Raw genomic sequence first — 144,179 nt, 5'->3', positions numbered from 1 at the left:
ATCGAAGTCGAGGTCGAGGTCGAGACACCAGGAACAATAACGATACCACGATACTACGAACCACGACCAACGCACTCCGTCGAGCGAGGGAAAGGCAAAACGTCCGGGTTGCTCGTGTAGCCGCCGTAGGCGCCTCGGGCGTCGACGGACGACGGCAACGGCAGGTTTTGTTGACTTGCGGTAGATGGCGCCACAAATAATTCATACCCTTTTAGCGGCAATATTAGGCTTCTGAAGCGTTTCTGCATGCCTAAACAACAATATTTTTTAAACTTAACCTTAAATCAAGCTTACAATTGCCTAACACTATCACTTACAAAAACCACTCCGAATGACGTCACACCGCAGGTTCTATTTGCGGCCACCATGTGGCCGCAGGTTGGGAAAAAAAGCGTTCTTTATTTTGCGATTACGCAGCGAAATAGAAGTATTTTGGGATATGGTGGCACTTTTTCTCTTACTTATGCCGAAGTAAACAATATAAAAAATACAAGCTGCACATTCGTTCAGTGTTAAAATCATTGCACCGCCCCTTTAAGTTCACCTCAAGGTCACGTGACCCCCTCCCCCCCGCCCCCCCCCCCCGAGGTCACGTGACCCCCTCCCCCGAGGTCAGGTGACCTCCCGGAGCATATTAAAGAATGAGGGGAGGAGGAGGAGGAGGGGTCTACCCTCCCCTCAGTACCCTTCACTCCTCCTCCTCAAGAGCTGCGCTCCAATTCGGCGTTCCAGACAGTTGTATTTTTTAATAGGCCTAGCTGTTCGGCAAAGAATAATAGTGATGTCTCGTTAATATGGACACTTCCGTTCCCTGAAACAATCGTCCATAATATGAGTTGTCCATTATAACGAGACAAAAATGCACGTATTTTCGCCGTTTGTCCTTGAAAAGTGTATCCAACGTAGCGGGGTATCCATATTAACAAGGTCCATATTAACGGGACATGACTTATCACATCAACCTTTTTTTTTCTTTTTTTTTTTTTGGGGGGGGGGGGGATGCGTACGTTTCGCAATGGCAGCAAATCGGCCAGTGTTTCAGGAGCACCCCTGAATATTTTACAGTAAATTATTGAACTCTAGGACAGATGTAAGTCGAGAAATCTTCAAAAATAAAATTTAATTGCGCGCCAAGTAAAACATGAACTCTGTCAAATTGCCGGTATATTTTGTATAGTAAAGCGAGTCTTTTTTATTATACTTTATTAGATGAATGTTTATAGAAACAAGTCTCCGGGACAATGCGCCGAGAGGCAACCATACCCCGTTGCTGGATAAGATAATCGGGAAAAACTGCTCCTCGCACAACCTTCGACTCTTTCCAATTAAAGGGGCCCTGCAAGCACTTTTTTACTAATCTTTAATTTGCACCAAACCTGAGCGCACTGAACGTAGTAACTTAGTGCAACTTTTATCTTCTCGAAATTCGCTTTATTTTAAAAGTTATAGGCAAATCAAAATTACAAAAACAAGCAAAAAATAACCTCCCTCATGACGTCCTTGGTTGCTCGAGCGGCCGTGAACTAGAGGACGGGTAGTGAGCTCATCGCGAGCATTCACAGCTGCCGCATTCCGTGTCGACGGCGCGAGAGGGCGCCACTAAAGCGTGTTCTGGACAGGCTGTATGCAGCGGGCAGCCAGAGCGGCTCTCATTGCCTTTGCTGCGTGATTAAACACTAATTCGGCATGACACTTCATTGGCCATAAACGACAGCAAACACGGGGTAAAGATCAGTTCAGAGTGGGAGCCACTTCTCGCTGCCATACCGCGGAACGGCTAAACCGCCAGACAAAGCATCTCGCCGACGGCCTTCGGAAGGCTCGGAGCCGGTCGGATCCTCCTGCCCATACGACCGCAGCGCTGCCGCGTACATCCGGGACCTTTCCGTGTCGGCGCCTGATCCAACACCTTCTGATCCCACTACTTCTTTCTAGTATGCGCCTGCGCCGCCTTTTCCACCGCTTGGTGGCGGGTATGTCGACGGGTCATTTCTTGTTTTCGTACTTTATAAACTGCATTTGTTTCTTTTCTCATCTAAAATAGTGAACAAAAACTACTTTTATAAGTAGTTGAAACGGTTCGCGACACTTATATTTTGTATTTCGACTAAAAAGAAGCTTTTAGCGGCTCTGACCAGTAGTAAGCCCAGGACCAAAGACGTCACATTTTGCGCGCTTTCGGTACCGCGGGTCGCCCTCGTCGGTGGAGGGGGTTTCCGCGCCGTCCGGTTAAAATATGACGCCCTGATATTTAGTTACTCTCTCCGTGCCCGCTGGCTTGCCCGAACTTCAAGAGACGTGGAAACCGCAAAAAAGGTAGACGCTTAGATATGATTGCAGGGCCCCTTTAAAGGGGTTATGACACGAAAATTAAACGGATAGATTATTCTTGAAATGGAATGCTCATAGGCTACTTAGTATATACACCAAGTTACGCAATTGTTAGAGCTCTGATAATTGCAATATTCAATTTACGAATTTTTATAATTTTCATCTGGCGACCAGGCAACACTGCTCAAGTTAGTCACACCATGGTGTCCATAGACCACGTGACCATGAACACTCTCTCATTCTAGGCGCCCCCATGATCGCCCAAGCTCTTCTCGTCGCGGTACGAACAAAACCGCTCAAACAGCTCGGTAAACTGAAAGCTATTCTCGCTCTCGCCCCCCGGCCAGTTGACCTTCCAGCCTGCATGGGCCTGCGAGACATTCCCGGACGACGGTGACCACGGCGAACTCGTCGTCGCTGGAGCTCGTCGCCAGCGGGTCGCAGTCAAAATGAACAGCTTCCAACGTCCCTTGATAGCAATCACTATCATCGCTGCTGCGATCAATGTCGAACACTTCGACAAGGCGATCGATGTTGTAGACGTAATCGTCAGAGACCGGATGCTGGAAACGTGGAAGGTAAACGAGGAAGCTGAGGCTCGAGACGCCAAGAGAGCCAAGACTGTGAGTGCGTGCAAGGAGACACCGCGCTGGAGGCTGGCTACGTCATCAGCCTCCAGGTCCGCCCGGATCTGCCCCTCCGAGGGGCCCGCATATAAATCGATTTATCCACGAAATTATCGCGCCTTTTTCAATACAATTTTAGCAGGATTATAGGAACATACAATGGGTCCTAGCAGTATAGTTATGTAATATTTTATTTTTGGCGTGTCATAACCCCTTTAAAGGGGCCCTGCAATCATATTTAAGCGTCTACCTTTTTTTGCGGTTTCCACGTCTCTTGAAGGTCGGGCAAGGCAGCGGGCACGGAGAGAGTACCTAAATATCAGTGCGTCATATTTTAACCGGACGACGCGGAAACCTCCTCCACCAACGAGGGCGACCCGCGGTACCGAAAGCGCGCAAAATGTGGCGTCCTTGGTCCTGGGCTTACTACTGGTCAGAGCCGCTAAAAGCTTCTTTTTAGTCGAAATACAAAATATAAGTGTCGCGAACCGTTTCAACTACTTATAAAAGTAGTTTTTGTTCACTATTTTAGATGAGAAAAGAAACAAATGCAGTTTATAAAGTACGAAAACAAGAAATGACCCGTCGACATACCCGCCACCAAGCGGTGGAAAAGGCGGCGCATACTAGAAAGAAGTAGTGGGATCAGGCGCCGACATGGAAAGGTCCCGGATGTACGCGGCAGCGCTGCGGTCGTATGGGCAGGAGGATCCGACCGGCTCCGAGCCTTCCGAAGGCCGTCGGCGAGATGCTTTGTCTTGCGGTTTGGCCGTTTCGCGGTATGGCAGCGCGAAGTGGCTCCCACTCTGAACTGATCTTTACCCCGTGCTTGCTGTCGTTTGTGGCCAATGAAGTGTCATGCCGAATTAGTGTTTAATCACGCAGCAAAGGCAATGAGAGCCGCTCTGGCTGCCCGCTGCATACAGCCTGTCCAGAACGTGTTTTAGTGGCGCCCTCTCGCGCCGTCGACACGGAATGCGGCAGCTGTGAGTGCTCGCGATCAGCTCACTACCCCTCCTCTAGTTCACGGCCGCTCGAGCAACCAAGGACGTCATGAGGGAGGTTATTTTTTGCTTGTTTTTGTAATTTTGATTTGCCTATAACTTTTAAAATCAAGCGAATTTCAAGAAAATAAAAGTTACACTAAGTTACTACGTTCAGTGCGCTCAGGTTTGGTGCAAATTAAAAATTAGTAAAAAAGTGCTTGCAGGGCCCCTTTAAGCGAGCAAATGCTAAAAAATAAAATTAGAGATTTTTTTTTTTTTTTTTTAAGAAGCAAGGAGTGAAAAAAGTGTATGTGAAAGATTTCTTTTTTTTTTTTTTTTTTTTTTTTTTGTCGTTTAAGAAAATGGAATGCCGCTCATTCGAGCGTCCGGGTTAGAGGCCCGAGGTGCCATGGCATTTAACCAAAACGGTAACGAATTGTGCAAATGCATTTATGTTTAAATCTTGATATAGGATTAGAAAAATCAGTGAGGTCTGATTATTTTTCTTTTGTACAATTTAACGGGTAAGACTCTTTATTAGATAAAGCACTTGTATATCTCGAATTATTATCTGCTGTCTTTCTGCTCACATTCGAGTTATTTTCTTAACACTGAGGGAGATCTCCCCATTGTCTTTGCGGCTCTGGTCATGCAGAGCTTGAAGAACAAACTCATCTTACCCGTAGGTTTACACTGATGACATTGTCAAAGTCGTCATCTGTGGTGTCTACGATTCCAGTTGCCGGTAAAAAAACGCCGGCGCTGTTCACCACGATGCTTAAAGGAAGAGATTGTTGCAGCAAGCTGTCAAAAAGGGCAGCCACCGACTCTGTGTACCGGACATCCACTTGTGATGCGATGTGACTCACGTTGCCTGCGGAAATGAAACAATATAAGTTTAGCGCAACTCGTTTCCTATTGTGCTTGTTGGTAATTTTGAAACAAAGGTGGTCTTAGCGCATGACCTCCGTTGCTGTTGGCAATTTTGTCTCGTCAAGTGGATGCCCCCAAAGATTAATGCATTCATTAAAAAAAAAAAAAAGTAAGGGAGCGTTGGGCGCTACAATTACGTAGGTATCAACATTCAAGAGCCTACAAGGAAGCAAAGGCATTTAGAAGTACTACAGGTGGTGACATAAATCTTCACTTAAACCCCGTAGTAAAATATTTTATTCAGCTTCTAAACCTAACAGCTTGTACCTACCAATATACCTGACTGTCAACTTAAAGGGACCATGAAGTGAATTTTGGGGCTGGGATAAATTGGGATTTTTTTTCTAATCACGTATCGTTTAGTGCGCTAAAAGAATACTACTATACGAAAGTGAAGTGAAACGCCTTCTTTTCGGTGCGAAGATTTAAAAATATAGCGGTCTATGCTTGACCTCCTTTCCGTTTTAAAGCTCTACGCCTTTTCACTGTGATACATTCACGGTGCCAAAACACGCCAGCCGAAACCCAGATCACGCATTAGACACGAGCACTGCGTCACTCGGACGTATGCGCTCGTCAACGATCAATCCGCCGGCGAATATTTTGATTCGCGCTAGTGGCCAATGAGTGGCGTGACGGCACTTGTCATCACTTGACAATGGCAAGTTTCATGGTGGAAGCTTGGAGCCACATCCGGTGATCAAGCACGTCACGACTACGTGATTTCTCATTTTGCTTTTGAGTTGAGGATTGAATCTAAGGAGGCAGAAGCTGAAAAATAATTTTATGGACCCTTTAAGATGGCACTTGAATTTTAAGGTTCTTTTCTAATTTTAAGAGTGAAAAACATTACCATATAAAGAAAGCAGAAAATTATTAGTACTCCGAGCAGTAGCCGCCTCGGTGGCTCCGAGGCGAGAGCGCCGGCCTACGGATCCACAGGTGGCGGGTTCGAAGCCCGACCGAGGTGTCCGTAATATGACGGAGGCTTATTGCGGAGAAGGTGCCGTGTAACCGAGCTTTCGGTTGCACGTCAAAAGATCCCCAGGTGGTCGAAATTAATCCTCAGTCCTCCGCTGGGGCGTGCCAGATGCCCGTCGTAGGTTTGGCACGTAAAACCCCCAAATTTGATATTGAGCAGTATATGCACTTGGGAAAAACCTGGCCTTTTAAAAATCCAATAGTTGTCGTGATATGTAAAATATATCTAGAAATGCCCATCTCTCTTGAAGATAAAAAAGCATATATGACAACGCAAAAATAAAAATCAACTTGATAAGTACGCAGCGTGGATGTGCGACAGCATAGACACGTGACCGTGACACATTGCCGCGAGGCAGCGTTACTAGAGGGGGTCATGTTTGGGAACTCGAGTGGCATTCACTGGAGGATCGCGGGTCGCTGCGCTGGCGGGCGTAACAGTGGCACTGCCGTCGCCGTGAAATCGCTTCTCTCCGCGTATTCTTCTACACTTCGCTTGCATGGTCTACCGCGTGCTCCGCCAGATCCGCCGTGAACCCTCCGCTAGTGTGCATCGGTTTTGGAATGATCAACTGACCGCGACCTGTAAATCCAACTTTTTTTAGAAATCGTCGATTCGAGACGGTTGTTGCTGGGGTTTTAACAGTTGGAAAAAGTTCACAGCTGGGGCATTCAGCACACACTTTGAGAAAGTCAACATAGCCTAAGAACACCCCCAATCCTTTGGGGGTTTGATAGCCATTCCTGAGTCGTACTTTGACTCTTATAGCTTGCCTCTGGCACCAACTTTTCTCCTGTGTCGACAACCAGAGGGAGATTTTTTTTTTTAGATGTGGCAGCCCTCATCACAGAAACGATGCCTTGGTTCTCCACAAGCTTGCCGAAAATCATGCCATCCCCGGGTGTCCTTTGACGTACTCATTTTATGACTGGCGACCGTGTTCCTGAAATTTTTAAACCGATTTTGAAAACGTCGGTGAGCTTGTCTGTTCGGTTGCACTCATCGTCGAGTGCTTCGGGTTTGTAATTGTCACATCAGGGTAACAGAACTGACTGCAGCATGAATACATGTGCGGGGGCATTCGAAAACAGAGGTGGAATAGCATTTATTTTAATTACCATTGGAACTTGGCCATCACAACCGTCTGTTCATCAATGACGTGCGAGTAATGACGACTAATGTCATCGGGCTCAAAATGCAAATCGCACACAGTCTTTTATAACAATAATAATCCTTGGGGAGAGGGAACAAGGGGGACAGAGATGACTGGTGCACGACTGAAAAAAACCGCCTGGTCCTGGTATCGAACCAGGGACCTCTCCATTTGCAGTGGAGTGCTTTAGCAACTGAGCGCAGATGGATTTTAGCAGCTGCCACCAGTCTAACACCAACAAGGGTGAACGGCCTGATTTTAAGGTATGATATTAATCCAACTAATGCAAAGGAGCCGCGAGCTGTTCAAGAATAACAATAATAATCCTCAAAGAGGGGGAACACGGGGGACAGAAGAGAAACACAAATCTCCAGACACAGTTAAGGCCCGTTCACACTCTTGCGACCGAGTACGACTGAGAGAGACGAGATCTCTTAAAACTTCTTAAATGTTTTTAGAATGAGGGAACACACTGGCATTGTGGCGCCATCTATGCGGTGACCCTGGAACTGCATTTCACAAGAGCGAAGGTTTTGCGGGATTTCCGAGGTCAAATGTGCGTAATACCCATAGAAAGGCTCGTTTATAACATTGACAAAAGTTTTTCGAGCCAAAAAAAAAAAAGATAATGCGCGAAAAATAAAAAAAAAAATATGCCGGACCGCCGAGTTTACACTGCTTCCCAATAGATGGCGCCAGTGTATTTTCTGGTTTAAGAAGTTTTAAGAAACCCAGGTTTAAGAGGTCGCAAGAGTGTGAACGGGCCTTTAGGTGACTAGTGCGTGGCACAAAAAATCCGCCTGGTCCTGGCTTCCAACCAGAGACTTCTCTTTCCAGTGGAGCGCTCTACCAACTGAAGGTTAGTTGTTAGAGCGCTCCACTGAAAATGGAGAGGTCCCATGGTTCGATACCGGGACCAAGCGGATTTTTTTTAGTAGCGCACCAGTCACCTAGTTGTGTTTGGTGTTTTGTATTTATCCTTTGTCCTCCTTGTTCCCCCTCTCCAGGGATTATTATTATTATTGTTATTATTAAGTTATTATTATTATTATTATTGTTATTATTAAGAAAGGGTAAACGTGTAAGACAAAGACAACACAACCATTAAAGATGTGGTGGCGTTGTCTGTGTCTTACATGTTTTTGTTTTTTTAAATCCTGACCCGCACAAACACGCTTCTCGTTCACCAACTTTTTTTTTTTTTGATATATATATGAGCGTGAACGTTTTCTGAGGGATTGCGTTCTGGCCTTACTTTCAGACGCACAGCTTCCTTCGGAGCGGTAAGGTGGCGCTTCTCTTCACTTTTCGACGCTTGTGAAGCGTACCCGCTTCGACAGCCGGGAGCGTAGCAGGTCGGCATGCTCATTGATTGGCGAACGGCTCAAAGCTCCAGTCTGTCTATGCTGGAAAAAGCGGTAGAGAAACTGCATCGTGACGTCGCCTGTGGGAGGAGCCTAATCTCCATCACCAAGAAACTACATCGGGAGAGAACTGCACCGTGACGTGTCCGGTGACCTCGCCGAACAGTGGCGATTGAGTTGAAACTACGTCGTTCTTTTTTTCCCTACAGGGAATTTCGGAGAATCGCCGAGTAGGCTAGCACACACCAGCTCGGAGCACGTGGAACGAAAGCTCGCGCTGCAGAACCCAGGAATCGTGGGTTCAACCCCCCCTCTCCTGCCCGTTTCGATCTGCTGGATGAGCATCGTACCGGCGTGCGGTCGTGTACTGCGTGATGCACGTTAAAGACCCCGGGCTAGCAGTCGTACTGCACTGGCTAAATTGCTCATCTATAGGTGGTAACAATGTCGCCATGATCAGGCAGACTAACCTCCTGCTGTACAAACAACTAACGACAAATTTTACTTTTTGACTATGTTTGACTGCATTAGTGCAACTTCTCTCGTGCTGCACGAGAAAGAACAAAATGTTCCTTCGGGGGTTAAGTTTTCGGTGAAGTAGAAAGCAAAAAAGAAGAAAAGAGAATATTTCCCTCAAGTTGGGCTCGTAGTAGAAGAGGGGGATGAAGAAAATCAGTTGTTAGTCCCACGGTGTGTATGGTCTTTTCTTTATGTGTATGTTTATTCTAGTTCAGCTGGCCTGACCTGAAGTGGTTGCTTTAAAATAAAGCATATCTCGCTCTCTCTCTTTACCTGAAGTATGAACGAACTACCTCAACTTAAGCCTGTTACCGTTGCTTGCCCACAAACACGTTTCTTTTTTTTTTTTCAAGACTCGTGAATAGAAATATTTTTTTGTTTAGTTACTGAATACAGCACGCATGTAATACGTTAACGCTTTGAAATAGCAGTTCTTGCATTAAATGTTTTCTCCCAATCTCAATCTTTAGTATGCCCCCCTCCCCTGCCCTCCCCTCCCTCCCCCACCTCCTCCCCCTCCTCCTCCTCCTCTTCTCCCACCTCCTCCCCCCCTCCCCCTCCGGGCTGGGATGTCCCGTTTTCTACCTTGAGGAATATGGTCACCCTACTTATATGGGGTGCACTCAAATGAAAACACAGTCGTGTTAATTCGTGTAAGAGTATTTAGAATATTTATCGATCACGCCGCTGAACTTGCATCGCTCGAAGAACTTCCTTTAGTGAGCGCCTTCTCTGCTTGAGTTTGTTGGAAACACAGCCACTTCGATCCGAGGCAATCGATTATAGCGTTGGTGACATCACCAAGTACGTGACTCACAGAGTACTGGAGGACACCAATGTTTTCGTCGCTCCCGACGGTTCCCTGGAAGCCGCCAGCGGCGTAAAAGCGTAGAGCTGCGAGGACTTGTTGTTCGGCCGTCAGCACACGGGGCCCTTCAAGACAACGCTGGAGCTTCCCGCGAAGTTGTCACACAACCAGCGAGTCAACCCTTTGGTCAGTTGGTGTTCGCCCACAAACCTCGCATCGCTCGTCTCGAAAGCATCCCGGTGATCTCTAAAAACTCGATCCGCTGTCGAACCCAACAGTAGAGATGCATATGTTAGGGTCGCCATCTTTTACGATGCAGATTGATCTCTGGCTTCGCCTCGACCCCTCAGTTAACTGCATCGTCAAAGTGCATCGTGACGACATTTTGACGTCACCGCTAACTGCATCATTTTACGAGCATAGCTCGAACTGCATAGGGAAAAACTGCATTTCAACGTCATGTCACGTGACCCGAGAGAGAAGTCAATCAGTGCCCGATGCAGTTTTCTACATCATGTAGTTGGCGTTCCAGCATAGACAGACTGTGCCAGAAATCAACACTTACGAGCCTATGACGAGCGACCTATGACACGAGTGGCAACACCTGGTACAACAACGAGCACGAGACACCGCCGAGGATCGATCTTAGCTGGATCTTAGTAAAGTCCCTCGATCTTAGGCGACCACAGCGCCACCTCTTGCGCGTCCTAGGAATCGGTGCCACGCCGGGAAGCGAGCTTCCAAACTGAACCCCCTCTGGTAAGTTAACGTTGCCGCGAGGCAAAACCGCTGCGGGACTCGAACGAGCCACGAGTTCCGGCAGAACGGCTCAAAAACACGAGACCTGCCACGGTCATCGGCGCAGCCGGACTTGAGCAGAGTGTTGGGTATGAATGTTGCGCAAGGTGTTAGGTATGAATGTTTCTCGCAGTACACAGGGTTAGTGGCACTAGAGTACATTGCAACTCAAGAAGCTAGGGCGAGGGAAAGAAAGGCCGGGGAGGAGGAAGCAGATGGAACGCTGGAGACGAAAGAGGGAAACCTCACCCTCTCTTTAGCGTTTCCTCTGCTTCCTCCTCCCCGGCATTCCTTATTCTCGTCCTACCTTCTTGAGTAAGTATGATCGCACGCAACACCACTGACCAAAAACCAGTCTTGTACACGTTACTAAAAAAAAGTAATCGATTACAATTACTATTACTCTTGGCTAAAAAGTATTCGATTAGATTACTTGATTACTTGACGGCAAAAGTAATTGGACATTACTTAAAGAAGTAATCGTTACTTTTCCGATTACTCTATTGTGTGAAGACACATCTTTAGCGCTCATAACAATGAACTACTTCCAACCTATATTTCACATTTGCACAAGTATTGAAGAAGAAAAACTGGCTCCCTCTTCGTGCTCGTTGCACCTTCACAATGCGGACACAAGCATAGAATTCGTTTGAAGACGTTTAATGATTTGGGCCTTCGCCAGTGTGTGTGTGTGGGGAGGGGGTTCTAGATCTTGTTAAGCTTGAGCAAGGGTTGTCGCTCAAAGTTTGCGCCGCTCATTTTATTATTCCCATGCGGATGAGCTCGCATGTTATACAAAAGAGCAGCAGCTCCAGTATTTGAAACGGATCATGTGTAGTATCCATTAGCGGAAGAGATCGCCCCGACCACTTCTCAACTCGAAACATTGCTTGTCACAAAGACCACTTAGGGGAAATGGGGAAATATTTCAACTGCCTTTGTTATATATTGCATCCGCTTTAGGCATTCTTCGGTTCTGGTTCTCCTACGGGCTGCGAGTAGGTACCCTAAGCAGAATTTTTTTATTTTTTTATTTTTGTGTGTGTGTGCGTGAGGGGGCTAGTTTGAACGAAGGACTCAGAAAGCTACATTCTGCTTCCTTGAACTTCGCCCTGAATGGCCTTTGTAACGCACTGTGGCTTTCTTGGGGCTTCCCACTCCCAGTCCCCCCAGCTCGAAAAAAAAAAAAAAAAAAAAAAAAAAACGGATATTCTACAGAAATTGTACATAGATAGAGATTGACCTGGTTTCCTACAGCTCCGCAAAAAAATTTATTTCTTCCGCTCAAAAAAAAAAAAAAAAGCAATTTTATTTTTGTAATTTCATAAAAAAAAGGCTTGTGCCGGGGGGGGGGGGGGGGGGTGGTCCCGTGGACGAATTGTAACGGTTACAAGTAATTTTATTACTTCAAAAAGTAATCAGATTACTCCTGTGATTACTGCGTAATAAAAGTAATCAACTGATTACAAAATTACTCCAAAAAGTAATCGATTACAAGTAATTTGATTACTTGTAATGCGTACGGTACAAGTCTGCCAAAAACGTACTAATTGCCGCCTAACAAAAAAAAAAAAACTATTTTTTTTTTGTTGAAAACATGACGAAATTGCGAGCGTCGCATTGCTCGTATCGTCAACAAGGTGATCGGTGGCCAACTGGGCAATACTCCGTTCACCTACAGATAGCGCACAGCAGTTCGGAGCACGTGGAGCGAAAGCTCGCGCTGCAGAACCCAGGCATTCTTGGTTCAAACCCCACCCCTGCTCGTTTCGATCTACAGGGCGAAACAAGGAGACGCCAGGCTCTTTAAATCAACTGCAAAATTCGGTTTCGACTTTGTACAGCGTTGCCCACAGATGGTGCATATTTTTTTTTTTGTAAAATTTGCGAAGAGCGAACTTACCTGAGGAAAAAGTAAAGAAAGAAAAAGGCTTAGCTCCTATGGAAACGCAGCGACGCCACCGGTCTGCAAACGACACGGCGCCGTTTCGCACGGGAGACAAGAGATGGCGCAACAAACGCCGCCAACGAACGAGCATACGGCGCCGAGAGCCAGCGTCTTTAGCAGACGATCTTTTCGACTCGAAAGCGGCGTGCGTTCCGCAGGCGGCGACAGTCGCAGAAACAAAAAAGACAGGCGCGGTAACAGCAAGGAACTGCAGTTCCTTGTCTGCAAAAGGGCCGGCTCTCGGCGTCGTCTGCTGGTTCGTTGGCGGCAGTTGGCGTAGCGACCGCTTGCGCCATCTCTTGTCTCCCGTGCGAAACAACGCCGTGTTGTTTGCAGACCGGTGGCGTCGCTGCGTTTCCATAGGAGCTAAGCCTTTTTCTTTCTTTCCTTTTTCCTCAAGTAAATTCGCTCTTCGCAAATTTTACAAAAAAAAAAAAAAAAGCACTATCTGTGGGCAACGCTGCACAAAGTCGTGGCGCGATAGGTTAAGAAACCGAATTTTTCGGTCGATTTAAAGAGCCTGGCGTCTCCTTGTTTCACTCTGTAGATGAGCATCGTACCGGCGTGCGGTCCTGTATCACTACTGCGTGGTGCACGTTAAAGACCCCAGGCTAATGGTTGTACCGAACTGGCTAAATTGTTCATCTACAGCTGAGACACCAGAAGCCCACTGAGGCAGACTAACTGGCAACTTCCGACTGTATAGACGCATTAAAATGGCGCCAGGCTGAACCGCCATTGCCGACCTTTACTCGTCTTACCAAGATTCTGAGCCACTGAAGCGGGCGTTGACGAGCCTCCACTAAAGGGCAGTTTATACTCCGACGTTGAGCGCAGTGAACGCAGCGTAGCGCAGAACGCGCGCGCCTTTCATTGTCCGGCAACCAGGAACTCGATATCTGCGCTACGCCGCGCCCGTCGACGTTACGTGTGAGTATAAACGTACCGGCCTATGCTGGGGAGGACACAGTAGCACCTGAAGTGACAATAACTTGCCCTGCTGTGGCAATGATGAAGTGAAGCGAACGGACTAAGAGGAAGCGCGCTCGCTGGCGCGTATCTATAGCCCGGCTGTGTATAAACATACACAGACCTCTTTTTTTTTTTACATTGCGAGAGATGTAGTTAATTGGAATCGTTCCAGTAGACCGGTTGCTGGAACGCTACCAAACAGCTGCATCTCTGGATTAGGATACGTCACGCGGGAAGCGCAAAGAAAACAAACACCAAAAGATACCCTGAACTTTGAAATGCAACAATCGCACCGGGCAATTTCAAAGACGTAAAAACTTAATAAAAAGAAAAAAAAAAAAAAAAACAACGTCACCGGGCATTTTGGAAGACAACGACAAGGACATAAACAGTCACCCGTGGTCAAGGCATCGAGCTCACCTTCAACCACGGTGTGCCTTAAACGTTGGGTTTTCAAACTTTAGCGGTTTGAGTTTTTCGTTCTGTTTTGATTTGCTCTTCTGCCATCCTCGCGGATGATGCCGCAGTCTCGTGGGATTCGTAGCGGTAATGGATCATGCTTCGAAGCATGGAGGTAGGAATAAGCGGAGGCGACATACCGGCTCAAGTCAGCCAAACAAGAAAATCCCAAGTGAAGACGGAAGTAGGGGTCGCGGTAGGTGGGAACGCCCCCAAGGGTGCGTAAGTCCGTCCAATAACGTCCAAGGTTGCCCAAGTCCACTCAATAGCGTCTTTTGGTTGTAGAGATCAGTGGTTGTGGTCGTCGTTGTGGGTGTTGTCCACTGATCTCTACGACTACTTGCTGGATCGCGTTTGCCCGCTCCGCGAAACGGTCGGCCATCTTTTTGGTAGAGATATTATCTCTAGTCACACCATAGTAGTATGGTGGCGCAATCTACCGCCCGTTAGATAGGGTACACGTTTTGGGGCGACTTGTTGGAAACCTTGGGAACAAATAAATATTTTTCACCGAACGTATCCCTGCGCACAAAGATAGCCACAATACACTGAATACTCACCGATGGTAAGTTCTTGTCTTTCCGCGATTGGGGCGATTTGAACAGCGCGCCGCACAACATGACGGCATACTCAACCTTCTCTTGTTGCATCAACTGAGTTTCGAGAATCCGCTTCGTCGAGCGACTTTTTCAATTACGCACAAAATATCACCCACGGTACAGCGTGCTATAGACCCACGGCCATTTTTATGGCAGCCTGCCACCACAGCGCTGTCCCCCATATTACTATGATGGCTAGAGATAATATAACTCTACCAGAAAGATGGACGACCGTGGCCACACTCCTGTGCATAGGCGGAGTTGGGCAAACGCGATCCAGCAAATAGTCATAGAGATCAGTGGTGTTGCCCCTCGAAACCAGAAGTCTCCCCCGGCTTCACCTCTGGTGGCGTCATGTCGCTTCCAGAAGCTTCCTACCTCCATGGTCGGAAGTCACGTTCCGACCACGACAGCTCAGGGAATCTTCGTTCTCTGAGCTGTCATTGACTTGTAAGTCAAGTGAACTGGCCCGCTGTTGCATTCTAGTCCACACCAGAGAAAACTCCGAACCACACACATGGCTAATGGAGTTTTCATTTCATTCGTTTTTATCCCAGGGCCCGAAGGCAGAGGGGAATGGGACTGTAACATAAGGATAGAGGTGAAAAACAATAAAAATATAAAGATAAGGATTAGTACGAAATTTAATTGAACAAATTGATCACTGCAATCTTAAAGTCGACGGTGTTTTGAATTGAAACTCTGGCTGCGGGAAGGCGATTCCGATCAATTGAGGTTTGGGGTAAAGGCTGGCTCACGCAGAACTATTTCCTCGCGTTTTCTTACGGTATACGTCTGAGCCACCGAAACATTCGTCACTCAAATGTCGCGTACCAGGTTATCTCCTTGAACTGGTAGTCACACTTAAAGGGGCGATGCAACGATTTTTGTATTTTGCGCAAATACCGCTTAGAACGAATCCCTGACGTTAATGACTTGAGAAATACCCGTTCGTTTTTCACCACACGCAATCGAAGTCGCAGAAAAAAAATAAAGAAAAACGAGCAGAGTTCACTTCCTCAACTCGCAGCCAGAACAAGCGGCCACGTGATCTGGAGACGATTATATGCCGCCAATGTTGATCATAGCCATGTGCAGGGGCTGGCAAGGCACAGGACACGCGCTGAGTTCCAGACATTGTTATGGTTCGGCTATTGTCGTCATTGCAGCGATTGGACACAAGACACCACCCCAATGCTTCTCGAGCTATTGATTATCACGAGCCCAACTCGAGTGTCCTGCTCGGGTCCAATCTATGATTCGCATTCAAATATCGTCACTGGGCGGTACTGCTACCGCCCAGCTACGTCATCAGGTTTTGCGAAGGAGACATTGAATGAAAACACTCGGTTGTGTCCTCGAAATTACAGCGCAACAAAGGTAGGCGCTGACCAGACGTCCCGTTTTGGCCGGGACAGTCCCGTTTTTGATGTCCTCTTCGGCCGTCCCGTCTTTTCGTCCCGATAAAGAATCATGTCCCGTTTTCGCAGGAGGGCATAACTTTGAAATTGGCACCAAGCGAGTTGAAGCAAACCGAAACTATGCCTACGCGTTACAGGTTTAGGTTATAAAAATTACCGTAGGTGCTTTAAAATATTTACCCAGAGAGTAAACTTTAGAGCTGCTCTTGCCCACAAACACCTTCCAAATGGGTGCATGGAACTGAACTGTGAGTTTGACTGTTCCAGTGCTTAGTGGAATATGGTAAAGTTTTGAAATAGGACCAGTTATTTAATTCAATTTGTACTACCAATCTCAATCTTTAGTACCCCCCGACTGGGATGTCCCGTTTTCTACCTTGAGGTATATGGTCACCCTAAACAAAGGAGTTCCTTGGTCAGTGGCGTTGGGTGCGAGTATCCTTGAGTCCCACTAGTGCCAGTAAGCTCGTGTAAAATGAAAACCATTCCAGTTGAATATCGTTGCACCGCCCCTTTAATGTGAAGCACAGATGTCCCGGTGAAGTACGTAAGGTAACGTAACGTAACGTAAGAAAATGTAACTGTTTAAACCAGCCTTTAAAAGGAGGCATTAAAAGTAGATGTGCTGCAATGGTGGATCCTAACGTTTAGTTCATAATTGGCGCTTGATATGCAAGATGGTACTGAAAACAGTGCTTGGCGAAATGTTGGGCTAGGGTGATAAATCTTGCAAAAACAGAGGCGAGATATTTTTTCTACGAAGGGAGAGGTTAGACCAGAGGACCCGATTGAAAAATCCCATATAAACACTTACAGGAAGTCTTACAGGAAGGCATTTCCTGTTACATTTTTGTGGGAAAGCATACAGGAAGGCATTACCTGTAAACGTTTATAGAGGACGTTTCACGGAATGAACTTTCTGTTTGCTTTTATGTAGGATTATATAACTGAAACACTCACCAGGTAAGGACACAGCCACTTCAGTCGCAGCATCTTCGTTTATATCGGCCACAACGACCGTCGCGCCTTCCATGGCAAGGGCGTGACACACACATTTCCCGATGCCACTCGCTCCTCCAGTCACCAAAGCCAAACGATCAGACATGGACATGGTAGGTTACCAGGTTCGGTGCTCTCCAAACTTGGGAGAAGTAAAGCAGTCTTTATGGTGAGCACGCATATCTCGCCGGACTTGAGAGACGCACTATCTCCGCAGATAAGCTTTTAATGCATCCTGAGGAGTCACACAATACAAGAAAGATTGCGATTTTTTTATCAGTAGCTCCCCTAGGGCTAGATACCGTTCGTCTTCTGTATGCTTGGCATCGCCGCGTGTCACCATAGTGTGGGCCGGTTGGAGGCGCGCCAGGTTCACACTTTGCCCGCTCGGGTGGCCCGGGCCACAAGTGATATCTTTGTTCGTAATTCTCTTATGTGCCCCAGAGAGTTATTGACTAACCGCAAAACTGTCACTGTTTTCGGCGATCGAACTCCCATAAAATGGGGATGCTACTACGGTGCCCGAAACACGTATCCAATTGTTTCTTTACAAACTACTATGGTGATTTTTTTTAATGTGTTTAAAAAAGCCACCAAATGGGTATAAAATATCAACAGCTTTTCATCTGACTTTCTCTAGCTTTTTAGTTGACTTTTTACTTTCAATTGTGAATAAAAATACCTCTCGACGCCTCAAAGATGTTTTTGTAGCTTTTTAAATAAAATACTACAGTCGTCCAGGAAGCAAAAAAGAGTTTTCCAGCTTTGTTCCTTCGGCCAAACGCGATGAAATGCGGTAGCTTTACAAAAACATATGGAGTGAAAACAATTAGGAAAGGAAATGGTACACCTAGGACGACATCCTAGGGGACGAACGTCAAGAACGACGTCTAGGGCGACCTCAAGGACGAAGTCTAGGTAGATTTCGAGGACGACGTCCTAGAGGACGACGTCTGGGACGACCTCTAGAACCGTGTCAAGGACGACGTCAAACATGACGCCTAGGACGGCCTTGAGGACGGCGTCCTAGAGGGCGCGATGTCAAGAAAGACGTCTAGGGCGACCTCTAGGACGACGTCAAGGATGCCAGGACACGTCAGCTTCAGCTACCGGCGCTTACGAGCTTATGCGATCGGCGTTTACGCGATCGGCGCTTACGCGAACGGAGCTTACGCGACCGTAATTTACGCTACCGGGACTATACTTCTGAGTCTGTGTCAACAGAAAACACTCAACACAAACGTCAGATATATTTATTGGGCGTGTGACTATCGCGTCTGATGCTGAAAATGGCATGTGCGTGTCCCAACGCCATTTTGGTCCGAGCAAGCTTATTTGAATGCGATAACGTTATTAACTACTACTATTTTCAGCTTATAAACTTGATTAATAGAACTTAAAATGAAAGTTTAATGCGACGAATTTGTGCCGAGTAGCAAAGACCGTACTTTGACGGCGACAGAAGGGCGACTGACTCAAGCAGCCATGCAAAGCTCCTTTTGTAAGCGCGTGGGTATTTATAAGTTTTTAAGCTCGATCAAGCAACAAGATTCTCAAGTCCTCTGGAACACTCCAGTCATGCAAACAAAAGAAAGAAAGGACAAGCGCTGGCGGGGATCAAACCCAAGCCAGTGGAGCATGCTGCTGACTCAGCGGATCACACGCGGCATTACTCCCCTCTTCAGTGGCGTAACAACTTCTTTTTGAGTGGGGGGGGGGGGGGGGGGGCAAACCAGACCCGCCTCCCAAAAGGCCGGGGGCGGTGCTCTTGGTATCCCTTAGCCGCCACCGGCCAGTGTATGCCCTGCCCAGTGGCGGCTGTTTCAGGGGGGGGGGGGGGGGGGGGGGGGCTCAAAATACATGCCTGCCCCCCCCCCCCTTCCCGGTTGGTACGCCCATGCCCCTCTTGAAGAAACGCATCGTCTCGATGCAACACAAAAGGAAATCGACAACTCAAAACAAGAGGAGGGCAAACTACAGAGACACCTAAAAAGCAGATTTTCACAGTCCTGTCGAGCATTGCGTAAAAAACCGCGGAAGTACCCACTTCGTTCAAGCGCGCACTATTGACATTTCCCATACGTGAAAATTCTGCAAATTAATTTGTAGAATTTCCACGTATTCTACAGTCTACAGTCTCTCTCTACAGTCAAGGCCATCGGCGCGCCGGCGCAGTAGCGGCTGCTCCGTTGCGCTTCTTTTTGTTTCCGTTGCGCTCCAACGCTTCTTTTTGCGCCTGTAGGTCGTGCGGCTGCGGATGTGACGCATTTCCTGACGTTTTTGCTGTTTCCGGGCGCACTTTCTGAGTCAGAACCGTGCGCTTTGGTTTGGACGGGCCAGCTTCGGGCGAGCGCGCATGCGCGCAACAGACTGGCCGGCCAGGCCGGTCTGTCGCAGCCAGAAGGCGGCGAGAGAGAGAGAGATCGCGTTGTTATGTTGGAAGAGAATAAAAGTGGGGGGAGGAGAGGGCCAACTGTGGATGCGCACCGGGCGCTTTTGTCACTTGCTCTGAGAAGGCGGCGAAGAAACGCGGAGCCGGAACTAGCTTGCCCTCCACCGATTGGCCGGGAAACAGGAGCGCCCTATACGTCACCGCGCGTTTTTGTGCGCGTTGAGAAAGAAGTTGAAATTATCCAACTTTTTTGTGCGCGCTCGGAAGGAGCGAAGAAGTGGCGCGACGTCACGAAAATACGTCACATCCGCAGCCCCACGACCTACAGGCGCAAAAAGAAGCGTTGGTTTGGATCGCGCTTTAGCGGAGGGGAAACGCGGTCTACGAAAACTCTCTATTATGGGACGTTTCTCCGCTAAATTTAAAACGCGCCGTCTGTAAGCTAGACTTCTTTTATTTATTTTTTATAGTGTTGTTTTTTACGTTTTTCGTGTCGCTTAACTCGCCTTTCAAGCGCATCCTTTGGTGCGCCAAAAAGTGTGGCAGCAGTGCGAAGGAAGTGACGCTGTTGCTTGACACTTTCAAGAGCTTTATTCGTGACACTTTCGCACTATGAAGCCCTTGGTTTATATATATATATATATATATGTTTGAATTATCCTAGACACCGGGAAATCATAATATGGCTCAGAACTCGTGCGTTATTGACATGCGCGTCACGGAATGCCAGATTGTCGTGTTCCGCCCCACACGTATTCTGCTATGTAAATAATTATTTCGTTAAAAAAAAGCAACCACGGATCGCCCACCTTTGATCCGCATGGAGCTAATAAAGCATACGATAAAATTAAAGATTACCCTGGTAAAATAGTCTGTACCAACCGGGGTGCACGTCTCGAAGCGAAACCTCGCGCTGAATTTTGCGCTTTTTTTTTTTTTTTTTTTTTTTTTTTTGCGGGGGGGGGGGGGTAAGCTTGCAAACCCCTAATTCTTTTTTTTTTTTTTTTTGCTACAGAACACATTTGTTGACTGTTAAATAACCAGACAATCTTATTGGTGTTGAAAAATTACACTGTGCAGATAAATAAAAATAGAATCTCAGCTAGCATTTTGGGCGGTTTTCTCGTGCCCGCCCGGTCATCTGTTTCAAAGGTTTTCTTCACGTTCCCTGCAAGAGCCGTGCTCCGATGAGTGCTCCTATCAGTTTTAACCGTGGGAGAGTTTGCCTTCCACTTGAGCTTTTGCAACTAGTAAATGAGTCTCCATGTGTCCTTCATTGTCCGTTGATCGAATGTAAAGTGCAGCGCCGTGCTTGAGGACTCGCATCTGTAAAAACATGCAGTTCATTGGTCCAAAAAAAATCCTCGCATTTCGTGGAACAAGAATCGTGGTATGGTAAGTGGTTGGTGAACCTCAATGCACCACGCGTTCCACTCTTTACTGACGTCCTCGGGAACATCAGAGTCCCAGAAAATCTTTTGTTCCCACAGCTTCTGAAAGATCATTTTTGCACTAATTGTGAATGGTGAAAATAGGCCCATGATATCAAAAATTTGTGACGACGCTCGAAGAATGAACTTCTTTGTGTTGACTCGCGACGCTAGAAAAGTTATGACAGTTTCTAGTGAAATCTTAAGGGTGTCCCCAGATGTGTTCCATACCACGCCCAGGATCTTCACTTCGGGAGCTTTTTCTAGAGGACCTTTCAGAATCTCGTCTTTACCTTCAGTGAAGCACTCTTGTAACTCCGTGTTGTTTGACGTCCACTTCTTCATCGCCATGCCAGCTTCTCGCATAATTTCGTGCGTTTCACGGTAGATTTTCACTGCTTCACACTCATTCTTTGCTCCGATGAGCAGGTCGTCGACGTAGAATCACCTTGCCAAAATGTGGGCCGTCTCTCGGTGTATTTCAGTCGTCTGAAAGTGATGCAGGCAGTGTGGGGTAAAGTACATCTAAAAGGTACTCCAAGTAAAGTACAAAGTAAATGAAAGACGTGATGTATTTTAAGTAAAGTACTAAGTACACTGGGTGCAACGTACTTGAAGTAAAGTACTATAAATACAATGCACTTTCAAAGTAAAGTACAAGTAAAAGCTTGGTCTGCTGGGCAAGTTGGTAATTGACATTCATATTAAGAATAGCGCAAAAAAGACGAAGAAGCACACAGTACAAGCGCTTGTCCTGTGTGCTTCTTCGTCTTTTTGTCCCGTCTTTTTTGTGTTATTTTTAATATGAAAGTACAACTATCTAACACGATATTTTATTATGCCCTTTCATTCCCCTATACAGTGATTTTTAACTGGTATGCATTGCCCAGGGGTAATCAGGGGTGCATGACCTATTTTCAAAAAGAGCGGAGAATATTGGATGAAGTCAAGTGGCCACAGAGTAGTTATTTTGAGGAATGCAGCCAAATTCAGAAGTCTCTCTTCTGAATTTGGCGCCCCCAGTTGCCCTGGATTGTTGCACCCAAGGGGGTTAAATGTATAAGGAGAGAGGCATGACATCAGCCACATAGCTTCCGCAAGCAACCCTCTCATAAAGAAGTGTCCTCTCCTTAAAAAAAAACAAAAAACAAAAAAAAAACAGTGAGTGTGCAAGCGAGCTGGTGATAATTAATTATAATGTGACACCTGAGATTGGGGTGCGAAAAAAATTGAGGAACTTTCAAACAGAAGGAAAAGACAAAAAAGAATGTCTCAAAGCATTGTGGCGTTCTCCTCTGATTGTCTTTTACTTCGACTTGAAAATTTAATTTTTCCGCACCGCAATCTCAGGTGCTACATTATGATTAATTTTACTCTCCTAATATTTTGAGCCTCCTTGCTCGCGCTGACCGACCGAGAAGTAGCGATAGTTCAAAAAGCTACGGGAAAGCCGCCCCCAGAACAAACGGAGTGATGCGTCGTGTACTCACGTTTCTGGTGAGAGTAGAATATCGCTCCAGTATTTCTTCGGAGTTGACAAAGGATCATTTCATGATGCAAATTTGACAAAACCAAATTTGGGGAATGTACTTTGAAGTCAGGAAGTGTACTTTCCTCAAAAAGTACCAGGAAAAACTACTTTAAGTAAAGTACAAGTACATACTAAGAGAATGTGCTTCAAGTAAAGTACAAGTTTCCTAAACCTGCTTGAAGTAGTACTTTAAGTACAATGTACTTAAAGTACTTCCCAACACTGGATGCTGGAGCATAGCTGTGAGTAGAAAAGGGCTAGACGTGGTTCCAAAAGTCACTCGCGTCATCCTCCATTCTTGTACACTCTAAAAAAAAATGTGTCGTGGGGTACACCCATATGGGGTGTAAGTGCTTATCACATATACTACACCCTTTGGAAGAACACTTGTACACCCCAAATATGGGAGTATGTGTACACCCGTTGGTGTGGTGCACATGTACACCTTTTTCTACAGAAGTCTCACTCGAAGGGAACACAGGTGCACCCCATTCAGTGGTGTACGGCTGCACCTTTTTCGACACCCAATGAAATGAAAGGGAATACAGATGCACCCCATTCGAGGGTGTACCATTGCACCGCTTCATACACCCGCCTCATTCAAAGGGAACACAGGTGCACCCCGCTCAATAGTGTACCATCACTCCCCTTTCTACACCTACTGCTCTCAAAGGGAACACAGGAGCTCCCCGTTCAATCGTGTACTGCTACACCTCTTTCTACACCCACTGAATTCGAAGAGAACACAGATGCACCCGATTCAAAGCTGCACCGTTACACCACTTTATGCACCCGCTTCAAAAACTAACTTCATAAACCTATTTAAGACATCAAGAAAACCCTTAAAGGGAGGTGCAACGATTTCTGGACTTCGGTCAAAGATTTCTGGAAGTTGCCCTCTGACACTTCTGAAGTAAAGAACAGAAAACCGATTTTGCCTGCGTGTCCTAGTTGATGCGTAAAAAAATAAAAAAAAAATGAATATTGGCATTTCGAGCACCCCTCAACTCACTCCCAGCCTTCAGGGTCACACCTGGTTCCCCTCCTAGTGACGTCATTCGGAGTGCCGTGTAGGTTCCCGTGTGCTATTTCGGGGGACGCTTCCTCTCTCTACTGACATTAGCGGGCGTTATGCTGCAGCTTAGAGCCGAGCGAGGTCACGTAATCTTTTCGCCGTAGTTCCTTCGGCTGCCACTTGGTGCTGCAGGTGGGGGAAAAAGCTCGACTTTTGCTTTGCGTTTATGCAGCGGAATCGCGACATTTTTAATGAAGGAGGTGATTTCTTTATCCTCCGGGACATGATAAACAACGTAAAAATGACAAGATGAAAATTCTTTTAATCATAAAGTTGTTGCACCGCCCCTTTAAAAATGTATGCGCCCCGGTGATTGCAATAAGGCAGGTAAACGGACACGCAGGATTGTTTTCAAATCTCATAGAAGTTTATTACACAACTTATTTCGTAAACAAGTACAAACTTGCAAGCAATCCGTGATATGTGAAGAGGTACGAAGGAGCTAGCTGTTACGCAACTGAGAAGATTACTAAGCAAACAAGAAGCGGGGGTAAGTCTTAGGTAGTGTCTATTCGCCAAGCAGCCGGCAGAATTATTTCCACAAAATTCCACCGGCAGTCGCCCTTCATTCATCGAACGACGTTTCATCGACAATTCAAATTAGCTTTCCTGTATTAGCTTCCCCCCCCCTTTTTTTTTTTTTGTAGTTGCGGTCCATATAATGAACTCGCTTGTCTATGTAGATCAACATGGTGTTGTTGAAGTACTCCACGTGGTAGGTGTCTTTTGCTTGGATGTAGTCCCCAGCATTCTTGAAGACTGTTGTCGATCTCAAAAAAGAAGAGAGGAGATTCTCTGCGACTGGATCTTGGATCAACAGTGTACTCGGAACATACCCCGCAGTCTTACAGGGAGAGTCCTCCACGCAGTTGGAATGGCGTCCACAAAAGTGGTCAACGCAGTTCAGCAGCGTCGTCCTCAGTTTGGTGGCGCTACCCATCGCACGTTGCCATAGCAAAATATACATGGTTCCTCACCAACTTGCACTTGTCCGAAAGCTCAGGGTGCCACGTCTTACCTTCACTTTTTTGGGGGCCAAACGCTATCGTTTTCATTCCTTTGAGCGTTTTTTTGGCGGCGTGCCATCTGTAGTTGGAGTTCGTTGTCCCATTACGCTGTCTGATAATCTTGTTGACCGTCGTGTTTCTGTCATGTGAGTGGTCAGTAACGGAAATGTTTCTTTCATCAAAGTACTTGTAGAGCTTTCGCGTTCCAACGGCATCGTGTTTTTGTGATGATGGCTCCTCTTTTTTGGTAATATGTACAATGTCCACCACCTTGTGGGTCTTTTGCCCTAGGCAGCGACCCCGGAAGTGTATTTTACGTGGGGGGGCTGGCGGTCGAAATAAAGGGTGAAGTGTGTGTGTGTGTGTGTGTGTCCGGGGGGGGGGGGGGGGGGCGGAGAGAGAGAGAGAAAGAGAAGGGGGAAGCGGGTAATTAAAATTGAAAAAAAAAATAGTTATTACCAAGATTTCACTGTTTATGAAGGTTAATTATCATTTCGTATACCGTGTGTCCCTACATGAACCAAAATACTCGTCACAAGGCAATGAAATGTTAACATACAATTATTTTTATACATTAAGAGAAATGCGACTTTCTTTAGAACACATCACCACAATGCAATGCTTTTGGAAATTAAATCCAAAAGCCAGCCGTCTCCGTGGCTCCGAGGCAAAGCGCCGGCCTATGGATCCCCGGGTGGTGGGTTCGGATTCCCTCAATCTGACAGAGGCTTATTGCAGAAAAGGCGCCCGAGCTTTTGGATGCACGTCAAAAGATCCCCAGGTGGTCCAAATTAATCCTCAGTCCTCCGCTGGGGCGTGCCACATGCTCGTCGTTGGGTTGGCATGCAAAACCCCCAAATTTGACTTTTAAAACCAAATGCCCACCTAAAGCGGTCAGACGATCTGACATACCTACTTTACCGGGAGTTCACGCACGATGTTTCGTTAGCAAGTTTGAAGTGACCGCACAGATTGGCTTGCTAACGTAGCGTGCTACGATTTAGTACAGAGGTGCCCAAAAATGGTGATTCATTTTTATTTTCTTTGGAGTATGAAGACATAAACCTTTTTAGTGAAAGAAAAGAAGCATTTTTCTATGGGCAAATTTCAACGGAATCTCTTTTTCGCGAAACTATCAAATACGTTTTGGGGCAACTGAGGCGTCTATTATGACTGAGAAAAATGAGCTGAATAAAAATAAAATACAATAATACATAACATTGCCTTCATTTCGCCAGACTTAACGCCACAGTGGCTTGAAATATTTGGTGTTTACACGCAAAATTAAAAAAAAAAGTTTTTTTTTGTTTACGTGAACTAACTTTATAAAATTTTACTGATTACTTCTACTATCTAACTACGTCTGTGTGCTAAATACCTTCGCAATATATTGCAAAACTCTTTTATACGGTTATTTCATAGGGGCAAAGAATCGTGAACTCCCTGGACTCCCTGCAATGCAGTTCATGCGATCTAAGATTTCGCAATCCCCTCTTGATTTGCTACGCATGCACACACACAAAATTGAAACAAAACCTACCAGATTTTCGTAAATTCTGGGTGACTCTTGGTACGGTACGGTCCGCTGCTGCCGTGCCGATATTTTTGGATATTTCCGGTGGCTGCTTCCCCTGACAAACTGCCAATTTCTTGGGTCCCCGCAACCACGTATCAAGGAGCGTCCTCTTGGTCGCCTTAATGATTAAAAGTGTAAAACTTTAAATACTGTTTTTTTGTTGTTTTTTTAGTGTTGCACTCGTTGAAAAAGACACATCCTCTGATGTTCAGATGTCCGAAGAAACCGTCCGCGGATTTCAGTGACAGATCTACAACTGCAGTTTCAGTGAAATGACAGGGCGAGGAGAAGGAGGGCTGGGGAAAAGGAAGCAGATGAGCTGCTAGAGACGAGGAAAAAAAACATCCTTCTCGTTCCAGCAGCTTCACTGGCGATGCCTTTTTTTTTTTTTTTTTTTCAGCATGTTTCCAGTTTTTATGGTCGTCTTTGAAAATAGTGTAAAACCGTCTGGGCGTATAATAGGGTGCCCGCCTGAACATAGCAGGCTGGCTCGGCAACAACCAAATGGTGTTTCGGAAACCAGACACAGAAATGCAGGCGAGAATGCCGCGATTCTTTGATGTCTCCGACGACCACCGTGGTAGCAGCGCTTCAACACAGACTGCAGTGCGATGTCCCCCCTAACAAACTGTGTCGCTTGCTAAGGCCTCCTCTTGCCTTGGGAGCTTGGGAAACTTTTTCCCCTCAACTTGCTACCCCCATCTGTAGGCAGTCCCCCCCGTTCAAGAAGGGCTTTCTTCTCGCGCAGGCAGACCGTCTCCCCACCCCGCGATCGGCTCTCCACATGGAAGCAATTACCCGACCTTCGCGGTTATCAGACCCCCAAAACAACAAGAAACACAACAACAAAAACGCAATTGAAAAAATAAATAGCTAGGAAAAGATTTTTGTACTTTTTGGGGAAACGTCATTGCCCAAAATAGAAGCAAACCGAAGAAGCCGGCTAGCTGGGTGGACAAAAACAGTGCGCTGCGCGTTCCCCCGCATGGCCAACACGCGAGTGGAGTGTGGGAGGGCACGAGTCCCTGACTGTGCTGCTATGCAGGCCGCAGGCGCCGGCTCTTTTTCTTTTTTTTTTTCTCCCTCCATTTTTTTTTTTTTTTTTTTTATGCTGCCTGCGTTGTTCGCAGTTTACTGACACTTTGCTTTACTTCGTTTTTGTTTTTTTCGTAATTTTTTTTCTAGAATTTCGTGGGCGAATGTCATGCCGTTTTTCGGTAAGTAAACCCCGGCAAAAACAGAGCCAAGTACGTGGCTTGGCGGAGCTGAGCGACAACGGCAACAGTGGGGAGGGGTGTGCAGGCATTGTTAAGTACGCCTCGAGCCAAACGCACGGGGGCTCGTCATATTGCCCAGCACCCCCTGGAAAATGTCAGCGGGTGCTCGAGCCCCCGTTGCCCCCCCGGTTCCGGGGTCCCTGGCCCTAGGGCAATAACGTCAGTATGAAACGATTTTTTTCTGCAGGCGTGCCTGGCGTCTGTTTCGATGCTCAGCGATGTCGTCGAGGATTCTGGCTGATCTGTTAATCTCGCTTCCACTTGTTGAGTGGCTGTCAATGACTCCATTACTGAAATCTCCACCGCAGCACCAATCTGCATAGTGAGCTTGTCGAGTGTTCGACGTGAATAAGGGACTCCACTGAACAAGCAAAACTTTTCAAATTGAGTTCCAGGCATTCCGCTGCACACGAAGGCAGCTGCCACAGAGCAGTCCACAACTCGCAGATCTCCAACACAGGAGCTCGTATCTAAAACTAAAGTATGTTAATGGCATCTCAATTCTAGGCGAGCTGCGAATCCCCTTGGTGTCACCTTGATGATTACGACATCTTCTGGACACCTCCGAGCGTGATCTTGGACAGCGTTGACAATCTTGGATAGTGCTGACGAGTCGCAGAGTAAAAGTGATGGTTCCTCGCTGGCCCACTCTGCCACTAGTGAAGCAGCCTTGTTCACTCGCCGGTTCTCATCATCAACCAGCATCTGTACTGCTTTTGTGATGACACCAGCTAACGGTTCATCCTTGTGTGCATGCTTCGCCTTTTTCAGCAAGTCATCAAAGTTGCTCATTTCTTCTTCGCAGGAAAATGTCAGGTTTATAGTTCTGCGGAAACTTTTTCTGGTGCAGGTATACTCCTTCTCTGTACCATCGCTGAAACGTTTTTTTTTTTTTTTTAACGAACAAAGAATAGGCTGATGCTTCATCCATCTCTGCTACCGCTCGTAAGACGCTGCTGTCAGAAAGAACGGCATATATACGTATAAGCACCCAACAAAATATTGCAACGGCTACTACCGATAACCATGAGTTGGACCAGACATTTCATCGAACGCCGTTTCATCGAAGCCGTTTCTCGAAATTTCTCGAAACGCCGTTTTATCGAATGCCTTTTCATCGAAGTCGTTTCATTGAACGCCTTTTCATCGAATACATTAGAGATCAGTGTTGTACAGCTCCCTTTTCGCAATTGCGTGAGGCGGTACACTGTTCACTGTAAATTAGATAAAGTCACAACCAAATTTTTTTTTAATTTTACCGAAAATTAAAAAAGGATGTCTCATTTTACTTTCATCGCGGACTGACTAATATTTGTTGAATGAAACGTGAATTTTTTCTATGAAACGGCGTCAATAAAACGGCGTTCGATGAAATGTCCGGGAACCGACTACAAAATACCCAAAACAATGTATAATTCACTAATAGCCTCAAACGAAGCATTTGGGCAATAACTTCAAAATGCGAGACGTACCTTGCGTGGCTGAGGAGAACTTCCTTGTTTCACAACATTTGCAAATTGCAACAAACGTCAATAATTCTAGTAATCAATCTCTGGGGCATATCCGCAGGAGAAAAAAAAAAGTTAGTGAGCTTGTGACGGTCAGGGAGGTCTTGCAGGACTATATGATAGAACCTACACTAAACCTGCCGTGCTTCGAAAAATGCTAGTCCAACCAATGCCTACAAGCTTGTTCAAGGTGGACGTAGCGTTGCGCATCCGGCAAAGCGCACTCAATCGCTGCTCGCGGCGTTTTCTTTTTCGTTTTTTTTTTTTTTTTTTTTTTTTTTTTGAGCAGCGAAATAATTTTTAGTCAAGCAGCAGACCCCCCTTCGTCGAGTTAAGGCTGCGGTACCACGGCGGCCATCTTGAACAAAACATTAGTTGAACCACCAGGGCGGCGTTGGCTGTCCGTAAGAGCTAGAGTTCCTGTATATGCTACCTACGGTAGCAGAGTTGCGCATTCAGCCTCGGCGGGTGGCCGTAGCGCCGGCTTTTCCGCACGCCATGGATGCTTTGCTCCTCACGTGACTAAATTTGGCGAATAGCGGCGCCGCGCGCGCCGCCGCGCACGGAAAACAGGAGAGGAGGAAAAGGAGGCGGAAAGCAGGGGAACATACGCCAGGGCGCGAGAAACGTCGGCGGGGCGACCGTAAAGGTGGCTTTCTCGCACGGCGTGGATGCTTTGCTCCTCACGTGATGGATCTCGGCGAATAGCGGCGTGGCGGCGCGGGGAAAACAAATGCGCAACTCTGCTCCCCCTTCGGGGGAGCATATACAGGAACTCTAGTAAGAGCAAATGCTGCGAAACCTGCGCGCCAATTTCGAAACCCTTTTTCCCGTCGCTTGCGACCTTGAGTTTCCTTCTCCACTCTTGCGCCCCTCCTTTCACGTGTTCACCCTCTGGCGCGTCGCGCCCACGTTCATTGTTGGGAGGACAATGTACCGGATAATCCCCAACTTGAGGCCCCCTGCCAAAATTGTCCGGCTGCCAAGTGATTTGAGCGAGATGGGGTTTTGAAGTGGTATGGAAAAGTGGGACCGTCAATTTTGAACTATGCCTTTTCGATACTGCATAAGTTGTGTACGGGGCTGGCCAAGGCACGGGCGCGAGGACGTAACTGTATACAATGCTTGGGTTGCAGGAGCACTCGCGCGTAGAAATGGTAGGACGCGCTTTCTGAAATCACACGCCTACATTCCGCAGCGTTGCAATCCTACGAGTAAAACAGAGTACATCTTCGGACAGTGCGTGAGTTGATGCCGGCCGTACGAAAGACACACCTCGCGCTTCCTGTCACTACTGCCTCTGCTTGCACGCGCTGCCGATTGGCGGTCCTTTCTTTATTTTGTTTCGTCGCTCTTTTGAAAATACTGAAACTAATATTTTCTCAGACCCTGCTCATCGTACCTCTGCACTACAGTTGTGTAAACACGTTGTGATGTAATTTGAGATATGGGACGGAGTGTCTACATTCTTATTTCGTGTGTAATGCCGGCATAATATTCCTTTGCTGCCAGAGGGTCAAAATAATGGTAGGGTCGGCAGCAAAAACTATTTCAATGACCGAATTATGATCAAACACCAGTAAGAACATAAAAAAGAAATCACATGGGGACAATAAAAATATTGCTACAAGAGGATGGTGCGTGGGGCACAAACAATATTCGGAGTGACGTTGAGGGAACGCGACAAGCCAGATCTTTCCTAATGGCAGCCGTAAAAGTTGATCTGGTGCCTCGTTTTGATCGGCTTTGCACGGAAACTCGTAAACTACCGACTATCTTGTCAGTGGTGAACATAGTGAGCATGAACTGGATGATTTTTTTGTTGTTGTTTTTGTTTCTGTAGTTAAATGAGAGTATGGAAATATGAGACGTCCGCTGACGCTTGCGTCGGCTAACGGAACCTCAATCGCCGATCGCGGCCGATGTCATGGGCGTATACAAATACATCAAGTCGTCTGGGCGGGAGCAGTTGAAGCGCCGCACTTTTTTGGCCGGTCAGTAGAGACCCCGCGAATTCTGACTCGAGGCTACTCTGTGCGGAGGGAGCCGCTACTGAGCGCGACCAATCGGAAACCAAGGATGGCTGAAATTTCCTAATTGCCATGAGATTTGCAAATTCGTTCTTCCCGCCGTAGTAAATTCGTCCGAATCGCTATTCGATTTACTAATCGATTATTTGGATGAAAAGATATATTTCAAAATTCGTACGTGGCTCACCAAATGGCAATAAAATTGGTATAGGATTTCAAACCTATATAGTGTCGCCCTAATTTACAAACTTGTTTCACTTGAAATTAGAGTTCACGTGCAAGCGAGCTGGTGGAAGCCTATACTAAAAAGGCCCAAAACAAAAGAAACAAAAAATAAATAAATAAGAGCGGGATAAGCGCAACACAGTCTCAAATCATAGCTGAAAATGGTTACTTGGTAAGTGTAAATGTCCAGACATTGTATTAGTAAAATGTATATATATATATATATATATATATATATATATATATATATATATATATATATATATATATATATAAAGTCAAAAATGCGTACTGTCGGAGTTATTAATTCGAAGTTTATTCCGACGTTTCGAGCGGGGACCGTTCTTCATTAGGTGATGAAGAGTGGTCCCCGCTCGAAACGTCGTAGTAAACTTCGAATTAGTAACTCTGACAGTACGCATTTTTGCCTTTGTGTATATATATATATATATATATATATATATATATATATATATATATATATATATATATATATATATATATATAGAGAGAGAGAGAGAGAGAGAGAGAGAGAGAGATAGGTAGATAGATATTTTTCACTATTTGCTGACGGCCGAAACTAACTATGCAACACAACAAGTAAAACCACAGAGCTGCCCCGCCTCATATCACCCTCAGTTGGAGCTCGACTGACACATTGTGCCGATCAAGCATCACCAACAGCTCAACACCTAAACGCCACGGCGTTCACTATCTTTGTTTGGGTGATTCCACCCACTAATATAACAACTCATACAATGCGCCGTGATAAAGTGCTTTTTGTCTTTGTGTATGTGTTTTCGTGACATCTAACCTCTGTTTGCGCTCTGACTAAGAATGAAACCATGTATACTAAAACATCGATAGTGGTCTCTATTTTTAGCGACGCTCGCACACGTCTTGCCTTTGACGCAGTGGCATTCTCATCTCCCATACACGGACATTTGGACAAAATAGGTTGGTCGGCCTTCACTCATTAGCTGCGGAACGTTTTGACCGTGACGTATGTATAATTCAAAGAAGCACCGACAGGCGGGTGCCCCTTTGAAAACAAATCATGTTCGCGTAGAGTTCGTGGGTATTTATTTCTAGGCCAACTCGTCGGCGTCAGTCGGTACAGGCGCTGGAGGCGTGATGAAAATGCTGGCAGATGTCGGCTTGACGAGCCCCACACTCTCCCCTTACAGCAGATGGCAAATAAAACAACAACAATATTTGTCGACGGGCAATTGATTGAAGAGGCCAATCGGTAGTAGGATGACTCGACAAAGGGTAATTCATCAAAAATTCCAACTCGTTGACAATTGTTTGTGAGGCCATTCAGTTTCCACATTGCACTCATCTTCTGTATTAGAACACATACACATGTTAGACATTTTAATATAAGCAAGTTTCGGGCACCGGATATTTTTTTGAAAAGCTGTTTCACCGAATTTCGCATCTCCCGGTTCGTCGAATTTTGATATGAAATCATAATATAATTATTATACTTGTCACTTCTTCAATTAGAAATGGTTACAGATAATTATAAAATAAAAGTAGGCTTTCGCAAAAATTGTGTCGATTATAGGCTATGCCAACGTAGCCGAACAGTAAAAAAAAATGTTATGAGGGTGTTTTTGTTAGGGTTCAAAAAAGACAAAGGCGATTCTTCAAATAAGCACTGGTCACACAGGCCGACTGGTAACATAATTAAAATAAAAGCACCGACTTCACAGAACAGGAAAAAACAATTTCACTAGACGTTTCGCCTCCTTGAATAAACGCCTCCATGAATAAACGCCTCCATGAATCATGAATAACCAACTCGCCCAAGCTGAAGTTCTGACCAGTTTCGCCTCCCTTGCGGGAGGCATCTTCAGTAGTCACACAACAATGCCTGTGTAAGCTTCGTGGAGAGGGCCGCGTTTTTTGTTACACACGGACGTGTGTGTCCCTGCGAACAAACCACGATTCTAGGATTTTCGGGACCCCCATCTGTCCTCCCTCGCCAAGGTCGTCGCGGCCGGGAAGTCAAAATAATGCCCTATTGTCCACACATAGTAGACCAGTTCAGACTTCAGTCGGGTCGCGTGGGATGCGCACGTGACGTCACGCTTGTGTTTACAAAGCAAATGAAAAGTTCAACCTCAAGTCAACGCTATTTATCAAATATGTCCGTACTTCGTGGAGAGGGCCGCGGTTTTTCTTACACACGGATGTGTCTCTGAGAACAAACACGATTTTAGGAGATTTTCGGGACCCCCATCTTTGTCATAGGGTGACTCGTTTATCGGACTGTTCGTCGCAGCGAGAGTACAGGGAAGGATAATAATTCATACCCTATATTGTGCAGAAGAGAAGAATATAAAAAAAGAAAAGAAAACGAAGCGAAAATTTCGATTTCCTTTCTTGTGGACAGGGCATTGTAGGTGAACGTGGCTTCCTTGTTTGATTCGCCAAAGTAGCAACAAAGCGACATTTTACGATCGAGCGAGCACCGTCGGAAACACTGCCCAAAATAATTTTATAGGGAGTTTCACGGCTTTCCACTGCGACATAAGCACGTGGATAGAAAAACAAATATTGACAACAATAATTGTCGAATATTTTTGGCACGCTCACACCTGGTTTTTCTTCATAATTTGATGACTCATATGTTGATTTTGTTTGCGGAACCGTACTTCTGACCGGCAATTTTATTGCCTACGCGAAGCTTTTGCGTGCGATCCACTACAGTTAATTATTTTGGAGTGTCCAAGTTGAAGCGGTGCGTGTTATTTTTCGATCTCTGTCCGAATGATACAAAGTTTCGCGTTTTCACCCTGTGAGTGAAGTGAGTTGGTCAGTGCTAGCATCGAAGGCTAACTTCGAACTCTAATTTGGAAATAATGTCTCTGTTGCCGCATCGCGGACAAAGATATATATGCTCTTATCACTGTAGCAAAATAACGTGGCAGGATTTGTGCTCTTGTTATGATCGTGTACCATTGTAGTCGACGTCATCCCAGCACGGCGTATCGTTTTTGTATTCGGTTCAGCCCTGCAAACCACACTTAGGAAAAAAATGAAAGTTTGCACCTTGTTTGTTCAATTTTTTGTTATACTGCAGAAACATATTGCGCCCCGTGTTTTTGAAGGCACGGTAGACGGTGGTGACGGTGAGGTGACCGACCCCCATGTCAGCCGGCGTCTCGCTCGACCTCCTCGGAGGACAGGTCGTTTTTACTGGTGACTGGTGCATACGTGGAGCAACTCCGCGCGCATTGCGTTCTTCATCTCAGAGAACGCAATACACGACTCAGCTCTATCTCGTCATCGCTCCAAAATGACAAGTGGAATTCGCAACTGTAGTCGGTGACAGGTCAGGAACGAAGTGGGAGCTCCTCCCACCCTGTTCCACTTCAGCGGAGCGAACGGGGGAGAGGAGGTCGCCCCCTCTCCAGCGTTCGCAAATGGCAAATATTAGTTTATTAGGCCACTAACTGTCAATTTACGCTCGTTCCTTTACGTCCGCCGCAGCCGATAATGTTATCCCCGGGAATACCAAAAGTATAATTTCTTTCAGCAAAAAAAAAAAACAAAAACAAAAAAACAAAACAGAATAATAATTAAACGCCCGGTATATCACAGCTTTGACAACGCTTCACGTGTGTGAGGTTCGATGACCGACAGAGAACCACCGCTGGCCGTGCTCCCGAAGCGGGGAAGTGCAATTTATGGAGACCGATCATATTATCAGAAAGGTGCAGACTAGGGAGCCTTCATGTGCGCGAAGCGCACATGGAGGCACTCTAATGCAGACAATCCAGGAAAAGTATTCTTGCAACTATGAGGTTCCAGTTGTACTTACACATGCATTATCGTCAAATTTGACGGAGTTCCTTCCAACACTAAAGAGTTGTCAAGAGTGAAGATTATAAAGGAGAATATCAGCAGGAATCTATTGTCTGTTTACTGAAAACAAAACAAGCATCAGAAAAACGCATTTGGGCGGCCGGGGAGGCCAGAAGCACGGACTGCGCGCACCCAGCGTGGAACCAGCGAATGAGAGGGCACCCCTAGCAATCTGTTTTCAGAGCCACGGTATGCCGGCTGCCGGCCAAATGTCCACTTTAATTCTATTATGGCTTTCGAAACGTAAATACACGCTCGAGAATTTTCAACAATATCACGCGAGCGCCGACCGGCCTGTAGATCAGCGCATCGTCACGGCGCGAAGTAGCGATATCAATGACAGTACGCGCGTGCGCAGAAGAAACGCGCCGAAGTCGGCGTCGGCTGCTAAGCTGTTTCCCCAATCACGACCCACCCCTGGCGCGACGCCCACCGCTTGCTCCACCCCATAAGCAGGGGACCTAGTAATCAAAGCGACACACACGGTACGCAAACACGAACAGCAGCCAATAGGAAGGACACCGACACGAGCTTAGTCAGCGAACGAAAATACAGACACAAACTTCACTCTAGGCAAACAGAGCAGGGGTAGTTACAAGGATGAGATGCGTGCGCAGACGGAGGTAACCAGTGCACAACAAATACGCGAAAACTCGCAGCAACCGAAGAACTACGCAGCAAACACGTACGTGCACACGCACCAGAAGCACGTGCGTCACGCTGCGTATCTACGCAGAACTGGCGATTTTGGCATTTCGGTAATTTGAAACTTCGATATCGATTCCGTGAACAATTTATTCAGCAAACTGAACCGGTGGAGCCTCGCATAAAAAAAAATCGTTTAACAATATGAAAGCGACTGAAATTCTTCCCAAAAGCTATATTAGCAGAAAGTACCGTGTTATAAAGGACCTCACGAGTTTCGACCAAGTTTTCCAGCACGTTATCTTGCAAGAAACGGAAGGAGCCAAGTGTACAACCAGTTTCCGAAGCTGGCAACCACAGCTGGAATCAGCGCCATCCTCGGCAGTTTCCTGAACCTCGCGTAGTCACATTTCAGTTACCGCCACATAGAGGGCGCAACCAGACATCCAATTTGTGTTTTCTGTGTGTTTTATGATTCTTTTTAATAAATAGGCTCGATTAGTGAAAATGTGGGCTAATAATCAGGACCTGGAACAGTAATCTCCATTTAATACTAAAAATATCGGCCTAAATGTCTGCCAAAAGGGGTCAAAATACTCGTTTTTGACTATCAAAAAATACGTGATTTCACCTATATTCAAACTTTTTTTATGGAAAATCAAAAGTGAAATTTAGAAAAAGGGCTTCGCTTTGCAAAGCAGAATATGTTTTTCTTTGCGGGCCTACAATTTTATTCATGTGTGCCAATCCCTAAGCGCTGTCCCACTGTACTACCAAATGAAGTTTGCCAAAATTAACAGTTTTTGTCACTTTTCACGTGAGCATTCCGAAAAAAGTTTAAGCCATATTACAATAAAATTTAGCGTAACTCTTTCGACCATAATTACAAACTGATGTAAAAAGTTTCAAATAAAATGACCGAGTAGGCGCCCAAAACTTCGCGACTGAAGTGCTTCCGCAAAGTCAATTTTTCTAAAGTAAATATCTGTCAAAATAAAATAAAAAACGAAAAAAGGGCCTCCGTTGACAATGAACGCACTCTTCTTCTATAACATTCTAAAATTAGAAAGAAATTGCTCCAATAGTGCACCCTGTACCACTGTACTACGAAACCATGTTTTGCCGAAAAGGTCAATGTTCGCGGGTGCCCTCTGAATTAGCTTTTTGCACTAGGAAAACAATTCCTACATCAGATAAAAGATAATGTTGTACACTACAAGATGATATATAACACATAATTTTAGCAAGCTTGAACACGCCACGATCGCATTTCGAAAACGTGCTGAAAGCGTCATATGTCATGGCCACCGTGGGACCGCAGCCTTAAGCCGGATTAACGGAGGCGTCTCCTAATCCATTCTCCGTGTTGGTCCCTCGGGGGAGGGCGGTAAACAGGTGGTGGAGGGCGGCGAAGGGAGGAAAGGAGGGCAGGAGAGAAGGAAACACGAGAAATTGGAAAGCGCGAACTGTACGGCGGCCTTTAATTAAAGGGATACTACAACAAAATTTCGGCGCTCATTTTTTGGTCTATATGTGTTCAAAAGAGCAGTATCACATGCAACATACCAATGTCTTGTTAAAAAAGTCTCGAAAAGGAATTTTAAAACGAATTAAACGATTAGCACAGAGCACCTGGTGGATATCGCTAACGCCTCGTTTGTAATGCTCGTCTAGGAACCTTGACAGCTAGTGACGGAGGTTGTCTCGTCTCCGGCCACGACGAGAGAAGGGGGGAGGGGGAACTCCCCTCTTCCCGAGAATCCCTTTTGTGTGTCGCAGAAGTCGCTATTGTCCCCCTAGAAGATTATAGAAGATTAACCCGTCACTCAAAATTCGTACAAAAACAGCCGCTTCGGTGGCTGGAACGACTAGGCCATCGTCTCGACGTCAGCCTCGCTGTAGCTTTGCTCGTCTTGAGACGACCTACGTCACGATTGCGTTGGATGTCACGTGCTCTAAGCTGTGCCTTCTCCGAGCGCTTGCCAGAGTGGGCCGTTTATAACGAAAAATACAGCCATCAGGATCCAAATACAAACGTGCGATTGTCATTTACGGATATTGTGGATCATATTCAACCTATTTTTGAACACGACGGGAATATTTCAAATTTCGTTGAAGTATCCCTTTAAGGGAGAGGAGGATGTTCATTGTCGGTGTACAAGTACACTGGCTGGGCAACGCAGGGTGCATCTTTCAGGAAGGGGGTGCATGTGTGCCCGATGCACCCGACTACACCCTTTTTTTCTTAGAGTGTAGTTGCGGTAAAAACACCGGAAGTCCGAGGTGCACTCGCAAACCACAGAAAACGAAGAGCATCACGATCATCCGCTTTGATTGAAATCTGTAGGAACGCCTTTTGAATGTCTGCTGTCACTGCAAATTTCATTGTTCGGAATCGCACCAGGATCTGCAGCAGGCTGTCTGCAAAAATTGGCCTTGTTTTCAAATGAGTGTTGAGACTATCTTGTCCCTGTTTGTGCGGTGACGCATCAGGACACGATTTTCATTTTTGTTGTCACAAATTTCTCTCTTACTACTGCATGATGTGGCGCTGTTGAAAATATTCAACAGGTGTCGCGAGAACGTGGGCTACCTTAAAGCCCGTCTATCCTGGGAAAAGGGTCGCCATTCATAGACCTTTCCAATGTTTACAAATCCACAGCTCAGCGTGCGATCTCCACAGCTCAGCACGCGCGTGTGCGTCGCTTCGGAAAGCAAGCAAATCACGCGCGATACGCACGAACACTGAAAATGAAACCGGCCAGCAGCTCTTTTCTGGAAAGGTCTATTGTTGTAGAAACGCTCGAGACACGTGCCGCGCGCCACTTCTGGGAAGAACATGGCGTCTGAAGTCTAGCTCAGTGCTGCGCTGTACCACCATGACCTCCCCAAAGGTTGCACGTGCCTTGCGCATCGACGCACCTTACGCTACTTTGAAAACATGAAGGGGCTTTAGGCTACTTGAATATTTTCAAGTATCCCACGCTCGTATATCATGTGTATGTACAAACTAAGGCACGCGACAACCATGTGCGACCCTGAGAGCAAAAAAAAAAAAAAAAGAATATCGAATTGCAGCGAGCACTTTGGGCAGTTTTCGTGCCCGCCCGGGCTGCCCTCGTGCCCCTTGTTGTCTTTCACTAGATGGGCCAGACCTGTGCCTATCTGAAATATTCTACTCAAGACACTGTATTTCAAATACCTTTTGAAGTATCTTGGTATCTTGCAAATACTTTTGATCGAGAGTATTTGATACCCTATTTTAATTACAATTCCGAGTATCTTGTATTCATTATCTTAAATACCTTTTTGACATTCCGGCATTTTCCGAGTGTTTCCGTATGAAGTGGCGTGGGCGTGGCATGAACAAACGTGAACATTCTTTCGAGCAACCGAATCCTGTTACTATAGTCAGTTACAGGTTAAGAAGGTAGCGGCAAATGCCCCTCAAAGGGAATCAGATATCCCTCCGCCACCTCCGCATCCAATAGCGTCCCACCGTTTCCGTGACGTCGCGGCCAACGCGCGAGGAGGGTCTTGCCTTTCTGTACATATTTGCTTTATCTTTCGACTTGGACTTAGCATTGTGGAAGCCACGAGAGGGAGATTAGAGTTCTCCCCCACCGACGGAAACAAATACGACTTTCGGGGATTAGCTTCCCCCCCGATGGATACAAAGGCTGCTTTCAGGGGCTTGGTTCCCTCTCCAATGAATACAAAGGTCGCTTTCTTAAAAAGTGGGATCGGAGACAAGTGGGAATCCATTGAAGCGGAACAAGGAGCGTTTCCAGTGAACTCTTCTTTCGACTGCGGAGAGATTTGAAACGGGCGCATCACACTTGGGGGAGGAGCTTCTCCTACCTTCTTGACTTGTAACCGACTATAGCTCCGATTAGCTACGGTGACTTTGAAACTTTTTGCCTATTGTGACTCATATTTCAGCTCAAAGTTCGTATAATGAAGGTTTTCCCCTCGCCTTCCCAAAGGCGCCTTTTGTTTCCATAAAATTTCCCCAAAACAAATCCTCAAACCAAAGGTGTGGTTTTACGGAAGTAAAATAGCCACCCTGAGGCGGAACGCAGACCGGGAAACGACCTACGACAACAATGCAGACTTGAGTGACAAGAAAATAACAAATAGAAGAAAATGAGAAGTGGACACACACACACGAAAAAAAATCAATTTTGTTTTTTCTTTTTCTGTATTTGATCCCGCTGGGGCAAAACGTCAAAGTTTTTTTTTTTTTTTTTTGCTTTTCTTTTTGTCGTTAGTCCGTCACCTATTGCTCTCGCGAACACTGTCTGTAAGCGAACATTGATAAGCAGAGAACAGTACAGAAATCGAACTACGAGCTGGATGACCTCTCAAAATGCCAACAAAGGGTCCCCCACCGTTGTGTGCCTTTCTGAACGCAGCCTACTCGAAGAAGGTGCGACCACTGCCGTGGCTATTATGTCGGTTTTCTTTGTTATCCATTCACTCATATCCGTATCCCAAGTTCGTTTATAGTGAGCTCCCGATATAGGGAATATAGATTCGCGTCTAAGGTGCGCCGCAGGACGTGATATTCAGCGATGTCACTATTGGCGAGGCGCTCTGACCCGTTTGTCTCCCCCACACCTCGGTGTTTACACAACACAAGGCCTGTGCACATGCCCACAGGCCTTGTGGGCATGTTCATGTCATCTTTTTAGATAGAGCGCGGCGCACAGTGTAATGTAAAAATGCCAACAATTAGTGAAGTGACGTTAAGTGCCGGATCTCTCCCGAAAGCAGTCGTCAGAGGACGCGAGCTTGACCCCTTGGGCTTTTATGCTGAGCTGGGCACCGTGCTTGCTGCATTGTTCATGCAGGCTAGAGTGGTAACAAAAGAGCCCATCCTCCCCCTCACCGGAGAACACGAACTCCAGCCGAAAGCTGACGCCGCGTTGGGTTAAGTTAGCCGAGCGCTGAGTCATTGCATTTGTCCCCATCTATGTAGTTCTAAAGTTAACCGTTTGGGGCGCCACGGTCTGATCTTCTCCCCAATAGCTAAAGCGACCTCTTTCTTGTTGTCCCAGAAATGTTTTGTAACATCTATCAGTGATATTGTCATGCGCGTTGCCCAGCGAGCGCATGGCCGATTGCTTACTGCGCTTGGCTCTCGCGCGGAGGCTCCGGGTTCGATACCAGAGGGCGGACTTCTCTTTTATTTATTCTTTCAACTTAACATTCTCGTAAGTTCGAGAACCTTGTCATCTGATCGAGTTACGAATGTTCTACGCGCCGAATTTTCTACACCGAATGTTCCAGAAACCCACGCGGGTACAAAATGTGCTCCGACTGGCGGTCCGGAGTCAGTCTCGCCCCAGCGCTCGATCCTGCTGTTTCGCCGATATCGACGCCTGCGAGGCTAGCCTTTCTCTCTTTTGTTTTGGGAACAAGTTCGCCCCATTAAACATTTAGTTGCTTCACTTATTCGCCGCCTCATCATTTCTCATTCGTGACAATATCCTGCTCCTTATTGTTGGACTGCATAAATTAGCCCTACGATGATTTTCTTTTCTTTTCCGTTTCGTGGTGTTGCGTGATAATAAACCATTCCGGTAACCCAGAATGGTTTCCGGACTCCAGCCGAAACGTCGAAGAATAAATCGGCCGTTGTTGCTGTTTTCACTGAGGGTTTTTTTCTTCGCAGTTATATATACTATATATATATATATATATATATATATATATATATATATATATATATATATATATATATATATAAAAAATATATGTTATGGCGCCGTTTCTAAAACCGCAGTCGACACAAACCGCAAATTCGTCGGATTTTTTGTTCTCGACTTATGAATTTTTAAAGAGGCCACGGCGAAAAGCAGTGTTTTTCACACCCGTCGTGGGTCGGATGTTTCGCTTGATCTCCCGCCATGGATTTTCAGTCCACATTATATTATCTTTTTTAAAGCACTCTGCGGACACATTTAAAAGGCTCCAATACCTTGAAATAATTTTAGGCCTTTTGCTTTTTTTCTGTAAAAATGTCGAAAACGCCTCCTCGGTCAATTGTTGACGAACTTTGACAATTAATTACTGGCGATCTACTTGGGTTACACTGATATTTTTTACGTCCACGGAGAGCCCAAAACACGCTCTTTATATATATTATAAAATTCTTTGGCTGTATAAAATATCCTTTGCGGTACGTTTACGTTAATATTATGCAAAAACCAAAAAGTACCATTTTTGAAATTGATTTTCTCAAAAAACCCATTTTTTATTTTTTTATTTTTTGTTCAAATGTAGATATGATAGTTGTCTACACGAAAATCAAGCCTAGAAAGTGTATATTTTGTTTGCATGTTTTATATTTAGGCCTCAATATCGGAAAAAGACGTCTTTGTTTTGCAAGACCTAAGTCAGACATAGCGACGCATGCGTCTCTATGAATTGTGAAAAAGTTTTCTTGAATTTTCTTCTGCATTTTGTAATCAATTATAAACGGATTTTGTGGTATTGAATATTTATGTATGTTTTGATAAGAGCGGGGATGATGAGATACATCTCTAACCAATTCAACAGGCCTAGTAGACTTTCAATAACCAAAAGGCACAGACGTTGTATTGTTTCGATTTATAAACCTTTCAAAGTAAGCTAGCACGACTAGCTATTAGCTGTCATATTACTAAGACAAAGAAAGTCACCACATCGTCGATATATTATATACAATTCTTTACGAAACCAAACACTGGGGCTTGTTCACCGCACATCGCACAGGTCACCAGGGAATGTCCTTTCACTTCCGTATACACAAAAGTGGTGACACAGAAACGGTCCGAAACACACAGAGAGTGTGTCATGGAGAGGGGTAGGAAATAAAAATAAATAAATAGGAATTAAATTGCCCAACTCAGATCTTAACAAAAATTGCGTTAAAAAAAAAAAAGTATTTAGGTTCGAGCGGTGGCAAGGCGATAGGTCCACGCCTGATGGAGAGTCAGACAAAGAAGTCGATGGCACGTAAAGGTAAAACAAGAAACAAAAAAATCAATAATTTAATAAAGACGGGAAAACTCAGCCGCACATGGCAAGAACAAAAACCAACTCCCCCGGGCATTCCCTAAACGGGACGCAACCAAATGCGTGCGAACACGCTCTCTACATTACCGCCAGGCCGCTACGCCATGACGAAATAAACCCAACAACTGAACAGTGCTAACAAACAGTTAGTAAGAAAACATTAAAAAAAAAAAAAAAACGTTCAGAAAAAACCGCACCCGAGAAACAAAGTTCAGCGGGGCGAAGAAACACACACGAGTCGGCCCCGCGACATTGAAGTATGGCAGGATGACGGCCTCCAGATGATGCTCGAATCTGTTCCTCCCTCTATTACGCACATCCACGACGGCTGTGCGGAACAGTGGCTGTATGAAAGAAAGTGAAGAATAGATTCGAGCAGGCGATGCGCGAGAAGGTAACCGAGACTATGCTTCAAGCTTCATATCGGGAGAGGAGCTTTCGAGGTAGTTTCTGCAGTTACTCAAACTTTCTCTTTCCCCTTCCCTTTTTCAAAAGAACACGTCAGCCGGCGCCAACGTTTCTTCTCGGGAGATGCCCACTCTTCACAAACGGTTAAAGTTGACAAGGAGGCTGACTTCGACCCAACTAGTCTCCGGGCAGAATACAAACACAAGTATATTTACCAACACGCTCGTTTTAATGTCAGTCTCCGGGCTTTGCTGTTTCCAAAAGAGATGACCCTTTATAAGGACAGAACGAGCGGGTTGGTGGGGATAATTAAACTTAAACACTCCCTTCTCGTTTTCTTCGTCAAGTTTAATAGATAACCCTTCGGTGCTATCGGATCTCCCCGGAGAGAGAGAGAGAACACGGCCGTTTCAAGGTAAGGATAGGGCGCTCGAAGCTAGGGCAAACAGGCGGTATCGTTTCACGCATGCACGGATGACTGGTTTCAAATTTACCCACATCCCTAACGAAACCGGCCCATCTTCGTGTGTGCGTCTGCGGGATTTCTGTCCCGCGCCGCCGGTTTTAGCGCGCACGCGGCGTTGTTTTGGCTGGCAGAACAGTTGTTGACCGTCGACATTGTAAGGCCGCGGTGTCCTCATCCTTTCAGGCAACGATTCCTTTGCTTTCCCTTGTGCAATACTCTGACAAACTCCTCCGGGGTGGCTGTCACTGTTCGCCGCGTCAACGACACAATCGTACCATTTCACTCCTCGTGACACAGGGTGCGCTGCTCGCTTTACTGTCACGGGCCGTCCCATCTAACACAACGAGCGCGAAAGGTTGTGGTCATCTGCTGGCTCCGAAAAGGCGGGACGTTCATGCAGGCCAATGAGGGCCCCGAATCAATAAGACGTCTGCCGACTCCTACACGTTAAAAATTTACGACGCCTGCTGGTCTGTTAAGAAGTGTTGCTTTCTCTTTTTGGAACTCCTCCGATGCAGCTTGCCGCCTATAATAAAATTTAAATAATCAATAAATATATCAGGGTGGAAATACTGTATTTCATTTTTATGTGGGAACGTTGAAAAAAAGAAAAAAACTATTTCCAAGCTTGTGAAGACGCGCAATTCGCAAGTCCATTTCGAGCCGTAAAAACACGTTTTTGTACGATATTGATGCTTAAATGTAGAACATACAAACAAAATATACACTTTCTAGGCTTGATTTTCGTGTAGACAACTATCATATCTACATTTGAACAAAAAATAAAAAAAATAAAAAATGGTTTTTTTGAGAAAATCAATTTCAAAAATGGTACTTTTTGTTTTTTTTCATAATATTAACGTAAACGTACCGCAAAGGATATTTTATACAGCCAAGGCATTTTATAATAAATATAAAGAGCGTGTTTTGGGCTCTCCGTGGACATAAAATATATCGGTGTAACCCAAGTAGATCGCCAGTAATTAATTGTCAAAGTTCGTCAACAATTGATCGAGGAGGCGTTTTTGACATTTTTACAGAAAAAAAGCAAAAGGCCTAAAATTATTTCATGGTATTGGAGCCTTTTAAAGGGGAACTCCACCGATTTTTTGAGCTACCTCAACTAACTATATTTTCTGACTCCCCGGCCTTTACTCTCTCCTGTATGCTATTTAGAATGGCGAAATTCATAATAGTTATTGCGAAATCGGCAAATGAAAATGATGCAAAAACCAACATTCAAATATACGCGCGCTTTTCAGGGCCGTGACGTCAGTGGCAGGCAGGCTTGCCAGTCGAGCAAGCAGCCAAAAAATAGAATATGCCAATCATTTGTTCCGTGCTGGAGCGCGGGTACTGCAGCGAGCTTCCCAAGCATTCATTTGACACCATGAAACTGCTTCGAATCAGTTTAAAACGAAATCTACAGCCCAAAGAGTGAACCCCTGCCTTCCACTGACGTCACTTTTTCATTGTTGCCAGTAGAGACTTCGAGCTTGAAAAACACGGTGAGGACCAAAACTGTAAATTCAATAACTTCGCGAAAAAACAATATTTTGACCTAATATTTGGGATACTATTTTCGCGATGTTTGTTGGTTAGTTTAGCAAAATTTCAAGCAAATCGAAGACAATGAAAAAATCGGTGGAGTAGCCTTTAAATGTGTGTCCACAGAGTGCTTCAAAAAAGATAATATAATGTGGACTGAAAATCCATGGCGGGAGATCAAGCGAAACATCCGACCCACGACGGGTGTGAAAAACACTGCTTTTCGCCGCGGTCTCTTTAAAAATTCGTAAGTCGAGAACAAAAAATCCGACGAACTTGCGGTTTGTGTCAACTGCGGTTTCGGTCCAATTTGACAGGTCATTGCTTTGTCTGTACGTAAGGTAAATTTTTTTTCTTTGGCTCTACAGAAAGCCCAAAGCAAGCCCATTATAGATATATTAATATCATTATTATCTGCCGAGTAGCCGCTCCGCTATTTTCACGTAAACGTTGTGAAAAATAACAAATGTTCGCACATTTTAAGCGATTGCGGCTCAAACAGAGGACATACAACCAAAATATTACATTTCTAGACTGTTATTTTTCTTGTAGTCGACCAATATGTCGAAAAAAATTTAAAAAATAAAAATTTACAAAAATGGGGTTTTTGAGAAAATCGACCTCAAACTTTGAACATTTGTTATTTCTTGCAACGTTTACGTGAAGGTAGCGTAGCGGCTAGTCGACAGATCATAATGATATTATTATATCTATAATGGGCTTGCTTTGGGCTTTCTGTAGAGCCAAAGAAAGAAAATTTACCTTAAGTACAGACAAAGTAATGCCCTGTCAAATTTGACCAAAAAGTGACCGGAGTGACGAGTTTGACATGTGTTTTAAAAAACAATCAAATTCCTAAAAATATTTGAATACGTCAAGGTATCTTTATAATACCTATTAAATGAGGGGGGAAAGTTAAAAGGATGTAGAGAAAACAATAGCGTCAGCAGAGGGTGTCAAACACGCGACCTGCGACGGCAGACAAAAACACTAGTTTCTGCCACTGCGGCTTCTACGGCTCGTACCTTGAGAACGAAAAATCGGGAGAACATGCGGTTTGCGCCCTCCTTCATTTGAAAAATGCCGCCAAAACATATATTTTTTTCGTGAAAATTAAAAATTAGACTTTTTTAGCCTGCCCGATTTGAGATGAAATCACCCATATATAAATATATATATATATATATATATCACGGGCATTTTTTTTTTTTCATCGTACGTGGTCTCCGCAGAGGAAAATAAACGAACATATGAAGATGAATGAACCGTAATCAATCTAATTATCAGTTTTTTACGAACCCGACGAAAGCCAAAATAAACGGTGGAGCCAGGATTTTGGCTCCGCCGTTTATTTTGGCTTTCGGCGGGTTACATTGGACAGTCAGATAACACTCACATAGCTAAAGGGCGGTCCAACCAAGTCTCAAAAGTAAGGGAAACAGAACCCTTTTTTTAAAAATAACTTTTGTTTGCAGTTTTTGCTCAGAAGCGTGCGGGCGTGTATGGACGAGAAGTTGAAGGAACAGCGTGCCGTGACGCCGCGGAGACGGAAAGGTTGTGAGGGAAAGATAAAAACGCACATCACGGGCAGGGGAGTAAAGACACCCTTAGCATTTAGGATTTTTGAGTGACCTCGAGGGGGAGACTGCAACAAAAGAAACTGCTTCTTAAATTGTCTCCATGCACTCGTACGTGTTAGAGCACAGAACGCCGGCGTCCGGCGTTTGGCTTTCGCATTCGGACGCGTTCGACGAGTACAGTGGAGACAAAGGCAGCTAGCTTTACGTCTACCCAACAATCATTCAAACTAGAACCCGGGGTTCTGACGTCCCCTTTCGTCTCCTCCTCTCCCCTGGGTTATCGGCGCATACACTTAATCTGACGTCGGTATACGAGGTTTGTGAGGGCTCCGGAAGTATATCTGATGTGTGAGGGCCACGTCTGGGGGTAACCGGACAAAAGCTCACCCGTTTTTTTCACAGACCTAGACAAAAGCTCACCTCACTTGTTTTTTTTGTTTTTTTTTTTTGTTACCCGGGTGCAACACAGGCTGGGATAAAGTGTGGATGTGAGGACATGGCACCATTTTTAGGAGAACTGGTACCCCATCCCATGCAAAGCTGTGGACAGATAAGCCACAACAGGCAGACAAGCAACGATTTGGTAGCAGACTTCAGGTCATCTAAACTAAGTGGAGCGAAAACTAAACTAGTTTTCGCTCCTGCGAAAACTACTCAACGCAACGAGAAAATGCTTGTGCCGTTTTGGTCCTGGTCGAAGGGCCCATTTAGGAAAATATTGATGTCCGGGATAATGAAGTTGTTAATTAGTTTTGCCTAATTAACTTTTTTAATATTGTGTTTAAGGGCATGGTTTCAATTAGAAAATTGCTCAGCATCGTAAAAAAAAACAGTAAATTAACAAATTGCAGGATGATAGAAGGCACGCGAAGTATTTTACGGCTTTCTGAAAAACCGCACAAATTCGACGGGTTTTTAGGTTTCGGTTTGCTATCGGAGCGCATCTCGGCCCCGGCGGCACCGTGCCCATGGAGAGATAGTGCCTCTGTTGCGTCGCGCGATGACGGCGCAGCTGAGGTTGGTTGCACTATCTCTCCATGGGGCGCGGTGCCGCCGGAGCCGAGATGCGCTCCGATAGCAAACCGAAACTTAAAGACCCGTCGAATTTGTGCGGTTTTTCAGAAAGCTGTAAAATGCTTCGCGTGGCTTCTATCGTTCTGCAATTTGTTGATTTACTGTTTTTTTGACAATGCTGAGCAATTTTCTAATTGAAACCATGCACTTAAACACAATATTAAAAAAGTTAATTACGCAAAAATAATTAACAACTTAACTATCCCGGACTTTAATCATTTTTCTAAATGGGCCCCTGGCCCGGGACCAAAACGACACAAGCCTTTTTTGTTGCAATGATTAGTTTTCGCAGGAGCGATTTGGCCTGAGTTCTCTGAAACACCCTGTATATACAGGGTGTTTAAGGAAAAGTGGACAAATTCGATATTGCGAAAACTACGCGTCGCAACAAAAAAGGATTGTGTCACCGTGGTCCTGGGCCAGGGGCCTATTAAGGATAATGATTAAAGTCCGTGATACTTAGATTGTTAATTATTTTTGCGTAATTAAGTTTTTTTAATATTGTGTCTGAGGGCATGGTTTCAAATAGAATATTGCTCAGCATCATCGAAAAACAGATAAATCAGCAAACTGCAGAATGATAGAAGGCACGCGAAGTATTTCACGGCTTTCTGAAAAACCACACAAATTCGACGGGGTTTCGGTTCGCAATCGAAGCGCATCTCTGCCCCGACGGCACCGCGCCCCGTGGAGAAATCGTGCAACCAACCTCTGCTGCGCTGTCCTCGCGCAACGCTGCAGAAACTGGTTGCACTATTTCTCCACGGGGCGTGGTGCCGTCGGGGCCGAGATGTGCTCCGATTGCAAGCCGAAACTTAAAAACCCGTCGAATTTGTGCGGCTTTTCAGAAAGCCGTGAAATGCTTCGCGTGCCGTATATTGTTCTGCAGTTTGTTGATTTAGTGTTTTTCGATGATGCTGAGCAATTTTCTAATTGAAACCATCCACTTAAACACAATATTAAAAAACTTAATTTCGCACAAATGGTTAACAATCTAATTATTCTGGACTTTAATAATTTTCTTAAATAGGCCCCTGGTCCAGGACCAAAACAACACAAGCCTTTTTTTTGCGACGCGTAGTTTTCCCGCTATATCGAATTTGTCCGCCTTCCGTGAAACACCCTATATATATATATATATATATATATATATATATATATATATATATATATATATATATATATATATATATATATATATATATGTATTAATTTATTTATATATCAACGACCACTGAAGAAGCCCAGTGCAGAGAAATGAAGGCTGCAGTCTGACAGAATCTTCGGAGATTTATTAGTGAGAACGCACATAGTGGACAAACAATGAATGACAACTTCGAACGAACGGGTTAAGAAGGCTTTCAAAGAAAGATTCCATGTCCCCAACTACTGATACATGCAGACATACATACACTATACACATATAAAAGGGGGCGGTCGGAACAGCTTTGAGTGTGGGGGCACTGCCCCACTGGTTCCGGGAATCCCGGACAAAAGCTCACCGGACAAAAGCTCACCCATTTTTTCACCGACCTGGACAAAAGCTCACCAGGAGAAAATATCGTGTTGGTCTTAACCGGATAACTTGGGTGCATGCGTGCGACACTAAAACGCAACGATAAATTAAATCTGACAGGCGCATGGTTTGTTGCTTAGTGTAGAAACAAGTTTATTTATCGCTTGGTTAGAACCGAATGCAGTCCCCCACTAGCTCCAGCAGTCTTGGTAGATCTAGGTGTACCTGTATAATCCCTCGAAAACATTTTTCACACGATTCTGCGGGCACAGAGTGGTTTTTCGCACCCGCTTCTCTGTGGGTTCACCTCTGCGGGCTTATGTCAATGCTGTGGCAACGAACGCCTGATTTTCCCGCGGGCATTCAATCAGCATCCAGCCAGATGCTTGGATGGGCGTGGCCGACAAACTTCTGGAACCCGGTGTTCCATCCTTCGCAGGTGTATGTCCGGTCTTTATCTTGCAGAGTGATGTCGTACATATTCCACGTCCCGGGGGAAACTCTAGCCGTCGTCGGCACACAGTCAGGCAAAGGGAAGAATTCGCTCTGGTTGCCGCGGCAGAAGGGGCATAACGGAAGGGGCCGTTGACGTACGTGCAATCAAAGTAGTCCAGCAGGTCGCCAATGTCACTGGTAGACTTTTCCCTGATGCAGGTTAGTCCTTCGGGCACAAGCTGTGGTTTAAGGAACGCGAGCCTATCCAAAATCCCGCACAGCTTTCTAAATTGATCATCTGTCCAAAAAGGCCACACTCCCGTTCCTTGAAAATATTTTTAAAACTTCGCAACGCAATGGTTTGTATATTACAGTTTTGCTTCAGTTTCTTTTTCACAACACCCTGAAATAATTCGTGATTTCAAATACATTTACGACGCTCAATGACAGAATGAATTTAATTTTCCTAGCCATTCACTTTAAATATATTAACCTAAACCCCAAGAAAATCCATGCATTAGTAATGAAGAGACATTGTGCCTAACCTTTCTGTGCGCGTTTAGCGTGACATAAGCGCAATAAAAAACCGAAGTCGACAAAGGGTGACTTCGCTTCTTCGGTCACTCTTGGGGTTCAAAAGTTTCGGTTCACGAAGTTTCGCTCCGGCATACCTTGAGTCTTGAGTCAAGCAAGCTTAATCTCATCAGCTTCACTCAGTTTCAGTGACCTAAATTTTGGTCCCAAATCGTTGCTTCTCTGCCTGGTATGGCTTATCTGTCGACACCTTGGTGCAATGTCCATCGCGTCCGCACACAGCCCGTGTTTCACCCCAAAATAGCAAAAACAACAAAACAACAACAACAACAACAAAAAAAAGTGAGGTGAGCTTTTGCTTGGGTCTGCGAAACAAAAAAACAAAAAAAAAACAAAACGGGCTGAGCTTTTCTCCGGGTCTGCGAAAAAACGGGTGAGCTTTTGTCCGGTCTGTCTATGCTAGATCGCAAACTCAACGATGAAGTTAACTCAATCGGTCGCTGATTGGCTGCCCTTTTGGTCACGTGATGTGACGTTGCGATTGAGTTTTTCCCTACGGATTCCGATGGAGTTCGAGCTATGCTGGTGAAATAATGAAGTTCGCGGTGACGTCAAAATGTCGTCACGATTGAGTTTGGCGATGGAGATAACTTTGTAGTAGTCGGGCAGCAAAAGTTGCCAAAGTCAATGAAGATGGCGACGTTCAAGCTCGCGGACGGGGCGGACCAAAGCGGACTATCGCTACGTTTTTATGTGTTCGCCGTTCAAGGTTCGTCAGGGACGTAATCGGGGAATACTGCCTGACACTGGCTGGTGCTGACATTTGCCGTGGAAGCTTTGGCGGCGTCGCGAGGGGCCCCATATGGTGACCGCCGAGCAGCAAGTGCTCTCTTTGAGCGTTGCTGGCGGCACATTGTGCTGCGACGAAGACGTCACCGTTCGTCGGTGTGCTGCGAGTCGCATTCTTTGAATGCTATGCTACAGAGGCGATAATCGATAACCCGGGGCTGAAGGTGGGTGGGCTTCGCGCGCCAAGTGAAGACGGAAAGACGACGATCAAGAAGTTCAGCGATGCGAATTCAGCGGTGTTGTCGGCAAGTGCTCGATACACATTTTCTCAATGCGCTTGCACGAGAGCTCTCGGTAGAAAACGGGTGCCTCGTTCACCGTGATGAGTGTCGTGTGAGATAGTCGCACGGATTCAAGCTTACTCGTGATTGCATGTGTATCATCCAAATGTCTCGGGCCTCAACATCTGGAAATTGTTCTGCTGCAGCACGTTGTGTACGTTTTCATTTTACGATTGCAGGTTCAAGCTGGTACAGTATCTTGTCCTTTGCTTGTGTTGTCTGAAACGTTTCTGCTGCTTTTCTGCCACACCGGGTAGGGCGCCTCGTCAAGCTGCAAGCCATGCAGCTTGAGGTTTGACATTATATGCCCCATCTCCCACCTTTGTATATAAAGGAAAATAAAGAGATTATAAACTCAAATGACACCTCTTTGCTCTGAAGGCATAATTTTGGGTATTGTGCAAGACAAGTGGAATATCTCCACTTTTTTTTCCAACTTTTTTTTTATTACATTTTCAGCCTTTTTGGGATGCTATGCAACTACTATCTCCAAGTAGAGGCTGCATTAGCATATAGAATTTCTATCTAGTCTTGATGTGCTTTGGGACAACTGAAAAGGTTATGAAACATTCATGTCAGATACCGCCTCACTGTTGTGTGCAGGTGACAGCGACAAAACCCTGAAGCCATGCTTGCACACCAATTCCTCGCAACCCCAATGGATGCTCTGCTGCTCTGAGGCCAAGCTTAACAAAATGCAATGCTTAGGATTCTGTCGTAGAGCAGTGAATAGGATGCTGAAAAGCAGGTTCCGGTGGTTGCAAAGGTTCTAGGCACAGCAACATCATTTGACTTTCTGCGCAATGCGGGCTTGTGTAGCTCCATTTTGGGGCCTCTCCCTTGAGCCCCAAGAGTCCGACCCCGAGGACGGTGTAAGCTTTGACAGCAGAGGACACGCTGTGCAGTGCTGAAAATCTGAGAGGTGACCACCTCTGCAAGTATGTGCTGCCTACCAGGGTCTCCCTGCTCAAACTTGAAGCCTGGCGGCTGTTGAGGCTACTATGAGCTTTGTCTCTCGTCACATCTGCGAAATATACTTGTGTGTATCCGCTTGCAATGTTTTGTCATACTTTATAACTTGCCAAATCAAGTAGACATGGTAAGTCCCTTTGGCTGCAGAGTGGTCTACCTAAAAGATAGTTCAAGCGGAGTTTTGGTTTGGCACCTAAAAATGGAAGTTTATAATAAGTTGATGTTTCTGAAAAAGCTTTTTAACACAATGTTTTTGGCAGGGTAACCTTGCAAAAATGCAAACCGCATAAGCGAAACGTCGAGACATTAGAATAGAAAATAAAAGAGGGCCTCCTCATAGGTGGCATCTTGTTTCCCATTGACTGCATAAGCATTCTGGCTCTAACAGTATATTGTTCCAAGCATAGAGGAAGAAAAAGTAAACAATTAACTGTGGTTGCTGGTATCCGGGCGATTGAACTTGCACCGCCGTGTCACCAATAATTGTGAAATTTCTGGTTCCCTGTATATGAAATATACATCGACATCTGAAGTCGAGATACGAGTCCCGGCACATAAACAATTGCACCGAGATTTTCTGACCCAGAATTTGTATTCGATGTATGACAATTTTGTCGGGTATGACCAAGGTAGTGCTGCAAACCTTTTTTCCATGCTATACTGAAATCATGAAAGACGCAAAATGGTGCCTATGGAGCATATTTTATTGTGCATGGAAATTCTGCACCCCCATGAGGGTGCAGAATGTGGTCAGTGAAGATGACAGCTGGCTATCTGCAGCTGCTTGTCCCTCCACAGCCTGCAAACAAAGTACACGAAAAGGGTGAATGTTTATAAAAACAAGCATTTTTAAAGACTATGTTACAGAAATTGCATAGAACAAGAGAATCCCAGGGGTGTGGTGAGCAGTAGTGTAGCAGTAGGGAAACAGGACCGGAGGCACCGTCTTTTTACTGACACAGTCTCATTAATTGGATCTGTGTCTTGTCCGACACAAAACTCAAGTAACCATGTGTGGATTGTCTCTGCACCATGGTCTTGCTGAGGTGTCACCTTGCTAGAAACATCAACACGGTTGGACCTACAGTCACCTTGGGAGCTACCGACCAGGCACAATAGGTTAATGACAGCATCTTCTACATAGTTATGCACAGTGCAGGTCATGTTCACATTTTTGTGCAATTGCTGAGATAGGTACAAAAGCTGTCACTCTGGGCCACTGGAGCCAGCGCAGTTCACCATGATCACAGTGTAGCAAAGCTGCAACCCCACAACATCAATGGCCACCAGCATGAGGCTACCGACGGCACTCATGCATAATATATGTCCTGACACTGGCGCAAACCACGTATTATGGAGATGAATCCAGACTGTTTTTTATACCTACCATTTGGTGGTGGTGGAGCTGCCATCTGTGCTGGGTCCTCACTAGCACCTTTAGCCACAGCAGATGAGTCCTGCATCATCCAATCAAACACAAGTTAACGCACAACACATTGGCAGCCTTTCTGGTTCCGCGTTGATGTAATGCCCATTACCTACACTTTAGAATTCAGGTATCGGAGTGCCTCATGCACAGCTCTAGAGAAATTAACTCGTCAGCTTGAGCGCTACGATCCGAGCTTTCAAAGAAACATCACGAGGCAGCACACTCGTGTAAAATCAATAAGACCAAAAACAACACAGTGTCTGTTTACTACAAGTAGCAAGTTTTAGGAGACCGTTACCGTGTTCTGCGGTGGCCACGGTACGGCTGGTAAGGCTTTAAGCGCGCTGAAAAGCATGCTTCGAAGTTACAGCGCGAGCTCCCAGTAGCAATTTCGCTGCGCACGGCAACGGTACGCTAAAACCGCCCATTGAGATGCCATGCACTTACTTACCGACACTGCAGCCGAGATGCCGTGTGGCGACGGACGAGGCGCGCCCGCCCTCGAAATCATGCGCCTTCTTCCGTGTCTTAGCGAGGAACCTTTCTCATATGGGCCAAGATTCTGTCCTACTCCTCGAGTTCAGCGAGGACACTTGGTTCACGTCCCCCACCAGACTGCCGAATGGTAATCGCGACGTGAAAAAGCCCGACTTGACAGCAAAAATTCCAAAAGTGAGGCAAATCTTCGTACAGACACACGAGCACTTTACGTGCGACATCCACCGTCGGCCATGACGATTCATCACGATCGCGATGCAGCTCACGCATTGCGATCATCTAAATTGTTTCACTTACGTAAAAAGACATGATTCATGCGACCTAGACTTGACACCGGTAATTATATTTAGATTGTACCGCATTATACATTTTCAAAAGTTAAAAATGTTGCTTTTACAAGACCCTTCGATGCGGCGTTGCGCATTCCCCTCTAGGGACATATTTTGGGGACAAATCCCGATGAAGTTTCAACTCAATCGCCACTCTCCGTCGACGTCATCAACGCGCCGCGATGAAGTTCCCTGCCAGTTGAGTTCGCCGCCGATTGAGATTAGGCTCCTCCCACCGGCGACGTCACGATGAAGTTTCTTCATCGCTTTTTCCAGCATAGACAGACGGGTCTGTGAAAAAACGGGTGAGCTTTTGTCCGGTTACCGGTTCCAGAGCCCATGTTTGTGAAGCACATCTAAAAATAAATGCGAGAGTTTGTTAATAAAATAGTCTTGAGGATACTATGTGCCTGTTTGCTGACAAAACTCGCAGAGACAGGATTTGCTGTCTTTTTCGTCGAACGCAATGTTCGATTACATCACTTGCTTAGGTACACTGCAGTGGTTAATTAAACCTTCGATGTCGGCGGCGGCAAAAAGCTACCCTACAGACGACACGTTGAGCATCAGCGGCGATGCCAACTCCACTTCACGGCCTTCCTTTTTTTTTCTTTGTTGCATCTGAGGTTCATTTTTTCTTTTTTTCTGTGCAGAGGAACTTGGGGGATAGTTTTGGGAAAGTCGATGCTGTCATTTTGCCAGGGTTGATCAAATATTAATTTACCGGCGAGGGTTGGTGTTATGGGCATACCTACTGCATGGCCGCCAGCCTTTCCGTAACACCTGCACACCCTGCAGGTCCCTACCCACCCAAAGTGCAATAAAATATCAATATCAATATATCACATCCATCAATAATGAAACTTGAGTAGCATGTATTGGAGTGGAGCAGTATACCGCTAAACAGAAAGACTTCATGCGTCTTCGCGTCGAAAAAAGAATTTAAAGTGTCTTCAGAGATGAAAGGCATAACAGCCTATAGTTTTCTGTTGAATTTGAGTCATCGAAAGTCAGGTAACAATAAAGTTGCTTGAATCACAATCAGTGGTCTCTGCCCTAAGAAAGCGAAACCGAAACTCAAGTAACTTGACGCTACCAAGATGGCCGCTCACATAGTGGTAGTGCTGCTGCCTGACCACCAAGCAGTTTCGCATATCGTCTACAAAATGTGACTCCCCTCAGGGATGCACTTGAAAATAAAACATGTATGTTCTTATATCTTAGAAAGTACCAATAAATATGTTTAGAAACAGTATTTTTGGGTGGGGCTATTTTGGATGCTTTTTCTGCCAGTCTCTTAGCGGTTTGTTGGCCAGACTAGGCGAGACCATCTGGCTACACTGCTCCGGCGTCGTCCAATTTTCCCTGAGTCAGTGGACCTTTTGTGGATGCGGGTCCGAAGTTTTGGAGTAATTTAGCTTCGAAGCTTCCTGAAATGGTGCAGTCAGTCATGAACATCACATCTGCAGGTAAGTGAAATTTAAGTAGATCAAAAGCGGCCCAAACCCTTGCCTTGCGGTGAAGCGTACCATGAGGTCTAGGAGTCGTGCTTCGAAGATGACGTTAGAAGTTGAGCATGCTCAACGAAATGTCGTTCCTTCGTGTATTTTCTGGAGGCGGATGTGTTCACGTATTAAATATCTGCTCTAGGGTAGAGTCACTCAATGACTCGCTACGAATGCAGCAAATTAACGAACGAGGCGTTGTAGAAGTCGCTCAGCGTTCAGGTAACTGCGTCTTATGACGATGTCTGTTTATAACAATGAATCTGAAAGAAATTTCGAAATTCGCAAAATACGCAGCCAGAAATACGCAAGAAAAAAAAGAATGTGTGTCGGAAGTCGTGCTTCATTTAAAAACACCTTTGTCATCATGAAGTGACGGAAGCCGCACTCCTTGAAACAGCAACCAACGTGAGTAAAAGGGATCGATGGCTGTTTAAAGGGATGGCATAAATCGGTTTCTGAGCGTATCGTGCTAATATTTTTCAGAGGTGGCTGCAGAACGTGCATAAGTCAAGTCAAAATGTGTTTTTATTTGTAAACAAGATGTTAGATTATATAGCTTTACTCTTAGATAATAGACCCTTTCCGCAATTCAGACTGGCACCTTTCGTCACTATCATCATCTGAAAAATGGCATATGTGCTATACTAATTGCGGCCTTCTGTTCACTGATGAAGGAAGAAGTTGAAGATGCTCCTAAGCAGATGAATCGTGGCCTATTCATTCTAGACGTTAGCGCGACGTGAAGCAGGGATTGGATGGAAAAACTGCATAAGCGTTCATTTCTAACTTGGGCCCAGTCAATATGTTAGTTGCAGAAACTTTTCTTCAAAGCCCCTTAATGTATAGAACTTTATCAAAGTGTCTATGTGGGTCGGCGCTTCGTTCTGACTGGTTGAATTTTTTTCGCCATTGACACTGAGATTGAAAAAGGACTGTACAGTGAAGCGCACATTCTCGTTTACCGTTGACTTGTGAAAGTGACGGTGCCCCATAAAATACTGCAGACCCCAGGTTCATTGCCGCAATTAGTACGGTAAAAGTTAAACTGCCATTTGAGTCGCCAGATGGCACTGAATTCCGGAAAGGGTCTATTACACTTATTCAGAGGGGGTCCCAAAGTTTTCAAAGAAAAGTGTTGAAGGGACCCCTTGGTAATAAAGGGTTAGTCAGCGATCAAGTTGCACTATTACATTAAAAAAAAACAAAAAAAAACATTCAGCCTTTCCACCCTTGTGAAGAAGGAAGACCAGCGGAGCTGTACTCGATACACTGTGTGCTTCTTCTTCGTCATCGTCTGTTTTTTGCGCTGTTTCTTACGATGAACTCCCACCAACGCGCCCAACTATCCATTCTTCTATTATAGCTGGAAAGGTTGGCGCCATCTACGAGCGACGGCGGAAACCATACTGGTTGTGTGCTAGCCGCCGTTGCTTATAGATGGCGGTAGCTATCCAGGTAGGTTTGTGTCGACATACCGGACACGATCCTGGGGAATCTAGCCCTTAACAGCTCCGCTGTAAAAACGAAACATGATTGCGGTATGTACCGTCAAGCACGGAATGAAACCCGAACGCCGGAATGCGTGGCCATCGACACAGGCTGCTCCACTTGGAGGGCCCCTGAGAACTACGGGTCCTACTAAGATGTGCTCGACCCTCGTGCGGCATGTCTGGGACTTGCGCGTTTCGCCGGTGGCGCGCTGTAAGTGCCGTCACTCGGGGTGCTCTTGTGTTGCCGCACTGTCACCCTGTCGACAGAGGGCGGCCGCTTAACCTGGCTATAGCTCTTTGCGATAGGCCCTGCTCGACAGGGTGATGAATTTATTCCGCTCCGGAATTGATACGCCTGGCATATCGGTGGTTACCAAAGAGAGCGTCAGCGAGCAATTTCTCGCTTTTTATAAGAATCGACTGATATCCTCGCACGAACCGCGTCGGTATGTTGCTGCATTTTTTTTTTCATAAATATACACAAACTCAAATCTGACTTCATGGCGCGGTGGTGGCGCGTCGGTCGCACTTCCGGTCTGGGGCTGTGGGCAGAAGTCCCCATGCCAGACGTGTATTCCTGTGTTTTTTTTAAAGGAACCAGACAAAAACCTGCCTTCTTGTCAAAACACCGCGACTGGGGCCGTACCAAAAGTGTCGAGAAAGGTTTGAAGGTCACGTGCTCGGTTCATCCGAGAATCTGGATATGTGCCGTGAAAAGGGAAAAGCAGACGCCGTCGGACAACAATTATTGCTTGGGCGGGAAGCACTTTGGGTTGAATTCACGGATACTTGTGGTCATCAGATTTTTGTTTTGTTCCAACATGAACGCCAAAAAACCGTCAAGTTGTGCGGACCACCTGCGGACTACGTTCAGTGCATCTTCAAGTTCAAACGGCCACCTGATCGTTCGAACTGTCATCTGCTCTTTCAAACGTTTCTGCTTGTCGTCTGCTCTCTTAGACGACGCCGGCCCGTAGACCAAATGTTGACCTGGTACTTGCGGTAATATGTAATTGCAGTCCTCAAAAGACTTAACTTTGAAGGTTGGTAAGCAGGCTCGATGTAAACAGTAGATACAAGGAGATGTTGATCATTGTTACCAGTCACCATCACCGACTTATCCCTAATTCACTTGGTCCAATTCTGTTTGCGATTTTCAGTATCGACGTCCACCATCTCAGCTACGGTTCACGCTTTTGCCGCCCGAGTGGCGTCGCGTCTGAAAATTGCGAACGAAATCGCATCATGCGATTCAGGCTAAGCGTACATACTGCGGCGTCCACGCGGAATGAATCGCCACATGTCACATTATTCACGCGAAGTTTTGTGGTGTAACGAGCCTCGGTAATTTCGCTGACGTCGCTCAAGTAGTCAGACATCGCCAGGAAGACGTAGAATCAACAACTTGAATGCGAAAAAGGGCAGGGGAACTCACACCGACGCCGACAACATCGCATTTCAATGGTTTGTTTATGGGTGACGGCGAGCTTCTTGCCCACACCCCCGTCGCGCATGCGCGGCGCCGGTGGCGTCTGCTAGGGGCGCTCCGGTTTGTTTGTAAACATGAGTTGGTCTATATGGTTGTGCCAATAAACAAATTTTATTTCGCTTCTATTACTTTTTACTATTCAAAAACCGCACGTGGCACACTGTTCACTGGAGCCTCCGCGTGTAACGTATTGAAACAAGGCTCAAGTCACTACAATGCTGAGCGCGATTTAGTAGACCTGCATTATGGCATTTGCAGCGAGGCCTACGAGCCTGAAGAACAAGAGAGGTTAATGGACGAGCTCTGGGAGTGGACGTATGAATGTGCTCATATATTATATACTAAATATCTGTAGTAGCAACCTTCAGTTGGGTGTCAGCACTCGTCATGTGTCCCAACTTGTTCTTCTGTCTCGTACGTGTTTTGCTATAAGTACTGCTAATTGTAAAATTACGATACTTACAACAAACAATAAAAACTGTGCACGCCAGGAGGAGAGAAGACACCATGGGCATGCTACCCTGGCACACGCGCAAGCAGCTTGCTGCTGCTCCTAGCATCGACCTTCTCGCGCGGCGCGCAAGCCGCAGGTGTCGACCAGGTGACAGTGCGGCGACACAAAAGCACCTTGAGTGACGGCGCTTGCAGCGCGCCGCCGGTGAAATGCGGAAGTCCCAGGCACGCTGCGCGAGGGTCGAGCACATCTAGTAGGACTCGCACCCCGGCGCATTTTCATTAGTTCTCAGGGGCCCTCCAGGTAAAGGAGCCTGTGTCGATGGCCGCGCGTTCCGGCGTTCAGGTTTCATTCAGTACTGACTGTTCATTATAAAAATATAAAACCAACTGAAAAGCGAGAGAAGAAAAGCTAGAAAGTCGAGAAAAAAGAAAGACTATATCAGTCTGTGTTTGTGTCTGTGTGTGTGATTGCGGGATTGTGTGAAAGGTGTGCGAAGGAGAGAAGAATGAATTGGGAGAGGGGGGACATAGAAATTGTTAATGAATCATGCAGATAGTATGTGTGCACGTATAGCTTGTTTAAAGATATAGAATGATGACATGGCAGTTAGGCTGTGTGGTAGGGAGTTCTACGTTTTAGTAGCAATGTAAATGAAGGTAAATGTGCCATAATTAGTTTGTATGTATGGTACAGACAGTGACGCTTAGGAATGTGAACGCAGAGGCTACACGACATATTGATGAGTAAAACTAATTGAAGAGCATGTTATCTGATTGGTGATGAACTTAAATGTTAAAATGTTGAGGAAGCAGTATGCTAATTGAGCACTTTCGTGCCTATTAACAAATAGCATTGCTCGTAGTGCTGTCTTCTGGGCGATTTCTATGGGTTTTAGTGTTATTTTATATGTCAATCCATAAATGGATAACCCGTACGAAATGTGAGTATGAATAAAGCTATGATAAAGCATTTGGAGGGTTTGTAAGGAAAATATGTGCCGTAGTTTATATAGAATTGGTATATTTCGGTATATCTTGTTAGTGGTGTCTTTTACAAGTGTTAGTCCTAAAAATTTAGTATGGTACACTCGACTTAGGTTCATTTTTGCAAACGAAAACTGAAATGTGTTTAAAATTAGTTTGTATTTCGGGGCAAAAATTATGTAGTTTGTTTTTGCTATATTGGGAACTAATTTGTTATGAGTTAGCCTTTTAGCTAGCTTTTCTAAAGTGTTATTAGCTTCCATGTATAGTTTTGTCACACTTGTATTAGATATAAAAATATTTGTATTGTCGGCATAAAGAACACAATCTTTCTAGAAATAGGCTGCCAGGTCATTAATATATATTAAAAAAAGAAAAAGACCCAATATTGAGTCTTGCAGAACACCGATGGTAATAGGTTTAGTTGTTGAAATAGTGTCGGCTAAAGCTAAATAGCTAAAGGCTATAACAATTCCACGGAACAAACTTGCCTGAGTGAAAAGTTAGAAATAAAAAGCTTGAAATCCCTACCTGCGGCTGGTGTGTGCCAACCAAAGGTGTCTGATTTGCGCAACAGCCGATAGTGTTGGCAGTGGTCTCTGCGTTGACAAGTGGGGGTCGACAGTGAAGGCACCACAAATACTGCCTTTTCCAGCTTCGGTGATTACATCGCTGTTGCCGGTAGCTTGTTTTAGAGATTTCCTTCTCCGTTGAGCCTTGCCTCACCCGGCGTAGAATTGTAGGGTAGGTCGGAGGTCGCCGCCGAAACTACGCTTGAAATTGCCGGTGCACCTCGATTTGTCCTCTGGCACTCCCCGTCACAGAGAACGACCTTCACTCACTCGTTGGGAGCTAAGCGCACCATGGAGATGACTTGCAGCCCAAAACAACGTTGATGAGAGTTGCAGACAAGAAAAGAGATGTGCTAACAACGAGAAAGTGTGAAGCAGACAGCGACATGTAGCCGAAAATAATTGTTGAAGAAAACGTGACAACCCATCTGTTTTGTTGTTCTTGTTTTATTTTTATTTTTTGTTTTATCGTTAGAATAAAAAAACCATGCACTGAAAATTTGTGTAGAAAAAAAGCGCGTTAATCTGGCTCAGAAATGTCGTCTGCTATTTCCGAGGATGAGGACTGTCATACGAAGAAGCACGCCTCAGACAGTGTCTGAAGACTGTCTCTTGAATGATGTATTAGCAGCAGTGGCGTAGCCAGAAATTATTTTCGGGGGGTGTTTCAAGGTTCTGGTACAAGCACACACATATATACATACCTTCCAACTCTTCAGAATCTCTCATAAAATGTATGAATTGGGACTAATTTTACGATTTTAAGGGGCGATAGGTACCGTCTGCGGCAGCGTCATGGTTTCTGCTATCTGTCTATCCGATGGCCACGAATCCCCAATTAATCCAAAGCCCAAAGCCTTTGCTCGTGTGTTTGGTGGCGCACACTGGTTCGGCAAGGTGTTCAGCCGTGCTTCGGCTTCGCTGTTTCGGCCAGTTTCTTGGCAAGCAGTGCGCCGTCTTGTAACCGTTGTTGTGTAATCTTAGCATTCTGCTAGTCGCGGCAACTTCGCGACGCAATGGCGAACGCAGAACCTCAAAAGAGGTACTTTTAGGTGTTCCTGAAGTCCTGCATGTTGGAATTCCCGTGCTTCGTGCCGTCCCAGAAGGGGAAGCAGTTTGGATTCTGAACCATGTGCACATGTGATGTAAGCATTTCGCACGGTGGCAAGGCTGACATTAAGCTTTCGAAAGCAGTCAAGAACTTTGTAAAGCAGGCGAAATCAGCATCAGAAAAATTGCTGACAAAATAAACCATTATTCATCCCGAAAAGTACCTGCCTCTTACTACTACACACCCCCCCCTCGCGGGCGCAGGAGTTCTACAAATTTCAAAGTCCGCATTTTGGCAGGTATGTATATATATTAAGGTAAAATTTCGGGTGGTGTTCTAACACCTGAACACCCCCCCTGGCTACACCCATGCGCTCACGCCTCTCGCTTTGCGCCGCGGGCTGATTGGCTCACTCGGGAGGGGGGCGTTACGGCGGCGAGATCATAGACTGGCCAAACTCTCCCCATATACGGCTCTGCCATAGAGTGCGGTGAAACGCCATCTAGACGCTGCGCTTCAAAACATACCTATTCCTATTCCCTAGAGTACACTGCAATTACCGTTGTGGCCACTCCCAAAACAGTAATGCATCATTGACGGGAGGCAGGCCGTGGGGGAGAGGTGTACTGCTCGTGGAAGCAGGGTCTATGGGAAGTTCCGTAACTGAGCTAACCTAATAATGTTGACAACAACTGACTCCACTGCACTGATCTCTAATAGCCCCTTCCCCTGGCAAATAGCGAGTGCTCGCCGAGCGGATTCCTGTACTCCTCGTGAGATGCGAGAAATCTCTCCTTGTGCTGCTGGTACATCGAGTTGGTAGAGAGCTTGCCGAGCAGCTTCAACCGGTCCACGGGGAAATGGCAGGAGTCGTCGAGTGGTTTGGAGAAGTTTTCTGCTCTGCCTTTTTTTGGAGGAGTTTGACCCATAGTCACTCGCAGCATCTCAATTTCTATCCTCGCATTAGCTATTTTGTGGCAGCTGCAAAAGCAATTGTGCCAGTAGCACCTGACGGTAGAAATATCAGAGAAAAGCTGTTACAAGCCTTGTTACGAGCTGCTCGAAAATCGATGAAGTGATACAACGCAGTGCCGAGGTGTCAGTGTTCCTGCCAAACAGACAAAGTTGTTATCAAGAAGTGTAAACAGTCATTCTTCTTCGCGGTAGGCTTATTATTCGGCAGGAAGGGTACGTCGATCAGTTGCCTTATAGATGAGGCAGTAAATAATTGCCGCGCTAGTCCAGCATGATGGCGTTTGTGCCGTATTGGTATCCAAGCGTGCGAGAGCACAGAGGTGCAGCACTTCAACGTGTCACGGCACATCCTTTGACCACGTCGCCCGACTTAGAGCGTAGAACTGCAGGAAAGAGGGGCAACTCGTTGAACGCAAATTGCAACGAGTTGTGCCTGTTTCCTGCGGTTTCTGCACTTTTGTAAAAATTTGCACAGGTTTTCAAAGCCAGTCATGACCATTTACACTGGGTTTTCAAAAACTTCTTCGGAAAATGATGGCGAACGAGCAGAACACGCATCTTTCAGCACGCAGTCGCCCAGCCTCTGCAATGCTTCACTCGGCTGACTTTACGCAAGTCCAAGATGACCAATTGAAAACTTCCGGTGTCCGCACTTGCGCTGCAGTGACCAAGCGGTGATGCACAATCCAGTAGATTTTTATAGAGATTGGTGCTCTGCAGGGTGTGTTCGAGATATTCAGACATAGAAAAGAAAGCCATATAAAGAAGCCGATGAACAGACTGCAACCCTACTCACAAATGACACCATATGAAACAAAAACTTTATAAAGCTTTGAGGTAAACACCCGAATGCAGCAGATCAAGCGTGTGGGGTACCATTTACGAATAGCAGCGTCAACCAGAAGTTTCGTTTCTGTTATCTTTTTATGCTAAAGAAAAACAATTTTTTTTTTAAGCTTAAATTTACGAGATTTGAGTCGAATATATCTGTCACCTAAACACACATATTTTTAGAAGTTTGATTGTTTGTTCGCCCTTTTTCAAGCCATTGTGGATGTTGAGGGTATTTGTTTTCTTGATCCACTTTCTCAAGGTTCCTTGGAGCGAACTCTACGGTGATCTAAAACGATTCACTAAGGCAGCTAAACTGTCCACCCGTGTTTTCCGCTTCTCTTTGCAGCGGGGATCATCTCCCTGCTGGATGAGAACCAGACAGAACTCAAGGTGTTTGCTCTCAAGAAGCTCGACAACATTGTCAACGAGTTTTGGGCTGAGATTTCGGAAGCCATAGAGAAAATGTGAGTATCCTCGTGTTTGAATATACACTTTTCAAAAGTGGACGCCATCTAGTAGCTGCTGCACATACTCTCAGCATGTGTTGGGCTGCGTCAGCATTTGGCGTGAACTCTGCTCGTATTGAAAACGAGCACTATGTCAGCCTTTGCCAAGGACTCGGATCCAGTGCGTCTTGTGCTCACTGGATGGATGGATGGGTGGATGAATAAATGCTAACAGCTGTAGCCTTCGTTATGGGCAGTAGCTTGTGCCATCTAGCCTAGAAACCAAAATAAATGATAGTATGATTCCTTCATTTTCCCTATTCAACCGATTTCCCTTCTTCTCTGCATTTTTTTTAAACTATCACCAGGCAGTGTAGAATATTGCCAGGATGAGCTTTAAAAGATCAAGCAAAAAAATCAAAGAACATCACCCCCACTTCCCCCTCCCCCCCGCCTCCTTTTCCCGGCGAGGGAGTCGCCAGTTTTCCGGTAGTCAAACCTTGTCGGCGTTGCTCCAACACCGGGCCCACTGGGAGACAGGATTGGGACTGTAATTGGGGAGGAAGTCCCAACTTCCTTCTATCCCGCCTGTCCCCAGCTGTGCTAATTAGCTTTACTTCATTCAATTTTCCCTGCATAATTTTCACCAATCTAACCTCCTATCTGTGGCTGTAGTAGTTTCCTCCTCGATTCTTCCACCCTCGCCTGCAAAACCCAGTGCCCCTGCCAAATCCGTTACCTCTCTGCTTCTTTCGCTCTCTTTTTCACTTAATTAGTCTCCTCAGCCCCATCCCTAGTGTGCAGATATTTAAATGTGAACTTTCCAGTTCGGTTTGTCAATTTTGTGTTTAAACTTTCCATGTATAAATACCTCAGAACTTTCCATTCCCTCTGGGTGTCATTCATTTTTGTTAACCTTTCTTCAAATTTTAATTTACTAATTGCCTCTCTGCTCTCAAAGAACCACCAGGCTCAATCCCCTGCACTTCTTCATTTGGTGTGCTGCCATGCACTCCCAGTGCTAACCTGTCACACGCTCCCTTGTCGAATTTCCAATCCCGATTGAACCTCTGATCTCATACACAGTAACCCATTGCCAAAGGACAGTCCTGGCACCATTACTGCTTTCCATATACCCCTCACCACTTCACATCTATTATAATTCATAGTGCCCCGAGTTCCATAATACTTGAATTTCTTTTCCTTCTCCTAATTGTATTTTTTGAGAAGTTCCTCTAGGTATTACCTTCCCTCATTGAGCCATACTCTCAGATACTATTTGTATTTTTCTATATGGCCTATTTCAATATCTTGTATTTTTAGTAGTGTTCTGCGAATATTTGAAATTTTGAATAGTAGTTTGGAATAATACACAATGAAGTATTCGCTTTGCGATGAACTGCAATATTCATACTTTTCCAAGTGTTGATCACGGCGGGTTATCTCCGTTGAGCGCGCACTTCTTTTTGAGCACGAATGCAATGTAGAGAAGCAACACCCGCGAAAGCCAGAGCCGTATATAGGGAGAGTTTGATTACAATTACATGCTTGGGAGAAAAGCATACTTTCAAAGCTGGAGGGTGCACACATGCACCTGGTGGGTTTAAGAAGAAACTGAAACCTTGCCTACGTTAATATTGGCATTGCAGTAAAATTTTCTAAATTAAACCGTGGCTGTTATGCAAGAGTATATGCCAGGCAGAGATGCCCTGACAACCTGCATTCATCACTCATGATTCTTTTTTTTATTTATCAATTAGAGATTGAAGAAATAATGTTTGCATATAGCAAGGTTTGTAAATCCACTCAATTAAGTATAGCTGGCCATCTCTATAGGTTTCATTTTGTGTCAAATCTGTCATTTACTTGTCATCCCAAGGCGTTGGCCTTTCTGAGGTCACAGTCCGCATATATAGTTAGATTAAAATGAACTTATAAATGGACAAGTGGAAGCTTGGGAACAGCCTACACAAGTTTAGCTTGGTTTCCTAAGCTTGGTGCAACAGTAGTGAAAGGCTTCGAGGAACTGTTCATTATTAGATTCCAAAATATTTGACCAAAACAACTACATATTTGCTTCGAATTCACTTCAGATTAAAAATACACGATCCGCACATGAATAATTTTCAGGAGTTCTCTCTTTTCGTCGTTGAACACCATTGACCCAGACTTACTACTACTAAAACTCAGGCCCTAGCTGTCTCTTTCCTCTCCCCATACTATTCCAGTTAGTTCCTGTAATGTATCGTGGTTTTCTGCCATGAGTACTATGCCGTCTTCATACATTAGTCCTGGGATTACTTGCATTACATTTCTCTCCCCTTCCATATAACTAACACTACTTTCTTTTTCATTCCATCTAGCTGCGTCATGAGGGGTAGGGTTGACAGTGGACGACCCTGTCTGAGCCTTCTTTTTATTGCTGCTGGTTGTGTTGTGTGCATGCTCGTTGGGCCAGCCACACTTTTGCCACGTGATCATGCTTCCTCGCACATACCCCCACGCAGAGAATGAGGTCAGGTGACGAAAGGGAGGCGGCTGATTGGTCCGGCAAGCGTATAGCTTCCACCGCACTGTCAGCTTAGGGGTGAAGGGAATAAGTGAGGTCCGGTGTTATGTGACGTGCGTTTGGGCCGGGTGACGCGCTTTGGGTAGCGCGGATGTATCGGAGTGAAAAGGTAGAGAGCTTACGAAGGGAAGGAGGTACGAAATAGTTTGCTTTGTTTTCAAATTTTCGTTTTAAAAACCAGGCTTTTGACTTTGTACCTTCTTTCTTTTGGCCCACTAAACGATATGCTATTAGTAGAATCCCAATCTAAAGCCATTTATCCCAGCCCAAAATTCGTTTCATGGGCCCTTTAAGCTAAAACTGCAGCTAAAGCTAAAAAAAAAAAAGAAATTTGGTTGTGTGTGTGTTTATACAGCCTAGAACTTGGTCTGCCTCAACGGGCAACGAGTCTCCCAGCTGTAGATGAGAAATTTAGCCAGTGCAGTACAACCGCTAGCGTGGGTCTTTACCGTGCACCACGCAGCAGTGATACACGACCGCACGCCGGTACGATGCTCATTCACATCGAAACGGGCCAGGAATGGGGATTGAACCCAGGATGCCTGTGTCCTGCAGCACGAGCTTTCACTCCACGGGCTCAGAGCTGGTGGGCGCTAGCCCACTCGGCCACCGATCCCCCCAACTAAAGCTACAAGCACGAGCTAACCCATGCTGCTTGCTTTGAGACATGCCTTTTTAATGCAAGCCAGGCCAAGGTATCATGCGTGAAGCGTCCTCTGCATTTTCTGCCTAGAGGTCCATTGAGTATACAAACTACAACTTGAAGAGGTTCGGCATGCCTCACCTCCACATATTCATGTTTTTTCGTGCTTCGCAGATATTAAATTAACCCTTTTATGGTCATTCTTTTTTTTTTCTTCGAAAGATATTTCCCAGTGGTCGGGTCTTGTTTTAAGCGGATAGTACAAAGAAAGAGTCAATGTGCAGGTCTTTTAGTTATCTGTCCAGCAGCATGTACAGTGCTTGCGAGCTGTTTAAGTTCAGCGGCATGAAATAGAAATATTCAGAGCGAAATGTTGTCGCCTTTCTTCCGTTCGGTTTCCTTTAGGCACATCCGCTTCTGCAACATTCTGGCGGTTTCGTTTTATGAACCGTAGGTACTTTATAGTGCTTCTCCATCGGTTGATGGCCTCTTACCCTCCAAATTTGAATCAGAGAAGCGTTAGAAGTCCGAAGCGGAAGAGGTGGCGCTTCGATTGCACTTTCGCCAGAGTGCCAACATGCAAAGCAACCATCTCACGCGTGTCACATGCGCAGAGTATCTATTTTCGTAGAAATAAATAGCCACAGCAAAGTGAAAGATGGCACAAATATAATGTTTGTAGTTTGCCAAAAACGTAACAGATAGCAGCGTCTCCTGGAGAGGGACGTGGTGTTGCATTTAGGTGCAAACTTTTAAGTCTGTAATCGCCGTCGTGCATGTACGGTAACGACCGTCGAAGCGTCAAGTAAAGCATTCTCGTTGTCGTGCAGTGAGGTCCTCTATGAAGACGACGGCTTTCCCCAAAGGCACCTGGCAGCCCTGGTGGCTTCTAAGGTGAGTGTTCTGCCCCTGCTCCCGGCATGCCGTATGCTGTGAGCCCCCGCTTGCAGGTGTACTACCACCTGGGCTCCTTCGAGGACTCGCTCACGTACGCGCTCGGAGCGAGCGAGCTCTTCGACGTCACCGTGCCGTCCGAATACGTGGAGACCATCATTGGTGAGTGGAGCTGGGCACCCAGCCAATGCGTGCCCTCTGCCTTTTCGTGCTTTTCACTGCAAACTCCGACAGCAGGCAAGCCTGCTTCGTCCGTTCACGCGGTTCGGTGGCTGCTGGCACGCGTTGTGATCTTGCATCGCACAGGCTCAGCGTGCGCAACCCGATGGCAGGAGCACAGTGTTTGCACAGCGCTGCGGTCAAATGCATATATAATCGCGTTAAACTTTGCATGCATTGGCTCAACGTTTATAGGCGAGAGGGCGCTGCGGTCATATGCTCAAATGCATATATAACCACGTTCCATACCACACATTCTCTTTCTGACATGGATGAAAACGAACGGAAGGCTCGGCATGCTGTGGCTCAGTGTCTACGCAGACAAGCACCACCAGAGCTTTGCCCCAATCAACATCGTTCACCACGTGGAGGTGCAGTCATTTTTTTTTTGCTGCAGCCGAGATTGGAGTTTCAGTTAGTGGGTAGTACCTAAGCAAGTGAATTAGTTAAACATGGACCTCTGCAAAACCGACAGCAAAATCCTATTGCTGTGAGGAAGTTGAAAGCAACCAGACATGTCCACATCTGTTGTGTTTTCTGTTGTGCACATTTCCATTCTAAATCTTCACAAGTACCAGCACACACCCTTACTTAGTTCTAGAGGGGGAGTTTATGAACTTTGTTTAGCAATGCCAGATCAAATATATAGGGATCACTGCTACACAGTAAGATTCTTTTCTGGCTGTCAATATAAATTAAATCTTCTTTATATGACATTTCAATTAAAGTTTGATGTTTACTTGATAAAAACAAATAAGTATAATTCGATACTTTGCATCAAGCAAGCTAGTGCAGAATGCATCATGTGTTCGTGTTTCATTCCCTAACAGACTACCCCAAAAGCCTAACAGGCAAAACAGAATGAACAGGGATGTTCAGTGGACATACAAGTCAACTTGTCTTGATGTTATCTCAGCTTCACTTTATACAAGGGACTTCAAAATTTCTAGGTTGTTTCTGTCGTGTTTCTGCTTGCAGCTTACCATGTTTCATATAGAAACACTGAAGCATGTGCCAATTACTAAAGAAATTATTTGTGACTTCTTTACTTTGGTTAAGGAACATTTATGAATTGTCAAACTAGAGCCATGAAACCTTTCCTACTTATTCCCCACAATGTGGGCTTTCTTTTGTATCAAAACAATAATAAAGGCACATCTCATTATTTACAAATAAATTTTTATAGACCTGTGGTCTTTTCTTGATGTTTCTAGTAAAACAAAACATATTATTAAATTAAAAAAAAATTCAGCGAAATACAAGTTACGAGGTTTAGTAAGGGAAGTAAGCATGCATTAATAACTGACAAATAAATCTCTCTGACAGGTCCACTAGTTTTGGAGAAAAGTTTCCTTGTTCTTACAAGAACAGAGTACCTATTACAAAAACAGCTTTTGATAAATTGCAATTGGAAGTTTGGCTGCTCTTACACAACTCTAAAATGCATAGTCTTCAGCATCATCCCCTTTACACTGCCTTGCACTGCCTCCCTTCGCACTTACTTGTTTGACCTTTGCTGGCACTTGCCTCTATTTTAATTCTTTTCTTGCTTTCTGCAGAGCCCCGAAAATCTGCTTTTGTGATTCGGGTATTTGTCCATTTGATTCAGGGTCACTTCACTGAACACACCTGGAGCCCTAACCTACATGGCGGGACCAAGGCACATTGCCGCCTGCTCCGATTGGTCAGTCGGCGGTGCAACATTGACCAATCGCAGCAGGCGGCAATGTCCCAGTCCTTTGGTCCCGCCGTGTAGCTTAGGGCCCCTGGTGCAACACCAAGGCTTCAAGCACTTTTTTAGTGGCATATCTTAGGCGCCCGTTTCCAGGTTGAGCGGCGCCGGCGTAACCTCCACGCTGAATTCAGCGGGAAAACTTAACCCGCTAAATTTAGCGAGAGGAGCAGGAAAGGAGGAGGAGGCGGATGAGGAGGAAAGGAGAGGGGTAGGAGAAAGAGGAGGAGAGGGTACAAAGGAGGAGGAGGGGCGCTCCGTACCCTCCCCCCTTCCTCCTCAAGAGCTGCGCTCTAATTTCGCATTACAGAGATTTGTAAATGTCTCATTTTTTTCTTGCTTCATTGCCGTTGTAGAATGCAGTTGCGTCGTAGACTGCAGTCTTCACTGAGGACAAATGTGGTTTTTGAACACCTACACTGGACCAAGTTGTTTAGTGACTCATTTGCATTGTGGGTGCTTCCATAAAATGTCCATTAAAATAAAAATAAGTTTTGTACAATAGGTTTTATCAATCTTAAACGCATAAAAAAAAAAGCTTTGTTGATTTTTTTTACGTTTTGAGAACAAGAGTGATGCAAACAATGTATCTGTAAAGACACACACATTTTAAAGGGCATATAGGCATAGTGGCACAACTTTTAAATGTCTTCTAGTTCTCATTCGAACATGCTCTTTGGGGGCAGGTTCTGCAAAAACCCTGCTTCATTTCTAGATAAAAAAATGAATAAATAAAAATAAAGACGTTTATAAAGCAGCTCTTTGGGTATTTTGATTTTGCGGTATACTGTGCTAAATTAGTGTCATGATGTAGGGGAGTTGGTTCATGGTAAGCGGAAATAAACAGTGTGCAAAAATAGACACGGACGAAAGGAAGATGCGAACGACACAAGCGCTGGACTCATAACTAAACATTTACTGAAAAAACACCAACGAAGTAAACCGCACTATCGCTTCAGCATGTGTCAAGATAGGCAATTTCTTTTTTGTGAAGAAAGACCGATGTTTGGCTGACGCATGCATCTTGCCCCTCTTTTGTTATTGCATACACTTCCAATAATTCTCTGGTAGTTTTATCTGTGCCCCTCCCGATGATGGTGATGTTGAATTTGGGCTGGCATTTACAGGCAGCACGATGCAGAGGCAAGTGAACCCCAGCGGTCGACCGGAGTAACCAGTCATGTTCACGTGCCCTGTCATTAATGCGTCGGCCAGTTGAGCCGATGTACACTTTTCCGCAGCTTAGTGGGATCTTGTATACGACACCAACCACACAATCAACATACTTGTTCTTGTGTTCTACGGCGCATTGGCTCTTGCCCCCAGCCTTTTCCGCAATTCTAGGGTAGAGTTGCGCCAACTTTCGAGGTCCTGCTACCATTCAATGTCGGGAAAGTTTTTAGGATGTAGGTACAGCGGCTGACAGATGCTGGCTTCCCAGCATCAGTTATTCTGGCAGTGGTGCAGACATTAAAAAAGATTAAGGGAAAGTTAAGTCAGAAAAAATCAGTGATGTGACCACGACGCGTGCCTCTCGCCGGCAGCCAGTGACCAGCACCGAACGCGCCGCAGCACCGACGCAACAACCGACGTTGCCGTCCCTCTTAGATGGTTCCGGTTTTGCTGTTGAGCAGCAATATTTACAAAAAACTAGTACGCGCAACATTGAGGGAAAAAATATGCCTCGTATTTCAGGAACACTGACTGAGCCGAAAACTGTCGTAATCCCAAATTTTAAAATGTTGACTGGACTCGCCCTTCGAGGCTTGTTCACGCACTTGCGACCGCTAATGACCGAGTGCCTTGCAACCTCTTGCAGATGACGAGAGAACAAACTGGCACCATCTATCCAGTGGCCTTGGAACCCTCGGCATTTCTGCGTAGTTTCTATTTTTTTTGCTAAAAAAACTGGCGTTAATGTTGTAAACGACCATTTCTCGTTGATAGTACTTACATTTAATCTCGCAAATACCGCAAAAGCAAAATGCAGTTCTGGGGTCAGCTTGCAGATGACGAGGCAGGCTGTTCTCTCGTCGTAAGAGACAAGAACCGGGTGGTAAGCCAGTGCAAGTGTGCGAAGGGTCCCCCGAAGTCGCGAGTTGCTGGGGGGGGGGGGGGGGGGGGGGGGGGGGGCGTTGGCGTTTTGGCGGGAGCGGGTGTGAACGGGGCAGGGGTGTCTGCGTGCAGCCAAGTGCATCGACCACTACACGAAGCTGCGGCGCCAGGAGGGGGGCGGCGGTGGACGCCCGGCTGGAGGCCATCGTGGACCGCATGTTCCAGCGCTGCTTCGAGGACGGCCAGTTCCGGCAGGCCGTGGGCATCGCCCTCGAGACGCGCCGCATGGACATGTTCCAGAAGGCCATCGTGGCTGCGGTGAGCTTTTTTCCCCTTTGGGATCCGCCGGCACTTGCCTCTTGAATGGACGTCTACGGTCGCGGCGTCTGCCATACCGCTAGCTGAGGCTTTCCAGCAGTCCGCCTTTCCACAGTTTTTTTTTTTGCCGGGAGGAAAGCTTTCCTTTGCTCGCGTCCTTGGATGGAGGCTCAGAGCACACTCTCGGTTCTGGGTGGTCGCTTGCGCGCCCTGCTGGTTATTGCTGACGCCTCCGTCGCCGTTTTTTTGGTCCTGAACCTCCCGAAAACGAGAATGGGGATAAGAGGTGGCATGGAGGAAAGGCACGCTGTTTGTGTGATCGATGTCCATACATAAAATGCACGCCGCAACTTTAGCGCCTTTCCAGAGTGGTATACTCTTTCTTTGCTGCTGCAGCGTGTATCATGTCCTGTTTGCACGGCCCTTGAGAGGATATCGCGGTAGAAGACCCCATGCATTTCCTATGTCAAATTTTGGTCCTCATTTTCGGTAGCTACCAAGCCTATCGGCACCGGAGTGGTTGTATTCGAAAGATAATAACAATCATTATAGCTTCTCGGAGTTGTATCTTCCGATTTTGCGTTCATTATAGTTTTACATGGCCTCAAATTTTGAGCATAAAGCCGACTTTTTTAGCTTCCACTTTCAAGCATCTCAGGAATTAAATTATAGGATAAATGCAAATTGTAGTACCACATTGCAGTGTAAATTGTCTCCGTTAATCTATATTTGTTAACAGATTTTCTCGATACATTGCTACTATGAAATGAAGTAAAGTTTCCGCTTAGTGAAATCGAAAATTTGTTTGCTAAATGCCACTTTTTGAGCTCTGCGATTTGGTGCCATCCTGTGATTGTGCTCGCAAAACTCGATGTGGCAGTGATCAATGAGTCCGTCGGCGCTTATCATCTTATCTTAAAGCTTATTTATCATCCAAAATGTGTATTTTTGTTATCATTAACATAAATAGCATATAAATTGTCATTGATGTTAATGATCAAATGACAAGAACTTTGTTTTTATCTGAATTAATAATTGCAGTTTTTTTGCATCCTCTTTAATGAGATATCCACTTGTGTGCTCAATATTGCCGCGCGCGGAGCTGGCCCAGTAGGCAGCGCAGCCGTGGCCTAACGGTTCAATTCCAGGGAGCGACGTGTCCTTTATTTATTCTTGCAATTTCGTGTTCTGGTAAATTCGAGAATCCTGTTGCTTGTTCGAGGTCCGAATTTTCTACGCACCGAACCTTCTACGCCAATTGTTCCAGAATCCCACGCGTGTACATAAGGAACTCCGCATGCCGAGGCGCAGTCAGTCTTGCTCCAGTGCTCAATCCTGCTGTTTCGCCGACATTGACGCCTGCGACGCTAACGTTCTTCTGTTTTATTTTGGGCACAAGTTGATCCAATTAAACGTGTAGTTTCTCCAGTTAGCTCACCGCCTCATCCTTTGTCATTCGTGACAATATTAGTCTGTTCCAACACGATTTCCGTGGAATATACTCTTTGGTTTACCTTTGGCTGTGTCCTTCATCATTCAGCATATTATTGTAGTGCGTGGTACTTCTACACAAAACATCTAGTTTATTTATTGATTTATTTACAATCTACCCATTGGAAAGATCCAGTGGCGGAATGTTGCAAGTGAAGGGAGGGATGACAAAGCATTTTCCATCGCTGGTTGTAGAATCCCTTGTGACACTTGATGTGTAATCGGTACCACAGTGGACAGCGATCGTTTCCAGCACCTGCAGAAACAGGGACAGCGGTCTGTGGACACCGAAACCCAAGGGCGGGAGGTGAAACAGCCACTGATAGTCCTGTCACATGACGTGGAACTCTGTTGCCTACTGAAGTAGTGGTTAAAGGCCAGGCACAGCTTAAAAAGATCCAGTGGTGGGACATTGCAAGTGAAGGAGGGGCATGGTAGGGCATTTTCAGTCGCTGGTTGTAGAATCCTGTGTGGGAGTTGACATGTAATAGGTACCGTAGTGGACAGCAATGGTCCCTAGCACTTGCAGAAACAGGGAGAGGGAACAATCCGTTGGCATTCTGGCACTGAAACCCTTGTGTGCGAGGGAGTCGCACAAAAGTGGGAAGGCAAAGTAGGCATGTCTCTTGATATAGACAGGGTAACACATCAATTTTAACATGTAGTACTTGTAGTGGTAGGAATGAAAATGAAGTGTAAACTTGTGCTCCAAAAGTTCCTTTTGGTGCTCCAAAATTTCCTCTTAGCTGCTCCAAAAGGGGCTTCAAAATGACTTGTACCAATCACATTACTGCATTTTACTGCTCAAAAGGATAAACAAAAGTATAATGAAATGTAGTGCATACACAATAGTAGCAGAAATTCAACAGCAAAAAATCTTTGCTCTCTTTATGTTGTGGAAAATGTTCTTAGAAAAGGCTACCCAGCATGGCTCTAGCATGTTTGTGCTGTCCTACATGAGCACCTATACTTTCAATTGCACGTGGAAAATTGCAAATTAAACTTTTGTACGTAAAACAATCAAAACGGGATCTTTTTGTTTCAAATAAATTCGTAATGAACTTTTTTTTTCTTCGTTTTATGCATCTTTTATGCATCTTTAGTTAAACCCCAATGAAAGACTGCAAGGGAAGACAGCCGTGAGAGTTGACTAGGGATTGCGTAATTCACACCCGTGGGGATTAAACCTGGGTCCGGTGTGTGCGAAGTGGAGGTGTTACTACTGAGCTATGCCACAGCGTTTATCAGCTTGTTATATACTTGGGTGTTTCTGTAGTGCCCAACTGCCACTGGGTGCGCTTCTTGGAAGGAAAATAGCAGATAACAAAATGTTGTTTAGCGCAGTCAGTGCCAGAAGCTTTTAGGACAAAAGGGAGCGATTTCATTTTTTGTTCCAAACATTTTCTTTACGCACCCGCACCCGGAGCCGATGCCCAGCGACTTCGCCGTGACGTGTCGCAGCCGTTGCTGTGGCTGTGCCGTGGATTAATGCAGGACAGCTCAATTTTTTTAATGGATGTTTGTACAGGAGGACGTGGGGGCCATGCTGGCGTACAGTTCCAAGGTGGCCATGACCCTGGTGCAGAACAGGGCCTTCCAGGACGAGGTGCTGCGGGCCCTGGTGAAGCTGTACAGGGAGCTGGACACCCCGGACTACGTCAACATGTGTCAGGTGGGGCTTGCAGGCACACTCTCGCTTACGACCGTGTCGTTGCGGTTTTGCGAGAGAACGCGCCGTCTGTAAGCCGGCCCTGGAACCGCATTTCGCTAGAGCAAAGGTGCTCAAATGAGGGACCCTGAAGGCCTTTTTGGGGTCCCCAAAGGCTTAGTCGTATCGAGCACCGCCGACTGCCTCGCAGAACTAAATAGACAAAGACCGAGTGAGTAGGGCAAATTATTCTCCGTTCCGAATCTGTGAATTAAGTTTATTTGATTTCCCTCATTCACCCTTTGGTCACTGTAATTGTCCATTACCCTCCCCTCCCCCCTGGTGGTTGAGGTCCACCACTGTGCTAGAGTGAAGCTTTTTTTGCAATTGTAGGATCAAATGTGCATACCATCTAGAAAGAAATGGTTGTTTATAACATTGTTGAAAGTTTTTCAAACCATTAAAGGGGCCCTGCAAGAACTTTTTATTGTTTTTTAATTTGCACCGAACCTGAGAGCACTGAACGTAGTAACTTAGTGAAACTTTTCTTTTTCCGAAATTCGCTTTATTTTAAAAGTTATAGGCAATTTAGAATTACAAAAACAAGCAAAGAATAATCTCCTTAAGACGTCATAGGTCCTGGCTTGAGTGGCCGTGAACTAGAGGAGGAATAGTGGGCTCATCGAGCGCTCACGGCCGCCGCACTCCGTGTCGACGGCGCCAGAGGGCGCCACTAAAGCATGTTCTGGATAGGCTGTATGCAGCGGGCAGCCAAAGCGGCTTTCATTGCGTTCGCTGCGCGATTAAACACTAATTCGGCATGACACTTCATTAGCCACAAACGACAGCAAACACGGGGTAAAGGTCAGTTCAGAATGGGAGCCACTTCGCGCTGCCAAACCGCGAAACGGCCAAACCGCAAGACAGAGCCTCTCGCCGAAGGCCTTCGGAACGCTCGGAGCCGGTCGGATCCTCCTGTCCATACGACTGCAGCGCCACCGCGTACATCCAGGATTTTCCCGTGTCGGTGCCTTATCCCACTATTCTTTTCTAGTATGCGCCGCCTTTTCCACCGCTTGGCGGCGGGTATGTTGACGGGTCATTTCTTGTTTCCGTACTTTATAAACTGCATTTCTTTCTTTTTTCATCTATAATAGTGAACAAAAACTACTTTTATAAATAATTGAAACGGTTTGCGCCACTTATATTTTGTATTTTGACCAAAAAGAAGTTTTTAGTGGCTCTGACCAGTAGAAAGCCCAGGACCAAAGACGTCACATTTTGCGCGCTCTCGGTACCGCGGGTCGCCCTCGTCGGTGGAGGAGGTTTCCGTGTCGTCCGGTTAAAATATGGTGCACTGATATTTAGCTACTCTTTCCGTGCCCGCTGGCTTGCCCGAACCCCAAGAGACGTGGTAACTGCATAAAAGGTAGACGCTTAAATATGATTGCAGGGCCCCTTTAAAAAATGGTGCGGAAAAAGAAAAAAAAAAAAAAAAAGGAAATGCGGTATGAACCTATTATAACAGACCATGAGAGTGATAAAGTGATGAAGATTTTGGTCTGTTGTAAAAGGAGTATGCAGAATGTAGATACTCTTATTACAGACTTCGAAGTGGAATACGACTGGAGTTTGTTCTGAGATTGACGAAATGAAAATGGATACAGCAAACTTTCGTTAGTTCGACCTCGGTTAATTCGACTTTTCGTTTAATTCGATCCTGTTCAAAAGCCCCAGCGAACGGCCATACATTTTTATAAGAGGAAAAGTTTGGTAGTTCGAACTTTTTTTCTCACCGGATAATTCGTCCCCAGTGAATGCTTGTGGGCTCATATTGCACGGCACCACGGCAGAAAAACCACCAACGTACGGCAAAACACGGGCCCTTTGCTGCAAAACCGAACGTGCGCAAATATGTGCCTGCTCCTCTATGCCGTTGAGATGGACTGTAGTGAATGATTTGAGCCAGCGCAACCAATCTGGCGTGGAGTAGCGTGCAGAACACAGCACGTGGTCGGGCGTGGAGACGGCGCGCGCTCTCAAAGCTCTTTTCTGTAGCATTTTGTGCGGTCCGGGGGGTTATCGGTTGCTGCTGTTTCAGTTGTCTTCGTGACCCAAAAGCTTTCTGAAACAAGAAGCGGCACGCTCTATGGCAACACAGGCTCGGTGATTCGATAGCTCCATGCCCTAGGTAGGGTCGCAACATTTGGTTGCAAATGTAGGTCGAAATTTTTTGGTCACGATTATAGGTCGACTTAATTTTTGACAACATTTCCGAAAAAAAAAAAAAGGTTGACTTATATTCGAATAAATTCGGTAGTATGTTTTTTGCAATTCCCGACGTCTGCTGTGGCTGGCAGTTTGTTCCCAATAAAAGTTTCTTCTTCCTTTCAACCAGAAACTTCATGGGTCGGAATTTTTTAGTTTTCTTTGACACACCCGGTATACAAGTCAAAGGCACTTGCTTAGAACGAATGCTCGCAGACATCCAGGTCGTTGATCTGGGTGTGGTCCTTCACTCGCCCAGTTGTCGGCATGCCGTTTACTCCACGGCTTCTATACGACCCCCGCCGGCCCACAAGGGCTGTTTTGAAGCTACCCGGAATACTTGCATTCTGTTCCTTGAACCCTACATTCCCCTGCGGACGTTGGGATCCTTTGTTTCTCACCATACACAGCAGGGACATACCAGGTCCCCAACTGCGTTCAAAAAGTCCGTTGGGCCACGGCGCAAGATATATGTGAGTGTGGACCTCGCACTCATCGCAGCTGCAAAATAAGGTCCCCTCGCAAGCTGCTTTTTTCATAATAATTTAATGGCCGAGGCTACATCCACGCGCGGGGACGTAGCCAAGTCGGGAGGAGATAAGGCTCCATCCATGCAAAAGGCCACGTGACTTATAATTTAAGGACATAATTTGTTTTTATTTACATATTATGCTTTCTTACAAGTAAATATAGGATCTAAAAATAAAGAGGTTACATTCTATTGTTGTTTTAAAGTTAATATATCACGTGACCTTACAATTTCTTAGACAATTTATCAATGTTTCACTGTTTTCTAACACTGATAGGAAATATCATGCGTCATAAAAATAGTATCTGTAGATGTCTTTATATTTATGTTGTCCAGGAGTCACACACACACGTGTGGGCAGCGTGCGTGTGGGCGTGCAGCCTGCAGCCATGTGGTGTGGGCTTGGTTGGCTTGGCGCGGCTGCGGCCTCTGGGGCCTTCGCCCATGTGCACATCGCTGCTGAGGCGAGGCGGCGAGGCTTCGCCGTGTATGTGATTGGCTTAATTCGTTTAAGGCGTTGTAGTGTGAGCTTATGTGCATCGAAGGGGACAAGTGCGGGCACACGCTTCGTATGTTCTTGACTTGCGCGCACGCTCGCTATCTCACAAAGATTGCGCGAGAAGGGAAAGCTTGCATTAGACTCAGTAATAACAAACCTATTGAGAGCATTCAATCGAGAAAACTGGGTAAAAGATTCCAGAAACAGTTCATTTCATGTCAAATAAAACAGTAGCCGATGCACAGATGCCACTCATCCACGAGACCACCGATGAACACGAAGCCCTTCTTGCGGCAGAACTCCTGCAGGAGCCAGTTCACTTCTTTGTGCCGATCATTCTACGCCTGGATCACTGCACTCTGCCTACGCTGACACTCCAACGAAAAGAACCTGTTCTCCCAACTCGGAAGAAAAAGCGATCTGCGTCGTCGGATTGCGTTCCAAGATCTGAGCGGCCAGCCGACGGTACTTGTCAACGTACGCGCAGTCACAAACGCTGGTGTTGTTTGTGCCAAAATCGAGCAGGGCGTCAGAAACTTCGAGAAGCAAAGCCTTGATCCTAATGTTACTGAACACCCGCACTTCGACAGCCACCCGGTTATTCGATGTGAAATACTGGGACAAGTATTTCACCATCGAATCCCCGGCAACCAAAACTGGAGGCATATCAGAAGCGCGAGTGTGCTAATACACAAAGTTTTCTTGACCAAGAAAAAAAAAAAAAAAAAAAAAATAAATAAACTTCGGATAAACCCGCTTGGGGATTGGGGAAGACCAGGCAAGAACAGCAGTCCCTTTCACGGCAGGAACGCAAGGAGCAATGGCCACCGAGCACGAGACAAAACAATGGGAGACAAGACCGTAGACCGTAGGTTGATTGCTGCGTGGACGGAGAGGAGACGGAAAAAGAACTGCTTCCGTCCACGCAAAAAAGTGACGCGGGCGCCGGAAGTGACGTAGTGCGTGGATGGAGCCTTATCTCCTCCCGACATGGCTACATCCCCGCGCGTGGATGTAGACACTCCCTAATTTAATAGTAATAGTATTTGAAGAGTCATTCGGTGGAGCCAGATGACTTTGATCAGCCACCAGTGGCAGCTTGTCGCAGGCCCTGTTTCCCATGCTTCTCTATGGGAGACACGATTGTTTTTAAAAGCGTTTTTTGCGTGCGCTGCGTCCTGTAAAACGTGCCACTTGCACTATGCGTGTTACTTAGTCACAGCTTCATCGTTAGTCCTATAGTTTCATGCCTCGGAGGTTGCAAAAACGATTTCGTGAACGCGCTGAGCACGTCGCAGCATTCGCCATGCCTTACGTCCCTTCTTACGCCGCGGTTGGGGTCAAAGCACAATCTGGAGGGACCGGCTTCCCTGCATAGCTTTTTCGATTGGTGAGGGTTTGGAAGAAAACGTGGATGACAGGTGCTCGGATATCGCTTGCCTGGAGCATCACGCTTGGACCGGCTGGAATGAGCGGTGTGGCCTTGAGTGCAACATGTCCCTTTCCCCCTGCAGTGCCTGATCTTCCTGGACGACGCCCAGTCTGTGGCTGACGTGCTGCTGCGGCTCCTGGAGGGAAGTGGGGTGAGTTGTGCCCGATCCTCTGAACCTTTGGAATTGGGGTGCGGCTGGCGCCACCTGGCCGGTGCGAGGTGGCGGCTGCTGAGCCGCCGGGTCAGAAATTTGGGAGAAGGTTTTGCGAACAACGACCCTAAAGTAGCCATTTCTTTATGCCTTAAGGGGAAGCACTGCGTCTAGAGCTTCTTGATATAGCTTGTGATCCCATATAAACAAAATCTGTGGAGCTTATATGAATTTACAATCCGACTACAAATATGTACTTGGTTTTCACACACCCTAATTAGTTAACTGATACTAAAAGTTTAATTTGCAAAGTTTATGGGCAGGATTAAGACAAATTCAGATACCAAAATAAAAAGTTAATGTATCTGTAAACTAGGTCTGCAGAATCCAATGAGGCATAAATGAAAGCTCTAGAATGATTTATAAGTTTTAAATGACAATTTAAAATTTTTCAGTTAATTATTTCATAGGAAGTGTAGGAGGTGTCTTTGGGCATTACAGAGGGAGGGGGGGAGGGGGACAGGGACGTACAAAAAACAAAAGATGAATGAGCAGGTAATCATCTTCGACAAACTAGGATCGAAGCACCATATAGACACAATGAAATACGCCCCATTTTGCGACAATGAAATAATTTTTTTTATATTTTGCGACTTTAAAAGCATTTTTGAATAGTTTGCGATGTTCAGAGCATTCTTCACACTCATAAAGTTTAAAGCAAATCGCACAATAAACTAAACTGCAAAACAAGTTGTGCAGCTCCTATGCGTGAATATAATTATAATCTATGGAGTTAAAAAGTCTTCGGTTTGGGATTTAACTTTTTACATCATCCGATCAGTCAAATGAACCCATCGTTTCCAGAGCAGTATTAAAAACATTGTTTGACAAAACAAGACCACAGCAGAAGGTAATCTGTTTCACTGGCAAATTGTTTTTGGAAAAGATATCAACTCTCTAAAGCTGCCGTCTTACACCTGTATCCACACACTTTATGAATATGATCCACACGCGCGGATAGGTAATATATGGGGAAAACGTGTAGGCCTCACGTGGGATGCCAATCTGGGAGTGAAATGCTCCGTGGAAAAACTTCAAACGAAGCCTCACGCTGTGGCATTCCAGCGTACTGTATTTCAGCAATTGCCTCGAGTGCATCGCACCAAGCTCTCTAATTTTCGCAGATTATCCTAAAGCATACCTAGCCGCTAGATTTGGAAGTTTTTCTAATTTATTTTTATCTATACTAGTAGTTTGGGGGCCTTGCACAGTGCATGCATGTTCTATTATAGGTATACAGTCAAGCCCGGTTATATCACACACGGCTATTTTGAATTATTGTTTATATCAAACAGTCCAAGCATCCCCTTGAAAATCGCATGTAATACTATAGGAGCGTTGTCTTTTTGTATTGGTGCCCGCTGTTGGAACGGCAGCCTGTGCCCTTTCCCCAAACACTGCTGATGCTGCGCGACTCCCTAGCCCCAAAATAAAATGAGCAAAAAAAAAAAGTCTTCGGCAAGTCCAGTGTAGTGACGATGGTTGTGCAACCACACTTCAAACGCCTTGTCTTTGTTTACCCTTTTCTTTTGCCGTTATTGCTTTGCCTGTTTTTTCTTCTTTTTTTGCCTTTCTTTTTTTGCTGCCTGAATTTAGTGAGCTTTCTTTTTTGTTGCTTGCTTAACTTTTTTAATATTGTTTTTATGCGTCTTGTTTTTCGGCTTCTCTTTCTTACATGCACGGAGGCAAACACCTCCACGCATGTAAGCGCGGAGGTGTTTGCAGTCTCCCCTAACTATGCTGTACTGTATTTGGTGGCTCGTGGATGCTCTACTTGGTAAGCTCCTGTTTGTCGCGACTTTCGCTGTTAGCAGAGATGCCAAGAAATTTCAACTCAAGCTTAATTCAACATATTTTCGTATATCAAGTTATTGATATATCGAACTATTTTACGATCCCCTTTGAATTCAATATATCCGGGTTCGACTGCATTTTGCCGCGCACGTAGCTGACCAAGTAGGCAGCGCGGCCATGGCCTAGCGATTATCCTGCTTGCTTCCCACGCGAAGATCCAGGGTTTGACTCCTGGGAGCGACGCGTCTTCTATTTATTCTTGCAATTGAGTGTTCTGGTAAATTCGAGAACTCTGTTGCATGTTCGAGGCCAGAATGTTCTACGTGCCGAACCTTCTACGCCGATTGTTCCAGAAGCCCACATGTGTACAAAAGGGGCTTCATGTGGCTAGCCGGAGTCAGTCTTGCCCCGGCGATCGATCCTGCTGTTACGCCGCCTTCAACGCCTGCGACGCTCTGCTGTTATCTTCTGTTTCCTTTTGTTTTGGGCAGAAGTTCGCCCTACTAAACGTTTAGTAAGTTTTTGTCGCCTCAACAATTGTCATTTGTGACAATATCTCTACAACGTCGCGGTCGACGTGAAAGCGCCGGGCGAGGACTGTCGCGCTGCCGACTGCACGTTTTCGAATGTGGCGGGCCCCTCCCTGCGCAGGAGTCCACGCTGATGGCGTACCAGATCGCCTTCGACCTGTACGAGAGCGCCACCCAGCAGTTCCTAGCCAGGGTGCTGCAGGCCCTCAGGGCCCTGGCCCCGTCCACAAACGGGTGAGCGACGGCACATTTCTTTATCTATTTACTTTGTACCGTCAGCCGTTGACGTGCCTAAGTGGGGGTGGGTATGGGATACGGAGAATGCGTGATAATAATACACGTTCAGACATCAGGACAGCAAGTTGGAGTTTTTTTTTTTAACGAATATAAAAATGAGCATTGGCAATTTACAACACTGTCGGGCAAGCTATTCCAGCCATCTATAGATCTTACAAAAAGCGATAATTCGAAAACATTCTAAGAGAACCTGTAAGAATCGGTATGCCCATTGCATTTATTTCTAACTGCATACCAGAGCTTGAAAATAGTGTATATTTATCCTTCTCTCAAATTTTTGGGCATCATTACTAATTAAAACAACATTTTGAGGCAATTTATTTCCATTCACTGACAAACGTCACATTGACGTCAGTCTTGACAGCGTGTGTGGGTGTGCGGGTGCTAGCTTTGGCAGTGTGTTTCTCAGCTGGTTAGCTACAAAGTGCATTGCCTGTCGAGCCCAGCAAAATCGGACATGACGCCGACTTGTTTCGCAAGTAGACCACACCTTGGTACAACGACGGTGTCCGGAACGCGTCTGGGACCGGTATTTTTGTTGCTACTTGGGAACCACTTTTGACGTGTGCACGGTACGGGACACTATAGGTGCCATTGCCAGTCAAAGACACGTTCCGGGCACCACGGTGTAGCCTTTATGCGGAGCGAAAGTTTGTCTGCTTGCACTGGGGTTGTGGTGATGTCAGAACGCCAATTCTTACTGGCTGGTAAAAACAACTAGTGGGTAGACCTCAAGGCATCTAACGTTGAGGTCTACCCACTATCCTTCCGATGAAAAACAATCGGAACTCGGCGTCATTCTGACATCACCGCAACCCCTGCACAAGAAGCAGACGACTTGCTCTCCGAATTGCCAACCGAGGTTGTGGGCGTGAAGGTCCTGGAACATAGGGAACAATTGTGTGGACGAACAGAGCTCCTATTCAAATGTGAAACCAAATACGATATAGCTTCCCCAGTACTGGAAACTCCTCCGAAAACCTATGGGAGCGGCGGCGAACGGCGACAGCCTGCCCCTGGCGAACCAGGGCCAGCTTGCTAGAACGTCTCAGCTGAGACTCGGTCAAAGAAAGCACTGCAAAGGCTGGGGCACGCAAGTGTCTTGAGATGCGGTTTGAGTCCCGCTCCTCTCGTGCTCTGGCTTTGGCAGTGCTTTCTTTTACCCAGCTTCAGCTTAGATGCTGTTTCTAGCGAGCCGGCCCTGGAGTCTTCGCAAGCGGATGAACCAGTGGAAAAGTTTAGGCCCTGCGACGTTCTAGATGTTTCCAAGCCCCATTTCCCTATCCTAAGAGCGAAAGCAATTAATTACATTCAGTGTGCTTCCACGGCGATATCCATCGATCGCCGCAGCAACGACAATCAAATCTTAGCGCGCATAGAAACGGATGTTTATTTATTTGTTAAGTAGGCTGAACTCCGATCAGAGTATTACATACAACTGGTTTGCGTCTGAAAACCGGAAGGAAGGCTTTATCCGTCAGAACTTTGTTCTCAAAATGTACTTTTTAATGCAAGAGGTACAACCTTCATCGGCAATTGTGTCTTTCACACACTTCTTATTCTTCACTAAGACTGACTCTGTTGCCCCGTCTGTCACTTGCCTTCGTGTCCAGTCATTCTTGTCCACCGTACAAGTGTTGGAGCGGTTCGCAAAAGATGCGAGTCGACCGAATATGTCGTGACGGACAAAAATTAAGTCGTAAACAGTACCGACAGCTTCAGAGTTTCATTGGGCCCGTTACTCGGGCACATGACGTGGGCGGGGCATGCATGCGGAGAACACCGTACGGGCAGGTGTGTGGAAGTGCTGAGGGACCGTAGCTCCACTGACGCTTTCTTTGAAATTTGCTGTCGCAGGACGTGATGCTTTGGTAGTTAAATTTTACTCTATCTTTTACTGGTTATAGTAGCGCCAATTCCGCAATCCACGCGTTCCCGCCGTGGGTGATGTCAGCACTGCGACGCAAGCGCAGAGCAAAGGGATTGATGTCGCTGCGCTGTCTGCCCGCCGAGTTTCAGACACAAGGGGAGTGAGGGTGACATTTTTCGCCCTGTAACGCCCACCACAAACTTTTTAATAAACATTTGACATTGAAGCAAGATTATAATGAGACGGAGCGACTACATTGTTCCTCCAAGAACGAAAAGTAGTTAAGCAAAACAGTTTTTTTTCTCGAGTCACTGACGGACAAGAACGGCAGAGGAGCGTCCCTCCTCGGGCATCTGGTGAGGCTCGAGTGTGCACGTGCAGCCAAAGCGCAGTGAAACGCGAGCACGTAAGAGAGACCCTGTCGTTCTCACCTCGTATTGATGCCCCCTTAGCCACCAACTTAACCCCAGGGTTGAAAGGTTACCTTTCTTTAAAAATTCTCGAGCCACTAGAAAAGCACCTTGTAAATGCTCTCTTTCCCACCCAAGGACTCAGTTCGCTTGGAGTGGACTATTGTTGGCTACCCGCCACCCCACTAGCGCTTTCGTTGGGTTCGGCGGGTATTGCGCACGCCGCAAGGCCGAGCGAGTGCCCAAGTTTGCGCCGCGGTACGGTATCCACGGCCTTCCGCACTTAACGCGCGTACACCTCTGTCGCCAGGGCTTCTCAGGACGCAGCCAAGACCACGGAATCTATTTCGGCGGAACCTCCTCAGGAAGAGACAGGACGGTGAGTGGCGGCCCGCCGCAGCTCCGCTCGATGTTTGTTCTAACACAAAGCGTGTCGTGTGCCTGGCTGCTGCATAGTCGGTGATAATGGTAGGGAGGAGCTTCGATCGTCCCGCCTCCGGCGCAAACACCTCTAGCACGCGTGCCCAGCCAGAGTACGGTGGAGGATGCGAGTTGCGCGCCGGAGGCTGGGCGTTTCTGAGACGTGCGCTGCCGTTCTCACTCTGTGGCTGTAGCCACTTCCTGTATCGCTCTCACGGTACACCGTCTGCCAAAAGTTACTGATTCCAACACAACATACTTTCCCTCTGTCCAAATGGCATTTTTGCCTGCAACCTACAACTGCGTTTCCAAACGACGCACGCATGAGCCGCGGCAATGCAGATGTCGTCGGAACCGATGTGGACGCTTGCGGACTCTCTCGCAAAGTCGATTGCGCGACCGTTTGTACCGCAGAGGTGCCCGCATCGTAGACAATGCAGAGCCAGTTTTGCCCTCCGTTCAAGAGTTGCCCTTTCGGTACGAGAGTTGTCCTTTGTGGAAACCTTGAAAGGTTTCCCAAATGGGTGTGTGTGACCCATGGTGCCCTATAACTAGGGTTCTGTTTTCAGTGTTTATTTTTCTTCGCATTCAGATCTGTTTTCTCGGGGTTTATTTTTTTTTCTCCCGGATTCGGTGCTTTACGCTATTAATTCTTGTCCGACAGAAAATTGGGGATTGTCGTGGTTTATGTTGAAGCAAATAGTGCACGGACATATAATTTTCCAACATTCAAGGAAAACATACACTTGGCCCGAATACTTGGAAAACGTCCTTATACCGATAAAAGGCTCGAGGTACACCTAAGCACTTCTTATGAGTTGTGAATGTGAAAGCACACACAGCGCTCTTCGCTTTCTTGATCTTCGCTCCCCTGACCTTGGGCATGGAACGGTGGAGCCACTCCCTCGCGGACACGCAGCGCCATCAAGTGAGCGATTGATCAAACTGACACGCAGCGGCCAATGGGAGCCTCGTCGACGCGCACCAGCCGATGGGACTGAAGCCGAAAATTCATCAGCTTTGCTTTGCTCCTTGGGGATCGGCGAAACTAGGTGCCATGTCTAGGCTTTTCGCATGGTTTCATAGCTGGGGCTGGCTACACTTGGAGGAAGGATTTAAGGTGCCATTTTCGTGCTTCAAACTGATGACGTCGGCTCGCTCCATGAGACAGTTAATGCTTTCACATTAATAAAAGAGGAGAAAATAATGTGCATGGTTCCGACGAAAATAGCAGCTTTGAGGGCAATTCATTAAGGGTTGTGTTCCAAGTGAATTGGAAATAAAGCCGTTCATAAAATCTTCTTCCCTTTAATACGCAGGTATGGATTTTGTTTCGGGAAGGGTCCGCCCATGACAAATGCTCTATGAGGCCGTGGGTGGGGGGTAGGGAACAAAGGGAGAGGAGAGGAGAGAAGAGAAGAGAGAGAGGAGGGAGGCTCGGGCCCCCCCTGGATATGTGCCTGCGATAAATTTGGCATTTATCGGTTTTCCTTGATTTTTATCAAACAGACTCTGGGTTTAATTTTTGGGGTTTATCGATATTTGTCGAAAACGTGGAACCCTAACTATAACTAAGGTACCTGAAAAGCGTCCCGGACCGGCGCGTTCAGCGTGTCCCAAAGAGCAGTCCCTCAATTTCCGCCCGACGACGTCGTAGAAACATCATGCCGTCGCCGGCCGCAATTCTGGCGGCGTCGGGGCAGCGGAGTTCGTGGAGGCTTGAACGACCAGGAGTCGGGGCGCTACGAGGACTGCGACACTCACATTCCTTCATCTTTAAAAGGAAGCTGAAGAGGTTCTTGAACTCGAACAAACACTAATAGTAGTAATGTAGACACCTTAAAAATTTTGTGGGTTAAGATTTTCTTTTGATCTTATTAGTAGGAGCATCTTAATACCCAATTAAAATTTCAACATAGACCCGCCCGTCGCCGCCAGGATGACGACATTGAACAGCGCGACACGCTGACTCCTGGGACGTACAGTAGAACCTCGTTGATACGTTTTCCAGGGACTGCGGAAAAAAAAACGCATCATCCGGGAAAACGTAACAACCGATAACGCTGTTGATGGGGCTACAGATGTGACGGGAAGCAACCCTCACACTGGGATTTACTCCAAAATTACTTTTGGGGGTTCGGAGAATTACCACGTTAGTTACCATATAGCTGGGCATTCTTTTTCGGCCCAGTTGTTTACAACTAGCAGTCAACCTATAGCGTATCTATCCGATTAAAGCGTGACGACGATTGCTACCTCGAGGAGCAACTTTTCATATTTCTCAGTGGAGAAAATAGAACCGCGAATGTCGTGCGAGGCTAATGGAGAAAGGAAACGGTACCCCTATTTTGCTAGAAATCGTTTCCAGCACGATTTCTGACTACTGCACTCATCCGCGTTGAGCAGCGACCAAGTTTTTCTCAGCTCTTGCTCCACTCCCGAAGTCGAAACGGGCGTCACACTGAGCCTGCCGCATTGCCATCAGTTCCATCACAACATCCGACAGGAACAGAATCCGTTAAGATCCAAGAACTAAAACACGCGCTAGAAACTAGCCCGTTAAAATTTTGAAATCTTTGAGCTGGTTGAACTATCCTAAATGGACTCCGATCGTTCCGTCGCTCGCTCATTAGCCGCTATGGATTTGAAGAGATTTGGATTCGACTAGGTAATTTGAAGAATCCAGCAGAGAAGCCGAGAGGCATACGTTGCCAACAAAAGACAATAGAAAAGCCTCGCGCGGCCCAGGAAGCACGGGTTTGGGAGCGCTGAGGGGCAGATTTTGGACGTAACAGACGGGAAACTATTACATGTATCTCTATGGGAGTTAAATGGGACCGGCGCCTGTGAACGTAACAGTCGGGAAAACGTATCAACCGGGAACGTATCAACGAGGTTCTACTGTAACTTGATGCCGCTTTGGGATCACTTTGGATGCGCAAGATGTTAAACACGCCGGGTCGAGACACGTTCGAGTCACCGTAACCTTCCTTGTTTGTCGTTTCAGGTCCGAGGGGGCGGAAGAGAAGTCGGAAACATCGTCGTCTGCCGCGCCAGTCAAGATGGAGACGGCCGACGCAGCCCCCGCAGTACGTAGTCTCTCTTCTGGCGCATGTTCCCGGCGGACGGCGAGGTCAAACGGCGATGCGGACACCCAGTGGTTCGGTAGCGATACTGTGTGCGTCGCTTGTCATACGTTAAGAAAAGTGGGATGAGCTCCTCCCTCGAAGAGCTCGTCCCACTTTTCTGCCAAAAGGGAGCTATTCTCAAAAATGAAACTGTCTGGCACATTGTATTGTTGTTGATGCCACTGAAAATTAGGAAAGTGCAGTTTTTTTTTTTTTAGGACACTTAAGTAATATGCGCGAAAAGTAGGGTTTTGCAAATATTCGATTATTGAAATATTAGTTTCAATTAATATGTTATTTGATATTTTCTTCAATATGAACTGCGATATTCATACATTTTTAAAAATGTTGATTGCTGTGGGTTAGCTCTCTTGAGTGCGCTTCTCCCTAAGCTCTGGTGCACTGCGGAAAAGCAATACCCACGGAGCTGACACCGCAATCTTGTGACTCGCTTCGCCGCAGCGTAGCCGCGTGCCTAGGCAAAAAACACACCTTCAAAGTGGTCTAGTGCACGCGCGTGCCTAGTGTATTAAAAAAATAAAAAAAGGAAATTTTGGGATTGTTGATATTTACATTGCAGTAAAATATTCAAAATTAAACAATTTGCAAGGGCATATGTTTGGTAGCAATGTTCTAACAACCTGTGTTCATTATTTGTGCTTAAATTTTTTTTTTTTTTTTTTATATAACAAGCAGATTTATAAATTCCCTGAATTAGCTATGGCTGGGCTCCTTTATAGGTTTGATTTTATGTAAAATTTGTTGTTTACTTGCCATCCCAATGTAGGTATCGGACTTTTTGAGGCCACAGTTTATAAGTATAGCTAGATCAAATTTAACAAAGCTCATAAGTGGGCATTTAGAAACTTGGGGACAAGCTTTGCAAGTTCAGCTGAATTTTCGTTTAAGCAGGGTGTAACAGTAGGGAAAGGCGTGAACGAAGGTGCGGCAACTATTCGATATTCGATTAAAAATATTCGGCGAAAACCACTATTCACTTTGAATTGGCTTCGAACCCGAAATTCATTATTTGCACATGGCTAACGAAGAGTTGTTTTTTTGTGCGAACGGTGCTCACATGAATTACAATGAATAGCTAGTGCTATTCATTGTGGTTGGTTAGAGTAGCTATGTGCTCCACTGTGCTGCTTTGTAAACAGTAGCAGGTGGAATACGAGTGAGAGCAGTGTGATACAATCCCTGCAAAGTAGCCACAAACATCTTTTTACGTCAAGCACAGACCAAAGACGCCATCGGTACTCCTAATAGGTTAATTGAGACAACTGCGAAATCACTGCTGTATGATTGTTTAATAAATAAATAAATATCTCTAGTGGCCAGGTTCCCTGTAGGTATTGCACTTTAAATAGTCTCCCTAGCACTCCAACAACTGCACTTTTTCCACAGGCTAGCTTTCAAAGAGATTGTATAAAATTTTCCGACATGAAGGCTCAAGATTGTCTGCTCTAAAAGTGGGAATCTCTGCTTGAAAACCCGTCTTCTTCTGCTACAAGAGCTGCTCCAAATCACCACTTGTCAGTTATACCACTCTGGGCTTCACGAATCGCCAAGCACCGGGCCAAAGAACGTTTCACGTTAAAAACGAACGGGATGGCAATCGTAATTGCAGGAAACGGGAATCGTATCATCTGAGAACCGGTCGACGAGGTTCTAGTTCTATTGTGGATTCGTTAAATCGGGAACTTCATAAAATCGAGGTTCAACTGTATCTTTCCTTTTCCCAGAGGAACATTTAGAAATGTGGTATGTTTGAGATTCTGTCTAAAATGTAACTAATAGTGCACACGTGGGACGAACACAAAAGAAGAGCAAACGCAACACTAACCTGCAACTAAAGTATGTATTGCCACGTCTGTAGAATATGTTCGTAAGTGTTCTAGGAGGCTTTTGTGTATACTTTTTTATGTATTCTGCTTGCTGGTATATATATTCCACAGACTTGACAATACATACTTTAGGTGCAAGTTAACTGTGTTTTGTGCTTCCTTCTTGCATGTTTATCCCTTGTGTGGGCTGTACTCACTGTCTTAGACATTCCCAACCAACTAGCTCAAGCTTCAGTTTCAACAGGGGTTCTGCTTTCTCCGGCCCTACGTATAGCCGACGTTTACCCGCACAACCATAGCTACTTTACATTTTACCTGGTGTAGTTGAAAGCGGACGAGTTTGTGGCCCCACGTCCCAGCAGGCAGGGGGGGGGGTTGAAACGGGATCAGAAATGCCGACATTGCTGGTCCCGAGAGCAAAAACGAGAAAAAAAGAAGCAGAAGAGCGGAAAACTAATGTAGGCAATAGGCTGGGCAGGTTTCTTTTGCCGTGACGACTCAAAGTTATGCGATCGCTTGTCAACTTCATTTATTTTTATACAATGCGCGACGCCGACGTTTTTAGAGCGCAGCTCTTAGGGGCCCGTTCCCGGCTTGAGCGGCGTCGCCGTCGCCGTCGGCGTAACCAAGGTCATCCCAAGGTCACTTGACCCCCAAGGTCACGTGACCCCGAGGTCACCCCAAGGTCACGTGACTCCCCAAGGTCACCCCAAGGTCACGTGACCCCTCCTCCAGGGTCACGTGACCCCCAAGGTCACGTGACACCCAAAGTCACGTGGCTCCCCAAGTCACGTGACCCCCGATGACGTCATCAGTGACGTCACTGATGACGTCACAGGCATCCGCATCGTCAGCGTCATCATCAATGATGACGTTATCAGTGACGTCACCGGCATCCGCCTCGTCATCGTCATCATCACTGATGACGTCACCGGCATCCGCATCGTCATTGTCATCATCACTGATGACGTCACCGGCATCCGCATCGTCATCGTTATCATCATCATCCGCATCGTCATCGTCATCATCGCTGATGACGTCATCAGTGACGTCACTGATGACGTCACCGGCATCCGCATCGTCATCGTCATCATCACCATCCACATCGTCATCGTCATCATCGCTGATGACGTCATCAGTGACGTCACTGATGACGTGATGATGACGCTGACGATGCGGATGCCGGTGACGTCATCAGTGACGTCACTGATGACATCACCGGCATCCGCATCGTCAGCGTCATCATCACAGATGACGTTATCAGTGACGTCACTGATGACGTCACCGGCATCCGCATCGTCATCGTCATCATCACTGATGACGTCACCGGCATCCGCATCGTCATTGTCATCATCACTGATGACGTCATCAGTGACGTCACTGATGACGTCACCGGCATCCGCATCGTCATCGTCATCATCACCATCTGCATCGTCATCGTCATCATCGCTAATGACGTCATCAGTGACGCGTTACGTGACCCCCACCCAAGGTCACTTGACCCCCCCCCCCCCCCAGTACCCTTCCCTCCTCCTCCTCAAGAGCTGCACTCTAATTCGGCGTTACAGGGAGTTGTAAACGGCTTTCACTTTTTTTATTAGGTACAAAATACAGCTAGAAAAACAACAGGTACAGACCTTGCAAGTGCCGTTTTCCTCCTTTTTTCTTTGTGTAGTATATTAAGGCATCTTTAGTGATCTGGGACGACCGATGTCGGCAACTATGCCCCGGCACTGTGAAGCAGCCGCAATTTGTGGGTATTAAACAAACTGCATGCCAGCAGGAAGAGGAGCGGGACGGACGAGCGGCCCAGCTGTCCCAAGCTGGCCACCATCCTGAGTGGGGAGGTGACCATCGGCCTGCACCTGCAGTTCCTCATTCGCAGCAACCACACGGACCTGCTGGTGCTCAAGCAGACAAAGGTAGTCTTCAACGGGGACTCGATAAATGGTTTTCTGAGCGAGAACTTTTGAATTGCTAGCTTAAAATAAGTGAACAGTGCTATGCTGCCAGACAGCTAAAGTGCAATCCCACTTATAATGATACCACATATAAACGACATACTGCTTATAACGATCAGTTTCTAGAGTTTCCAGACTAGAAGCGCTTAGTTTCTAGTCCAGATACAATAATTGGTTATACAGTAAAACCTCGTTATAACAAAGTTGAAGGAGTGGTCGTAATTATTTAGTTATAACCATTAGTTTGTTATAGCCAATGTCCATTTCTTCCCACTCTTAGTAGGCAAGGGGAATTATGATTGCTTTTTTATATCCATTAGTTTGTTATATCCCATTTTGTTATAACGAGGTTTTACTGTAACAAGTGAATTTCCGGGGTTTCTCATTATTGGTATAAGTGGATTGCACTGCAGTAGTAAATTCCAGCAAAAACAATCGGCAAAAAATCAGTAGACCTCAAAATTGACGGCTACCCATTCATTTAAATTGTGGGGGATTTTTTTTGTCAAATGTTCTTGTGTCAGTGTTGCTCTAAGGGTCTAAAAGTGGATAAATGAATAAAAAAAGGCTGTGTGACATATTCTATACTCTGCTCACCCTTAAGGGGGGACACTACCTTAAAATTGCAATTTTTGAGAAAATAATGAATTTTTTTATTTTTATGTATTGTGGTTTTACAACTAATAGTGTATACTCCTGCAAATTTTTATTGCAATATCTGAAGTATTTACGGAAAAATAAAACATTTTCGGTAAACCAACAATGCAAAATCACATGTTTTTGAAATGTGAAACTTCTGTTTCCTATTTTCAATCTGCTCTAGCTTTGCACCGGTGTGCCCTTGAATGATGATCATATTCTCGTTAGAAAGAGCATTTCTTCATAGTTTCAGTACATTAAGTATCTTTGTTTGAGAGCAAACTCTATTTGGGCGAGAACACCATAAACGTCCAGCTTTCACGTAGAAAAGGCTATGCATGTGGCCAAGAATCGAAAAGCCCCACCCTGATTGAACACAAAACAGACTACCAGCATTCATTTATAGAAAGTCACATGGGTTTGTCTGCTTTGTGTTTCGATGATGCTTGCCCCGCCCATATCTGCTGATGTTGGTTTGTGTGTTGCAAGCATACCCAATTCCTCACTCGTTTTCGCAATCGGTGTCCACATGCCGACAACAAAATGACATTCAAAGAAAGCGTTTTAAGCTCAGATCACTGAGCAAAGCCATGCTGCAGGAGATTGGGTGTAAGCAGAAGGCACCACCTATGCTCTTGGTGCCTTTTAGTTGCCACCACCCACCAGTAAACGCAAATGTAGTGGTGGGGAAACTTCAAGCAGGTTTTTTTCAGTTCACTTTTTTGCAGCAACTTTCGTTTTAGGAAATCTATCATTTCAATGAATCACTGAATGTATTCTTCTCTGGGGATGTTTCTGAACTGAAATTTAATGGAGGAAGGGGGCTAGATATTTCTTTTTCTATTTAAATAAAGTTCTTACTGCCAAAAAGTAGAGTTTTGATGAGGAGAAAATGTCCCATTATGTGGAATGCCTTTCAAATGGACATTTTAGATACTTTTCTTTTCAACTTTTTAAATTTTATGCATAATACTAGAGGAATAAAAATTCAAAATAAAAAGAATATGGCACTTATAGGTTACTTTTGGAAAAAAAAAAGTGAAAGCCGTTTCCAACTCCCTGTAACGCTGAATTGGAGCGTAGCTCTTGAGGAGGAGGAGGGAAGGGTACTGAGGGGAGCGTAGACCCCTCCTCCTCCTCCCCTCATTCTTTAATATGCTCCGGGGGGAGTCACCTGACCTCGGAAGGAGGGGGGTCACGTGATCTCAGGGGGGGTGTCTCGGGGGGGGGGGGGGGGGGGGGGGGGGTCACGTGACCTTGGGGAAGGGGCCACGTGACCTCGGGGGGTAACGTGACCTTGGGGTGGTCTTGGGTCACATGGGGGTCACCTTGGGGGGTCACGTGACCTTGGGGTGACCTTGGGCGACGCCGACGCCGCTCAAGACTGAAACGGGCGCCTAAGAGCTGCGCTCTAAAAAAGAAGTGGCACTGAAGGGGTTAAAGTGGATAAAAATGAGTTTGAGCTATCGGAAGCAAGAGCCACTAGACATAAGCATAGCAACACACTCGTGTATTCTTTTATTAATAACGGTTTTAGATACTAATTTCTTCCTTCAGCTATAAAAGACTGGAACAGTCTAGATAGGCACTTTTTTTAGTTATGCAAGTGATGAATTGTTTATTTGTGCAGTTGAAAACCAACTACTTTGTCAATTTATGAACTGACTTGTGATTCCTGTTTCAAAAAAGTCTCAATATTTTTATTTCTCGTTCTATTGATATTTGCCTCATATTGTTTTTTTGTTGTTTTTTTGTCCCAATACGGGCACAAATCTCAATAGGGATTGGCGGTATTTTAAAATAAATAACTAAATGGTTGGGGGTTACTACTTGAGCGTCTGTTGCTGTGTTCGATAAATTTTTATCGGGGACCATTAAGAAAATGCCGGAGTTCCCTCTTCAAAGAAGCGGGACTGAGCTTACCGTCTGGCTTGTGCAGGACGCCGTGAGGAACTCTGTGTGCCACACGGCCACGGTGATTGCCAACTCGCTGATGCACTGCGGCACCACCAGCGACCAGTTTCTCAGGTGGGTGTGCGCCTGGAGGCGGGCGTTCCTCGACTGACCGGCCTTCTTCTCCCAGGGACAACCTGGAGTGGCTCGCCCGAGCTACCAACTGGGCCAAGTTCACGGCCACCGCCAGCCTGGGCGTCATTCACAAGGTGGCCTTTTTTTTCCTAGACACTGGTCGGGCCAGAACGGGGGTGACGCGGTTCTTCCTTGCGTTTAAAAACAAATGCGGGCTCTGCACTTGGAAGGGAGGATGCCAAGGGCAGTTATTGTACAACGCCCGAATTAATGCCGGGCGTGCCCTAGGCCCGGAGTGGACGCCACGTCGGGCGATCGGGAGAATGTCTGTTCAGGTGTAGCTTAGAGCGACCGGTTTCCGTCGGTGTTTGTTGTGCAAGGTGTAGAGGGGGAACTCTCAAACGATCTTGGGGGTCTGCCCCGAACTGCAGCCCAGGAACCTCTCCCGGTCACGACATTGATGCGGTAAAGCTCCGGAAACAATTGCGCCCCTACTGGGAGGTCTTGGCTCGTGGCAACACATCAATGGGTGGCTCATATTTGCTAAAATGGTGCTTAAAGGGAAGCTGAAGAGCTTTTCGAAAAAAATGAGTTAATGGTTGATTCTGACGCGTTTGTGCCTGCTGAGTCCAAATATCACAACCATTTGACCCAAAATAATCCCCAAACGCGAAAAAAGCGAAGAAATCAGAAGCGATCGCCGCAGCGGCACGCCATTGGCTAGCCACGCGTGACGCGCCACTACGTCATAAAAGGACCACCTCGATTCTCGTTTGCTCCGTCGCTTGCGGAAGTAGCCGGGCGCCGAGTCTTCTGCTCTTGTAAATCGGGTTCGGCTTCTGATTTTTCAAAATCTTTCGGTGGATCCGAAAGAGGAATGTGTCAGACGACCCTCGACGTGACAAAGTACGCGTTCCAGCCGTTGGCAAAGTAGGAAAATGACCCCCCGCAGTGATAAACAAAGAGACGAGGAACCGCTTGCACGGACGCGAGCGACATGGCCGGCTTTGTACCTTCAGGAACGTACTGACCGCTACTTATTGTAACCTAAAACGTTGGCAATAAACGGAGTGCTATTGACGCCTCAAGCCGGATTAGCGTGACCCTTCCCAAAACGGTCGTCAGAGGACAGGAATTCTGCACACATCGGCCTTCGTGCTTGCCAGCTGCTGGACGCGTGAGCGTGCAGACTGCATTGTTCATCAAGGCTGAAGTGGTTTGAAGGGATAGTATAATCGGCTTCGGGCGACGGGAGAGCTTCCCCTGAGATGAGACGGGTGATAAGATTGGGTCGCCGTTCTGCCAACGCCATGTCCTTGGGTACTATGCGTATAACTGCGCAAAAGGTCCATCCTTGTCATAGCAGTACCCTCTGTTTCATTTAGTTTGTTTGCCGCAAACTAAAGCGGAGATGTGTGCCCGCACTCCTTAATTTTATGTCGAATTCGTTAAAGCTTCCTGGGCCTCTACATTCGCATACTTTTACCAAGATTTGTTGACTGCATCACACCGCCACCAGGCATTATCATCGTCCGATTGCATTTCTACTGCACAAAGAATTGTTGCATTACACAAACTTTATACGGAAAACACTGCGTAACTTGTAAAAAAAGAGCTCAATTCAGAACAGAAGGTCACATGCTTTGTATTTCCACAAGGCTCTCCTGAAGAGAATATAAACCTTTGGAAGGAAACTTTAACACAATTTAGGTTTACGTTTAAAAATTATATGACCTCAAATAATGTCAGCAACTGCAAAAAAAAAAAAAAAAAATGTTTATGCTAAAACATGTTGCACCGTGAAAGTCGCATTATGAATTGCATGACTACTTATTAGAGCAAGCCCTCCTCTCCCAAGTGACTGGGTAGCCGAGTAGATTAAAAGCAAAAGAAAATAATCTTGGGCTACCCAAGATTGCTGTCTTTTGTTTCCCAGATTTCCCGGACCGAAGTCGGTCTGGAAAATATAAACACTTCAACAATATAAGAAACCAACACTAAAACACTAATATAAGGCGGTTAACACAAGAGAGCGAATAGAAACCCGCTATTCGGCTAAATGATCGCGGCTTTTCTAGCACACTGCACAATTGTAATAACGTAATAGTTTTTTTCTAGAACAGTCGACCAACAATTCCTAGCCAGTTACGTTTCCTCTTGGCTTGTGACTTTTAATGCGCTGAATTGCCTTTGTACTTTCAAAGATGGTCGGCAGAGCGTCGGATTCAGGCGAGCCTTCTTCAGACCCAAACCCATACGTACATAGTTTTCATATGCGCCGTCCGAAACACGTTTCGAACAAAAACGGTGCACTTGCTCAAACCCACCCACCCCTTTAAAATCTCGGTGACGAACTGGAAAAGACAGTAAGCGGGAAGAACTGCGACGAGCGCTGTTCGTGAAAGTTGGCGGCTACACAGGAGTACGGCATCGTGCAACACAGCACGAGTCAGTTGGTTCGGTGCCACGAGAATTCCGCAAACCCGTGAACAAACAAGAAAACAATCAACACGCCAGGCGATTGAGTCAATAGCATGACCACTCAAGGGATAAAAGCAAGCGTTATGCAGCGGCAGAACGACGACGGCTCTTAAAGACACTAGCAGCCTACGAGGAAAGTGCGGCCATCCGCGGCGGGGTCCCCCAGCCAGTCCTTTTGTGACGCCGCCTGTCGGGCTTCCTCCTCTCTCCCCTTTCCCTCTGCTTCGGAGAGGCGTGGCTTCGGCGCTCCTTTGAAGGCGCTTTTCCGGTTCATCCGCGCAGAAAATGACCAAACGAATACGATATTCGTGATGGGTGAGGTCTCGTTAACTAGGTTCAGGTGTTTTTTCTCATATTTAAAACCGCTTCAGCTTCCCTTTAAACTGAATAAAGGTGCACTTGGAGGCTGGGATGGTTGGGGAAATCGAAGAGCTCGAGGAACCTCCCTGGGGAACCCAATTAGAGAGCCCACGACTTAGAGCGGTGGTTCTCAAGCACTGACATTTCGGGGACCCCCTCTGGGTTGACGGAAGTGAGGAGGGACCCCATCCACCAAGAGGAGGCTTAGGGAGGCAGTATAGGGTGATGACAGCGACAAAAGAGGGTGAGTTGAGAAAAAGTAGATGTGTGCAAACCAAACTTGAAGCTCTGAAATAGAAAATATTTTACCCTAATTCCTCAGCACATGCAGTTTTGTTTATGTATACTTTTGTGGTACAGCCAGCATTAATAAAAAAAAGAAGTTGAATTTCCCAGCTTGATTCACGGTGAGAGCTTCGGGGGCCCCAAGAAAGCTTTACCCAAAGAAACCGCAGACCCCCGTTTGACAACCGCCAACCTAGAGGGTGCTGGGGTTTAGCCCGGAGAAAATGTGGCAATTTCTTGGCACTTGTTGGGTCAATACATACCACCTAGAAGACGAGGCCTTTCCCCCAACACATTATTGCTAGTGGATCTACACCGCCCTGCCCGTGCATCCTGCAGCGTCCGACGACGAGCGCGACGCCGTTGACACCGAGACGGATGCGTCTACCACTTTGAGACATAGTTTGGTCGAGCTTCGGCCCATTTGCTGCTTGAGATGGGTCGGGGACCCACTAACGACGACTTTGTGCGTGGGCCTTCTTGTCCAGGTGGTGTTGGTTGGGTTTGGGCTGAGTTTAAATGGGCGGTCGGGAGGAAAGCGCAAGCACGTGGGGTGCCTAGCAAGTGCAGTTTGTTTACGGGGTAATCGTCAGAGGGGGCATTTCTGAGCGACGCCGCACTCCCTTTTGCTCCGAGGCGAATCGCAGCAGGCAGCTCCTCGGAAAAAAAGATGCGTCGTTCGAACGTCGGAAAAGGCCCAGTGGTTGGGCCGACATCTCAAGGGGAAATGGCCTTCGGGCCGTGAATGCTTTGTTGCTTTCGCGTTTGAAACGGCCGTGGAAGCGCTTTGTTGCAACTTGCATCACCCAGCTCGACTGCGACGGAATGCAATCCCCAAGTATGGAGCCTAGATTTACCGTAACAATGCCCACCCTTAAGGGAAGAGATCAGTGGTAAAAAATATGGGATGGGCGATCTTTGGGAATGTGAGGGGAAAGTTTTATCAAAAATATTACCGATAAACACCAGGGCTAAGGGGAGGAGGGATTTGCTACAAACCATTTGAAATGGGAAGTGATACTAGAGATAGCGGACACAACAAATTCACATTTCACTACGCGATAAACACGGGAATTTGCAACAAACTTCCTTGTCACAGGAACGAATACCGTCGAGCATGTATGCTGCAGGTTCGCACTTCACGGCGCGATAAATGTGCAAGTACCCGCTACAAAATCGGCCATGAAAAGCTGTCCAAACAGGGCTTCTCAAATGGCATAAGACGGCATATGAAGTGAATGTTGCTCTTGTTTTTTTATGTGGACATCAACCATGCAACCGGCATGGCTTAACTCCTTGCCTCCTCTGATTTTCTACAACGTTGCACACGACCTGCCAATAGTGTGCCTGTCTGCCTTTTCTGCCGTGACCCCTGCTTCTTTGGCCGTCCACGGATGGACGGCCAAAGAGTTCCAGCTACTTGCCCTTAGATCCTTCCCTTTCCCTTTTTTGGCATCAGACTCGAACAGCAGCGGAAGCCTTGACTAATGGCCAACAAGGCATGCGAGTGGCTGTCCGGAATGAGCACGCTGCAGGCCTTCGTTAAAGACAGCAGCAAAAGAAAGCTTTCCCCCCGGCAAAAAAGAAAAAAACGGATGAAAGCGGACCGCAGTACACCATATGGTGGTGCTGTGCCGCTTTACACCATTTTAAGTGCCCTGTTTGGACAGTTTTCTGCACAAACCTATATCGTGCGTGCAGATCGCAGACCAAAGCGCGGCAAGCCGCGACAAACTCCCACGTCACGGGAACGAACGGATGCCGCAGATTTGCAGATGCGGCGGATTCGTGTTTCATGGTGTGACCGGGGAAACCACTACAAGCTTGTGTATCACTGGAACCGATATTGCGCACGCAGGTGGCAGATAAAAAATGTGGAAACCAGCTGCGAACCTTGCAAGTGACAGGAACGAATACCGCAGATCGCTGCCGTGGCGGGTTCGCGTGTTATGTTGATATAAACATATGGGAACCGCTAAGAACCTGACATTGCACATGCAGATTGCGGACAAAAAAAGATATCTGGGAACGAGTGATGAACTCGCATGTCACCGAAACGAATACCGCAGATTGCAGATGCAGCAGATTTGCGTGTCCCGGTGCAATGAACACGAACGAATCTGCTAGGAATGCTCTTGTCACACGTATCATTACAGCAAGTCGTGTGGCTCATGCGATTCTCGTCGGGCATTGTGTAATAGATATCCGGCGGGAATCGAGGGGGGGGGGGGGGGGGGGGGGGGCCAATGTTTGGGAATTTTTGTTACGGATATTGAGCACTGAAAACGGCCAATCTCTCAGGGCCGGGCGTTCATACGGGACTTATGGTAAGAAACGGAGCAACTGAAGTCGTGGAGAGTGTTGGCAATTCAATGGCGGATGCCTCTCGTACAGGTTGGTCACCAGTGTATGTGCGTTGCGTTGTCGCGGAGCAAGGAAAAAAGTTGGTGCAGTTGCCAAGATGCTTGCAGATGATGGACTCTTTGGACCCCTCCTCGCAGCTCGTATTGCAAATGCAACCCATTGACCGCGTGACCCCGATAGAGCAGTTGGAAACCTAAAAGGCAAGGCCGGCACACAACGTCTTCAACGGCGGATCTCCGACCCACCCCGAGCGGCAAACGCGCAGAAGCTCCACGAGAGATGCGGCGGTCTCGGCGTCGCCGCGTGCTAGCGTCAGGCTTGTTGTGAGACGCTGCAAAACGCTACCTAGGCGGTTTGAGAAAAATGCCTCCTGGGTGGTGTGAAGCACTCTGCAATCTCCTTGCGCAGGGCCACGAGACGGAGGCCCTGCACCTGATGTCATCGTACCTGCCCAAGGAGTCCGGGCCGGGCAGCGGCTACACGGAGGGCGGGGGCCTGTACGCCCTGGGCCTGATCCACGCCAACCACGGGGCTGCCATCACGGACTACCTGCTCGGCCAGCTCAAGGAGGCCACCAACGAGGTGCCCACGCCGCCCTTCCTTGGCCACCGACGGACCCTTTTGTTCTATGCGAGCCGTCTCTGTTTACAGTCGCACCCACTTATAACGAACTTGGGTTAGCGAAATGTCGGATACAATGAACAAATGTTTATTGCACGCTCCTGCTGCTAAACTTTTAATGTAATTTTGTGCCGGTTTTAACGAACGAAGGGGAGGCAGCGCTGCGGAGATAACAAAAGAAAACCTCGAAGCGCCAAGATTTATTTTGCGAAAATTACTAGAAATTAGCGTTTTGGAATCCCAAAAGTAAATAAAATGTGCTTGCCGACATCTCTCCGGCGCCGAGCGACTTCCTCCAGGAAAAAGTTACGCAACTCCGCTCTCAAAAAGTTTGGCTTCGCCGCGTCGCATGCTACACGATAGCCATCTTTTGCACCAGGTGTTAGGTTGCAGCATCACTCGTTGCAACATCATTCGCATGCACAGCCTGCGAGCGAGAGCAACGACGATAACGAACCCGCTACGAAGTCGGTGTCGGCCGGAGCGGCTGAGGCGGTAGTCCACGTGCTCCGAGCTCACTTCATTGGTACCTCCGTCGGACGGGGTCTCTTCCCACAGTAGTACACAATTGAAGTGATTGAAGAGCAAGTTGTAAAGACAGCTTCAACACGCCGTGCACAGTCGAACATCAAAAGCTATTTTCGTCCGCAATGAGAGAGACACTAAAAAAAAATTTTGTTTGTTTTTGCCTCGTTGAGTTAGTCCCACTTGATATGGCTGGGTGAGACGCCGAGCGCAAGCAGACGACGTGAGGCAAACGGCGCGAGGCAGAGGAGGCGCGGAAGTCTTGTTTTAGTTTTATTATTGAAGGAAGATGCCCATTGCCAAGACAGAGCGCGCTTCGATCACATGCTTCGCGGAGTCAGTGAGCGTGACTCTTGCTGTATCTCTTGCAAGCGTGTTCCATATTTCGACACAGCGTGCTTTTTGATCATGTGCTTTGCAGAGCTAGCGATAGACACTGGAGCGTGTTCCAGATATTAAGGTTCTACACGCTTTTCGTTTGCATTACGGCATCGTCCAAAAGGGGGAAAGCAAACGATTTTTGAAATGCGCCTGAGAATGGGAGAATCATGTCTCTGAACTTCTTTAGAATTAAGGTATGTGAAAATGCATTTGCTGTGATCGGCCCTTGTTCAACACTAGCCTAAACTGCCAGACGTGCGTGCGGCCGGCGCAGACATACACGCAGAAAGAACTTGTATTAATTGCTTTGCATTTAATCTATTACCGCCTGAAGCTTTATCATATTTTTTTTTTTTTTTTTTTTTTTTCATTGTTTGAAGATATTTGAGAGTGCATATCGTACGTACGTATTGTATTCACGACGTGCTGTCCAGTCACGCCAAGGTGGTGCACCACATCGTGCACGTAGCCATGACGTGTAATGTATGCAAAAGATCTGGACTTTTTGGGGCAAATTCTACTTGTAGCGAAATACGGCTATAGCAAACATATTTCAAAATCACGTCGACTTCGTTATAACCAGATTCAACTGTACTATAGAAACGACAAAGTTGAGATTTAACGAGGTCCTTCTGCTGCGTTATTCAACACATTGCTGTTTCAGATTGTGCGTCACGGCGGATGCTTGGGAGTTGGACTGGCTGCCATGAGCACACACCGGCAAGGTCGGTGCCCGACGGACGTTGGGAAATTTCTCGTTCAAAGTGTCTACCGTAAAGGTCCGACATAGCTGTCCCGGGGTGTGACGTGACGGAGTTATGTTTTAGGAGGCGATTGTGACAAGATCAGCGGAACAGTAGACAACATTTTTGGGGCCCTGTCGACGGGAAGGGAAGCGGCTCTCGTCCGGCAATTTATTTCGATGGGACTTGACTTTCACTGCGGTGGAGGACTACCGTATTTATTCCAATGTCGGCCACTTATCTTTCCGGAACTGTTCCTTAAAATTAGATGTGAACTAGGGTTCCGTTTTCTGTACATGCCTATAAACCACGAAAGGTAACCCCCAAGCTGGTTTTATTGGAATTGGCAAAAGCGGAAAGGTTCCGACTCCCTCACCAAGAACAACCTAAGTTTTTCGGGAAGACAACATTGTTGTACTGTCTACCTTAACCTGAAATACAACCCCAGGTAGATGTTGCTTTTTTTTTTTTTTTTTAACCACCCCAGGTTACACGCATATTCAAATAGTGGGGATTCCCGTGCCCTATTTTCTTCGACGAAATATAATACCCGTTCTTCTCTTCGAAGAGAAGAATGGTATTATATTTCAACTGTGGCAACTAAAAAAAAAAAACAAAAAAAAACCTTACTGCACAGTTGAGTTTGTGTAAGTTTACCATATGATGCCCTTTAACCCAAGACTGGGGCAGAAGGACGAAACTTTTTTTTTTTTCCTCTTTCTGCCCCAGTTTTAGGTTAAAATGCATCAGGAAAAAAACACTATTCGAGGAAATTTATCAACACGCGCCACGAAATGTGGCTCTGCTAACACATTGAATATGCTATCTTGTCCGACAGCATATTATACAGCTGCTAATAGTATTGCAGCAATTAAGCTCGAATAACTCACTCCCAGTGACAGTATATATTAAAGTGGCCCTGCAAAGTCTTTTTGACTGGTTTTTAATTTGCATCAAACCTGAGCGCACTCAACGTTAGTAACTTAATGAAACTTTTCATTTCTCGAATGTCGCTTTATTTTAAAAGTTATAGGCAAATTGAAATTACAAAAACAAGCAAAAAATAACCTCCTTCATGACATCCTTGGTCGCTTGAGTGGCCGTGAACTAGGGGAGGGGTAGTGAACTCACCGAGCGCCCACAGCTGCCGCACTCCGTGTCGACGGCTCGAGAGGGTGCCACTCAAGCATGTTCCGGATAGGCTGTATGAAGCGGATAGCCAGGACGGCTCACATCGCTTTTGCTGCGAGATTAAACGCTAATTTGGCATAACACTTCATTGGCCACAAACGACAGCAAACAAAGGGTAAAAGATCTGTTCAGAACGGAAGCCACTTTGTGCTGCCATACCGCCAAACGGCCAAACCTTCTCGCTGAAGGACCTTCGGAACGCTCGGAACCGGTCGGATCCTCGAGCCCGTATACGACCGCTGCACCGCCACATACATCCGGGACTTTTCTACGCTCGCCGCTCGTCGGTGCCTGATCCCACTACCCATTTCTAGTATGCACCGCCTTTTAACACCGCGTGGTGGCGGGTATGTCGATGGGTCATTTGTTGTTTCCATACTTTATAAACTGCATTTGTTTCTTTTCTGATCTAAAATACTGAACAAAAACTACGCTCTTAAATAATGGAAACGGTACGCGCCACTTATATTTTGTATTTTGACTGAAAAGAAGCTTTTAGCGGCTCTGACCAGTAGTAAGCCCAGGACCAAAGACTTCCCATATCGCACGCTTTCGGCACTGCTGGTCGCCCCCATAGGTAAAGGAGGTTTCCGCGTCGTCCGGTTAAAATATGACGCACTGTAATTTAGTTAATCTTTCCGTGCCCGCTGGCTTGCTCGAACCCCAAGAGATGTGGAAACATCAAAAAAGGTAGACGCTTAAATAGGACTGCAGGGGGCCCCTTAAGGTCTAATGCCACAAATGTTAATAAATGTGTCTAAGTTGAAAACATAAAACCGACCGCAGCAGAACTCAATGCATCAATAGGAAAGAGGAAACAGTAAATAATTAGCGGCGGCTTGTTTCCTGTCGATTTTTATTTTTACCAACATGCTCCTACACAAATTTCGAACCTTATGTTGTTATTTTTGATCGTTGTGAGTTGCAGTCTTTTTTCCTTGTGTAGTCATCTTCTCTAAAAAAAAAAATATCTTTTTCTAACTTTTTTGCATTGACACAGCACTATTTGAAAATAATTATTTTTTTTCAACATTTGGCGAGCAATTTTTTTTTGCAATATTTTGCCAACAAGAGAAGAGAGGCACAATGGCGCATGCGCGTCAGTTCTCTGCAAGAACGACGGTTGCTTCCTGCAATGCTTGGCTAGAATATGGTGTGCCATTGCGATTCACATGTTTACCAGCGACCTCTGTGCTTCCTTGCGCCCCGTTGTTCGGCAGTGCCATGAGATGCTTAGGGAATTTTACGACAGTGTAAAATGCGGGACATTTTGAAGATTTTGATATTTCTTGCGGGACGTGAGCCCTCAGTGTGGGACAGTCCCGTGAGTCGCGGGAGGGGTGGTCACCCTTCCCAGGTGTAGAAGAGAATAAACTTAAAATATGGCGGTTTTACGTGTTGGACCAACGAAGGGCACCTGGAACGCACCTGAGGATTTTTTTTGGCGCAGCTGATACCTTGGTTAATCATCTGCAATAAGCCTCTGTCAGATTGCCGGCACCTCGGCAGGAAAACTGACCCGCAAGAGCATTGTAAAATCCCGAGAGATGCCCCGCCCCTGAAAGGTAACCCATACTTATTTCTGGCCTGATTTGCTATTTTCTTTTGAACACTGAAAGATACCCCACTCCTAGTAATCATAGTGTTCAGACCAATGTTGACCTCGGCATAAGTGCATCTATTTAGCTATGGCGGTATATAACCCTGACTGGAAAGTACAGTCATCTTTGTTTCATTACCCCTTGCTGCGATAACAAGTTTGGCAGACACACATGATCTAAAAATAGTATTTATTTTTTCATCTTTTTTCGATTGCATATTGGATGTTGGCTCACTCCTTATTTTCACCCAATTTTTTTCTCGATTTTGGGCGGGCTATCTCTTGGGATATTACGGTAAACTCGGGCGAGTTGGCGATGCGCAGCTAAATGAAAGTGGCGCAAAAGGAGGAGGCTTAAGTTGAAGAAACATGCACACTGGGCACTTGGGAGCCAGTCACTCTACGCTGGCTTAGATGTAATGTCTCGACGCGACGCACAGTGCCAAAGCCTTGGCGGCATGGCTGAGCTGGTGTCCGCTCTCCGTGCAGACGTGTATGAGCAGCTCAAGTTCACCCTGTACCAAGACGACGCAGTGGCCGGCGAGGCGGCCGGCATCGCCATGGGGCTGGTCATGCTCGGATCCAAGTCCTCCACCGCGCTCGAGGACATGGTTGCTGTGAGTGGCGCCCCACGCTCTCTTCTGTTCCACATCTCTGGCTTTACTCGGACTACCCCGTAGCGTCCGAGGGCGTTGTTGCAGAAAACTTGCAAAGCCACAAATTAAAAAAAAAACTGTCTTTGTTGGGTTGGTGTACCTGCAATTGCGCCGTTTTAACAAAAAAAAGAATTGGCACAGGTTTCGCCCATTCATTCAAGTTTTCTCGTTTATTGTTAAAAATAAAAATTGAAAGAAGATCTATTAGTGGATCCTTAGGGAATGCGTTAGCATGACCCTTCGGAAATGCCACTTACAATCGCCAACCGATTTTTTGGACTTCGTAGGAACTGAAAAGTGTCAGAATAATAAAACGGTTTCAAAAATCGGCAGATTAAAAAGCTTTCCTTTATTATGTCTAAGCGGGCTTAAAAGCCGTCTATCGTGCCTTGCTTCAGGTTTTGTCTCCACTTGGTTTCAGCTAATTTCTATTAGCTTGAGAATCGCTGCCTTTTTATCTAGCGTTATGGTCGAGTACTTTCCGCGCATCTTAGCCACACTTCACGGCGGCGGATGGACAGATGGGGGGGGGGCCATGACGTCTAAACCAGCGTATTCCAAAAAACACGATTCACTGAGGTGAGATAAGAGGCGCAAGTTTACGACTGCAGAATGGCGAATGAACAAAGCAAGATGGTAACAATGATGATAATGACGCGCAGCAAGAGAAAAAGAAAAGCCGTAGCATAGCATCACCTAGTGGCAGGACTTAGCAGTACTCAAGTAGTGCTGCCAAACCAAGCGACCCAGCCAATCTATGCGGAGCCAACATAGAATCTAAAATGGCGGTTTCTCGCTAGTGTTTGCCGCTGATTGTTCGCGACAATTTTGTCCGAAAAATGCAACTTTCCGACTTCAGCTGTCCGAAACATAGGTCGTGCATATGCACTATTTCCATCAGGTAGGTCACGGTTCCTCTTTTTAGGGCCAAAATACTGAACAAGTCCGAATTGTCGGCATCCAAAAAATCGGTCGGCGACTGTAGTCCTCCTTTGGGAAATGCTAACGCTGACCCTTTCACTTTTCTGTTTTGGCTTTCTCTTTTGTTTCCTCTATATTTTACTGCCTCTTTTTGGCTTCATTACGCTTCCCAAGGGTCATGCTAACAAATTCCCTAAAGATCCACCAATGGCTCTGCCTTTAATTTTTACCGTCTACTTGGACCAGCGCTTGTACTTGGTTCACACCCCATTCTGTAGCACAAACCAGGACATGCACTCCGCACACCTGTAGTTCAGAGTTGCCCATAATTCGCGCATGCATTGGCTTCCGCCCTGTGGCATCGCCTGCCTCTCACCTTTGATCTTCACTACTCTCCTCCTCTGCTTGTCGCACTTCCCCCTCCACTGTTCCGTCCACAGACGGACGCCGTCAGCTATTCCCTGTCATGTAGGTACTTACGCTAACGCATTAAAAGCTTGAATCACAATTTCTTCTGCCAAGCAGAAAGTAATTGCCAGTTTGTTTTTAGAGCGCAGCTCTTAGGCACCCGTTTCCAACTTGAGCGGCATCGCCGTCGGCGTTGGCGTAACCGCGCGGTGCCATTATGGGTAAATTTCCCCGCTAAATCTAGCGGAAAAATTTCTCTGGGGGGTCACGTGACTCCCGAGATCACGTGACCCCCCCCCCCCCCCCCCCCCCGAGGTCACGTGACCCCCACGTGATTTTGGGGAGGGGGTCACGTGACCCCACCAAGGTCACGTGACCTCGGGGGGGGGGGGGGGGGGGGGGGTCACGTGACCTTTGTGGCCTTGGCTCCTCTTCCTTAAGAGCTGCGCTCCAATTCGGCGTTACAGGGAGTTGTAAACGGCTTTCATTTTTGTTGTACCAGTACAACTACGTTTCCCTCCATACCTCCTTCAAACAAAGCTGGCCGCCCCATTTTGAATATTTTCTACTTCGTCAGTAGAGGCGGTTCGAGCAGGACCCCAGGCGCACGGGTGTTCCAAAATTGGAGTTCGGTCGTGAGACAGGGAGTTCACAAAAAAGAGACTCGCATTTCTGCTTTCTTTGCCATTGCGGCGTCTCGGGGTAACATCCCGGTAGGACCGCATTTATTGTGACTGAAAAGACTTGACTTATGTGAGACGCATTGCCGGGGGAGAGGGGGGTGCGGGGGGGGGGGGGGGGGGGGTGCGGTTGATGCTGCAAGTTGCATGGTGGGTGCAACGCATGGGTGCGGCCGCACACGTACGCCACAAGCATTGCAACCTGAAAGGGTTGCCGACAGCGAAGGAAATGCTCCCAGAAGGAAGGAAACGGTAAGCGCTCGCATTGGTGGTCTTGAGAGGAAAAGAGTGGCTGAAAAGCGTAGAAAGAGGCATACGATGAGCTAGGCGCATTAATTTTGCCACGATCACTTGGAAGTCGCTCGAGTGTGCGCTAATTTTATTTTATTTTATACAGTGCCGGTGTTTTTGTACAAAATGAAGCTAGAAAGTTTCTATACTCCTCCTCGCCTTTCGATGGACCACAGCAGATGCTACGAGCCGTCTGGGCCAGTCCAATGCTGCGTGAGCGTCGCATGACTTTCGGTGGGGGGGGGGGGGGGGGGGGGGGGGGGGGGGGGGGAGGGGGAGGGGGGAGGGGGAGGGGGAGGTTTGTGCAGCGGTGCGCGGAGTGTGTGGTCACATGATTCGTTCACAGCGCTGGATTGGCTGGGATGGCTTGTATAGCGTGTACTGCGGTTCATCGGAAGGAGAAACGGAGTTTAGATACGAACCTACGCGAGTGGTATTCTCGCGCTTCTTCGCTTACGTCGAAGCGTAGCCAGCGGTACGGTTCCGTCGGAACTTCCGACGTCTGTGTCCATGCCCCGCTGTTCCGAGGCGACCGCAACGCGCGGGACCTTTCCCTCTGATCGTTCGCCGGCCGGATCCTTTCGAAGGGCCGGCAGTTGTTGCGGCGTGCATGGCTGAGCGCAGGGGTGGGGGATTGCAGTATGCCCAGGAGACACAGCACGAGAAGATCCTGCGGGGCCTGTCGGTGGGCATCGCGCTGGTCCTGTACGGCCGACTGGAGGAGGCCGACCCCTTGGTGGACACCCTGGCCGGAGACAAGGCGAGTCCTGTTTTTGTCCAGCCTCCTGTGTCGGCCAAAGCGTTTCCCGACAAACGTCGATGCACCCGCATCTGCTTACCGCCGTGTTTTTGCCGTCTCTTACGACAAGGGAACGTAGTTGGTGCGATCTGTGGGGTGCCCCCAGAACTGCATTTCGCTAGAACGAAGGTCGCGAGGTACTTGCGAGATTAAATGTATGTACTGTCTGTGACGAATGGTAGTTTGTAAAATCGTTAAAAGTTTTTGAGCCAATTAAGTGAGGGAACAAATTAGAAAATATACGGAAATGTCTAGTGTACCACGGCCGCCCGATGGATGGCAACAGTGTCTTTTTTTGTCGATCCCAAGATGTCTCGAGGCACTCGGTTGTAAGCGGTCCAAGTTTTTGAACCGGCCTCGGTGCTACCGGACGTCCCGGTGGTTGGGTGTGGAAGGTTTTCTAAAAGATACCGGCAAAGGACCAAACCAGGTTCCGAACTTGAAAAATTAACCTTTATCTTGCGGGCGATTTTTGAGAAGTCTCCTCGGTGACTTTGAGGCGAGAGCACCGGCCTACGGATCCACAGGTGGTGGGTTCGAAACCCGGCCAAGCTGCCCGCAATATGACGAAGGCATATTGTGGAGAAGGCGCTGTGTAACCGAGCTTTTGGTTGCACGTCAAAAGATCCCCAGATGGTCCAAATTAATCTTCAGTCCTCCGCTGGGGCGTGACAGATGCCCTTCGTTGATTTGGCACGTAAAACCCCCAAATTTGATTTGACTTTGATTTTTGAGAAATTTTGGATGGGAAAATGGTGGTTGACAAAGCCCACGAATGCACAGGGATGGATGTCTCTAACTTTGGACGGGGCCCCCGTTTTGCCATTGAGTTCCAGAACTTATAACTTCTGAACGAGATAATGGTTAGGTTTGAAACTTGGGCATCTGATCCGGACGGCTGCACTACATTTGGGCACAAACTGAGCATTTGGCAACAAATAATTTATTTTTGCACAAAAAAAATATATTTGTGGGGGTGGGGGTTGCGTTCTACATGCCAAAGAGAACTATACCTACTTTTGTTGCCCGCTACAATATTTTGCCAAAGAGGAAATAGTTTTCTTTTTGAATGACGATGAGAGAATCAGTATCACAATCCCGCATACTCTTGTTCTAGAGTGCATCTCTGTCATCTCTCCAATGTTGAAGAAGGTTTTGAGATACCATGGCTCCTTTTTTTCTTCAAATGTTTCTGACCCAACTCTTTCAGAGGTCACTAGGGGCATAGATACCTGGTCGAAGTTTACCCGAAAGCAGAGTACTACTGTATTTACTCGCAAATGAACGCACTTGCATAATGAACACGCACCCTACAACGGGCATCGATATTTTTACTTTTTTCCCTTGCGTTATGAACGCACCTCCGATTTTCAGCCCCGCAGGTCTCGAACTGCGTCCAACTCGTCCAGCCACCAAGCCCAACGAGCCGATTTTCTTTTGCCGCCAAGTGGCCAGGCGAAGCCAAGTATGGCATAGCATAGCATAGCATAGCATAGAATAGCAGCACACTCGGTCGTAGTGCCTGCAAGTGTGTAGTTGCGGGAGTAATCAACAGTGAAACCGAGCAGCGCGCACACCTAACGAAGCTGGGGTTGAGGAATTGCCCAGTCCCAAGTGCTTCGCCCATCGGATGCATTGATGTCGTCCAACACGCCGTTGCCTGTGGTCCGCTTTCGCACAGTGAAATCGTGAAAGTGGTTAGGCCTAAGAACGGTTGCGTTGCTCTCTGTGCTCAGAGAGCTTCGTAGGGCAGCTTTCCTTCGGTAAAGGCACGCCGAAAGTGCCCCTAGAAAGGTTCGCAATTTATAAAGTATGGTTACTGGGGCGCTCCCACCACTAATCGTGGGTGCGCCTCTGTCAGTGGAAACGTGCCACAGTACCCTACCGGGTCATATTGGCAGCTAAAATGACATTTGCGCAAAGTGTGTAATGCAGAAATTATACCCCGCATAATGAACGCACCCCTTAATATGTGTGCCGATTTTTCCGGAAAAAAAGTGGGTTCATTATGCGAGTAAATATGGTACTTAAGGGGAGCGTCTCTGTTTCTCATATCTTATTTGGCTCTCGTAATAAGTCACATAATTTGACACTCGGAAGCAGAGACTAATGCGCAGCACCGACTGCTGCACATTTGTGTTTCGTGAGTTACCGAGCGCCGTTCCAAAGCGGCCGCTATGCATCCTCTCGATGATTGAAGGAACTCTGTGCGTGCAGGACCCGCTGCTGCGTCGGTCGGCCATGCACGCCCTGGCCATGGCCTACTGCGGGTCGGGCAACAACCGGGCCGTGCGCAGGCTACTCCACGTGGCGGTGAGTGCCCACCACTCCTCGAGATGCCGTGCGAGGGACTTTCGGAGGGACCTTGGGAATTGGTTCCTTAGCCTCGCAGTGGGCTCGTTCGATTTACCTGCACCTGTGCAGAAAGCTGTGGGGCAACGTTTAAGTCAAATATCGCAGTGTCCATTGAGTGCAGCTGATGCGGTGGGTGAATCGAAGGAGCCCAGTGAGAAAACGACCTCTAGTATGATGCTCCACGCCTTCCGCCCTGCTTTGGCCGAGACCTCAATGCGTTTCTGAGGTAGGAAGCTGGCGCTAGAGGCAAGACGAGTGAAACTTCTTTCTGCCATCCTTACCTTGTACAGAGGTGGCTCAAGATGGTGCATGTTGTGCTTAAAAATTTCAAACAATGAGCTTGCCCGAGTAAGGAACCTGACTTTGCTACCTCCGGTATCCGTCTGCCAACAGCAGGCGTCAGATTCGCACGTCGGCCGGCAGGTGGAGGCAGGTGAGAGTGGGGCTGCAGGCACCGTTAGGAAACCATGTTTTTGAGCCTAGTGCGGCATGGTGTGTTTTGGTGCAGTCCATGTTTTTACCAACGAAGTAAGTTTATTCAGTAAGTCAATAGAAGGAAGCTTTTCTTCGTTTCCCAGATGTCTTGTGGACACTACAGAATATTTACCTTAATTTATATACTAGTACAGTATTAGGTTATTTGGGCCTATGCTGCATAGGACAAAACGCAACCTTTGTGTGCAGGTGTTCTCGGCAGATTTTGTAAGTCTAACACACTCGCGGTTTATCTGATGCCTGGATCTGTGGATTAGGCCCCCTGCCTGCATTTTGAATTATCAAAATGTCAAATCTGTCAAAAACGAACTTGTAAGCTTTCATTGCACGTTAAATGCTTGTTTTTATATGGAAATTATGTTAACGACACTGTTCGCACAATTGACCAATCACTGCCTTTTTCAGTTTTGCTTCTAGAAGTGAAAAGCTGTGATAAAAACTAGCTACTACAAGTGTGGTTATAATGCAATTAAATGCAAAGTTGCAAGCGAGCTGGACAAGAATGAGGAAAATAATCCCTGGAGAAGGGGAACAAGAGGGACGAAGGACAAACACAAATCTCCAAACACAACTTGGTGACTGGTGCGCGACCGAAAAAATCTGCCTGGTCCGGGTATCGAACCCGGGACCTCTCCATTTCCAGTGGAGCGTACTACCAACTGAGCTAACCAGGGGCTAGATGTTAGTAGAGCAAACAGGTTTTATCAGCTGCCACCGGTCTAACACCAACAAGGGTGAAAGGCTTGCATCTTAACGTTATGATTATAGTGCAGTTAAATGCAAAGGTGCAAGCGAGCTGGACAAGAATGACGAAAATAATTTCTGGGAAAGGGGAACAAAAGAGACAAAGGACAAACACAAATAAGTTGAGGATCCAACCTCTGCAGTGAAATTTGGTGGCCCTTTTTAGGGCAGCTTTAAGTGACATGATTTTAGTTTAAAATCTCCACGGATGCCATGTTGATAAACTTTCTCCCGACATTTTCTATGCACAAAATCATTGTTTTCCAGTTTGCTTGAGTTCTTTCATGTTGTGATCAACTGTGCCAGCCAGAATAGTCGAAAACAGAAGACCGTTGGCTATCACTCAATTTTTATTATTGTCCGTTGCAACTTAAAAATGTAGGGCAAGGGAAGGGAAGGCCAGAAAGGAGGAAGCAGACGAAACGCTGGAGAGGGGAGGGGGAAGCCTCCTCCTCCTTTTAGCGTTTCGGGAATGGGTCAGTTGCACCAAGCCTGGTACTGTGTACCATGCTTGGCACGGTGACGCCATTGGAAAGAGCGAAGGTGCAGGTTTTCTCGGTTTGTTGAGCAGTGAAGGGAGGGCATATTTTTTGTCGTTCAGCGATGAGCGGGGGGGCGCACGCAAATAAACGAGGCGAAGCTTTGCGGTGAAGGCATGTGCAAGGCGACGAGTTTTGGCAGAAACTATTTTACGTTTCGAGTTGGGTTCTAGAAGTGGAGATGTTATAGTGAAATGAAGTGCTGGTGGAACTTTCCGAAACCCTCCAACATTATGCATAGCAACTCGGTACTGCCAAAGTGGCATTTCGTATAATGTGATTAATGTTTGCAAACACCTGTTTTGAAACTAGCTGACGAAAGGGGAAGACGCTCCTCTAACGCTTCCTCGTCGTTGCGCCGTTATTGGCGGGTCGTTGGGGCTCTCCTCTTTTCCTTATTGGGAACACCCGACTTCCCTCTCCTCGCACCATAAGGGGACAGAAGGAGTGTTTTTCCATCTCTGCTACGACGGCAGACAACTACAAACACCAACACCAAAATCCCTGCAAAGGATCGTCCGTAAAGCTACCGCTTTAAAAGCAGATGACAGGCGGGGCTTTTTTTTTTTTGCCGTGACGAGTTGTTCGAGTGCTTGTCAACTTTACTTATTTTTATACAATGCATGGTGTTGGTGTTTTCCTCCAAAGTAAGCTAGAAAGGAGACAGGTACAGACACTTTGGGTGACTGTTTGCTGCTTCTTTGTGTATATTAAGGGAGGACACTACCCAAAAGGGTCAACTTTTGAACCTTTGACTTAATATAAATGAAATTTACAGTGTATACTGGCAGTTGCTAGGCAGAATGCGGTGCAAAGTTTTATTTGCATACATGAATTGTAAAACAAATTATAGTAGTCTTATCAGGAACAAACTGACTTTGTTTAGAAAAACTATTGTTACACAGCTAATGGAATACCTAACATTTTTCTTCACTAGATACACACAGAATGCCTGGAGACTGCAAGTGTGGAAACAAAATTTCCAAAAAGTAATTTATTTTATGCTGACATTGCGCTGAAAGATGAAATGAATTTTTTGCCTTTTATGTCGTCGACAAAATCATAACATCTTTTGTAAAAGACATTCACAAAGTAAAAAAACAATGTAACAGTGGCATTGCCCATATGAATTCCACTTACGAAAAACAATGATTGAGACTTTTCTTTTGTCCCGTTGCCAAACGATAGTTTTCCTAAATTGAAATTTATGCCCAAAAGTGGAACGGAGAAAAGAGCGTTCAAAGTGCTCGAACCTCTACTTTTTCTCTAGCATCCGTGGACCGAAATTAAGCTATAAAAAAATAACTATGCAGTGTAAACAAATGAAACTTTCAGGGAATACTCTATAGATGTTGGTATATGTAGATATGGCATTTTTTAAAATCAACTTTTTTTTCAGAAAATGTTTTTTTTTGGGTAGTGTCCTTCCTTAAATCATTGCCTGCGATATGGGCCTGTCAGGACCGCCCACTGAGACTGCCGACATCCGCGTTTATGCCCTGCCGTTCTGAAGTGCCCGTAGTCCTCTAGATTGTTACATAAACTGTACGCTCCCAGGTGAGCGACGTGAACGACGACGTAAGGCGTGCGGCCGTGGAGGCTCTGGGCTTCATCCTGTTCAGGTGAGTGGCGCGTGGCAAGGGGGGCATTGGCCGCCAGCCCCCCGCTCCCTCCCAGGACGCCCGAGCAGTGCCCCGGGGTGGTGTCCCTGCTCTCGGAGAGCTACAACCCCAACGTCCGCTACGGGTCGGCCATGGCCCTGGGAATCTCGTGTGCCGGGACCGGCAACAAGGTGAGCCCCACTCAGGCACGCGCTCGGCTGCTGGCGGCACAGCTTCGATATTTTCCGGCAAAACATAAACGCCTTCGTCTATATTCGTTTGTCTTGCGCCCAGTGCAAAGTGGGCCATGAGTGGGTCACGCGATAAGCCTGGCACAGTACCAACCGCGAGGCCACTCGCACCAACTCTCACGGAGACCTCCCATGTCCCAGGAGGCCCTGTCGCTGCTAGAGCCAATGACCAACGACCCAGTGAACTACGTGCGCCAGGGGGCACTGGTGGCCTCGGCCCTGATCCTGATCCAGCAGACGGAGGCCACCTGCCCTAAGGTCCGGGACTTCCGACAGCTGTACCACAAGGTGAGACGACTCTCAAGTGCCTTTGCCACTGCGTGTCTTGGCAGGCGGTGGAACCTCTCGCGCTAATTAGCAATGACAATCAGGAGACTGATCTCACCAGCCAGTCCGCTGCCGCATCCAGAGAACTCTAGTCTTTCTGCATGTGTTACAACGTCGCTTCGTGTACGAGTATCACGAGACTGCTAGAGCCATTTTCTGCACTGCCACCTGCCTTCCATGGACTAAGGCGGTGCCATGCATGCACCGAACGCTCGGTGAGGTCGGCCTATTGTACGAAAGCCACCGTCGTTTATATGGATTGTGGCCATTTTAGAAAGTTTCAGAAGAATATTGTTGTGGGAAACATTGCAAGGAGAATCACAGTGACGATGCAAGCGAGTTGGTTCCTCACAAATTGGTGATACAGCATGCAATAAACAAGGACAAAGATGGGCAGTGGACGACACAAGCTCTGAAATTCAACAAAACATTTATTGAAACTACATCCAACGAAAAAAATAACCACAGCATAATTGCATCAACACATGTTTAGAAAGGCAAACTCCTTTAAAGGGATGCTGAACTGAAATCTGGATTCCACAAAACACGGCGGCAAAAGCGTGCCTCGGGACGCTACAAACAACAAAACATCACTCATACAGCAATATCTCGAACAGATGACCGTATTTTCGAAAAAAAGGATGCGCATTTGACAAACATGTTTATGTCTTATTTCTCCGAGAAGGAGAGGGAACGGCCTCACGTCTTCTCTGCTTCGACACCTTGAGGGGGCGAAGCGAAGAGATGAGGAAACGAGTTATTTTGGGACGTCACGTGCCTCGTCTCCTTCGTTCAATCTCGACCTCTTATTCCAAAAATACAGCCGCCCATTTGAGATATCGCCTTACGAGTAGTGTTGTAGGGATTGTAGCGTCCCGCCTACACCTCCTGCATTGTTTCGTGAAATCCAAATTTCGGTTCACCATCCCTTTAATACGGGACGCGTTTTATCAGTCGATTTTCATGGAGATTTGTGAAGTTTTTCTGTAATGAAACACTGACACCGAAAAGTGTTATGCCCATAGGGCACCACATGAAAAACTCGAAAGAAGCAACTCTCTGGCAAGATTTGAACCCACCACCTTTAGATTGTGAGCTAAGTGCTCTCCTGACTGAGCTATCGGAAAATGAGTTTGCTCTTGTGTGCGCCACACAAAAGCAAACACGTTTGTGTGGCGCACAAAGGTTGCGACACGCGGCGTTTTCGCAAGTGCCGTTGAGCGCCTCGTGCGCCACTTCACGGCGTGTGTCAGAATTGGGAGCGAATCTTATTGCTCCATGATGAGGCGGTGCCGTCCAGGTGCCTCTCTCTTCCACCGTGGCTCTTGCGAAGTAGACGGCCACAAAAGGTATGTGAGCTTATCGGGAACGCAAGGAACAGCAGAAGCAGCAGGAAAAACCTTCACCGGGGCCCCGCAGATGAACGCCAATAAGTGGAAAGCCGCACATTCTGCGTTTAAATCCTTGTCAGCATGATGAATCTCCTAGTAATATTTTTTTTAATGCGGATGACGCCGAGTTAACCCTTTAACCACCCGGCCCGAGCTGTACTCGTCATGGAAAGTTCTACCAATTTCGCCAATGACGAGTCACACTTGTCCAGCCATTTTTCTTCCAATTTTTTTTTTTTTTTAAACAATTTAAAAAAAATGTTTTGAAAAAAAAAAAAAGAAGATTTTGGAAAAACAAAAATTGGTGCAAAAAGTTTACAAAAAATTTCGAAAATATTTTTCAAAAGTAACGTGGTGGTTAAAGGGTTAAATTCACTTTTTTGTGCATGTAAATAAACCAGGGATTGACTTACGCATTTATTGTTTCCCTCCCTTTTTATCTCGTACGCCCCAAGAAATTCTCTTTCACCAGCTCTGCGTTGTGGGGATGGTGTCTGATAAGACTGCCTGAGAACTTGGTTGGACATAGTTAGTTGCACTAAATTAATAGTTCAAGTTCAATGCTAGTCTTGTCTGCTTCCTATCTCTGTCCTTCTTTATTGTGTGTTGTATCACCAATTTGAAATTGTAAGGAGAGATTCTTTCCCACCCTTCTCAAGCTCACAATTACAAACGAACCACAATGCCATCGTCGAGCACATACGCAGTTGGGGTGTGGGCGAGATGCTCTCTGTTCCCTGCAGACGGTATGCCCCATGGATGGGACATTGTTCTTAACCTTGATCTGCATTCTTGATAGCTTCTTCCCCAAACAGGTTGGACCCATGCAGGGCTGTTCCTTCTTGACACGAAGATGCATTCCCCCTAAACGCCAAATTGTCCCTCTGCATCGGACTGGGAGGTGTGGGATTGGGGCACTCTTAAGTGCTGCAATGTTCGCACAGTGCAACACTCCTTGGCATTTAAAGGGCTGTTCCTGGAGGACATGCCTCCGTCTGTTAAGCGGAGACAAGCGGACAGAGTGGTGTACTGTGTGGAGAGCCCTTGAGTCAACTCGAAACAGCCTTTTGGTTGTTGTGGAAGGTGCTCGTAGTTTCCCTTGTTCTACTGTTTTTTTCTTCAATGTTTTATTAAACGATGTGCTGAGTCTTAAGTTCACAAAGGTAGTATTGGCAGGTGGCCACCAAATGTTTAGAGTATGGTTGCGGGCGAGACAACAGCACTCCGCGTTGGAAAGCTGTGTAGGGTCTTCTGGCTGCTGAAACATAATGACCGCTCAGCAAGATTTTTCCAGCCGCACCGAAGCCTCTCAATAGGAGGAGGGATGGTGAAGTCAAAAGCCCATTCTAGACATTGGCAATATCTTCGAGACAGTCACAAAATGGGGCTACAAACTGAGTTGTTGCAGACTTGCAAACAGGGTATTAGCGTGCACACAGGCAAGCGCAAAAGGCTTGGGCTCAACGGATCATCCTTTGATGTGGTAACGCAGCTCCGTGAGAGATATCTTGAACAAGGTTATATTAATTATATGGACAGCGTCTACAGATTCAATGTACCTCTTTGTCTACCTTCTGGAGCACAAGACAATGGCTTGCGGCACTGCTTGAAAGGATTGTCGGGAGTTCCCATCCAAGTTGAAGGATTTTGCTATATTCTCGGGTGCCGGACATGGCAGCCCAGAACGAAGAACCTACAGTCAATGGCTGATATCGCCCGGTGAGCCTGTGCCGAGCTATAATGACACGCCTGGGGCTTGTATACCCGGTGGAGACGGGAGCACCATCATGAAAACCGATGCTCACATGGACGAGACAAAGGAGGGGATGGCTTCATGCAGAGTAGAGAAGAAGGGTAACAGACACGTCTGTTTGGTGACAGTTCTCTATCGTTCTCTCCGCCCCACCAAAGCGGCTGTCTCATATTTGCATTATGACCTTAGATCGGCAACCAATAACATACTTACGTTATTTCACTTAAATAAAAGACAAAGAAAACAGAATTCAGATGGGAGAAAGCAAAAAGTGATGATGTCCTGTGTCTACGGGATAAAAATGTATTATACAGTCGACTTTCGTTAATTCAACCCCGACAGGACATGAAGAATCAGTTCGAAATATCCAAAAATTGAATTTAATCAAAGCCAATGAATATAGTCTGACAGGGCACCAAGAATTAATAAATAAGCATACGAATGACGACGATCGAGCTTCGCATCTTAAAATAAATCTTGAAACATTTTGTCTTTTCAAATGTGTGGATTTATGTCTGAGCCATATATTACATCTGATTTTTATTGGATCTTTTTGACCTCACTGAACGAAGACAACAAAAGTGATTCTTTTTGAGAAAATTAATGTTGAAATTTGTACTTTTAGAGTTTTGTCTTGTGCCAAAGGATGTGTGGAGTGTGTAGGTATAAAGTATGTATACTTTCCAAAAATCCCACCCCTGTAGCGGCCAGGAGGCCAAAGGCATCAATAAATAAATAAACTTGGCAAATGGCGGAGGCTACAATTCCAGTGAGTGTGTCAGAGGGAGACATGTGACCCTATCTTGCCAGTTGTTCAGAGTGCTGTCAAAGCCATGGGTGGGTGAATGAGGGTAAGACAGGGCCTCGTTTGGTAAGGGCTGTCAGGTGCTTTACTTCTGTTGCTCCGATTGGCTCTTTGCCAAGTTACGGCGAAATAAAGCATAGGAGGCTTGGAGGAAAGCCATTTCTTTGCACGCCAAAGTGTTGACGGTTTTTGCGAAGCGTCAACACTTTTTTTGCCGTGCATAGCACCGGCCATGTCCTACACGTGTCCAGGGAAATGGGGTTGCTCAAGTTGAGCTTGTGGCCCACTTGCCTGCAGGTGGTAAGCGACAAGCACGACGACGTGATGGCCAAGCTGGGGGCCATCCTGGCCCAGGGCATCCTGGACGCGGGGGGCCGCAACGTCACCGTGGCCCTGCTGTCCCGCACGGGCCACGTCAACATGGCCGCCGTGGTGGGCATGCTCGTCTTCACCCAGTTCTGGTACGCCGCCTTTTGTCGCCCGCTCTCCGTTTGTAGCCCACCTCTTGCCCCTTTAAAAGAATCGAAGTGGACGTAGTGGATGCGATGCAAACTTTATTCTTGCCGCAGACAAGTACGGTGAAGTAGCCGGAGGAAAGCGGCTCGACCAAGCACCGTGCCCTGCGTTCGATGTACAAACATGCGACGTGTTTAAGAAATAAAAAGCGCGCGCGCATCGGGTGTAAAAATTGAAGTTGCGGACAAAGCTAAAGAAGGAGATGGGAACAAGTCAGACGTATCGCTGCCGGTAAGTTGTACCGCGCCTATGTGGCAATCGAAATAATGGTTGACCGGAAGAGGCGGGACACGAGAAATTTTTGGCTTTCCGTAATCACTGACAGAATGAGAAGGGCACGACGTGTCTTTGGAAGCATGCGCTTCGTGCCTCGGGCCGCGCATCAGCTGCGTGTGCGCCCCCTCACGAGACGCCCAGGCGTCGTTGGAAAAGGAAGCCAAACCGTTTGAGCCCTCCCTGCTGTCGTTAGCTCGTTGCGACCACACGAAGTGGAAGAACGGGAGCGCGTTGCCCAGCACCGCCCGAGCGGGAAGGATTGAGCAGTGGGGGCATGCAGGTACTGGTTCCCCCTGGCCCACTTCCTGTCGCTGGCCCTGAGCCCGAGCTGCCTGGTGTGCCTGACGGGGGAGCTGCGCATGCCCCGCCTCTGGGTGCGCTCGGGGGCCAAGCCTTCGACCTTTGCTTACCCCGCTCCACTGGAGGAGAAGAAGGAGAAGGAGCGGGAGAAGGTCACCACTGCCGTCCTCTCCATCACGGCCAAGGCCCGCCGCAAGGAGGGCCGGGACCTGTCTTCCCCTGAGGGCATGGACCTGGTGAGCTAGAAACTACGCCGCCCCAGATCCGTCTTCCGTCGAGCGTCTTGTCGAAGGGGGTTCCCGAACAGCAACGAACGACGTGTCGCTATCTCGGTCGTGGGTCATACAAACTCCCATAGGGAAACACGGGTGTTGCCGCGGAGCTACGGCTGCGTAGAGGGCGTCACAGTTTCGCATACCTTGCTTTGCCGCAGCACACCCGCGTGCTAAGGGAAAAGCAGTTTTCCAATGCGCGACGTTACGCGCAGTTTCTGGATAAAACTGCGGCTAAACCCTGTTGTGGGTCAAGAAAAGCGGGACAAGGTCCTCCTGCAAAGAACTCCCTTCTTTTCACTTTAGCGAGGGAATGCTGCAAAGGATGTGATATAGGAGATGAGTCCACTTGCCTCCTCTCCAGGGTTTGCTCTGCTAGTAGGGAAAGAGTGGAGGGCTTCGTGGGAGGATCTTGTCCCGCTTTCCTTCACCTGCAACAGGGTATAGAATACCCTGTTGTGATAGACTGCGATATTCTTAGGATTGCTGACTTTCCTCTGAGAAAGAACTGGCGGGGGGGGGGGGGGGAGGGGGGGTAATTATGTGGGATTGAACCGGTAACAAGAAAAATGCAGTGTTTACGATCATACATACCAATTCAATTTATTTTGCCACAAGCTTTCCCAAGTGAAATCTATTACCGTGGACATACTAATACAATAGCCCATGCAAGTACGTAAATACACAACGCTGAACTCGATAACATGCATACCTACATACATACCATTTAGTCAAAAGTAAAGCGACAAATCCCGCACCTCTACTCATCCTGCGCAGCAGAAATGAGTAAGCACTTGTGCGCCCAGCTAGCCGATTCTGTTGTGCCCTATAGCTGTCGCTCTGGGACACATGCAGGCAACAATTTCGCTACAGATGTCAGCCTTCCCCGGAGAGAGTCACCGCAAGTTTCAGCATATCCTAGTGCTCGGAAAAAAAAAACCCCAAAAAGGGCCAGATAAAAAAAAAAAAAAAAAAGAAAACGATTTGGTTTAAAAACAATGAAGAAAATACATATTTTCCTTTTACATCATGTGGACGTGCGTGACTGAAAGGAAACAAGCGGAAAAGTGAGAAAGGAAGTGGAAACGCTGTGGACGGACGATACTGTTGTGTCAAGTATTTAGTGTCCCGGCGAGCGGACGAGAAAACAAGACCTGCCAGGTCGAGAGCACGAGCAAGTCATCTCCTTTTATTCTTCGTCCTCTAGAGCTATGATGGCAGCTCGTGCACTCTAAGAGCTCCTAGAACAGATACTACCACGCGCGTCTGTTAGGATGCGATAATTATCAAAAGTAAAAAACACCCACCCCTTGTCCCCGAAGGCACAGACTTGTATTGGGAGGACAGGGAGTGCAGTCCTGTGTATAGTCGGTGAAAGGTTAAGAGCAAAGTGGATGGTCCTCCCATTTCTTTTCATTTTAGCAGAGCGAAAGCTGGAGAGAAGGTGACCTCCTCTCCAGCATTCGCTCTGCTAGAGGGGAGGGAGGTGGGAAGAGATTCCACTTTGCTCTTAACCTTTCACCGACTATAGTAGCCGCGTGCTTTCCGCACCCCCGTAGGTGCTGGCTCCCGCGTGCGAATTGGCTTCCGCCTTGTTACGTTTCCTCCCTCTTGCCTTTGCCCTTCACTGCTCTCCTCTCTACGGGGTGCACTTCCCTTTCCACTGTTATGTCCGCAGATGGACAGTGTCAGCTTTTCCCTGTCATGTAGGTACTAATGCTAACGCATTAAAACAATGCTTGGCTTAGAGACCGAGAGAAAAGTAGCAAAGTCGCTGATCTTGTTCCGAGTGCTTCTGCAATTCACATTTAAAACCACTATATATTATTCGTAAGTGCAACATTGTTTAGACTAGTTTTCTTCGGTTGTTAAGTGACGTTACTTTTGAGTGTGACTGGATCGACATAAAACAATTCCTGTTTGTGGGCGATTGTACCTAAGCAGAAACTTGACATTCTGGGTCTTGGCATATTCCACTAGTATTTTGCATTCATTTCCGACCTTTAGTGAAAAGCCTTCGGTAATTAAGTAGGTAGTATATTCTTTAATTTAAATGCGCTGAATAAAATGTCCTTTTTTAGTTTGAACCATGCAAACTCTGCGATGATAGGCCTGTTTCGGTCAGGTCTGAACACTTCTAGCCTACGAGAATGTTCCAAATACAGAGTATCTAATACATTGTCGAGAGTCTCCTGGCAAAATGGAATAGCTTCAGAGTCAATCCACGACTCGTCAAGAACGTCAGGAAAGCCATAAAAAATCCAATTCAACTTCCATGATAAACTTTCAAGGTTGTAATATTGCGAAGCGAGGCTTTTAATTTGAGTGGTTCATTCAATCGTAGAAGCATTAAGACCGTCTACCTCAGTTTGCAGTTGTGGAACAGAGTAAGTTAGCCTCTACCGATTTTAGCTCGGTTGTTAATGCCTCCATGCTTCACGTCTACTGAAATTTGGTTGCTTTGAATTATTTTTAGCTCCTCAATGAGCGTATCTTGACCGATTTAAAGTCGTCGTAATATAGAGAGGCTTTGGAGGATAAGCTGATGCCAATAATCCAACAGGAGACTCAGGTTAGGTTCAATGTCCCCTGCTAGCATTAGCAACATTTTTATAGTACAGTTCTACATAGAATGGGAGCATCGCTGGGGTACAGCAGCAGAATAAGACATGTATTATCATTCTGAAATACCGATATATTTTTTTTTTTATTAGCCTGCGTACGCAGCAGAAGTGGATTTAGTGACATCTTGCGGGTAGCCCTGCCACTGTGCCCACTAAAGGCCCGTTCACACTCTTGCGACCGAGTACGACTGAGAGAGACGAGATCTCTTAAAACTTCTTAAATGTTTTTAGAATTGGGGAACACACTGGCATTGTGGCGCCACCTATGCGGTGAACCTGGAACTGCATTTCACAAGAGCGAAGGTTTTTGTGGGATTTCCGATGTCAAATGTGCGTAATACCCATAGAAAGGCTCGTTTATAACATTGACAAAAGTTTTTCGAGCCAAGAAGGAAAGGATAATGCGCGAGAAATAAAAAAAATATGCCGGACCGGCCGAGTTTACACTGCTTCCCAATAGATGGCGCCAGTGTGTTCTCTGGTTTAAGAAGTTTTAAGGAACTCAGGTTTAAGAGGTCGCAAGAGTGTGAACGGGCCTTAAAGCGATTCAATATCGGACAACTGATTATACCCTCCCAGCTTGCATTAATGATGATGATGTTGCAGAGGCCAAGAACAATGTGTCGATGCGCGGTAGACCGCTAAACGTGGATGACGATGAACCTTCGATGTTGTAATCGATCACGTTGATCTGGTTGGTGGCGGCAGGTACACCGGAAAGCAGCAACAGCTGCATAAACAACAACAGCAAAACTACAACAACAGATTTAGCGACGTCTTGCAAGTAGCCCTACCACTGTGCCCACTCATGTACAAATGCCTTCTTAGAAATCCTAATGATCGGTTTGCAGTCTTAAGTAATGTAGTCTATGTGAGTATGTTCCAGGAAAAGTTAGACATTAGGCAAACTCATCAATATTTAGATATGTTCACTTTCTCAATTAGAAATCATAATTTTGTGATCTTGTCGAAGTGCCAGGTGGTAAATGCCAGCTCGACTCGGCTTGGCTCCGAACAGCCCCATGCTCGGAAGAGTTAAGGTGGAAAAGGACAATTAAAAAATGTGCAGTCCAAGGGGTCATTGGACAAAGTCGGCCGTTCCAATGTGGGCAGTTCTAAGAGAGCTTGCTTGGTGCAATTTTGCAGGATGAAGAGGCCAAGAAAGGTGAGGCAAGCCCTCCTCCTGAGGAGGCCAAGAAAGAGGGGGAACCCATGGCCACCGACGCCAAGCCGGAGCCTAAGCTGGACTCCAAGTTGGACTCCAAGCCAGACTCCAAGCCAGAGTCCAAATCGGAGGTCAAGTCAGAGGTCAAACCGGACTCCAAGCTGGACCCAAAGCTAGATACCAAGGCAGAGTCCAAGCCGGAATCCAAGCCAGAGGCCAAGCCCCGTCCCGAGCCCAACTTCGAGCTGCTTTCCAACCCGGCCCGGGTGGTGAAACCTCAGCTGAAGCTGCTCCAAATGCCCGAGGGGTCACGTTACCGCCCCATCAAGGATGTGAGTGCCCCTTGCATCTTCCTCGTTGTCGCACAGTTGGCAAAGGATTTTTCTCGGTTCTCGGTAATTGGACCATCGCCACAGTCGGGACGTCTGACCGATAAACGTTTTCTCTAAGTACGGTCCAATCTTGCAAATTCTGCGTCGGTTGGGCGTGGAGAAGTATTGACATTAAATAGATTTTTTAGGTATCCAGAAACGAAACAAAAAGGCGAAAAATTGCGCTCAATGTTCCATCGCATAAATTTGAATGGAAACGTTTTATTAAAAACGATACAAAATCGTTTGACATGGTCACCAATGTCAACAAATGCTAGTTGTGCAAGGCGCTTGGGTGCTCTCCTTTATAACTGATAATGTTCAAACCTGCAGTGCCAGCTTTTACTCTGCATGCTGCCTAGCTTTTGCACACCAATGGCTGCCATCACTCGAATACGCTTGTTCCAAAAAAAGGAAGTGGGTATACATCGGATGTACAGACAGCGTCACCTTGGCCCGGTATGGCGACGCTGTCAGCGTAGCCGGTGTTTGACGTGCTTAAGAAACTTGCTCGAAACTGCTTAGGGTAAGCAACTGCGTAGGGTGAGCAAACTGTGTGGAGTATGCTTGCGGCCGCAACGTGCCATCGCAGAGAGGCCGTTGTAGAACATCTCCCTCACCTGCCTCGAGCCGAGGCACGCAAAGGAGCCTAAGGAGAAAGAGTAATGTTGGCCAAAGTGTTTGTGCGTGCCGCGAGGCGCAAAGGCGGTCGACAGGAGCCCGGGGGAACCTGCTTTTGCGGGGGAACTGATCGGGGCCACCTCGTGCAGATCACCATTGGCGGGATCATCATGCTGGCCGACACGAAGGCGGAGGAGGCCGAGGAGCTGGTGGAGCCCGTATCCGGTACGTTTCCCAGTTCCCCGCGCAGTGCCGCGGAAGCCACGTGTTTAAGGAGTCCCGAGCGTGCACCTGCCAAGCCGCCAGAAGTTAGACGGTCGAGGCACGCGCTTCCTGGGACGCATCTATGCGTTCGGCATCCTCTCCCTCTCCTACCTCAAAAGGTGCATCCAAGTGGCAACGAATGACGTCGCAAAACTGGCCGTGTTGTGCCGAATGTCGCAACCCCGGCGGTCGGTGCTCCGAGTCCTGGCAAAGACGTACCATTGAACGCAAGCGTTGCTATCGTCGGAGTTCACAGTACTGCTTTAAGTGGCAATTTGGGCCAGTTGGTTCATGATTACATAGGTAAGCGCAAAAAAAATGCGGGGACAAGAAAGTAGGCAGACAAGGGTGCACTCATGCGTAGTGGTCGATGTACTGTAAAATTCTCGGGTACGGACACGGCAGTCTCCAATCCCTCAGTAGGCCGGAGCAATTCTGTAGTTATTCAAAATTTGTTTTCCTTTTCTAAAAAAAAACAAAACTAAAAAATTTGGGGGGGTAATGTGTTTTGACTTTCAACCCCCCCTCCGCTCCTGCCTACGCCACTGGTGCTTGCACGTAGAAGGCACTTCCCAGTGCCGCAGACTCGTGCCCACACTGTAGATGTTTCTGAGATAGGATACAAGATTTACAAAAATTTGCCTCTACAATATCTTTGGATTATTTTATGGTATTAATATCCTTTACTTTTCCAACAAAAATAAACTGTTGGTAGTGGAGAAGGGAAAAAGCCATTAAAATCTGCCCGTGTCACTCCAAGCCCTCAAAATGCAGGAAAATGCAAATGCAAAATGATCAGTTAACGAGTAGCCGATGAAAAACATGAATGAGTGGATAAACGGGATAGATAAATATACACTATGCGAAGTCGGGAAATAAAACCTGCGCAGACGAGAAATGGGCACTATACAAGAAACCACCGGTGCAAAGAATCATTAAAGGGTAACAATAAAAGAAGAGAGAAAAAGATTGCAAACAGACAAACGGTTAGCGTTTAAATTTGCCGATCCAGTTAGAGATAACAGACTCCTGGAGGCAGCTTACTGACAGTCTGCAAGGTCCTATACCTTGTCTTTCTCTTCTTTTATGCCTATGCTTTTGGAGCATTGACATTCCCAGTTAACTCGAGAAGCCATTGGTGTTCGTGGTCTTAAAACAGATTACGTGGTAGCCATCTACATTAAAAACCTAGCACTGGAGAAAAACAAATGCTGGTTGGGTTGACAGGCTAGGTGTCGTTTAAATTTCACACCGTCTTCTGCCCGCTTTTGGCCTCTTTAATGCAATGCTTAGCAGTGCAGGGCTAGTCGTATAGGTATTTGTTGAAACAGGTTTGCGTGTTGATTTAGGAGTTTCCGTGGGGTTAGAGGTGGCACCTGGGGCCTCTGGGGAGCAAGTGAAATCTATTAAAAAGGAGCAGCAGTTGCTTCATTACGGTGCCTGGAATGCCTCTGCAACTGGTGTGTTTTCTGCATCCTAAGAAGTGGTTCCCCCGATTTCCGCCTGGTGACGTTGCGGAAGTGTGTCGTCGCAGCAGCGGCGGTGGCAGACACCTGTTGTGCCGTGGGTCGCTCTTCGGCCCGACGTTCCATGGAACCTCCGGCAGCCAAGTGTTTGAACTCCACGACACCTGCATTCGTGCTTACTTTTTGCCCAGACTTCTAGCACCAACTGCCAGGATCGCGACATCCGACGGCATGACACTCCGCCTTTTGCGACGTCATTTGTGGCCACTTTGGGACCGCTTTCGGCGCATGGGTGGTATAGGGTACTAAACGCACCTCTCAGTGTGCCTTCCTGGCACCATAGCTGTGAGAAGCTTCTGTGCCGCCCGGGCTCTTCTCCCCTAGCACACCTCGGCAGAAAGGCGCTGGGAAACGGTTCCGCTCATTCTTGCTGAAACGGATTAGAATGCACCACGAGGGTGCATTTGGAGTGGGAACGTCAAACCTTTTTGAGCGTTTCAACATTGTGGCATCCAAGGCTTCGTGGTACTTAACATTGAGCGTTTCGTGCAGAATTATGCTTGGGCTGAAGTTTTCAATAGTTGGGCAAAAAAGACAGAGTAATGTCGTTGCTAATCTGTGCCTTTGGGCACGCAGCCTGAAGACCTATTTACACACTTGCATTAAGTACCTTAGAGACCAATACTGGAAACTGTTGCGGCGCGTGGGCAAAAACTGATGGCGGCGCCCTTGGTGGGCCTGGAGTCTCTGCCAGCAAAAAAACTCCTCAGAGCAGATTGATTTCACCGCAATGCCTCAGTGAAATCGACACACTCAATATTCCACAGTGACCTCTTTCTGACTGAGGGCCGGTGTATTATCATCACAGTATCATCACAAAAGAGCAGACGATGCCTAAATTACTCAATGTATGCGTTCGAAATTGTACCGCACTTTACAGAGCCTATACAAGCAATACAGGATTCAGTTCAATTTTCATTGCGCACTGCTACTATCATTTACTAGCTGAGACCCCCCCCCTGTTGAAAATTTCTGGCTGGCTAAATAGTTAGAGGTTCCCTGTGTTACGCACAATGCAGTGTAGTGCATGGCAACTGAGTATAGATCCTCCGTTTGCAGCCAGCGTCGGCCAAAGCGATCGGGCGTATGCACTCGTCTACATTACGACAGAGCATAAACAGCCCTTTAAGGTGCAGTTTTGTTTTTTCAGCCAAGAAACAATTCTGATGTCACAGTTGATGTTCTGATGAAAAAATTCTGATGTTACAGACACAATATATCTTGCCTTTTTTTTTTAAATACTTAAACATCTAAAACTCTCAAACTTAGTTATGGCTCAAGTCTAATGTTCTAATCAATCAATATGTCTTATCTATGCTTTGACATTACCGTTTTTATGAATGTCTCGCTTATACCTGTTTTGCCGAAAAGGCAATCTGCCTAATCCTACCGACCTCATCATCAGCTACAAAAGGGAGCAGAAAACCTGTCACAATATATTCACCACCATAATGTCATTATGCTGCGTGGAGATGATTGTGTATATAAGATCTGAGGACATTACCGAAATCAATGTACGCATGCAGTTAATTGACAAAAAACTGAGTTTGAAAGAATAACCTGCCACTTCTCACGCATGCAAAAAAAAAAGAGATTGAGCTCAAAGAAAAGTTAAACTCGTTTGCAAGAATACAACGCACACATTTAGTCGATGGCCAACTTTTTTGACGCAAAATAAATTTCAACATTTGGAGGACGGTCTCACTGGTGAGACCGTCTTTCTAATTTTACTTTAGTTTATTTATTTATTTTTTTTGTTCACACGCGTCTGGGCCCTTTCCTTTCGTCTGCCTTTCTGGTTTTTTTCTTTCTGTTTTTATACAGACCTTGGTTAGAGCCATCAGTCTGTTTATTTCGAGGGTTGCTATGTTTTGTACGTTTTTGACTCTTTCTCAGTTACTTAGTTGCTTACAAACATCAGTCCTCTGCTATGTTACGCCCATACTCTTAACAGCGATTCTTTGAACGCCAAGGCATTTGAACCGTCCGCCAACTTGTTTTAGTAGCGATCACTTTTTGTTTCGGTTTGGGATGAAGGCCAAAAATTTGTTTTCAGTTGAGCTTTATTCTCACTCCTGCAATGTTTGTAAAGTGTTTGTACGGTCATTCTTTTCGTCACTTTTGTTTTGTTGTGGATATCTGCGCATGTGTTTGTGGGCACGTCTGCTACCAATCTGCTTCCGCTTCCTATTAGGCTCTCTGGGTTTACTACGGTTGATTGAACGACATCTCCTCGAAGCACGTTTTGGAGAATAAGCATGTTTCATCGTAGCTTGATTTAGAGAAAGTGGAGCATCAGTTTAGAGAAACGCCGTTTATCGAAAAGGGGATGCTGTTTAAAATAGGCTAGCGTGTGATTCACCGAGGCGTGTTTACCTAAGCCTTGGGGCCCCCCTCCTTTCTCCCCCTTAAACCCGACAGGACGCAAAAAGTTTGGTGGCGTCCAATCTCGAATGGTGTTTTTGTAAAAGTGAATTGACTAAAAGGAGGCTCGTTACCGTTTTCTCTAAACTGGGTTTCTCTATAAATGGATTCCACAAAGGGGGGGGGGGGGGGGGGTCTGTAAACCGGCGTTCACTAAAATGAGATTCGGTAACATGGATGCCTCCAGACTCTCTAACGGTATCCACTGGGCCGACCGGCGCCGGCGACCCCAGAAGTATTTTACATGGGGGGGGGGGGGGCTAGCGGTCGAAAAAAAAAAAAAGGGAAAGAGGAGAGGGAAAAAGAAAGTGAAAAAAAATTTAAAAAACAAAACAACAACATTATTAATATTTTACTGTTTATAGAGGGTTCATACATTCAGACTAGGACGTGTACGCCTCTTCAAAGTCATCAACATTCCAACCCGCTATCGTTTCATGACCCCTTTAATTACTGACTTTTCTTTTTTTTTAATTCTTTTATTTATTTACATCTTACATATGGGCACTTGAACAATAAAGCAAAACATATAACAAAGTAATCTTGGTGGTTAAAGTATTTAGGCCTCAAACTGCCTCGTCCACCCTCTTCTAATAACTGAACTCTTGTGTCCCAAACTAACAGACTTCTGCATACAAATAATACAAGAAATAATTAAGACTAAATGTGACTGTAATATAGCAAACTCTATCATTTTGGGTGCATTCACAGGCATCTCACGAAATTCAAGGAGGTATTTTCAAACTTTTTTCCTACATGCTGTCTGTTTTAATGGTAAAATGTTTCCATTAGTTTTGGAAATGGTCTTGTTTCGTCTAAGTTCAGTAATTTAGAACTTCGCAGCCACTTAGACGTATTATTCTAAACCATAGGTGGCCAGGCTGACCCGTCCTAAGAGCCACAAACAAAACCACTAAACTTCCAAGGGCTGCCTGAAAAAGCAAAGGTAGAAAAAAAGGGGGGGGGGGGGGGTGGTCTAGACATTTTTTTTAGACCACTAAATGAAACTTGAACTACTTTAGATCTATCCAAGTCAAAAGCAGTCCAACTGTACGTACGTATAATAGCGGTAGAACAGGACCAAATCGCAACCTGTCTCAATTTAAAACTTGATCCTTTTCTCTTTAAGAAGTGTTCATGTGACCGGGAGGGAGGAGGGAAAGGGGGGGGGGGGGGGCGGGGTGTTAGGAATACTAGGGAGCCACAAGCCGCAGGTTGGCCACCCCTAGTCTAACTAAGAATAAAAAGTCAAACCTCAGAGGCTCGTAAAAAAACTTGCAGCGATTATATCGCTCAATGGCAGAAAAGGTGTCTCGCACTGGCAGATCAGACACGGGCTCCAGAGCAGTTGCTTGCAGTCACTGCCTCTCGAAAACTTTTGGGGGACATCCCAAAAGCCGGCTGCTTGAAACGCCTGTTAGTGGTCAGAAAACAATGCTTCGGGAGGTTCAGCGATTTTTCTTTTTGCTTGTTTTAAACTTGTCGTTTCGGAGGAAACTTGCCATAAAACTATGCTGAAAGACCAAAAATATACAAAAATAATGTGTAGCATGTATGATGCTCGTGTAGCCTACGGCAACACTTGCTTGCCTTCCAACTAACGGTTGTCCGTACAACGCGTCGAGGGGGCCCGAAGAACTCCGTAGACGTCCTTTTGTCTGGTTTCAATTAGAAGAGACCTCAAAGGGACCGCCAGCGTTGACAGCTTTGCTTCCCCCACCAAGGAGGGTGGGAGGCAACGCTTACATTTTGTTGCTCTGGCACAGTTTTTTACGAGCTCACAAACACCAGCTCGTCTAGAAAAACCGTTTCCCCGTCAAAGGAAAAAAAAAAAAAGTGGGGGTGTGGGGATTGGCACGACAACAGAAAGCCAGGGCCCAGAGGCTCCTCTGAGTTTTGTTCCACCTTTCGGTCTGAGCTGTTCTGAACTAAAACCAACTAGCATATATATGACGAAACTAATCCCTGGAGAAGGGGTACAAGAGGGACAAACGTCTTCGTCCTTCTTTTTCAGCTCGCTTGCACCTTTGTATTTAATTGCATTATAATCATAGCATATATATATTTTTTTTTATTAATTTCCAGGGATTAGCTTTGCAGCCCCTTAGCCCATACCTTAATTCGGCCCTGGGGGAGAGGGAGGCTATGAGCCAAATGCACGGGGGCTCGGCATATTGCCTAGCTCCCCCTGAAAAATGACAGGATCCCTGACCGCCGGGTTCCAGGATCCCTGACCGGCGTGCCCACTTTGAAGTTCGGTCATTTTTTTAGCGATCAACTACCCTGAGAAGGCAACATGACAGTGTTATTGCATTGTGCCTCTCGCATCAAAAGTAAATTTTGAGAACATCATAACTCTAATGGATAAAGCCTTCTTTTCGGTTTTCAGATGCAAACCAATCGTACGTAATACTCTGAATGTCGTTGAGCCTTCTTAATAAAAAAATAAAAATCTGTTTCTATGCACGCTATACTTTGATCGTCGTTATGGTTGTGATCGGTGGGTGTCGCCGTGCAAGCACACCGAACGTAATTAATTGTTTTGGGGGCAAACGGGCCTTGCCGACATCAGAATTCGCAGAGCCTATATTTTTTTATTGCGTTGTCCGCTGGTGAAGACTCCAGGTCCACTAGGTGCGACGCACTCGCCGCGCTCCCATAGGTTTTTCGAGGAGTTTCCAGTATTGGGGAAGCTATATGGTCTTTCCTCACATTTGCCAATGACCGAGTTCTTGCAATCTCTTACGACGAGCGAATGCGCTAGCACCATCTGAGGTGAGGCACTGCATTTCACTAGAGCGAAGGTTTTGCAGTATTTGCGAGATCAAATGCAAGTGCTGTCTACGAGAAATGGTTGTTTATAACATTGTCAAAAGTTTTTCCAGCCAAGAAAGAAAGAATGATGCTCAAAATAAATTGGAAATATACAGATATGCCCTCCATGGCTACCATGGTGCCAGTCTGTTTACTTGTCCTAAGAGATCCCTTTTAAGGCTCTTGGGTGCAAGGTATGTGACTCGAGACGCTGGCATTGAGGATTGTATGCTGAGACAGAATGTCTTCCTTCCCAGCCGGCGGGCCCACCTCCGAGAACGACGAGGGCGACGAGCCGGAACCACCGGAGCCTTTCGAGTACCAGGACGAGTGAAGCACCTCCGCTACGTTACACATCGTTTTTTTTTTTCTTGTGAATACAGGCAGTTTGAACGAGCCAAAAGATTGTGTGTTCTTGCAATACACCTATTCAGAAGTGCACTCCACCTAAAAGCCGCTGGGCCAATAGACCCTTTGCAAAAATCCTAAAAGCCCACACGCACCGCACAACAAATTATGGGAATCTTCGGTACGGCCCTTTCATCCTTTCCTCCACTGTAGTCCATTACAAGTCAGGAGATTAGGGCGAGAAAAAGGAAGGCCGGGGAAGAGGAAGCAAACAGAATGCTGGAGAAGAGAAGGGGAAACCTCCTCTCTTTAGCATTCAGTCTGCTTCCTTTCCCCCATCCTACCTTCTTGAGTTGCAACGGACTATACCGCTTGACATACGCGAGCAGGCGCAGGTGACCGAGGCAACAACGCTCGAGCACCTGAGTCTGACAAGTGCACGGAAATGGGGAATGGGTATAGTGGTTGGCTAGCTTGTGAGGCTGCCCCTTTCTCATCTCTTTGTACCGACTCCTTCGTCTGCTACACCGACGCTTTGTCGAACCCTGCCATGGTTGCTGTGCAAAATAAGTGAATTCGGTGACACTGCAAGATGTGAAAGTAAGTTACGACACATAACGTTTTCAAATAAGTGAATACCACCAAAACACAGACAAGAGTCGACCCAGGGACCACAGGCAGCAGAGATGTGTACGCCGCCAACGACGTGCAACGTTCCGGCAGATGGCTGCAATGGCTGCTGGCGGTGGCTGCCGCGACTCATGCACAGTTGCGGTGACGCAATGAGAAAGCACGTGATCTGTACCGAGGGTTCCCGAAATCCCCTGCCATTGTGGCGCTGTACGTATTGCAACAAATCTATTAATCTAGCCTGCTGTTAACTTCTATTGGAAACCAAAGCTGCGTCAGCCTTGAACAGCCAGTGTCCAAAACAAGCGCTGCATCGGCGTTGGGCAAGGATTTTCATCTCGCACCGCCAAGGAATGGGGACCGCCAATGTTGCTCGACGGGGTTTTTACGAGAGTCTGTGCGGCTCTGTTAGTCGCACAAGTAACAGCTGTGAACTAGAATGTGGACTCCTTTTGGAGCACCCGATAGCCTGCGAGGGCCTGCATGCAACGCACAAATAGTGTACCGGTCAAAGGTGAGAAAGGGCTGTGTTGTGGGCAGCAAAAAGGGAAGCACCGTGTAGGAAAATGCTCTAACATGACTGGCCAGTGCATGGTAGAAAGCTTCTGAAAGATTTTTTGGTAGCGAGAAATACGTTGGAAGCTGGCCTGGTCATCGAGGCTTTAGGTTTACCATAGCGGGGGTTTTTAGATACCATTCTTGATCTTTCCCGCATTATGGGCACTAAAAAATGGGTAGCATTCGGCTCAAAATTACTTACCAATAACTTCAAAACTTAGGAAAAAAAAAAATATATATATATATTTTTTAATGTTTTATGTATGTTTATTAATTTCAAAAGAATGGTTTCAGGAAGTATAATTTATAAACATTGAGGATTTATTTCACAAAAATATTCTCGCCATGCTGGTATCCCTCCAAGTCCTCGGGAAGCAAATTTTCCACATTTTTTAACTCTGCTGCTACGTGCTCATCTAACATGGCCAAAACATCTCGTCCTGGTGTAAGTGCCATTTACTCTAGTCTTGACCTATAGGAGATTTCCAAGTTAAAAAGTATCAATGGCCAGAAGAACCCCCATACATCTGCAGAAAACATTTGGAAAGTACGAGCAATCTTGCTGGTTAAGACCTGAAACTGGGCTTACAATTGGCCCTGCCTAGTAAGGTGAGGTAATGTTGTGTTATCTCCAGCATGACCCCTTAAACAGTACCTCCCACTTTGGATCATATTGCTACCTTGCCGCTCTTTAGTATTGCATGCCTCTTAATTCTCTGCAATTTACCTGTTGAGAAATGCCTGCTACCAAAGTTACCTCGCCCACAAATAATGCAAGCTGGTAGCTGTTGCCAGGCAACAACGTACGTCGTCCTTTGGGTGCCTCGGACGGCATCTGCAACAGCACAAGCCACAACAAGTCGGGCGATCCCGATGCCACTGCCGGTATCCTGCTGAGCAAAATCTGTAAAGTTGCCAGACATGCAAACAAAATACCGCCAATCAACCATTTTGCAAAATCTCCCAAGTGCCCCGGCCCGCACTTGAGGAATCATGGGAACGACGTTTTTTCGGTTCCCTGGTGATCGGTAATTTCAACCAATCCGATGCCTACACACTTTTAAGTGTAATCCGGAGTCATCCTGAATAAGCGTCGTGTAGATTGCAGTGACCCGTCATATCACTTCTAAAATATCTCGTCAATGTCAGCGCTTTTCACACTGCGCATGCAACCCACCCTTCAACCTGACTTAGCTGCAGAAATCACTTACAATATTATCATTCTTGCGATTGTTGTTTTAGAAGGAATTGCTTAAAAAGTCGAGAATTCACAACCAAAAATGGGATTTAGCTCGGAGTCACCAAGGCTGTTTATAGGATCTTTAGCTTTTCTAAGTTAATATCGGAGTCTTTGAAGCTGTACGAGAATGAGAATGCTTATGCGGCCCGACCGAAGCACGTCCATCCCCCTGGGATGTCTATGTCAGCATGGCTCCGTGCGAAGGCATGACGTTGCCATGTGATGCACGTCCCGGGGAGCAGGAGGGATTTCTCCCTTGTGTGAATACCCCTTTAGGCGTGTTTTGATGCAGTGATTCGAGCGCATTTAGGAGAGGTACATCACACCAGGGAGAGACATTTTCACACTTATAGTACAGTTATAAACTTTATATTGCAATAAAAGTGAAAATAAGCAGGCTTTGTGCAAAAAAACATTGTATTGTTACTAAATTGTTGAAGCAATTATGAGAGAATGTCACTTCTACTCATTCAAAGAAACAAAATGTGAATATTCTGGAGAGCTCCAAGTGAATGTTTTGCTGACATCCTAGTATTGTGTGCATAAATATAAAATTGCAACAGCATTACACTGTTGGACTTTCCAAGCTAAACTCTGAAAGTCTTAATAATGGCCTCTATTTAATCTCTCCTCATGGTTGGTGAGAGATCATGCTTCCCGTAACATGGCTGCCTTTTCTCCGCCACGTCCTCGTGAGCGCCAGGTCCTCTTGGTAAGGGGGGCAGTGTCGCTCTAGCTGGAAGACAATAGTAACACTGACGCTACCCGACTGCCTTTTGCGGTGACCTGACCACCCCTTTGTAGGTGAACCCCGCAGTCCAAGACCAGCAACGGGGTGTCTCCGCCTAAAGCAGGGAGCTGCACTCGCCTAGCAGTCCGAGCAATTATTTGAAGTTTCGGCTAGTGCAGTACATATATGATAGGCTTTTCTCCATATCAAATTTGGCAATGGTTTTGGCTCTAAGCGCACATATTCCTGATTCTGGGAGTGGAGCCCCTGTTATGGTGTTCACTTCCACTCGCATCAGCCGCTGTGCTTTTGCAGCTTTCTCAGGGAGTGCTGTTTGCAGCGTCTGTGAGAGTTAAGCTGCCAAGGCTCACTAATGGACCATTGTAACGAGAGGCAGGCAACTTGTCGAAGCACCAACCTTCGACGTGCAAAAATATGGCACAAAAGTGCTTGCAAGGCAGCCTGCATTTTTGTAAACTTGGGAAACTGCAGCTTGGTTTGCTGAACATCACAAGGTATTATGTATTTGCTGAGGCAGCACTTTGAATGGAAAATGTGCACCCTAGCTCAACTGTCGTTATCTGGACTTCGTAAAACTCCTCGGCAGCATGAGGTTGTGTTGTGGAATGGGCACCCCCATTCCATTCCAATTCCATTCCGGGAACTAGAGTTTTCAATTATTCAATTCCTTTGGGGACACTGGGCCCATTCCCACTCCTGGAATGGCTGAATCGTTCCATTCCGTTCCTCTAATTCCTAAACATAAAAATTGGCACTTGATAGCTACTTTGTGCAGCGTTTCCAGCATAAGCAGCATAAAGCTGACATTATCAAATGCATAGACAATTGCAAAAAAATGCTAAATGCCTCAAAAAAGCACTGATCTTAACTAAGCTCACGGTGCTGGATTGCGTGGGGTGACTGGAAGTGTCTGCAGCGGTCCATCGCAAGGTGAAACAAGGTATGCAGAGACTAAAGTCAAAGGAAATGAGTGGGCATTCGCTAGCTTGCTTGTAACCCTAACCCACTTGACTGTAAAACATATAATACAGGAAACGAGCATTGGAACAAAGCCCAAGTAAAAGGCGGACTTGCACAAAAATGTAGTATAAAAAAAAACGTGTGAGCAAAGCGCAAGAGGAGAAGAGAGACGTAAATCTTGTTTTGTTTTAATGCTGAAGCGAACCCAGATTTCGCACTTCAAAGGAGTGCACGCAAATCAATGTGGAAGGCAGCAGGGTTGACCATCTGCTAAACAACGCTCCTCGAACTATAAGAAAACAATAACTGATCATCTTTCGGCCGCATGCGAGTCAATGAGTTATCAGGGCTCTTCAAGTTATGAGTCGCCCCCCGCTGCCAAATCTCAGTCTGTGCGCGCGCGTGCATTCTCCATGCCATCAAAAAAAAAAAGGACAAGAAGGAAGATGAGCTGTGCATGGCGGTTTCTTTCTTTGCCGCTTCCTTCGTTTCTTTTGCTTGGTGCTTGGCCTCTTGTTTCGCTCTCGTGTAACATCAGTGAAGCCCGTCGCCTGCACGTCCGTGAAAGGCACCACCGCCACCCTCCCCCCCTTCCCCCCTCTGGTCCTTGCGCTGATGCTTGTTTTTTGTATTGCATTTTTTTGAGTATAAGTCTATGGCTCCACACTGGCTAGCAGGTTCCCACTCATTTTATTTCTGAGCAACTGACTGGCTCGGCTCAGCTAAACGGAATAGCCCCCTTCCCCCCCCTCCCCCCAAAAATACAAAGATTTGGGCTTATTCCATTCCCATTCCATTTTGAGCAAAAGGCATCTAATTCCATTCCCATTCCATTCCCCTCAACGTTGCCGCCATTCCATTCCCATTCCATTCCGGGGTCTCGAAGTGGCAACTCCGCAACATGTGCTTGACCACAGCAGGAGGCCTGTCTTGCAAGAATGACGGCACAGACGAGTCTTACACCCGGAAGTCTGAATAAGAAATGTGTCGAGACCGGCTATAACAAAGTCAGCTGGAATCGGAAATCACTTCGCTAAATCCAATTCTTCGTTATATCTAGATTCCATAAAAGTAACACTAAAAAAAAAAAAAAAAAAAGAAAAGACGAGCAGTTACGAGCACATGTTTATTGTGCCTGCAGAAAGTGGTTGAAGCTTCCCTGCACGAGCTCTGTTAGATCGGAGCCGCTTTTCGCCAACTGCGAGAAGCTCCAATCGAAAAAAGTACCTGTGAGCTACGTACAGGGCGTGTTGACCGCTGCAATGGCCGCCGCGGAGGACGCCGGCAGAGGACGGCATTCTTTACGTCTATGTGCACTTCGTCGAGGATGGTAACACGCTTTTGTTTCAAGAAGAATGCCTTCATCTTTCCTGTCGAGGTGCCTGCAGTGCTGGGACTCGCCATTGTTGAATGGCAATGATTCGCCGAATCGGTGCTTGATCGAGGCTAGACTCTCGCAAACGGAGTGACCACACCAACTACCGACGCCGACACTAAACACAAAGCAAGCAAAGAAGCGCTCAGGGCACCGAGCTCGTGCTCAAGGGCTCAAGTTTGTGCTTCGCCTGTATAGAGAGCCTGGAAACTGCTCGATCGGAGTCACGTGGTTTGTGGGCCACATTTGCAAAACGAGCTGCAGCCTGCAAGGAGTCAAAAGCGTTCATTGTCTACAAACGTGTCCACCTCTCCGCCGGTTTCCTCACTACGCTGGCCACAAGACAACCAAATACAGGTGCACTTGTGCCAATCTGCCGAGGAGGAGTCCACCATTAAATTAAAAATGCTCTCCATTGGATGGTTTTGCTCCCTCTCTTAAATTTAGGCTCTCTCCGTCAATATGTTGTAGCTGCTGCGGAGAAGTCGGCGCACCGTGACTTCTCCGCGTGCGATGTGGAAAAGCAGCTTCCCAGATAAGGAGCGGGGAGCAAATGACGATGCAGAGGCTGCATCGTCATCTGTAGCATGTCCGCGGCCCGTTCTGAGTGGCTGCTCGGTTGCGGCAACAAAGCGCAGCGGTCTGCAACTTGGTAAACTTTTAGACTTCGATTTTTTTTAAATTACAGTATCACAAAATTTATTTTTGCTATATCTGCAGGAGCCACTCAATTTCCTTCGCTAAAAGCAGACACCAATATACTGAAAAAGTGCAAATGGGAATGGGAAATCGTTATTGCTTCCCTATAGCAGCTATTTCGTTATAACCCACTTCGTTATAAATGGTCGCGACAGTATCTGTCCGTCTTTCAGAAAAGTTTTCAATGTCTGCAGCAATTCAGTTAGACTTTTAGGTCCACTGTGGCATTTCAAGTGGTGCTCCTGCATTTTGTTCTGGGCTTCCGTTCCTTTATTGGTTGTTACAGTTAGCTAGTTCCTGAAGCAGGAGGCCCACAGGCACTCGAAAGAAGCATTAATATCCTCTTTTGACCTGATATGCGCAAGTCTGCGAAAAGCTAGCAGTGCGTCTTTGTCAACCACCCCGTTTTCCTTCATTCTGTATCACCTTTCCCAAGCTTCTTTGTGGTGAAAGCCACAAAGGGCAATGCGGCTCTTGGGAAAGACTGAGGAAATTGCATTGATTTCAGCATTGCTGAAATCAACCATCCAGAATTTGGGTGCGAGGACTGGGCACCACTGCCAAAACAGTTCTGGTGCCTTTGCAATACACTCGGCAGTTTCAAACTGTACAACAAACGCACCGACAATGGCATACCCTGTCGGTGCTTTGGTTACAAGAAAAAAAAGTGGCAAGGCATAATCAGTGGTTTTGTTTGTCGCATCCAGACAGATAACATTCCCTGCATATTTCAGCAATGCAGACTTCATGAAGGGTGTCTGATAGCGACAAGGGAGTTTTTTTATCACATTCCTTTGTGACTACTTCCACCGTATCATCTGGTGATTAAGCACTTGTTGGTGGTGCTTAGAAAGTGCTTTGGGGCACTTCTGAGGTAGTGCAATTCATGCTTGTGGTAGGGACAGAAAAAAAATTTTTGCAGCTGGGTCTCTGGCTTTCATCTCCTCTACTAGTTTTATGGTATTCTCTTGGTCGCAAGGACTGTACCTGTCTTTACGGATGGCACACTGAATATGCGTGAACCTATCCTGACACATTGGGTCAAATGCACAGCATGACTCGGATGGCTTCTGTTTGTCAGAAGAAAGCTCATCCTCCACAAAAAAAACAGTAATTTCTGCACCTCATTTATGGATGCCACACCTTCTTGAGCGAGCACTTTGATCTTAGACGCAATATCTGCGTCCAAGGGTTTGGCATAGCCGAGTTCCATGCGAAACTGGTAACTAGAGTGTAAATCTTTCCCTGATGTTCTTACAAAAATTCTCTGGTGACACACTACACCAGTACCACCTTGAGCCGAAAGTGCGGTGTGCTGCCTTGACAGCGTGTCTTTAGAGAATTCTTTTTCCTTCTGCAGGGTGCAGCCTGGTGGTAAATCTATCTGAATAAGACATAATATCCTTGTAGATTCACTCAAAACTGCAGCAAAATCATTTCTAGTTCCGTCATTTTATATAAATAGCAAAAATAATATTAGTGCATGGTTCTCATAGGACACCTTTAGATTTATCAGATTCCATATGAAAGAATTTCTCTTATGAGTAAGCTGTGCCTTACCACACATGCAGCACAGTATGTGCTTCCGCATCAAAACTGGCATCCACAAAGCACATCTTCTGGCTATGGAGCTCAGAATCGGTTCTTTTGCAGACATCATTTATGTAAGAGTGCATTGCACATTGTAGGAAAAGTAGGACAAAGGCAAATTTGGGGGTTTGATTTTTTTGCATGTGACGAATCCCTGTTACATGCAATAAGCCTCTGTAAGATTGCAGGCACCTCAGCCAGGATTTGAATCTGCCAACTGGGGAGCCCTAGGCCAGCACAAAAAGAGAGCAGCACCTTATTAACTTGGAAATGTTATCGTAGTGAATACAGACAAAAGAGAACAAGAATTGTTAAACTTTTAGCGTGAAATAGCAATAGAAGACTAAGAGTTGTGTTAATGCAGCATACACAGTAATAAAAGGAACAACAATTTTTTTTTTTTAATTGCCAAATCTTTAATAAACGTGAATACAAGGTTATTCCACAAAAATCTAACAGCCACATAAGTGATACTTTACATTCTCACACCCTTCTTACTTGGGGATGTGGTATAGTCTCAATAGTAAACAAAGGGTCCAATGAATCACTGAATTACACTACTGGGAACATTGGCTGGCAAGAAATGACTGGCAGAGCATCTTTGTATTACACCATGCAGACATGTGTGAATATTCTAAACTTTTGGATGTCAGTTATATAATTTATAGCTTCATAAACAAACTTTACAGAAAATTTTGAATTGGTTTCCAACAGTTGACCAACTCTTCAGTAATTTGGCTCTGTTAAGTGCGCTTCCCCCACGACATGGATGCATTGCCATGAAGCAGCAGCGGTGTGGACGATGCTTCCCCGCAGGTCTTGTAGCGTGCGGAAGAGAGCTCCTTTCAGGCGGGTTTGGGAGTGAGGATTTTGGAGACGTTGGGCGTTTGTTTTTCTACATTTTACGACAATTACATTTTTCTCTGAACTCAAAATGTGTTTTCATAAAATCTAGGTATAAGTGAAAATCACAATGAAAATAATAATTTGCGATCTTTTGCAGATTGTAACTTTGGAATATTTTTTTGTGTGTGAATGTTCAATTAATTTTTTTATAAACATTGCAAAACTATATGTGAAGTGAGCTTACTAAAACTGCTAAAGCGTGTCTGGATTGTGCTATACTTTAACATGTACTGCAATTCATGAAGGTAGGGCGAGGGATAGGAAGGCCGGGGAGGAGGAAGCAGACGGAACTCTGGAAAGAAGAGGGGGAAACATTCTCCTCTCTCTAGCGTTCCGCCTGCTTCCTCCTCCCTGGCCATTCCTTTCTCTCGTCCTACCTTCTTGAGAAGCCAATTTTGTTTATATATAGTTTTTACCTTTAGTTGTGAAAATGTTGTAAAAGGTGCCAACATATTTCATGTGCTATTGTATTCTTTATTTACAAAATACCATTCATTTACACTTGATGAAACTTGTTCTTTTTTTATTTATTCCCACAGTAAAAACTAAGAGTGGATTATTTTGTTTATTTTACTAACTCTAACTTTATATTTATTTAATTAGATTAAGAATTCTAAATTTCAATTCGAATTATTCATAGAGTGCAAGAGCTGGGGTCCATCTTTGATTTTATTACGTACACATGACTATATAATGTGTTTTAATGAATTTCGCATAAACAAAGCACGAAGTGAGAGAAGCTAAGAAGGGGTGGAATGGCGACAAAGTTGTCTGGCGAAACATCAGTTGCACTTTGAGCCATCCAGGAAGTTTTTAAGGCATGTACGCCTTTTGTGCACGGCACATCTTGGGGGCGTTGACTATTGAGATGGCAAGCTTATAAAACTGTCTTATTAAAATATTTTTTTTGTGTCTATAGCAATTGTTTCCATATACTACATGGAAACCATTCAAATACGGGGTGGGTCAAATAAACCAATTAGTATCAGCAAATGCCAAATATGTAATAAAATCAAACTTTCTTTGTCTTTCATGTGCTTCAAAAATAACAAAAAAAACTTGGGAGACGCTTAAGCTTGCCTTTAAGAGTGGAATGCGATAGAGCTATTGGGCCCCGTTTGCAAAGCCTTCTCTATAAACCCGCACTCGTTCCGAAGCTGTGTAAGCGTGAGTGTATGGTCTAGTCGATAGCGTCATGTGACGTCACACGTGCTGCGCGCATTGCCATGATGGGATTTTTTGGTCCCACCAACACCGACGCCGGATTCTCTGCAAGACAAGCTCCTAAATGCTATCACAGTGAAACATGGAGTGAGTGGGTAAAATGATCTTGAAGTAGCTTGAAGCTGGGAAAAAGCTCAATCTTCTTGATGTGCATTGTTGCTGTGTAACTTGCAGCTGTCTTTTTCTGTACGGTAGTGCGACTTAATTGCCTCTATGTGCACAGATTAGACAGAACAATTTGTTTCACTGAGAGCGTACGTGCACTCAATTCCATTGCACAGAGTTGGAGCACCAGTCGGAACATATATGTTGTCAAACTTTAATCGCTGTACATTTTAGAACTATGTTTACTTTTTATTATTATTGGGTAACAATAAACATTCCTCCTTTTTTCTTATTCAGCATTATTAAGCAACGAAATGTGGCAAAAGGGTGCCTCATTTTGTAAGAAGAATCATACCTGTTTTTAT

The 144,179-nt window shown here is 46.3% G+C and overlaps 2 protein-coding genes across 2 annotated transcripts in view; one reads left to right on the top strand and one right to left on the bottom strand.

The window, feature by feature from the left end:
• The window catches only part of LOC115323585 (estradiol 17-beta-dehydrogenase 8), a 19,753-nt gene extending 2,676 nt beyond the window's left edge, over positions 1–17,077 (bottom strand). The window contains exons 1-2 of the mRNA XM_029983962.4: positions 16,860–17,077; positions 4,624–4,817 (exon numbers count right to left, since the gene is read on the bottom strand). Of these exons, the coding sequence (XP_029839822.3) occupies positions 4,624–4,817; positions 16,860–17,010 (345 nt within the window). The 5' untranslated portion in view covers positions 17,011–17,077. The remainder of the gene's footprint in view (positions 1–4,623; positions 4,818–16,859) is intronic.
• A 38,700-nt stretch (positions 17,078–55,777) lies between these two features.
• LOC115330545 (26S proteasome non-ATPase regulatory subunit 1) lies at positions 55,778–133,831 on the top strand. The gene is given in 28 exon segments (XM_040218855.2): positions 55,778–55,920; positions 64,157–64,274; positions 68,299–68,362; positions 68,419–68,524; positions 72,501–72,546; positions 72,548–72,686; positions 75,706–75,849; positions 80,636–80,704; positions 83,210–83,322; positions 85,976–86,044; positions 89,093–89,174; positions 92,844–92,879; positions 92,881–92,982; positions 95,600–95,688; positions 95,744–95,822; positions 101,587–101,760; positions 103,370–103,430; positions 106,729–106,856; positions 109,836–109,955; positions 112,212–112,307; positions 115,685–115,749; positions 115,805–115,919; positions 116,121–116,267; positions 120,553–120,716; positions 121,328–121,583; positions 125,390–125,740; positions 126,550–126,625; positions 133,686–133,831. Coding segments are annotated over 28 exon segments (3,120 nt in total). The 5' UTR covers positions 55,778–55,886; the 3' UTR covers positions 133,763–133,831.
• Positions 133,832–144,179: the final 10,348 nt, after the last annotated feature.

The sequence above is a fragment of the Ixodes scapularis genome, unplaced genomic scaffold (assembly GCF_016920785.2).
Source record: "Ixodes scapularis isolate PalLabHiFi unplaced genomic scaffold, ASM1692078v2 PGA_scaffold1__304_contigs__length_218370807, whole genome shotgun sequence".
Lineage (NCBI taxonomy): Eukaryota > Metazoa > Arthropoda > Arachnida > Ixodida > Ixodidae > Ixodes > Ixodes scapularis.
This window is presented reverse-complemented; position numbering and strand designations above follow the sequence as displayed.